Genomic DNA, 144179 nt, shown 5'->3' with positions numbered 1-144179 from the left:
GTTGAAGGTTAGATCTCTTCGATTGTTCAAACAGCCTTCCGAGCCAACTCCTTAACTGACTGAAATATTTCAGTGGGATGTTGAAATGTTCAGTGTATGTGTGAGGGATCTACAATTTACAATGCTGGGGACCAGGAAGCAGTGCTGTTGACAGTGTATGTGTAAAGAAGCAATGAAAGTAAGTGCTTTCTTGCAATTGGTAAGGCATTGATTTTTAAAAAATAACATTTGAGAACATACTTCACTGTAAGGTTCAACCCACATGTTTGGGATATTTGACTTGTACCTCAACTTCAGATGCCTGTTCAATCACTGTTCCCAAAGTAAGGGCTTAAATTCTTGAAGTGAAAGGGTAGAGATCTTCAGAGACACTCAGCTTTTCCTTTCTATATATATCTTGATGAACCTTAAAGTGAATATTTAAATGCTAAAATTTAGCACCTATAGTAGGCAGACTGTGTTGCAAACAGATTCACTGCAACCTTGCTGATTTTTTTCCCCTCAGTGCAATTCCTTAAACTATGATTGTTGTAATCTGAAAAAAATAATATAGTATGCTGTGTATTGTATCTTTTATGTAGTTGTTCCTACTTGCAGCCTGTATTTGTTTAATGGATAAGCTCAAAATGTAACACGCTGCTCCTGCTGATCAAAGTTGCCGAAGAACTGTTTTCTCTCTTGGCTTACTCAACGCATGCAAATATCTCTTGCTCTTCCCTTACCTCTCTGTCTCACCATTGTTTCCTTGTTTCAGATGTGTTTACTGTCACTATACATTTTTAATAAGCCGGCCACAGCTGCTTCCCTAAAAAACTATTGATTCTGTCTCTCTGCCTGTCAGTGGGTCTGTTTCAATCTGCTCTAGACTCACTTCCCTTGTGAAGCCGCAGCCCAGGTTCAGATGAATTTGTCAGAAGGCTTGAAAGTTCAAACACTAAGTTTTCACAAGTTTTAAGGAAGTAAAAGTTTTGCCAGATAGGCAACCACATCAGCAGGTTGGTGAGGCTCCAGCATGACTTTGATCTGTTCAGCTTGCCCATTAGCCAGCTAGCACATGTGTGCTGGGCTGCTGGTCAGGATACAGAGAGCTTGGAACAAGCCCAAGCACATGACATGAATCATATTCCCCCCCAGTCACCCTTTTGCTAGACTAAGCGATCCAAAGCCTTTTAGTTTCCTCTTGTAAAACAAGCCCTCCATTCCCTGGATTATCTGAATATCATTTGCAACTGTTGGAATTTCGGCTCCTCTTTCTTAACCATGGGTGGGCAGAACTGCACACAGCAGTCCCGCTGAGGTCACATTAGGACTAGGTGGTATTATTTTTTCGCTTGACTACAACAGGACTATTTTGGCTGTTTTAAGACTCCTTCTCGAAAGCATCAAGAGTACTTATATTTGTGCAGCAAGTTTTTTTGATGAACTGCTGAGGGCAAGAGGCCCTTTTGTACCCATAACTAACTCTTTTTTCACTATTGAGTTGCACTAGAGCAAACTTTCCTGCTTCTGTACATGTCCTTAAAATGCCTTGAGCAGTATGATGGTTTGAATCTCTGGCTAGAGAGACGTGAGTATCTCTGGATACTCAACAGCTTCAGTTGAGTATCTCTAGAGCAATGAAGACATGTCTTAGAATCATAGAATCAAACAGCACTTTGGGTTGGAAGGGACCTCAAAGATCATCTAGTTCCAACCCCCTGCTATGGGCAGGGACACCCTCCACTATACTGGGTTGCCCAAAGCCCCATCCAACCTGGCCTTTAACACTTCCAGGGAAGGGGCTTGCACAACCTCTCTGAGCAGCCTGTGCCAGGGCTCACCACCCTCACAGTACAGAATTTCTTCCTAACATCTAATCTCGACCTGCCCTCTTTCAGCTTGAAGCCATTGCCCCTTGTTCTATCACTACACTCCTTGGTAAGCAGTCCCTCTCCCACTTTCCTGTAGGACCCCTTTAAGTATTGGTAGGTCTTGGTCCAGGACAGTCAGGAGTTGCTATCTTAAGCTTTTCCTTTCTTTTCTTTTATTTGCTTGATGTTTTAAGCAGTAAGATCCATTTTAGGAAAAAGAAATTCCGTTAAATACTAGAAAGCGTTTTAAGGTTGTTTTCAGAATTTATCTTTTAAGGAAGATTAATAATTTCTAGATTTCTTCCTCATTTACTTTGTAGGAATAAGTCTCACAGTAGCAAAGTTTCCTCCTTTGCCATCCACTCCTTTGTATCCTGCAGGAAGAATGCTATTTTTTGAACAAGCTGTCACAGATACTAATCTTACGATACCTCTGTGTCTGATAAGAAAGGGAGAGATGAGTACAAGCAAGCAGCTGAACTAACTGCAAGACAGAAGAGAAAGTAAGGCTGTTTTGCATGGTCGTTGTGGAGATGGTCAGATATTTAGTGTTGAGCATTTTAATTTAGGGCTTAAATGTACGCATGAACGGTCATTTCTGGTTACAAAAAGAGGTTTTTCTGGCCAAGCAAGTGGGTCTTCTGGTAAGTGTCTTTCAGATTTGTGTCAAGAGAGTGTTGCAGTTTTGTGAAGCTCTGCTGCTGAGACAGTTTCTTTAAGCAGCAATTAGAGTTTTCTGCCAGCCTAAACTATAAACAACGAGCAATTCCAGGCCAAAGTCACGGCCTGAGAGGTAGTCAAGCGCCTCTGAGAATCACATATAGGAGAAAACAACCCGGAAGCAGCAGCATTTTGCCACCGGAGAAGGGAGCGAGAAGATGTAATGAGCTGTGCAGACACCAAGGCCAGAACAGGGTGGGGGAGGAGGCGGCCCAGGTGCCGGAGAGAAAGATGCCCCTGCAGCCCGTGGAGAAACCCATGGAAAAGGCCGAGACCCCACCTGCAGCCCATGGAGGGGCTCCACGCTGGATGGAGCAGGTGGAGGCATAGAGGAGATGCTGTGACCGTACATTGGAACAAACCCCTGCCAGCACTTGCAGCCATGGGGAGAAACAGAGACACAGAGACGAGTGAGAGAGAGATTTGCACCAGAACAGGTTTGCTGGGGGAGGCTGGTGACCCCACAGAGGACTGGGACTGAGAGACATTGTGATTTATGACTGCCCACCATAGCAGTGACACACGCCAGGGCAGCTGGTGAATAGATAAAGCCCTGGGGATAGGATTCAAGTTGGAGAACTTTTTGGAGGACTGTCTCCTGTGGGTGAGACCCTACGGTGCAGCAGAGGGAGAGTGTGGAATGAATGCCCCCCACACACCTCCCAGCTGAGAGGGAAACCAACTTGAAAGGGACTGACCGAAGCCCCCATCTCCCAGTCCCTGCCCCCCTGTACTGCAAGCAGGGGGAAGAAGGGAGTGAAATCATGGCTAAAGGGAAGTCTGCTTAGAATGGAGGGGTGGGGGGAAGTTGCTATCAAGAACCCCATCTTCCCCAGTCCCTGACCCCCCTGTACTGCGACCGGGGCGGGGAAGAAGGGAGCATAATCCTGACTAAAGTCTGCTAAGAAGGGAATGGTGGGGGGAAAGTGTTTTAAGATCTGGTTACGTTTGTTTTAAGACCTGGTCGTGCTCTAAACTCCGGTTTCTTCACTGTTCTTTGTAGTTGTAGTGTAGTGTAATAAGGTACAGTAGTTTTTCTCTTCTTCACTTTGTGTTGAATCTGTTTTGCCCACGTTGATGACAGAATGATCTCTCTCTGTCCTTATTTTGACTCCTGAGCCTCTTAATAGATATTTTCTCCCCTGTCCAACTAAGAAGGGGAGTAATAGACTGACTTCGGTGGGCCTCTGGCCTATGCCAGAGAGTGAAACTGTCTTCCATCCTGTTTGAAGTTTGACTTTTTCGAATACACTGGTGGATTTCTAGCTGAAATACTGAACATGTGTTTGAAGTTTGCCCATCTTTACTTCGACTGATAAAGAGAGAAGAGTGAAATGAAAACAGATTTTAAAAAAAATTTTAACAAGGAAGGATTCATTTTCCTACCTAGCAGAAAAGTATTGAGTTATGCTATTTTATATGAAAGCCAGTTCTTAGTAATGAAAGTGTTTTTCCTTTTATTTGATAAGATGGATGGACTATAAAGTATCCATAAAAAAGAGGAATAGGAAATATATTGCTATAAAGAGCTACCCCGTGTGCTTTTTGTTAGGATTGTTTTGTAAAACCGATTTGCTGGAAGTAATCCACAAATAGGCTTAAAAATAAGCCTCAGAATTTTATTCTGCATATCTCATCAGCAACAATAAGGCAAACATTATGTATATTTACAGAGATGGCTCTTTGTGGCAAGTATTCACCATAGCTCCAGAGCTGTTGCATTTTTAAGTGTGTTCGCAAAACATCTTTGGACCTCTTGGTCCCACTGCAGTTGTGATTATTTTAATCTCTTACCTGAAGGCTTCCCATGATTTCTATTCATCAATGTGAAAAAGGCAGTCAACCACGTACATTTAGATAACCCCAGCTATGAGAGGCATCTGTTTTCCAGACATCTCTGTGTTGTACGTGACCTATGGTCCCGATTTGGCTGAAATCTGATAGCGTTGTATAATTTTGCATGCCATTATTAGAACATTCCTCCGAGGGGCACCGGAACAGGCCCCGAGCCTGGGAGCGGCATCCTTGGTGATCTTCCTGCTCTTAAGGAAGCTCCGTGCGGAATCACGTCCAGCACATGCAGAGCAGCACCCTGAGGACGGGCAAGCGGCCTTTGGCAGGCGGGCAGGCAGGAGCTGGCCTGCACGCCGAGCCGCGCAGAAGACACGTCGCAATGTCAGTGCCATGGTCGGCGCGGCTCATCGCGAGGTTTTGTGGCTGCAGTACAGTCAAACACAGCGATGGCCGTCTCAGCACGTGGCTTTGCATGTTGGTTCGCAAAATTCAGGCAGGCACATCCCTTCTCCTAGCTGCACCAGGCCAACACATGCAGGGAAAGCTCAGGCTATGTGTGTAGGTCAGCCAGTGACGTGAGGCATTAGGAGGGGATCGATAGATCCGCTGTTAGATGTTCAGCCTTTCACATCCTCAATAAATGCAGTCTGAGGCTTTGACTTAGACTAGGTCTGCTCTGGTGTTCTGGACCAAATGTTTCTGGCATACATGCAGTTAGAAACCGTCTGAAGTTTGTTTTGGGCATTGTGGTTTGGACCCCCTCATGGGGATGGAGCACATTTGGGGAACACCTGGTGTGGGGCTTGAGATTTAGTTTCTCTGAAAGAAATCTAGTTTGTATGTACAAACCCCATTCCTTTTATGCAACAGTGTGCAGTAAGTGTGAACCGCTGGGGATTTTGATTCAAAACTGCGCTAAGGGTTCAAGCCAAAATGTCACCATAGATGGAGCCTAATTACTTCTTTAGTATATTTGGTCACTTGTTCAGCATTTCCTCTAGATCAACAAGAAGTATACAATTCATGTAACTCAAAACCAGTGTTGTTCCACATGCTTTCTCTGGAAAGAGCACATAAAAGTAGCTTGAAATTGAAAAATGGGCTATAATGAGGTGGAAAAATCCAAGTGTTTTATTTCAATGGCTTTCTCTGGACAGAAGCATGAATTTTATCAATATTAATTTTACTTACTTCGTGATGCTGCATAAACAATGGATTTCAACACCAGAGAAACAACTTAATCTATCAGAAGTTCTGAGATGGTGGCTACCACTGAAACATGATTGTTTAGGCAAATTTATGTTATATTTTTGTGAAATTTTTCATGCAGGATATACAGGAGGTTGGACAAAGTAAGTGATTTGAATGAAAAGCCTACCAAAATCCCTTGAATTCTTAAGTGCCTCTACCTTTACAAACTTGGAGAAAATGCAGCAGAAGAAAATTAAAAATATATATTTTAGTTGAAATTATAATTTCTAATCAAAACTGGGAGTTGTGCCCAGGATGAAAGGAACACAGATTACATCCACTAGCATTCAAACAAGAAAAAAATAAACTATAAATCAAGTTTAAAGCTAATCCTTTGATCTGTCATTCAAATCAAATCCAGGTCAGTAACGACTGAAAGCTGTTATCATCAGGATGACCATTCCCTCGAACAGCTGAGGTGATGTCTGACTGATTTCCCTGAAGACGTGGGTGTATCACAAAAGGCACCACCACACTTCCAACAGTCCTGACAAATCACTCAGCTATCTGGTCCATAAGCAGGTGGAGGAGCGTTGGGACAGAAGTGCCTCCCTAAGCCCGCTGCCACTTGCGTTTAAGCTGTGGGCAGAATGGTGAGACACCGTACACAGACCTGCAGTAGTGCACTGCTTGGCATCGCACCTTCTCTGTGAGTTGAGGTCTCAGGGCTCTCCCAGCCCATCACCTTTTGTAGCTATATAATTCTTTTTAAAAAAAGTATTCATTTGCATGCAGGTCCCACTCAAATTCAGTATTAAAAGTAGTATTTTAAAGCAGTTTACCAATGATTAGTACATAGAAGTTCAGAGGTAGTAGTTGTAAGCACATCTTGTAAGTCTCAACAGAAAAAAAGCGTGTGTGAAGGTAACTTATGTCTTACCTCCAATGTAAATGGAAATAGAGAAAAAATGAAGAATGCTATGTAATTTTATATTAGATAAATACAATTTTTTTACCTCATATTGTATTAATCAGGAATAACTTTATGATCTGATATGGGACAAATCTAGGTTTACATCATTACACACGAGGATAAAAGTCTGAGCATCTTTAACCCATGCTGTCTACACATCTGGTGCCAGAATTATTATATTGAAGTCACCGCTCCAGATGACAGCAATCTAATGTGTTACCAGCCAAATGAATATAAAGGGGAAGGATTTCCAAAAAAAAGAAAGCATCATAAATAATCTTCTGCAGCAATATTGAAAGTGCTTCTCTACTCAGAGAAGCTGGAGGCTGCAAAGGTCTTCTAGATTACCATAGTAACTAAAAGAATAATTTAAATCTGCCTTTTAAAGAGTTGTAAATAATGCAGGTGTAATATCAGTCACTGCTCATTGTCATTTCACATGCTGCAGAAGACAATTTGAAGAAGACTGTGGTATCATGGTTCCTCTTCTAAGGAATTCCAGTGTAATAAAATGATGTCTCCAAAACTGTCCCTTTCTCTGTTGTTTCTTTCTGGATTTGTCTGATGAGAAATAAGAACTTATACATCAAGCTTCATTTCTGTGTCTCCTTGGGAAGCTGAAATGGTAGTAGACATCTCCTTCTCTCTCCAGAAAGCATCTTTGTAAAGGATTGAGATTATTAATTAGAGACTCTGTGTGCGTGTGTGTGTGTGTGTGTGTGTGTGTGTGTGTGTACACCAAGCATTGAAGGGTCTGCTGGAAGTATTACAGTGCTGGGACACAGCTGTAAAATGCACGGAGGAGTCTTCAGTGTTACCTGCAGTAGTGGAAATGCACAGGTGTATGGGTGCTGCTTTCTATGTTGTTAAGAAGACTGCAAGATAAAACCTTTTGGGTAGGTTTTTAAATACAAAGATTAAATGGTACTGATGATCTGCAGATTGTAAGTATGTATGTCTATAAGTAAAGGGGACATAAAATTCTAATCTGGTGTGTTGGAATAAAAAGATACAGCAGGCGAAGAAACTCCTGAAGAGCCGCAGAGATAGCCTCTTTTGTCATCTAGGAAGCAGACATTATAAATAATTCAAAAGATATCCAAGGTATGACTAGGAAAGATATAGCTGAGGATTATATGGAAACTTGGAATTTTGAACCAATTCCCAGATGCTATTTTAATTCCACAGTGATTTTATAAAATACTGTAAAGCATCAGTGTGCAATTTGGAAGAGCAAATGAATGCATGCTTTTGAGCATTAGGCCTTACTCCCTTTCATGGGTAGGTGTGGAATTTTGTAGCATTCCTCACTTTAGACTGGAACCAGATGGTTCTGTATCTCCTGGGTCAACCTTCCATTGTCATGGCGGTCATGATAGGGATGAAAAAAGATCCTTCTGAAAGCAAGTTGAAAATTATTAGCAAATTGAATAAAGTGCTGCTTAGAATTTTTCTTTAACAAGCAACCTACACACATTTTTGTCTCATATAATCTTAGTAGTGTGGCCCACTCTGGATACAGAATAGATGCAGCTTACATCCTCAAGGCAGCCCAGCCTGTTTTGGAATCTAGATAAATCTGTTTTCCTTCCGGAGCCTCAGTCAGCCACATTCATCTTCCGCCTGGAGAAGCCATGTTTGTTCAAAACCATCGTTTTCTCCATGCTGCCTGGCTCTGGATTAGTATACTGCTTGTACTCTTTGTGGCAGGGCCTAGAAATAGTCTTCCTTTTGCTTAGACTGCTCTTGAGCCCAGGCAGCTTGATGCATTGAGAATATGTACCCGTGGTGTGCGCGCCAAGGCTGTTTGGCCATGGTCCAGGCAGCCTTTATGTCTTGTCCTAAGGGGAAGCGTGCCGTTCCTGCCTCTTCTCCCTGACATATGAGGCAACGTCTCAAGAAATGCTTAAGATTTATTTTCAAAACAGTCGTATTTACGACTAATTTTACTGTACTAATTGCAGGATCAAACAGCAAATAGGAAAATCCTCTAGTAGAGAGATACAACCAGAGTTAAAAGACAGAAAAAAGAAGAAGAAGAAAAAAAGATTTTGTGATGGACAATCTGTTAATATGTATTCACTACAAAGAATTAAGCTCAGTGCAGATTATTAAGGCAGGAGCCTCTGCTCTTTAATGGTACAGGGACTTTGTATTGTGATACCAGTATGAGATGTACAAACCCTGTGATGGCTCAGGCAGCGAAAGAGTAAAAGAAAGAAGGTGGTTTAGAACTGGTGCTGGTCTTGTGCTAAAATAGACAGGACCCGTATAGGTGGGCAAAGCACCGAGTCTTAGGATAAAACGTAGCTAGTTCTGATCAGGAACACAAAGAAAAGGACTCACTTTAATGCGATTTCAGACTTGATAGCGTTTTCTTAAGTGAACGTAATCCTTAGTGTATTAAACTTCAGTCAAACATTATGTTGAATTTGTAGCACTTGTGTTGCGCTTTGAAGAGGCAAAGTGCTGTGAAGTATTGATCATCCAGCATAAAGATGTTATTGAGTATTGAAAAAGACTGTGGTAGCTCTGCTTGGGGGTAGAAAAGACTCTATCAGACTCTCAGCTCTTGTTTTTGGCAGGGAGAAATTGAAGCCCCAAACTGAGATTTCCGCTGAGTTAATTATTCTGTGTAATCCTCTGGTTTTCCAAATGTATTAGAAAGATCGGTAACAGAAATAGTACTGAAACACCCCCTCAATTTATACACAGTGCACTTTTTTATTATCCAGTGATTTCATATCCATTTTGGCTGACTCATTTCTGTAGTGCCCCTCTTACTTTGCATTATAACTCCTCTGAACTGAATTTGCTTTGCAGAGAACTCAAGTGCCCCAGCAATGGTACATTTAAAACTAGAGAATGGAAGATAAAATAATAGAATAAGAAGGGATAAATCCTGGAATACCTAGGAATTCCTGTGATTGTGATTTTTAGCTGCAGCTGGCCTTTGCAGTCTAGTTTAAAATCCATCCAAAAGGAACAGAAATATTAGTATATAATTTCAACCCTATACAGTTCCCTCAAGATGTGTTGCTATATAATAACCATTCATTTAAAGATGGGTGTTTTATTCATAAGACTAGGTAAAAATTTATATACTATCTAACAACTTCTTCTAGTGTCACAAACTACAACTAAACTTCCACTGGTCTGGTACCATGTTTCTATAATGCTTCCAGGTGAAACAGGTTTCACAGCTTAACAGCAAGCTGGGACTGTTAAGAAAAGAAGACTGAAGGGGGACCTTATTAATGTTTATAAATATCTTAAGTATGGGATGCAGGGGGAAATGGCCAGCCCCTTTTCAGTGGTCTGTGGAGACAGGACAAGGGGCAATGGCTGCACGTTGGAGCACAGGAAGTTCCGCACCAACATGCGGAAGAACTTTTTCCCAGTGAGGGTGACAGAGCCCTGGCAGAGGCTGCCCAGGGGGGTTGTGGAGTCTCCATCTCTGGAGATACTCAAGACCTGTCTGTACACATATCTGTGCAATATGAGCTAGGGAGCTGCTTTGGCAGGGGGGTTGGACCCGATGATCTCTGGAGGTCCCTTCCAACCCCTATGATTCTGTGATTCTATGAATTTTTTAAGGGTTTTTTTTTGCCCCCAAATGAAGTTCCATTTACATTTTTAAAATAAAGAAGATTCTTACCTGGGTAGACAGAGGTATTCCACTGTTAAATTCTTTTGAATTGTGTTTGTTTGTTTGTTTGTTTGTTTTTTTTAAAAGGACACTCAATAAATTGTAGGAGAGAAAAGCCAAACATAAAATAATGGTGATTATACCCAACATATGTGACTCTTCAGATTTGTAAAACACAGTGTAGACAGCCATGTAAGTATAAAAGCATGCATTCAACATGCTTATGACACCATTTATACCCTACATGCTGTAAATGTGGTCCAGACTAGCCAAATCACAATTAGAAATAGGATGCTGCCAAATCAGAGTTTTATTCTGTATGTAACATCAGTACAAGATGTAAAACCAAGTACAAGATTTCTTCACTCAGTGCCAGATACCCTATTAGCTGATCTACAGGTGCATTGCTTCTTCACAGTGCAGCGCTGGGTTTATCCACATCAAAGCCTTTATATGAATCAGACATTAATGGTGAATTATGTAGCTGTGAAAGCATGTATCACTTTCCCATCCGCAGCTTCACTTTCTATTGCTCTCCCTATCGATTTGGGAATAAAACCCCTTTCTGGTTTGGCTCTGAGTGGTTACTCAGTCCCATGTTCTGCCAGGGTTGCACAACTTGATCGTCTCGTGTGCAGCTCCTGGCTGGCCCCTCCGAGCCTTTGCTCTCTGATGGTGCCGACTGTGTGGCAACACACAACTCAGGTGGCACGGTCGGATCTTGGGCTCTCAGCATTGCCTGGTTGTGAACCTGCTTCATTACAGATGGGACAATTATAATGTACTTTTAAATTAAATAAATAAATACTTATTTTAAAAATATTTCAAGGAATTTTTTTAAAAAATGGAAGTGAACTAGCTGCCTCTTGCTTTCAGTGCTCATTTCCCATGTCAGAATTGACACGACCATGCTCCTCATTCAGCTGGTTTTGCACCTTTGTGCTTCCAGAAACCTCGAGCTGTTTTTTTTCACACCATAACCGAGGCTCAGGTAGCTAGGAGGGCACCTGTGCTTGTCAATGCATTGCATGTAGAAGAAAATGAATTATTTAAACATTACCCATTTACAGCAGTGCTGCATAGGTATAAAACTCTGACATAACTTCTGTGAAGTTGTGCCAGTAGCTTTAGGGATCTGTTATGTATTCATTGAGTATATCCCTATAACAGTCATTTGCACATTTAAAAAAATTACTGTAGTTTATAAGCCACTGGATGTTTCAACGCTTTGTTCTGTATTTCAAAGGATAAATTAGAAAAAGTATTTGCATACATTTCTTAGGTAATTTAAAAATCAAAGTTCTTAAACAGCTATCATTCTCAGTGTGTATTAATTGCAAAGTAGCCTCTGCTTCAGAAAGAAAACCCACAAACACATACGCTTAAATGCAGCTCTATCCAGCAAGCCATTTAAACATAGCAAGGCTCCACTGGAACTTCAAGACATACTTAAGTGGCCTGACAAAGAGCGATGAACTTAAACAAATGCTTAAAGTTAAGTGCTTTGTTGAAACTGAATTCAGTGACGCAATTCCCACCCTGTAAATTATTAAATAGATGTAGGTGAAAGTGTGAAGTATGAACTTCAGCAATGTAACTCATGAGTCTGAGAACTGACAATAGTTAAAAGTGTGTTTGCTGTCCTTTAACAGAGCCCTGTGGTTTGGTTACATGGTACAAAAATGATGTTTGGAAAATTGTGTGTAGAAACAGATGCAAGATGGAGCTTTGTATAAAATAGAACTTCCCTAGCAGAGGAACATCTGAAGCATCAAATTCTGCCCCGATTTACTCAACGTTATGGCAGTAGAAATAACTGGTGTAACATCTGACCTCTTGATGCTATGAGTTTAGGGGGATATGGCCTGGATGTCGGTCCTATTTTAATGCAGGTCTAATTGGATTATTGCTGTGGTCTCTACTAGCCTGAAAAAGCTATGGGGTAAACCACGTGAAATATGGGCTCCTGTTTATGAGTTGTCACAACATTTGGATCTTACCTCTTGACAAATCGTTTTATGCTAAAGCTTATGTACAGCATGTAAAACATCAAGGTGGAAAATACATACCGTTGGTTAATTCGACCTAGGGAATGCTTGCTGGATAGTTTGTACGGAAGAAATAAGCATCAAACTTCAAGGAGAAGGGTTATTTTCCTTTTAAAGCTTCTCACTGCAGTCTGCCCTGCTCCCAAAGGGAATGACTCATTATCAGACCTTCCCTTCACAAAGAATAGCTAATTGTCACTCTAAAAATTACTCTGTTGTTTATGTATTTCTGATTAGAATCTGATTGCACTCCATTTGCGTAAACATGTAATGCTAGCACCAATATTCATCCATGAAACTCTGAAAGAGCTAATTACCCAAAGCTTAGACTAATTGTCAGCATAATGGACAGAGAACACGGCTTTGAAGTAGGAAGTGTTAAGAGAAACTGCCAGTTGTTCAAAGATAGCCAGTTGGATATGTAGATAGCCATGATTTCATTAGCATGGAAAGCTTTCACTGGGCAGAGAGCCACCCTGGTTAAAAAAGCCAAATGAGGAAATGAGAAAATAGAAAATCAATTTGTAAAGACTCAGGTGGGAAACACATAAATTAATGGCAGGAATTAAAAGTAACAAGGTGGTATTTTTTAAAAAAAAGAAGTTACTTACTGGAGTATTGGCAGGCGACTGGATTAAATGCAGTAAAGGGGCACTTTTAATAAGCATTAGGAGGCGAAGAAAGGAAGGATCCTGCATCAAGCATACGTGAAGTACGGTAGGTAAACAGTACAAGAGATTCCTGTTTGGTACTCGGAGCAAAGGGATTATGTATCCACGTGAGACAGAGCCACAAAGAACAGCTATCACCTGCAGAAAAGCAAGCAGGCCAGGCTCTGTTCGAGTTAAACTTCAGTCCTGACAGAGTTAGGTGAGTACCTGTCTTCAGCTGCTAATAAGGCATTCCCCTAGGTCATGGGTAACTCTGGAAGAGTATTGTCAAAATGGCATCAGTTTTGAAAAGCTTGAAAGGACCTGCTGAATAATTAATGATGTCATTTATAACCATAGCAAAGGAATTGCTAATTTGGGATCTTATTAACAAAATTTGGAGGTTAAAATGCAATTAAGATCAGTCAGCACAGCATCCCAGAAGGTAGATCTTACTACTGTTCTCTTTTGCTGGGGAAGGTGTCTCTGCTTCTTCACTTGCTTTGAAAAACATGTAATTCTGAGCGCTGAAGACGACTGTGTTCACATAACAGCCATTGATTTCTTCAAAGCTTTTTAGTCAATACCACAGCAACACTTTGATTTTAAAAGAACTTCCATTATATGAAATTAACATTACATGGATTAAAAGATGACTCACTGGTTGATCTCCAGATGTCAGTGTTAATGAAAAGACAGAAACAAAGAAAATCATTGTGATGAGGGGTTTTTCCCAGGGATCGACTTATCAGTAATCTAGACAGCATAAAAAGTGATGGTAAACTTTGAAGATGATAGTCAATAATAGTGTGTACTATGTTTGCCAGTGTGGCTGAACCATCTCATTGAGAGTCACAATCCAGCAAAAACACAAATTAAAAGGGCCAGATACAATGCATTACATGTGGGATATGACACCACTTGTTGTATCTACCAAGGAGACTGGGGCAAGGAAGGAGTTTTGCAAGGTGAGGCCTGAGAAATGCATTGTGTGGGGATTATCAAAGACTGAAGAGAATTAAACAGACTGCTGAGTATAGCAATGAGCAAAGGAGAGAGCTCATGGCTGGCTTTTCAACCTGGGCATCAAAGGCTCAACACGTGCTATCAGTGCACATCACTCAGAACAGGTTACCGGGGAAGGTGGAGGTCTCACACTTAACTAAGTGGGTGAAAACATCATTGGAATTATTCTCCACACATTAAGTTTAGCCTTATTTCGGGACGGATGGTGACAGTGCCCCATGTTTCTTTTGGTCAAGGACTCCATGGCATTAGCCGTATGCAAGTGAAGCACACAGCAGCTATCTGTTTGGCTCAGCATTGGCAATTTGCATTGGCCCTTGCGGTTTAATGACTGCCTAACACATGGTATAGTTACACGACAGTGAACACGCTTTCAGACAATACTGAACATGCAAGCAGACACCACCTTCCCCTAAGCTCAGGGAATAACTCCCTGCAGTCCTGCCAGAGGATATGAGCGCTGCATTGCCCCGAGCATGTTAATGACATTTGCAGCTCTTCATCAAGACAAAGAATGTATTAAAATCTTGTATGTCTGGACTTCAGCTGGTTGGCTGTCACAGTAAGGAAAGGCTCCTTTCTGATGCACAATAGACCAATTGTATTTTGTGGGCAGAGGGTTATCTCCCTCTGACACGCTGGAACTAGTCTCTCCTAGAGCTGGAGCATCGGAGGGAAAGCACTTGTTTTTTGAGATTTTATGGAGAACCTTCTTTCTCAGATGCTTGTCTGCTATAGCTTTTTCACACAGCAAACAAAGCATCAAAGCATTCAACAGATTAATCAATAGGAAAGAATTTGCTTCCAAGTCAGGGGGATTCTGCCTTACTCGGAGGCATGGGTTTTCTCTTAGGGTCATCTAGAGATATGCCACCACTGCAGATTAAAGAAGATACCAGCCCCTACCAAGCCCTGTGTCAACCTTAGTTTCTCCTTTGAGTATAGCACACAAAGCTCAGTCCACTGTGGGACAAGATGTTTTCAGTAGTGGCTGCTGAAGATGAGTAACACGGCTCTCCATGGCAGTGTGTTGGGAAAATGTAATAGCACGTGACACATGGTGTCTGTAATTTATCAATCTACTATGGCCTTAAGTGGTGAAATCATGATGGACTATGAAACTTCCCCATAAATATATCGTGAAGGTATTTAAAGTTTTATTTCCAAAAAAGCAACCTGAACTGATGGTGCAGATGTCCCAATCATTGTATGACAAATTTAATGTTGTGTACGCGAAAAAGGACGTTGCAAAACTTGTACAGAAGCAGCAGCTTGCAGACTTAGGCTCTTGGATGATTGCATTGCACAAACTTTGGGTGAATTGTTTTCAGAAACCTGATGCTCCAGCATTAAGTAATAAGCAATTTGTTCTATTAACTTGCATGAGTTCATAGGTTAAGTTTCATGTGTTTCCTCTTTAGCATTGGAAAAAAATATATAAAAAGGAATGAAAAGAATGAGTTATAGCACTGGCTGCAAATCTTAATGGCCTCTGTATGTGCCCACATATAGGAAATATAATAGCTGAATTATTCTGGTCTTTAAAAAAAAAAAAAAGAGTTTAAAAAAATGAGTTGGACTGACGTGACTGCCTTCGAAACAACAATTTAATCTCAACTTGTGTAGACAAGTATAACTGCAGTGAAAGTACGCCAACTTTCCCTAGCTGCAGCATGTGAATATATAGATACTAAAAAGGGTCTTTTGTAAAGGTAGCCTTGCAAATTAAGGGGCAAAAAAATCATGTCTGAAGTTAGGAGTTTGCCATGATCCAAAACAGGTTGTAGGTTGTTGGATTTCCTTGGTATGTACTATAATTTAATTAAATTACAGTATAAATTAGACAGTATATGCTCAAGTTATTTCGCTCCACACATTCTCCCTTGTATGAAATCCCCAAACCGATCTGAGGCTGCAGAGAAGGGGGCTGGCACAGCATATGGATTGCATACTACCAGATTTCTAGCATCAGGTAAACAATCAAACAAATTCCTGGGATGCCAATGTTTGAAATTCACGTGTGGAGACACATGAGGGCACCACTGGGTGGGGGATGGCTGCTGGTGGAAAATTCATGTTCACTGTCACCTTCTGCAGGGTGGCTTGTGTGTGAGACTCCCGGACACCAGGCTTGGGACGTGGCTGGTGGTCTCAGGACAACCCCCCAAGGTGCAGGTGGTGACAGCAGAGGAGAGCAGAGCGGACACCAGAAGAATGGGTGTCATGCTCTGTTAAAAGATTTGACAGATGGGTTTCAAGGTCTCTCAACATTTCCCAATATCATTTTATCATTTTTGTAAAATATGCATGGCCCTATCCATGTGCCTTTTTCCAGTGGTGAGATACCTTCAGCCTTTGGGGTGTGTTCTTAGGAAAAAATAACAGTACTAATAAAACAACACAGCCCCCCCCGCAAATATGAAAGAGTTAATGGTATTTAACTTTGTCTTGCTTTGTCATCAATTTTCTAGGCTGCACCTTTCAAAGTAGGATAGTATTGACTAAGCCTCATTAAACTGACTTAGAAAATATTTTTTAAAGAAAAATGCAAACTTAATGATCCATGGTCTAATATCAATAAGCCACTTCAGGACGTACACTGATAAACTATTGCTACTGAAAAATACTCTCCATTGACGAAGGGTACACAAAATGAACAAGGTGAGGGTGAGTGCTGGGTAGTGCTTAGGAAGGCACAAAATTCATAGCAGGAGTAGCTGGTGAGGAAAGAAAGGGTGCTGTTGGCACTGACACCCCCTTCAGTGAGTCAACATGAAGTGGCCATTGCAACAAGGATAAATCTCATGAAGAGATTTATTGGCAAATACACTATATGGAAGACACTGTTAATTATTCTACCTTTTATTCCTCCTGATGAGGCTTGGTTGTTCCAACAGTGCCCTGTTGTGGACATTATCTTTGAGTGTCTGGAGGAAAGCAGCAAGAATGACAAAAGTTTGGGAAAACGTGACGGTTTAAGACAAAAAGACAAGTCTGAATGGAAAATACACCTCCTGAAAACTTTGGAAGTATATGTAAAAGATTGTTGTAAATAGGATAATATCAGTTGTCCTCCACAATCATGAGAGGTAAACAAAATTTAATGGGGTTAATTTGCAGAAAGAGGGGCTTGCAGAGAGAGTGGTGAGGTGCTGGAACAGGCTGCCCAGAGAGTTGGTGGATGCCCCATTCCTGGAGGTGTTCAAAGCCAGGTTGGATGAGGCCCTGGGCAACCTTGTGTAGATCCAGGCCTGGAGGTTGGTGTCCCTGCCTGTGGCAGGGGGGTTGGAACTCTATGGTTCTTGGGGTCCCTTCCAACCCAGACCATTCTATGATTCTAAAGCAGTTAACGGGCACAGTAAATTGCCTGAAGAGAACAGGGATTTCACTCAAGGTTTTTGAAAGCAGAGTAAAGGAACATGTTGGATTTGGCTGGAAATATATTTAACCCTGCTTCACCGTGAGTAGATGCCTAATAGAAGTCCTCAGGACATCTTGCATTTTATGGTATCAGCTGTGTACTGAAGTCTTCTTGAGGCTTTTTGCATATTTAACGCCTTTTTCAGTTCTACCTTCTCTCATTTAACAAAGATTAAAAAACAACATGTGGGGGTTTTACATTTTTACAGCCTCACTTATTTTCCATCACAGAACTGCCATTCACCACGACCAAAATCATCCACATGGACAGAAGGAATGGGTAGAGATGTTCCTGTTGCTGCGCCTTGTCGCCTGGAGCCCATGGTCTTCTGCAGTGGGATAAGCTGGCGCAACAGATGATGATTTTTTTTTTCTTATATTTTTCTCCTCCTAACAACTGAAGGGAGGTGCTTCTTGTACCTGGTGGCATGTATTTATTCCATTTGCTATATTTCCCTTTCAAAGCAGAGCAATATTAGCATACTTTTTTTGTTAGTTATATTCAAACACCTTTAACCATGAGGTCACCTTAAACAGACTGGTTAGGACTGGTTTCCAATTAGCCTTAAAATATTAATTCACTACTGTGCTCATTGCTTAAAAAAAGAAAGGTTTTTTTCTTTTCTTTTTTTTTTTCCCTCTCCTTCAGACTTAGAAGGCCAAAGGAGGTGGCTGAGTTGAAAGGCTCACTGTCTTCCTCAAGCTGTAATGCCTTTTGCAGTGGCAGAAGCCTGAAAGTTCACTCACTGGTTCTTGCAGAAGGGATGCGACAGAAATTTTTAGATCCACTTAGGCTGGGGCAGCTGTGGCCTTGCTCCTGGCCCTGCCTGACCATGTCCTCCTTGCCTGACTTTCTAGGGACCTAAACCAGCCTGGAAACAAATAGGGGTGTCTGTCAGACAAGGTTTCATCCCTGCACCCCAGCCCACAGAGCAGGGGTCAGCCAGGGGCATGGAGTGTGAGGGGGTCACTGGCGATGCCCAGCCAGAGCCAGCAGTGCCCCAACAGCCCCGCTGAATCCCACCTTTCGCTTTGCCTGGCAGCGTGCAAGGGCAGTTTGGCAGACTGGAGACAAACCAGGATCTGGTGCAGTCTGGCCCTCTCTCTGCCCGGGGGTATTTCCTGGCTTTTAGGGGAAGGTGACAAGCCTTGCTCCAAGGGGGAGCGGAGTGGCGTGCGGGAGGACGGGCCGAGGGGCACTGCAGGCCTGCCCTGGCTGCTGCACCCTTTTCCTGGGAACGCCACTTGCGGGGAAAAGGAACTGTTCGTAAATTCGGGTCAAGATCTGGGAAGACTGAGCTCTGGGAGCCCAACAGCACCTTTCTTTCCTCCAGAAAACCGCCTGCAGTCACGGTGACACTCCATGGCTCCGGCAACAAAAAGGAAGCACAACAACACGCCTTTTGCCCCCATCGCCCTCCCCCCCACCAGCACCTCCTCGTCCCCCTCCTTGTTTTGCAAACCGCTTGGGTTTGTCCCCGGGACGCGCCGGACTCTCGGCAGAACCCCGCCGGACCAGCCCACACCGTCCGCAGCGTCCGGGCCCCAACCGCGGCGGGACACAGCGGAGGGGGGGGCAGTGCCGGCTGCGGGGGGCGGTGCGGGTTGCGGCGGGCGGGCTCAGCCCGGCCCCGGGGCGGTGCGGCACGGCGCTCGGCCCCGGCAGGGAGGGGCCGGACCGCCCCTACGCGAACAGCCGCCGCCGTCGCGGCGGGAGAGGTGACAAGCCGCTGCGCGGAGCCGCCTCCGCCCGGGTGGGAGAAGCGGGTGTTCCCCCTCCAGCCCCATTCCCGTCCCCCGCCTCCGCTCCGAGGTAAGACAGCCGCCCGAGCCGCCGCCGCCGGCCTCCCCGCGCCGGCGTCCGCCCCCGCCCCGCGGCTGCGGGGACACAGCGGGGGGACAGAGGGTCCCGCGGCGTCTCCGTGTCGCACACCGCCCCCCCTTTCCCCCCTTCCGCCGTGGGGTCAGCCGGCGCGGAGACGTTGCGGGTGCGCGGCGGCGGGAGTTTCGTTTCAACGCCGCCCCGGGGAGGAGTCACGGTGCCGGCGGCCCCGGGGGAGCCTGGCGGCGGCCCGCGGCGCCACCCTGCGCGGGGAGCGGGCGCCGGGCCGCCCCCGGCCGAGCCGCTGCCCGTCCCGCCACACCTGGGCGGGCGGCGGCCGCCCACGAACGCTCCTGGGCCTCTCCTTCTCTTCCTCCTGCTGCCGCCCCGCCGAGGGCGCGGGAAGGCGCCCCGAGCCCCGGCACCTCTTCGGGTGCCCTCCCCGGCTCCCCGCAGCTCGCGTCCCCCTTGGCTTTTTTGGGGGAGCCGCCGCGGCGTGGGACGGGACGGGACGGGGCGGGAGGCGGCGGGAGCCGCTGCCCGCCCGCCCGTTGCGTCTGGTTCGGCGGTGATTTATGGTTTTGTTAACTCAGCATTTGGCACGGCGTGCTTGCGGGGAGCAGTGGCGAGCGGGAGTCATAAGTTTTTGTTACTTCTGGAAGGGAGAGGAAAAGGGCTCTCTGTGGGGCCGTGACCGCCCCAGGGGCTTCCTTCAAAATCACCTTGCCCCCCGCTCCGCCCGGACCCCTTCCACCCATACCCCTTCCACCCGTACCCCCGGCTTCAGCGCTGCGGCCGGGGGCTGGCTCTGGCCAGCAGTGAATAGCGCCGGGCAGCGTTTGGGGCGGGGGGGAGGGGATGGGGGGGGAAGGGCATGGAACTGCCACCAGTGAAGGTGACGGCGGGGGAATAAAAAGCTATTAGGAATTAAATTTTAATTCCTTAAATTTCCCTTACCATTAGCTTTGTGTGCAATATATATATATACACACATATATATGTATATATGTACTTATCCCTCGTGTGTACCTATGCATACATGGCATAGGCACACGTATTTCTTTGAGCTATGAGAACATCGCCCATAGGGCTTTTATTTCCAGATGTTTTGTTTTGTGTTTCTTGTAGGCGTATTTGCATTTCTGCTGGGAGGGGAACAGGCAGGCAGGCAGGCAGCAGTAGCGCTGCTGAATATGTATTCCAGCAGTAGCAACGGAACAACGTGTGTGCCTTTAATTCAGCTGCGGAGGATATCCATGTGGGATTAATACACTTAAGCGCTCCTGTCGCGCTGACGTACCTTGTTCAGACTTGTAGGTTTTTAAAGCGGTGTGGGCTTGCAGGTAGTAACGGAAGTGCAATTAATTTTAAACATGTGACTTGGCCTGGTGCTCGTGATTTTTAACGTGGTCTTCGTACCTTGGTAAATATGCACAGATTTAGCCATCTGTCCCTCCGTTCTGCCTTTGGTGTGTGCACATAGCACGCTGTGCAAACGAGAAGGGTACCTGCAGGAAGCTTTAGGGCCAAATACGTATTTAGAGTCTTCTGGGAAATGCTCTGAAGTTCCTGTCAAGGACTAGTGGAAAGCTTCTCTCCTGCAGTTTCTGAGTAAGTTACTGGAAAAAAAAAAAAAAAAAAAAGGAAAAAAAAGGTTGCTTCAGCGCCAGTGATGCCAATTTGTAACTTGTGTTTGGCATTAATGCTGTTTACATACATCCAGTACAGCTGATAGTGCTGCTGGGAGGCATGTAATTCTTCCTGCTTGTGGACAAGGCCCTTTTGTGTAGCGTCAACTTGGTGTGCTTTCAGAAGGTGTAGGAACCCTGGGTAGTGCCCTGTGGTTTCTCTCTGTCTCTCTCTCTGCTGTGATGAGGTGGTTTGGGGGAGGTACCAGCGCATGTTGCTTCGTGGAGATCTTGGCAACAAACATTGCGATGCGGGCTGGAGCTCCAGGCTGGGGCACACCGGTCTCTGGTGCGTGGTGGTGTTGCTGGCGTATGCTGTGGCTCGTCTACATGCGAGTGGAATGTGGGACAGTGGTGGGCTAGGGCAGTGATTTGCACTTAGTAGTAAGGGTCTGTCCATCTGTCTGAGGTAACTGGCAGGATGATGGCTACATGGTGCTGTTTTCCTATAGTGGAAGCAATGGGCCATTTTCCCTGCTGTCAGCACAGGAGTGGTGCTTCTGTGTTGTGCAGATGGGTGGATGACGTGTCACCTCAGCACATTTACCTCCTGAAACTTACCTCCTTTGTCTTCTGTGCCTTCTCTCTAAAGAAATGGCCTCTTTTAGACATAGGCGGACCTGCCAAAATCTCAAGTCTTTGGCATTGGTATGTTTGGGATTGTGATGCTGAAATCTTCATTTGAGCATCATTTTCTTAAATTTGGCTTTTATAGAATAACAGTTGTCATAAGAGGATTAAAAATAAAGTCTACTTGCTGCTAACACTTGGTGGGTGAATTTTTCATCTCTTCTACTACAGCTGCTCTGTAGTTTTGCTGCCGGTTGTGAAGTCTCTAGGATTATAGTGTGCAATACTGAATAGACTACTTTTATCTACTGACCTGGGGACTCTTAAACTGTGGCATACCTACTGTAGCAAAAGTGGTAGGTGAATCCTGCTGCCCGTGGCACTTGAGTGCCACTTTGGGAACCTTAGTCTTTTTCTTGGGTTAAAAGCTGGTCTGTGAGACACTGGAAAAAGTTCTCTTACAAATCTGCTGCAAGAAGAAGACAAAGCATATTAAATTGGTATTGCCATTGCTGCCTGATGGTATTAGATGTTTTTGAATCCTCTAGGTAGCTCTTGAGATCTTGGCAACACCATAGGATTATTTTACTCCTTAACGCTGTTAAGTGGTATTATACAGCCTAATTCATTTAGGTTTGGCATTTTCTCACTGAAACTCGTGCTATGTTAGGTGAATTAACAGCTTGCTTGTTTATATTGCCTTTTCAACCCCCCCTCTTTTAATAGGTCCTCATAGGTCTTATTGTGGTTCTACTGGAAGGTTTCAAAATTTGGTCCAAACTGCCAATAAAAATAGAAATAAAGAATATTAAACTTGTTATCAAAGAGGGTATTTTCATACAGTCAGTTATCAGGGTAGAAATCTCACTTCAGATGGCTCCAGCCAGTCCTACAATCACATTTATGGCTCTTCTATAAATTTTTTTCCGGTAGTTTATTGTTGGCTGTCTGGGGCTGAAGTACGCAGGACGTGCTACCTTCATCTTTCCTTTCCGACGAAGAAACCTAATTGGCTTCCAGATCTCACCGTATCTTTCTTCATGACCCTCTATCCTAATTCAGACTATTACTCCTTTCCAGTTGTCTTTTACCAATCAAATCTTTGCTGGATCACTTTTCCCCAGATGAATTATTATTCATATTCTCAGAGGCATTCAAGAAATAAAATGCCTGATGGAATTTTCCTAACCCCCCCCCCTTACCTTTCTTCCATATTCTCCCACGTTCATTTGCAACTTTACGTAAGTAGAGCTAGTTAGAAAGTGTTCATTAAAATGTCATTGAAGTGAAAGTCAGGAAGAGGGTTGATCAAAAATGCTTTTCGGTTTCGACTTACTCATTTCTGGTGAATAACCCTTTAAAAACAAAAACAATATCTCTTTTTTTTTTTTCTCTTTCTATTGCTCTTATTTCCCCTGTGCTTTTTGCTGTCTTGATCGTCGTGGTTGGATTATTTGTGATAACTGGCTTTGACATAATTTGCTTATGACGTTGGACAAGTGCAATGCCACAACACTCAACTAAATTTGGAATAAAAATGTAGTCAGTATGGCTCAGACAGTTACAGGTACGGAGGAAGAGTAGTAGACCTCTTCGTAGAGCTTAGAAGTGTTGAATAACTCAATAGTTTTTCCTGACTTGCAGCTGCACAGTGACATTTTTGGCTCATGTTGGGTGACAGATGATGATGCTTGTCAGGGACTGTTCCTCTGTGGAGCTCAAAGTAGCTCTTCTATTGCCCAGGGCTGGGGCCACTGAGCGTTGAATGATCAGGGGTAGATGTTTGAGCACTGTGAGGATGGAGCTTGGAAGCTCCACCAACCTAACACATTCTGTGATTCTAAGATGAGCGGGTGATGGTATGCAGCTGTATGACTGAGGAAAGGCATAGCACGTTCTGGAGTAATCAGATTTCGTAGACTGGAAGGTTTGGTGAGCTGTCTGCAGCCTTCTGGAGACTTGGGTTGCTCTTTGCCTGGATAGAGCTGAGACAGCAATGCTGTCATTGAGTAACATTTCGGTATGAAAGTATAATGTCAGTGTAAAGTCCAGAAATACCTCTGACCTATGACCAGTTGGGATCAAGTATCTTAAAGCAACAAAACCAGGGTTTGTCCATGGCTGCAAACTCTTGACAACGTTTTCCTCTGTTCACCACCAAATTCCAGATTTAATTTCAGCTATTCCTCCTCCTTTTGATGGTGCTGAAGGATAAATAGGTATGTTGTATCTCCACGTTGAATTTGAAACAGTTTCTGGCTGTTTCACCTGGTGGTTTGATACTTAGATTAGAAAGCACTATAGAGGGGCTTCAGCATGTTCAACCTTCTCAATGTCTCAGTTGAAATTCCCAAGATTTATCATTCTGGGACATTTTGCTACCTTCCATTACAGGATATTAGTGCTAACCTTCCTAAAGCTGATTATTTATTGTAGCCTTTAAGTGACTAAATGTTAGCTTTAGCTTTTCAGCATAATGCAGTCTAATAAAGATGCCTGACTAGAGGCACCTTAGATTTTATGTTTGCAGAACAGGTGAACGATGAGCTTCCTGCCATCTGCTTGTGCCCGAGTCTTTGATTCAGTATTGTGAGGGGGTTAGAGGGGTAAAAAAAAAAAAGACCTAGGATTTAGATCTCATCTAGGCAGCTTTGGGTGATGCAATGCATATCAGGTATTTCACTCTTGGGATTGTGTATTGCCTGTTGGCAGTTAGAGGTAGGTCTTATGTTACTCAATTCATTCATTTAATTTCATAATGCTTTATGCTCCATGCTTCCTGTTTGTGGTGGAGTGTATTTCTACTGCTACTTAAAGCTTTTAGAAGGTATCTGATTTCTCTGGTTCTTTCCCTAATTCCTTCAAGAGCCTGTTCCAGTTTGTGCTGCGACAGAAGTGGGCTGTGCCATTCAAATTGCTGGGTGCCCCAGGGGAGGTATGGACAACCCGTGTTTCTTTCTGGAGGTGCAAGGTGTTGGATCCTGGGAACGGTTAGACCTGGGTGTGCATCCTGTGGGAGCAGTGGTGAGTGTGGACAGGAAGAGCGAGGGTGTTAATAGCTGTAATAGTACGATTGCAGCAGAACGAGGTGTGGTGTGAAGGTGGCTTCAGTCAGTCATTTTCATGAAATAACCTGTCCTCACTGTTGTGAGTTAGAGGAAGGGGGAAGAAAAATCAATATGCTTTCGAAGCTATAAAGAGGCCTCTTGACTAAGAGTGTGGCAATAACTGGAGGCCGGAGCTGGGTGGAGCTCAGTACTCCTCCCTCATGAAGCAGCAGAGTGATTTGGTCATCTGAATTGTGGCGATGGCCCTCGGGCTGACAGGAGGATTATTACAGCATTGTTCTTGCTTTCTAGAAAGCTTCCCTCATTCTTTACCAATTTCAAAGATGACTTGAAGCAGGATTTGTTACATGGTACCAATGGTGCAAAACTTGCTATAGCCTGGTTCCTGCTGCTGCTGAGACCCTGGTGGAGTCTGCTGCTGGAAACATACTGGAAAAGGGGGAAAACATTGGCTTTGTGTAGAACTTCATGCACAAAGCTTTTAGCATTGAGACAGTGAGTTTTCTGAACAGGAGGAAAGATGGAAACTGCTGCAGTTCCACTTTGCTTACTTCAGCAGGATTTCGTCAGCAGGTTCAGAGTTATTTGTTGCTTTCGGCATAATAGACTGGAAAAAGGAATGGAATGAATGTGATATCCTTAAAGGGTGATCCTTGAAGATCTCCATGATTGGAAGCATCTGCACCAAATTTTGTTTTTTGAAGGACCTAAAGAACTATCCAAAAAGTAAGCACTGGTAACCTCATTTTTTTTGTTGTTGTTAGGTGGCTTCGTTGTAGTTATCCTTGTAAAATGGAAGTGCATTCAATACATAAAATGTCCAAGAGGACCAAAACAGTTAGGTCTAAAATTCTGTGAACCTTTCTATGCGGGATCCAGAGCTTTCAACCTACCCCCTTCTGTCAGCAGTTCAAAAAGGAATCAAAAGAAGCAAATGCAAAACATCAGAGTAATGTTCTCTTGTCTGTGCTGCCAACAGTTAGGGGAAGAGATCAAGATAGAAATCTCTGTAGTTCATCCATTGGAAACTGAACACGTGGTCATTGCTTTTGTCACAGGCAAGCACTTCAAACTCAGATGAAGCCCTGTTGCCGTGTCTAGATCCAATGAAGAGCTACTGCTATGAGGTCTAGGTTGAGGAAGCTGGGCTGCTTTAGTTAGATGAAGAGGAGACTAAAGGTCAATCCAGAACTGTTTACAGCTACTGGAGAATGGTTATGAAGATAATAGAACCAAACTCTACTCAGTAGTGCCAGATGGCAGCAAGGGACAATGACAATAAACCATTGCTTTGGAGAGTCAGGTTGGATGGTGTGAAAATCTTGTTACAAGGAGGGTAGCACAGCACTGCAGCAGGTCATCCAGAGAAGCTAGTATCTGTCCTCGGAGCTTTTCAGGGGTTATCAAGGCAAAGCCACATCTGACCTGCTCTGCTGTTGGTGATATTCTTGTTTTGAGTCAGAGACTGGACTACATAACCTTCAGAGGTCTCCTCCAACCAATGTTTCTAGGAGCCTTGCTTAGATTTCCTCAAAAATGAAGAATCTTTTAGGCAATTTTGATCTGAGCTGACCAGCTACTGTGGGATGCTTGGTGGTAAACTTAATTTCTCAATACAGCTTTTGAAGTTCCTACAGCGATACAGTAAGTGACCAATACTGAGATCAGTAACGTGGCCTAAGAATTTATGACTTGAGGATCTGCGGGTTATTTTTGCCCACAGGTTTCTTCTGATTTCACCTGGTCCAGAGGGAAGGGGCAGAACCTTTTGATGGTGAATGCTGCCTAAACAGGCAAACCCGTCCTCGCGGGCCTGCCGAGGATGACTTCAGGGGGATGAAGTGGCATTGCAGTTGCCAAGAGGCCACTGCAGTCAAATTGTCCTTATGATCTTGAGATCATAAGACCCTGCAGGGAAAGATCCACGTAATCTTCATCTTGCACTTTTCCTCTGCAGTCCCCTTTGCCTAGTGCTACCTTTAAGTAAGCCAAAGGTAGCAGACAGGACACCTTCTAATCTTATTTTGTCTCTACTAATATGTCGTAGTGCTCATTTTTTATCATCATTAGAGTTATCCTGAGGGACAATAGCCAAATTAATGGCTTTGTCAATTTTATAAGAGAGAGCAAGGGAGGGAGAGCCCAAAAAAAATACAGAGGGGGTGAAGTACTGAGGGATACAACACAGGATGCTATCTACTTACACAGTGTTCCCTAGAAATAAACTCTCCATTCTCTCTTTGGACCTCTGGTGAATGGAATCCTGTATACACTTTGATTATTTTTTTGTTGATACATTTTTTTCTGTAATTTACTTCACTTTTGGAGTGGCCAAATTAAATAATCAGAAATCAGACTTTGAGGTGCCTTTTTCTCCTGCACCTAGTTCTTCTGCTAGAGGACCTTGTTTATTGCCCTTCATTGCACTTACTTGTTTACTTCTTTTTTCCTTAGTGAAAAAAATTCCCATTTCTTTCTGTGTATACAGCTACTAACCTTTTGGTTTCTGTTTACATGACATTGGGAAAAAACAAGGTTCCTGATCATGTCTCTGGTGTTATGAGCAGAGCAATTAGGCAAAGATCCACACGCAGTGTTTAAAAACATTACACAAACAAAAGTATTTGACCTTTTTTTTTTTTCTTTTTGAGGTGAAAATGTAAATTGTGTATAAAGCTCGTGACTGTTTGAATGCATGTAACACTGCTTTTTAAAGAAAAGCTTGCCTGTGTGAACACGAGCTCGTAGACTTCACAGAACAGAGCTGCCTGCTAACCAAAAGACTAGTTGCTTGCCAGCAGTTCGCTTGGCATAGCTTTCTCCTACCTGTCATCCATACTTCACAGAAAGAAATAAAACCCTGTACTTACATACTCCAGGCCTTCCCTCCTTGCCAAAGTAATGCTTTGTTAATTATATGGGGCCCTCTGCTCTTACATGTGCAGGTTATTAATTGCTGTTAAAGGGTGAGGGATTTGATCCTACTCTTACAGATTTTAAAAAACAAGAATTATCCAATTGGCTTTCATTTTCTCTGAAGTCTCCTGGAGGCGATTTTTCTCTGCTTACAGTGGGGATTGCTTGCTGATTTTTCTGCTGCGTGCCCCTGGGCATCTACCCTGCAGGCTCTCAAGTCTCGGCTTGTAGGGAAGGGACCACCAGCATCACCTGTTAAATAGCAGCGGGATGTTTTCCACTTGTAGTGCAGTAGCTTGTAGAAACAATAGGATAATGTCACTGAATCAGTAAGAGTTGAGTTGGATTATTTTTGTGCTAAGTGGAGATGAGAAAATTCAAAATGTCGCTTGGTTTCGGTGGCATCTTATTCCCTTTGGGTTTATAATGGAATGATAAAATAGAGGCTTGGGGTTTAAAGGGCAATTAGAGAGCCATCGTTACATCACTGGTCAGAAGAGCTATTATTTGCAGCCGTTGCTTGGATTATATGCAGGATCTGGGATACATTAGAGGCTGGTAACTCAAGCTTCATAGAGGATTAAAAAAGTATTTGGTTTACCTGCAGAAAATGTAATTGGAATACCCCTCTGATGTAGCTACATTAAGTATTATTTTTGGTAACTTAGGAACTTTTTGGAGGACATATCTTGTTCCTGCATCTTCCTAGTAGGTTGGCTGTTACGGGAAGCCAGCAAATTCTCAGGACGAGGGGTAGAAGTTTATGATGTGCATCCTCCGCCTATGCTACCTTAAGCACAAGTGGGTTTTCCTATGCCCACGTGGCTTTGTGGTTGAGGTTAGTAGGCTCTCTGACAAGGTGATTTATCAAATGGTTTCCTCCTGTTGTACATTTGAATAGGAGCTACTCCAAATCTGAAGCCAGAACAATAGCTGTGGAGGAAATTAGTCATGGCGGGATCTGAGGAGGAAGGAGCATGTTTTTATCAGCAATGGAAGAACTTCCTAACACACAGGGGTCTTGCTAAAGATAATTTAGGCATTAGTGGTGGTGGTTTACACCTTCACATTGTTGCCAACTGGGTATTAAAGACTACAGGGTACAACACTTGCTTTCTTCTTAATTTGACACATTTGGAAAGTATTCTTCATAACCACATGGATTCAAAACGCCTTTCTGTGAAAGCTTAAGCATTTGGTGTTTATTCCAGCTGGAGTTGAGAGGCTTGGGGGACTTCCATCAGCTAATTCCCTGGCTGTGGTGGGTGCTGTACAAAATAGGGGGTCATGAAGTCAGTTAACAAAGAGAAGGATTTATCTTGAATTCATAATATTTCTTGCTGGCTTAAATAGTGCTTCTGCTTTTACCCTGTGATTTCTTGTGATTCATAAAGCATCTATTCTGAGTAGGTCTCAGATAAAAGATTTCTGTTTTGTATGTAACCCCTTTGCGTTCTGGTAAAAGGGTGAGGAAGATCTATTCTGCTATGTATTGAGGAAATGCTTTGCATTTTTGGATAGGTACAGGTACCTAAATATATGGCATCTAAAACGACACTAGACCATTTTATACCTGGAACATCTGCACAGGGCTGGCAGATAAAAGCCAGGACATACCAGTAAGCCAGTCTTTCTACCAATGGCCACTGGAAGCCAACAGGAATTCCCTAGGACATCTGAGAATCACGGAATCACGGAATTGTAGGGGTTGGAAGGGACCTCGAGAGCTCATCGGGTCCAAGCCCCCTGCCAGAGCAGGCTCCCTAGCACATATTTGATGTCTGGGTTTCGATGACTAAAATTTAAATATCAGTGTTTTAATAGTTCTGTAGTTTGAAAATTCAGATCAGCAAACTGTTGTTTGGGTTGTTGTTTTCAGCTGCCATGAAGAAAAATTGAATCGCTTTCCTGAAAAAAAATTTTGCTTAAGTCTGCATTCTAAGAGTAAGGCAATATTGGTGGTTTGCTTTACCTAACTTATTATTTTGCCAGTTCATATTACCCAGCTTATATAGACAGAGTCAGGAAGATATTGCTTGTTTTACCAACTTTCCCTCCCACAAAAAATGCCCTCTTCCAAAACCAAAAAGAAAATTAGGAGGAGGATCCCAGCCTGACTCCTCTTAGGTTAATTTGGTGTCAATCAATTGTTCAGAGGAGGAAAGCGTGAGTGAGTGCAAGGATTGATGTTCAGTCAGGGAAAAAAAAAAAAAACAAAACAACCCACTCTGGAACATGTTCAGCATAGCTTAGAGAACAAGCTTATGTAGCTTATATAGCAACATAGCTGGAACATGCTTATGGCAAGCTGAGGATTTACACCAAAGCTGTAACTGTACATTGTCAAAATACAGGTGTTCTTTAGCTATATGTTAATGTCTTTAGTCATTTTAAATTAATTTGAAAATGAAAAGTGCTGCCCAGTGCATTGAAATTATGTGTCTAAATATTTATGTGCCTTAAAGCTTCTTCTGTAGTAAGATTTCACCTCTTACGTGTTTAATGAAGGATGTGATAGAAGGAGCCTAAGGGTGACCGTCTCAGGTAACCGATAGAGATGCTTTTAGGATATGACAGAATCTCTTAGAATAGCTACTTTGGGGTGGGATGAATCACAGCCCACAAATGCCTATTTCTCTTCAGTGACTATAAAGAGAGAGGGGGAGTGGAGTGACTCAGTGAGATGTGGTTGTTTATATTTGGTCAAATATATTTCAAGCTAAGTGCATAAGGCTACAATCCAGAGGCAGCTCAGCTCTCCGTGGCACCTGGGATATGTCTCTCAAATATTCAGCTACGGAGCCTGGTTGGAGCGCACTGCAGCTCTCTTCTGCCTGGTGCCTTCACCGGCCTTCCCAACTGGAATCACCCCGTGAAGGGAGACGGTGCACACATACTCAGTTTTCATCCTGATGGGGAATTGGTGTCATCCCAAAATAAAGTCAGGATGCAGACAGGGTGCATGCCTCAATCCGTATGTTTGGATCTTGCTATGTAGACATGGCTTAAATTCCTCGTGCAACCAACAGAAGGAGAGAGGGGATTTGGAAGGCTTCCAGAAGTTACCTGAAGTTTGGTAAGACTGAATCCTAACATCTACTCAAATATATGCTTGCTTCTGGTGGTGTGTTTTCATTGTGTATTTCTCTGCATAGATGATGAAAATAGTTTGCTTTCATGTCTGTGTACAATCGATCTCCAGTTTTCCTCGGTTAAGGAGATGTTGAGATGCCTGGGTGCTAGGAAGTTAAAAGAAATCCTGGACTCCAAGTTCTTCTGAGAAGGGTATTTTTAAAAACAGAATTAGACCTAACAGTGTCCTGTCAGAACAGCAGCCTCGCTTCCAGTTAGTAACTTTAATTTTGGCATTACTCTTTATTTTTGTAACTTGTAATGATTTCTACCAACACTTCATCCATCCCCACTAGAGAGAAGGAGGGTGAGGTATTTTGCAAAGGCTGGCATTGATTCAGTGGTTTCTATCCATGAATAGGTCTAGGTGCCTAGTGTTAAAATCCTGGCAGCTACCTTGACTTTTCTTTATGCAGTCATTCAGACCACAGCTACCGGGGTTGAACTTCGCTGGTAGCAGCAGTTGTGGGAAGAGTCTAGTACTGACATAAATAGTTTTGAAGTTCTTCTTCAGTACTTAACCAAAATGTCCCTGTTGCCATACGTCATCTAGGCATAGCTCAAAATTATCTTTCTGCTGTACTGAATGTCACATAAGTTGCTTGGTGTCTTCAGTGTTAGCATCATATATATTCCATGCTTCTTGCATAACTCCCTTTAAATTGACAAGTTTTTTTGTTTCAGGGATTAGACTTGATTATTATGATTCAAGAGTAAAGAAAGAAAACCAACTGAGCTGGGCTCTGCACATTCCAGTTCTCCTCTTTTACTTCCAAAACAGTTCACTTTTCTCCAGATGTTATATCTACACCCTTCAGAAAACTGAAGTGTGTAATAGGCATCTTTTGCAGCCTTTTATTTCTTATTAATTGTAGGAGCATGTCAAGCAGAGTGGGTGGCATTTTTTGAGTTGGGAATTTACCTTTATTTGTTATTCCTTATTGTGTTTGACATCTGAATTTCTCAGCTTCCCTAAGATGATGTCATTTTGCAATTAAATATATAATGCGATTGTATAAATTGGCCTTGAAAATTGAAACGCTGGCCTTTTTCTTTGTAACTGATGTGGAAAACGAATGGGTGTGTGGATGCCTTTCAATTTGAGTTCAGCCACTTTAGAACTCCTCACTCCTCCATTTACAGTGCAGGTATTTTTAAAAACCTCTTTTTCTTCCGTCTGTGAGCTCATGCCTTATTTGTTGCACACTACCCAAGCACCGTTTTTGACGAAGATCATACATTTTAACTTGAGCTTTTTGATGGACCCTATCCAAAGGGTTCTCAAACATGACATGATTTATTTTCAGCACGCCCTGTTGAGTCGAGGGACTTCCGATGCCTCAACAAGGGAAGGATGAAAACGTAATAACCCATATGAGGAGTTGGGTGGGCGCATGCCTCCTAGTTTTGCGTTCATGATTTGAGAGCCCTAGGAATTTGGGAGCACTCCAACTTCGCTTTCACTGAAGTTGAATATCTGTCATGGTTGAAGACTGGCATACGTGCTCTGAAGTGGCGGTGATGAAATAGGTATGTGTAGGCTGTGCTAAACAATTGGGGGTGTGTTAATGACTCATCTTGGGTTTGTGGGGTGGGGTTTTTTTTTTTTTTGAGATAACTTTCAAGTTTCCTCCCTTTTTACAGGCAACAAATGGACCACAGAAGCTCTTGGCTTGCTTGCCCTATGAATGTGCATGTGGTCTGTGGGGAGTGTGGCTGGCTCCTGTTGAGCGATGGCGTGTGTGCTTCTTACTCTCCCTGTCTCTTCTGTTTGCTTGGACACCATCATCTTCCCTGCTGTAACCTTCTGGTCGACTGTACCCAGGATTTCCAGAATCTGTCTCTTGTGTCTCTTCCTCCCTCTCATTGCTGTCTCCCTCTTACACCCAGCTTCGTGTCGCATTTTGGTCCACCCGACCTTTCTCGCACCCCTCTGCAGCGTGCTCTCAAGGGCCTGTCTCCCGCACGTCCGTGGGGCTCAAGCAACAGGCGAGGTTGTCTTCCTGCTGTCAGCTCCAATGTCTGGTCTCTGGCAGATGGGAGCAGCAGTTACAGGGGAAATCCTGCTAATCTCCTGTAACTTGAGCCCATTACATGCTCAGTCGCACTGTGGGCCTGGTGCCTTTCCAGCCACGCATGGACGGACGGCTGGAGGAGGCCGTGGACGCTGAACTGCAGGATGTTTTCTGAGGTTTCCACTGTGTAGGGATCAGGAGAAAAAAAACTTAAAAATTGAAAAGATGGTATCTTCAGCTGTATTCCAGCAGGTTTTTAACCTTTGGCAAATAGGAAAATACTTTCTTAAGTATAGCAAGAAGTGTAGCCTTGATTGAAAAAAAAAAATAATAAATTTAAAAAACCCCAAAAAATCAAGGGATCAGCACTCTGCCAGATTTCAAGACTGCCCTGACATGGGCAGAGTTCCCCATTGAGTGAGTTACAAAGTGGGCAGAGCAAGGTCGTTTTGCCTGGGCTATCTCAGAAACGGGCAAACTGTGTTTTGGCAGAAAATTAAATAAATCCTGCAGCAGATGTCCAGCATGGAAAATTTTTAACACGGGCAGCTTGAGTTTGGCAAAGTCAAAAGAATGTGGAAAATACCCACAAGACGCACCAGGCAACCTTAACAACAGATGGAGTTACTGCTCTCATCCCTATGGCCTCCCGGTACCCACCAGAATCATCTGTTTGGGATTTTGTGGGGTTTGTTTTGTTTTGTTGTTGGGTTTTGGGCTTTTTTTTTTTAAATTATTATTAAATAGGGCAGAGTGGAGGGGGTGATAGAGCAGAGAGTGAGGGCTGGCTGGCAGGAACCTCCTCGGCAATAAGGCATTTCAGCCTTGCCCTGGAGGGGAGGGTTTTCACAAATCGGGTGGGAGATGGTGGAGCCCAAAGGAGAGGGGTTTGGTTGGGTGGGTTTTTTTGTTGTTGTTGTGGAATAGAGGAATAATGGATTTTTGGGAAGCCGCATTTATAATATGCAAAACAGTCCATAGGAAACAATGGGGCCTTGGGACAGAGCTGCCAGTGAATGAGCGCTTTGTTTTCCTCTTGTCTATTCATATTTCTAAACTTTTAGTGGCATTTTAAATACATTTTACACATTTTTATTTAATGTCATGAATTGCATAAACTGCTGCCTGAAGAGGTGTTGCACTGCAGTCTTCAGCCCTTTCTGGATAAAGATTGACTTTCAACCTAAGCTCCTTTTTTATGTATTTTTCTTAATTGCAAGTCTTGTTTAATAATCCTTGGCTGCTTTGTTCTCGCGTTTGAAAACTTCAGCAAAAATTGGTGGGAAAACTGATTGACAGCAGCCTTGTGTACCCAGGGTGTTGAGCTGCCCACAATTTGACTTGAAAATGGCAACGGGTGTCATAGTTTTTGTGCCAGCACCTTTGGTACAAACGAATGTCAGTTGTAAGCTAATCGCTGGAGCTGCAGTTTGGACGGCGCTGATGTGACTTGTCTGCAAAAGGATATTAAACACCATGGCATGGATTATGTTTTCATCGGGAAGCATCCCATACCTGCGGCCCCTAACAGCTGGTCTCAGATCTTGGGGAAGACGTGATGCGCGTGTTGCTGTTAAATGCAAATGCTGCACGGTAAGATTATGCAGCGCTACAGCAATAGCGTGCCTGCCTGAACCCCTCTGCATTTGGGCTGCCTGTTAAAATAAAGGACAGGGTGCTTGGGTTGTGGTGCACAGCTCACCTTTGCAACTGAACCTTACAGGGCTGCGGTTTCGGAAAATGTTGTTTGTGATGAGCAAAAGCTCCGAAAATTCTCCTGTGAGAAGCGGTGTGGCTGCTGTTGCGGTGGAGGGGCAGGGAGTTGTTTGCTTCTGCTGCGTGTGTTATTTCATGGAGGTATCGCTTCACCTCGCCAGTCAAACTCCTTCCCTTGCGCGAGGGAAATTCCTGGCTCATCAGTATGGATGCATTGTTTTTACACATTAGAAGTGCTGTGTTGCTGTGTCAATCACGCCGTTAGGATCAGTTTAAGAGCGGTACGGCTGACGAAGCTGGGTGTGATTGGCTGCCATATGCTGGGAGGGCTCTGGGAGAAGGAAGGGCTGCAGTCTTTCAGCAACAGAGTTTAGGTTGTGTCTTTGCTTCATCATCTGAGGAAAAATCCCCAGATAAGGCACAGGGCTTTTCGAGCAGGAGGGAGGGGGGGAAAGAAAAAGGAACAAATAAAGGGAAAAAAACAGTAAAAGAAAATCCGAGCTGCTCATCGTTTCATGTGAAAATTACTTACTGTGATGCGATGGGAAAGACACGGCTGCTTGTTTGTATCGGATGTTCCTTTTCACGTTGGGAATGTGCCGAATAGACAGGGCTGAAACAAGGTAGGAGGATCGTTGTGCTTTATTGAATGTTTAAAGAGTTTGCTGCAGTATGCTGCATACCGTGTGTGTGTGTGTGTTGCTCGGGGGAGTCGGGGAAACGACATTTCTCCAGCGACTACATTCTGTTTGGGTGCGATAGGTGGATTTTATGGTGACTTGTTTTCAAAGGGCATTAATTTCAGATGTAAATAGCTCCCTTCAGAAATAGAATGCGAGTATATGCATATTAAAACAACACAAGGAAAAAAAAAAGGAGGAAGAAATAGGTCAGTGTGTTTCGGAAGTGCTGTTACCCTAATTGGATTTTTAGCTGGGTTGTTGTCTGGTAGTGCTTCCTAGCTTCTAAGAAAGAGAAGAGTCAACATGGAAATCTGTGAAGTTTATAGCAGATAAATGTGAAGATTTAGGTGAATTAGCCTGGCTGATCTAAATAATTCCCTGTTGGAGGCTTTAACTGAAGCCAAGGCTGCCTGTCTTAGACTCATAGGAGCCATACAGTGAGATTACAGTATTTTACCCCATTTATAAAAGTATCGGTGTTTTTTTGCACTGGGATTCCTTGTGCTCTTGAAGGCAAGTCAGGAGAGTGTCAGTCTTGTAGTTTAGCTGAGCGTTTCCCCTGCCCTTTCCAGGTCTTTTGTCTCGGCAGCAAAACAGAACCTGTACGCGAAAGCAAGGAAAACAAGGATAATAATACATGCTGCAATTATCTGATCTTTATACATTTTTAATGAGAGAACACACAGCTAGCAGAATAATTTAATGAGCAGACTGGCTTTTAGAGCAATGATTTCACTGTGCTGAGGCACATGAACTTTCTTTCTGAGGAGGAGCCTCTGGAAGGAATGGAGATGATTTACGGTAAATGCTCTGGAGAGAAGGAGAAGGGTTATTTAGGCAGAAGCCTGTAAAATTCTGGAAGAATAGAGGAGGAGCTAATAACAATTACTTACTAGATTGCAAGGAAACTTTGCTGTCATATTGCAGGAGGGGGTCTGAGGACTTTTCCTCACCCTGTGACGTGCTGAAGCCTCTTCAACTTTCTTAGGCTGCCATATGTATTGATGGTGCTCAATACCTTTCAGGGTCACACACAATTAGCACCCCCAATTAGCGTGCTGTCTTCAGTTACGTTACAGCAAAGCCATGTATATGTACAGTATGTAATATAGGGGGGTTCATTTTTTCTTCCCCCCCGCCCCCCCCAACAGCTGGCAAAAAAGCAAGGAAATGTCATTATCTTGTTTCTTCAATAATAGCTATGAGCATTTTATATAAATATTTGTGTTCAGGAAGAACGTGGGTAGAAAAATGAACCTTTTGCTACCTAGAAAAGCTTTTGACGGTGTAATTTTTGGGAAAGTTTTAAGGGTGCTTGCTTGTTTGTTTGTTTTCCCCCTTAGGAACATGTTACATTAGTTTTAAAAGTACTGCTTTAAATAGGCCCTTCTAGGCCAGCTGTCCCTCCGCTTTTCCAAGGAGAAGTACAGGGCACGGGCTCAAAACTCCTGATGTCACCTCCGGCTCCTTGCGGCTGACTCTGCTCAGAGGAGGTAGATTCAAATTCCCCATTCCCTGGCTAAAGACTTGCTCAAGACCTGCAGCTAGGCTGTTGGCACCCCTTCAGCTTATGAACTGGTTATTTTCAAGTGCTACTCTTCTCTAAGTAACATCAACCTCGTGTCGTCTGAGAATTTCAGACTCTGCTAACAAGTGAAGCACGTGTCAGGGTGTAGAGCTTTATTATTAAAAAAAACACAGGGTGTGGATATTTATGTTTAACTATCTGCCACTGTCGGATGTTTAAATGTGGTGTTAAAAGTCAAAATAATCTTTTCCAAGTTGTAAAATGTGAGCCAAAGTTTTAATCTCTGCAAGTAAAATCCTTTTCATGGACAGTTTACAAGGAAAACTCTTCAGTCTCATGTTTTGAAACTGTTTTTCAGATAATTTGCTGCTTTTTGTACCTTGAAGATTGGCAGTTAGGCGTAAGGAGTACAATGCCATACATTACAAAGTAAAAATTTGCGTTCATCACTCAATCAAATAGTTTTTAGCAAGCTATTGACAGGCAATCAAGCGTCAGAGGGATAAAAAAAAATTCTATCCTGCCAAGGAATACTTTATTTAGATACATAGGTGTGTTTTTTCTCCTGGGGGGTAGAGGTGGTAGTAAATACTTTGCATTTGCAATTGTTATATAAATAGTTGGTAATGAAAATATATTTTGATCAGCTTCTGGTACCTCTTTTTGTTTAGTAGTATCTTGTCCTCATAATTGCTCCGTGGATTTCATCAGAGCCATTAGTGCGGAAATGTCTTGCTGTGTGCAGTCTGTCTGTTTTCAATGAATAATTACTCTGCTTAGAATTAGTTTCTTCATTTTCCTAAGGTAGGGTTTTCTAATGATTTGCTTGTCCTGAAGTAGAATGTTATGACTACAAAGTTTGGGGTTTTTTAAAATTATTTCTCTAAAATACGTGCTTACAAATAAAGAAGATTGTCTGCTACTAATTTTTGCAGGGTGAGGGGAAAAGAAAAATAGCTCTGAATGTTATGTGGGTTTGCAGGCACTCTGGTAACTCATTTCTACTGTGAATGAATGTTGTTCTCTGTTGCTCGCAAGTATGTCAGAAATAATCTGTACTGTGTTTATTTGTTAAAAGTTCTGTAAAATGCTCAGTTTTTATAGTATTGAGAGATGAGAAAAACACATAGTGTTCAAATGAAATTCCTCATTAATTATTTCACAGATGGTTTTAATTTTGTAAGTCATTAATTAGACACATTGCTAAGATTTAAATTTCATATAACGGCTATTAGTGATGCCTTGTTTTCTAATGCTACTAGGGATTTCTGACTTGGAGGATTTTTTTTCTTTCATGGAAAACTTTTTTTTTTTTTACAGATCAGTGCCCCTCTCCCCCTTTTTTAAATAAAAACATACACCCGTTACAAAATTGTAGCACAAGAGAATAACATTGTGTATTTGCAGCCCAGAAAGCCAACTGTATCCTGTGCTGCCTCCAAAGCACCATAACTACCAGGTCGAGGGAGGTGACTATCCCCCTCTACTCTGGTGAGACCCCACCTGGAGTACTGTGTCCAGTTCTGGGGTCCCCAACATAAGAAGGACATGTACCTGTTGAAATGAGGGCCATGAAGACAATCAGAGGGCTGGAGCACCTGTCCTATGAAGGCAGGCTGAGAGAGTTGGGCTTGTTTACACTGGAGAGGAGAAGCCTCTGGGGAGACCTTATTGCAGCCTTCTAGTACCTGAAGGGGGCTACAGGAAAGCCTGAGAGGAACTGTTTGTGAGGGCGTGGGATGATAGGACAAGGGGTAATGGCCTTAAATGGAAGGAAAGTGGGCTTAGAACAGATATTATGAAGAAACCGTGCACCATGAGGGTGGTGAGGCCCAGCTCAGGTTGCCTAGAGAAGCTGTGGCTGCCCCCTCCCTGGCAGTGTCCAAGGCCAGGTTGGGTGGGGCTCTGGGCAACTAGGCCTAGTGGAGGGTGTCCTTGCTCATAGCAGAGGGGTTGGAACTAGGTGGTCTTTGGGGTTCCTTCCAATGCAAACCATTCTGTGTCTATGAAAATGACTTGCTTTATAATCTGTTAGTATATATTTTCTTTTAAAAAACATTTTTCCAGCTTTACATTATAAAGCTAATTGGTTGTGCTATGTGTAATACAGTTACACTAGTGTGAACCAGTGCTATGTAACTGGTCTGTAAACAGGCTGAAACTATAGCCTACAGAAAATAAAAATCATTTCAAGAGGGTATCAGTGCAGAAAACTAGTTCAAAGAATAGTAGTATTAACTGCTTGACTAATTAAACTAATCTTCTTATACATTATTAGCAAATGCGGGACAAGTTGTTGGTTATTGATATATAGAGTCCAAAGTCTTTTTTAAAAACAGACTTTTTGACTGCATTTGGAGTCAAGGGTGTGTGAAGAGGAAGAAATCATGTAGTCCTGTTCTGGAATCTCCCAACTTCTTAACCTTCCTGTTTATTTTTTTATACTTTTTAAAAATAAGGCTGTTAAACACCGAGCTCAGTATTTTGGGCATGCTAAAAAAGGAAAACTCTGGGGCTGTGACAATTGAACAACATACCCAACAGGAGATTAAATGCAAAATCCTTATAGCTAACACAATATCTGGGGGACTTTTTTTTTTTTTTTTTTGGTGCTAGTGATGATTATTAAAGCTGTTGGGAAGAGGCAGCATGCAGCTTGCTGCTTCTGCAGAAGACCTGTAGGATTCCTTGAGCCTTAAGTCTGGCAGAGGACTTGGGGGGGCTTGTGATACCTTAAACTGTGCAAGTTAGAAGAGCTCAGCTGTAGTTCTGCTAAAAAAAAAAAGGGATAAACACCCCTTTTATAGCTAGATATATGGTCACAAATATATCCATACCTTTGTAATACACTCATAAAAATATGTTTTTTTAATCTTTGTGACTTTTGCAGTACAAAGTCAATAGCTAATGAAGATAAGTAGGAAGCATTTAGTGGTACAGGGTTTTTTGCATAAAGAAATGGATCAAGAAATAGGAACAGATGGTTCATATTGGAGTCTATTTTTTAATATATTTTTTGATCAATATTTTTTTTTATCATTTTCTGAGAGGATGACAAACAGCATTTCAAGAAGGTCTGGATGTGGCAGGTTGCTGAACTCATAAATAGAGATGAGGTCGATCTTGGAGATTCTTGTGCTGTAAAATCTTTTCCCCTGCAGAGAGTACAGCACCTCTGACAATAGGCAGAATTAGAGAATACAAGTAAGGAAAAATACAGAAATATTTTCCCTCTGTAGTTTTGTGGAAGGAAGCCAGGACTGGGTTAGAAATGCTTGCTTTTTTTGTCCATGTCTGTGTGTGAATTCTGAAGGCAACTTTCAGTATTTTTGTTTGGTGAGTGATCACTGTTAAGAGATAGGCCTAGCAAATAATTTATTTGTTTTTTAATTCTCTAGCATTCTCTGCAGTCCAAGCTGAATGTCATGTGTCGTCGTCTGTGTGTCTGTCCCCCACTGTCGTTGTCGTCGTCTGTCCGTCCCGTCCCCCCCCCCATTCTGATGATTTTTATGGTTGTCTCTCAATCACTGTGTTATGTATGCTTCAGGTATGCTAAATGGCTCCGCAGCCCTGTCACCCTACAGCTTCCTGAATGCCATGATTTTTGCCCTTTATAGGTATTTTGGACAGTTTTCCGAACTTGGTATAAAACTAACCTTAAATTGTGAAATGGCAACATTTCAGGTCATCCTACTGAGGGCTTGAAAATAATTTTGAGTGCTGGGTTTCAGTGTGTCAGGTTTATGCCTTAACTCTCTCCTCTGGCAGCTGTCTGTGGGAGACTCCTGACATTGAGGTGGGGGAAACAACTGCCTTGTAGGGTATAAAAGCCTAGTTTTAGTCCATTTTTTTATCTTCTTTGGGTACACCTTCCCACTCTGGCAGTGCCTCTGGTGAGACGGGCAGGCCCATTGCTGGCAGGAGCATACTTCTGCACCCGGTTAATGATTCAGGACTTGAGCATTTTGCTTATTTAAAAGGCTGCAATAGAAGGTACAGAATTTCCCCGATAGCCACGTTCATCCGTGGCACGGCATCCCCAGCTACAGCTTCTGACTGCTGTAAGGAGACCGTAGCTGGCTTTCCCACCTTGATCTCCTCACCCTGCAGCCCAAAAGCAGTGGGACACAGGGCACCTTCTCCGGCTGGTGAGAGGCTTTTGCGGAGGAGGACGCTGGTGTGTGGGCTGCTCGTGCTGGGGATTGCAGTGCTGCAGTCCTTATTGGCATGCTGAACATGTGCCGGCAGCACGGCGCGCCGCTGTCCTGGAGCTCTAGCACTTGTGTTTAAAAACTTTTCTCTTTATGTGTATATATATTTTTCTTTTATTTCTTTTTTTTTCCTTTTTTTCTTTTTTTTTTTTTTAATTGACTGTTTCCTTGTGTGTTTTAGTCTCCCTCTGCTAATCCTAGGACGCACTTGGGGAATGGATTGCTTTATTGCCGTAATTATAAGGGGGTGCAGGGAAGAAAACACACACACCCCCCCCCCTCAGATTTTCTTCGCCACAGTGGGGAAGGCATGAAAGGCTTGGAAGTGCCTGCACTGACGTGTTTATCAAGGCAGTGTGCTTTTTTTGCCCCCCCTTTTTTTTTTTTTAAAGACCTCATGTAATGCTTACCACTTTGCGTGGGGAGACCACTTTCAAAGGCTTTGGTACCCACAGTAGCAGTTCTTTGAAGTGGAAACACCAGCAGGGGACAAGCCAGAGGCTTAATCCTTGGTGTAAAAGGTCCTAAGTGGTGAGAAGCCACAACATCCATGTCAGGTTGAGAAGCTGGAGAGCAGTGCCTGGAACTAAATCCACCTCCTGGACCCAGACCTCATCCTTGCAGCTAGAAGTGGTTGGACATTTCCATAGGACGCAAGGGATCTAGTCGCACTCCTCTCTCTCTGGTTTCCCACTCTCTTTCTGTTCCCCTTTCTCTCTCCAGTCTCTTGAAGAGCAGGACACGACCACTGAAGGTCAAAGGAGAGAGTTCTGAGAACAAACACGTGTTTCTGCAAGGTTTGGTTGGGGTTTTTTTTCCTTCCCAAGTTAGTGAATCATCTGTCTGGAGTGTAGAGCAGGTGGCCCAGTCACTTGTGTGATCTGCAGGTCCTCATGGGCATCTGCCTGTCTGGTTAGGTTGGCGGCTCTGTGGTGGCCCCAGGAGATAAAACTCTGCCCTTACATCCCGAGTCATCCTTTGGAGGTGCCTGTCTCCTGTTTGAAATGAGAACAGTGAAGGAGATTGTGCTTTTTGGTCACCAGTGATGCATTAGAGTGCCTGAAGATAGGTGTAAAGAGTCCGCCATCTCCAAAATCTGTTTGTCTGAAATAGGAGCTGCAAGTGTTATGTTTCTCATGGGAGGACTTGAGGATCAGTGTGTACCTATGGTTCTTTAGTCAGCCCTGGCTGCAGGACTAGGCTGCTTGTCCTGAGCTGGGGAAAGCAAAAGGGTAAGCTGAGGACAGGAGTATGAGCCTTGACTAGCACATGACTGTAGCTGTTAGGGTTACCTGTCACCAGGGGTCAGAGGCTTTCTGAGGAGGACTTTCCTTCTCAACCATTGCATTTAGGAGCCACTGGTGATTCTGACAACTATTCAAATAATCTCATCTTTAAGTAGAAAAAAATACCTTAAATTTATTCATATTTTTAACTGTCAGTAAATCACCTACCTTCACCCTTCAGCTCCTGCAAAGACTGTGTGGATTTCCAACTGGTAATTCACAGTATCCCCTGCCTTCTGCTCCAAATTTAGTGGTCCTCGTCATCAGTTTGTATAAATATCATACTCTTTCAGTTGCTTTGAGCCCCATCATTGCCTCTTCATATACATAGGCCTTTCTGTAGCACTGATGGTGGTGTTGCTGTGCTCCCCCTCTTTTCTAGCTCAGCAGTAATTTCTTTGGGATGGAGTGGGGGGAAACAGGGATCTGAACTTGATTTATGGCTCAACATTCTCCATCACTAAATGTAGTAACATAATGCTTTTCGGTTTTCCTTGGATATTGCCAGATGTTCTGTTTGCTTTATACTCCATCAACTGCTGAGTATTTTGCTGAAGTTTTCATTGAATTGCCCATAATGTCTGCAAGATCTTTCCTCTCTAGTAGTGTCTTGTTTGAAGCTTGTGATGTGTGTGTCCTATTTATTACTTTGGGGTTTTTTTTTTCTCCCTCATCTGCATTACTTTGTCTATTTTTCTGTTAAACTCTTAGGTCATTTTATCACCCAGTACAGTCGTTATCATGACATCGTTTTTTAAGTCTTCACAGTTGGCTTCAGCTAGACTTTGCAAAAATTTCATGCCAACTGCAACCTACCTTTTATTGTTTACGGTTATGTTGCAAAGCAGAGGAGGACAACGGTGTCTGTAAACTTTCTTATGAAAATTACAGCAGACTATTAGAAGTAAGAGCATCCTATCTAACCATGTGAGCTTGCTGGGTTTGGGGGCTTTTGTAGATTTTGTTGACCGTGAACTTTTGCTTCAGTCTTCATGCCATCTGGAAATGCTTAGCACTTCTTAGCTACCATTTTTAATTACACTTCTTTTAACACCCATAAGGCTCATGTCATCACGAGAACTAGATCCCATAAAAATCATCAGCTTACGAAGGTTGAGATGTTTCATTTGCTTTTATTTTACTTAATTTTGAGCTTTGAGGATTTGTACTTTACAGCTCTTCTCTACAGTTGTCAGAATTGCACTCTAATAAAACCTGACAGTTCCTTGTAAACATACTTGTAGGTGATGAGGCTTTATGAAATGCACTTGATGTTTTTGGGCTTCCAGTGAAATGGGTGAGAGGTAGCTGTGCTGCTGCAGGGTTGTGTAGTGGGTCATTTAACTTGAGGGTTCATGTTGCAGGAATCAATATAGGTGATATAGGTGGTTGATTTTGGTTGGTGGTTTTTGATATTTTTTTTTTTCTTAGAAATAAAATTAAAATAGACTTAAGATAATGGTCTGCTTTGGTAAAGAAAACTGGTATCTCAAACCTCATAGTCTCCAGACACCAAAATACTAGGAAACTTCACTTAAGGGAAAGGTGAATGTGATGGTTTTCATTTTTGGAGCTCTTCACTGCAACAGTCCCTGACACAGGACTTTAAAAACAGTGGGCAAGTTTCTACTCTTCTGATTTAAAGATACATGTTTTGTTTTTTTTTTTAATCTGTGGGCCTGTGATGACTCCAGTGGAGCAGTTAAGAAATTTAGATTGTGTTGTGCCTTATGCATCAGCAGGTTTATTCTTTAAAATTTTGCTGGTGGTGGACCTTGCTTGTTGGGTGAAGATTTGGCTATAACAAAGCCAGGAAAAAAAAAAGCCAGGACCTTAAATTGTGGCTTTCAATACATCTTTCTAAAATACTAAATAAATTTTAAAACACAACCAAACAAACCCTCCTATTATGTACATTGAGTGAGAAGGACCTGTGGTTCTGGTGGATGAGAAACTTACTGTGAGCCGGCAGTGTGGTCTTGCAGCTTGGAAGGCTGAGGGTATCCTGGGCTCCATTAGAAGAGGGGTGGCCAGCAGGTGATTGTCCCACTCTACTCTGCCCTCATGAAGTCCCATCTGGAGTACTGTGTCCAGATCTGGGACCCCGAGTACAAGAAAAATGTGGAACTGTTGGAGAGGGTTCAGAGGAGGCCACAAGGATGATTAGAGGGCTGGAGCAGCTCCCCTATGAAGAGAGGCTGAGGGAGCTGGGCTTGTTCAGCCTGGAGAAGAGAAGGCTGCAGGGTGACCTCATTGCAGCCTTCCAGTACCTGAAGGGAGCATACAAACAGGAGGGGAATCAGCTTTTTAAAAGGGTAAACAATGGCAGGACAAGGGGGAATGGACTAAAGCTCAAGGAGGGAAGGTTTAGATTCGATATTAGGGGGAAGTTTTTTACAGAGAGAGTGGTGAGGTGCTGGAACAGGCTGCCCAGAGAACTGGTGGATGCCCCATCCCTGGCAGTGTTCAAGTTCAAGTTGGATGAGGCCCTGGGCAACCTTATGTAGATCCAGGCCTGGAGGTTGTTGGCCCTGCATGTGGCAGGGTGGTTGGAACTCTATGGTTGGATCCTTGGGGTCCCTTCCAACCCAGGCCATTCTATGATCTTTGTTGATAAGAGATCCTAAAAGCGTAAAACTAGAATACTGCTGCATATTTTTAGTCTCTGCTTTTTTGGTCTCTTTGGAGTATAATAGTTCTTTTTTTGTTTGCAGATGGGCAGTTCTGTTCAGTTGCTATAAATTGGTACCATGGTGACTACTATTTCAGATGATGGGCAGAGAACATGGAGAAGGGCCTTTCAAGTAGGTTTTCAAGATTTCTGGAGTCTCTGCATTGTAATCAACTGGGTATCTCTGTGAAAGCCACATATTGGCAATGTACTCTCTGCACCTCACAAAGTTGAAGAGGATTACTAGAGGGCATAATTTTAAACAGAGAATGAGTTGGTTAAATTTTTAGGGGATTTTCTGGTCTGGTTTGATTTTTGTCTCAACAACTTTGTTGGGGAAATGTTGTATGAAATGGAAAGAACCCCTACCAAGTGTCAGGGGCCAGTGTGTGTACGTAGGCTGGAGGTTAGAGGATATAAAATATCTTCTTTATAAGTTAAGCAAATATTGCATTAAAATGAGGTGTGTTCAACACAGAAGTTGGTTAAGTCAGTTTTTCAAAGCTGTTTCTTGGCATATGAACGTGTATAAGCATAACAGCTGCAGTCCCCTTGCTATGTTTATAAATGGGCAGGGGTTTTTATCTCTGAATATTGTTGATGTTATTCATTTGACCAAATCCAAACAATTTTTTGTGCTATCTGTTGAGGCTGGAACACAGAACACTTGACGTACAGTCGCGTCTGTCAAGGTGAGATTTATGCAGGGTTACAGGGAAGCTTTTGAACTACAATTTAGCACACAAGTTGCGCAAGGCAATGCAAATCGTACTGTGCAAAGAAGAAACGTGGCTTAAAACACCCACTTAGGACTAAGCTTGAAGTACAGCAAATGAATTAAACCTTTTGAAAGGACAAAACTGTCAAGACTTACTTGAACTGGTTTGGATTTTCTTCTGCAGTGTAGGCAGGAAGCTCTTTTGCCCAAAGCCAGTTGCCTCCTCTGAGGCTTCTCCTGGGGTGGGCGAGCACGGGGCTGTGTGGGGCCCCTTGGGAAGGGGAATCCCAGACCTTAAAGATGAGCAGAGATAGTAGGGAAAAAAGTTGGGATGGGTGCTCTGTCAAAAGACTTCTGGGAAATGTATTTTGTTTTCGCTGCAAAAAAATGTTGCAGTTCTTTGTGTCAAGGGATGAAAGAAATACTGTTTTTCAACTTTCCCCTTGAAAGACAGTTTACACTGTAGTCCGGAGTGACCTTGTGCTTTCCTGTGACAAGTTACAATAAAATGATTCTGCTATCTGAAAACAAAGTATCAAGATAGAATTGTCTCAATATTGCTAAAAACTAAATGCTGCTACTTCCCCGCCTCCCCAATATTTTCACTGAGGTAGGGGGGGAATCGAGATCCTGACATTTTCTTCTTGAGAGTTTTCAACGAGAGCTAGTGAGAGTAGGGAAGGCTTTTTTTCCCTATTGCTCTCTTTCCATGTTAAATAGCTGAGTTAAAATAGAGAGGGATTGTCACTTAAAAAATGAGGGAAAGCTTTGATTTAAGGCAGGGACATGCCCGGGTTTGGGACCTGGGAATACTGGACTAATGCTGCCTAACCAGTCAGTATTGCTGCCTGAATCCATTTCCTTTTTAACTTATAAGCTAACAGAAATGAAAAGGAAGGCTCTGTACGTTAAAGTTGCTTTTATAAGATAGGTTTGGGGTTTTTCTCCTTCCAGAAGTTGGAATATGTTCCCTTTTACTGTTGCAGACCACTGAACTATGCAGAGAAAAATGAGTATGAACTATCTGATGTCCTTACAATTGGCTAACAAACTTCCCAAGTGTGTTCCTGTGTATTCTCTCTGTGCATTAAGTACTTTGTCTCCTGTTATATATTAAAAAAGGAAGAGAAAAAAAAAGGTTTATTTTCTACAGTGAAACTGGGTTAAAAAGTAACTTTCTTCAAGTGGCAATGGGTGGTGAGCTTTTTGGACTGAGGGAGACGTGTTGCACAAATTAAAACAACAGATCGATGTGACCCATTTTTATTGGGTCAGTGCTTCTTAATCAGTGCTCAAGCAGAGAGGAAGGTCAGTGGCAGTACTGCACACCAAACCCAAAATTCATCATCCCAGACATCAGGACCAAAAAAAAAAAAGGGGAAAGAAAAAAAGTGTTTGCCATGGCAGTCAGTGTTACTGTGCGCTCCTTCCAGTTTGTACTCTGTTATTTGCCTCAGGATTAAAGAGAAGTTGTCAAGATTTCCAGGAAAGTAGAAATTTCACCAGAACTTGCAAATACTCTGAGAAGAGCTCTTTGTTTCTCTGCCACAAGTTGCAAAAACAGTTTTAGAGGAAAAGCATTCTCTTTCTGAACTCGTGATACCTATTTGATAGTAGAAAAGAAGTTTGCTAGCTGCATATTTATTTTATTCCAGGGAGGATAAAGCACAACTCAAGTAGCCTCTGAAGTTTTAAATGTTTTGGGGGATTTTGGTTGTGTTGTGGGTTTCTTTTGGCGGACAAGTAAATGACGTGAATTTGGAAGAGAATATCTTGTACTGTCCTCTTCACATTGAGCTTGATCACGTATTTTCTTTGATAGCTTTGGAGGACCAAAGATAACTGGGCAGGAAGCAATCTCTCTGTTCCAAACAGAAGACAAGAAGGCAACCAGCCTTCAGACAAGGCCAAGAACTTGTTGAATGCTACTTTTTTTTTTTCCCCTCCAGGACCATGCAAAAAAAACCCCATTACTGGTTTCTCTTCAACTGGGAAGGGTCTTTGAAAAACGGCTTTTAGTGGAAGATTTCAGCTTCTGTTACATAAAACACTTACCAGTATAAAAACATTATTTGAAAAATGAAAATTAAATTACATTTGGAGGTGCTTGATAGAATCTGCTTGCTGTTCCATAGGTGACTTAAAGTTAGGTTGCTGTTCCACCCCTTTAGCTGCCATGAGATACAAGGTATTCTGACATAGATGCTTAATCTGGCTTTGCAGCATGTCCCCTGAGATAGGTAAGAAGTAGAACACTCGCATATGTTCTGCTTCATGAGGATTTCTGTAGTTTCAGAAGTAAATAAAACTGTTGTTGCATGCTACCTGCATGCTACTAATAGAAAGGGGAATTGAAATGGACACTGAGGCAGCCTTGCTTGGGCAACCCTCTGAGAAGTAACGACACTCTTGAGGGTTTTTCTTTTCCTTGTTGGAAGCGTGTTCCTGTTGTCATGAGTTGCTGCTTCCAAAATGTGTTTGAGAGGGTTGTGAAATGGTTGGGGTCTGGCAGAATGCCATCTGAATGCCTCACTCAGGCTCCTTTGGGGACGCTCTCTGGTTTTCCTTCGCCGCCGCTGGATTGCTAAGAAAGCATTGCTTCTGAGAATGCTCCTGAGTGATGTAGGTAGAGGTGCAGAAGAAGGTATCTTGGTCCTTCTTCCTCTTCTGGTAGGTTTTAAAAGCGCTTTTCTCCAAGCTGTACTTTCACTGGAAGGAAAAGGCACGTTCTCTCTTCTAGTTCAACCCATTCAGGAGTAATAAAAAGACAGGAACAGCACAGATTTACGTCAGGGGGTTTGTGTTTTGTCATCTGACTCCCCAGCCCCATTTGCTGTTTTCAGATTTTTGTAAATCTCCAAAGTCCTGAAGTATTCCCTTCCATATCCATGTGCCTTTCCAGAGAATCCAGGTTTTGTCAGAAATTGTGAAAGCTGGTCAGTCTCCCTCTCAGTATCCTACTTCACACACACATGATGATGAAAGGCACTTTCTGACAGAGCAGCATTCAAAAAGGGAATGGGCAAAATCCACGGAAGGGAAGTCCAGCGAGACGTATTAAAGACAAAGACACCAGTTGCAGGTTGCTGGGAGAAGATTAATGGAAATTACCATGCTCTGCCTGACCTGGTTTTGTGCTTTTCTGTGGACAAGTAGTGTTGGGCTGTGGTTGGAGGCTGGATGCTGGGTGAGATGAAGTCATCCTTGTGTACTTGGATATCCTGTTCTCAGGTAAAATGCAAATGGAGAAAGCAATGTGGAAATAGAAGTATTTTATCTCAGAACAGCAATGCTGCTTGGATTTTGTGCAGGGAGTCTGTTCAGCAGAATGGGTTTAGCGCTTAAGAGGCAGTCGGAGTTAATAGCATTAGGTAGTGCTCTTCCTGCCCTCGCCTCGGGAGCTTTGTTTGGATGTGCCATGCAACTTCCCAGAGCTGGGTAATTTGTAGGAGTGGAGTATTAATAACACTATTGGCTGTCTTAAACATATTTTAATTTACATGAAGCCCTTGGTTTATTCAGACCGATGCTTGTCTCTCAGCGCAGAGCAATGCTGTTTGTCACATAAAGAAGTTACCTCGGTGAGAGTTTCTGCCTTCTGGGCTCAGTGCGAAACTGGAGTAGAGAAAATAGAAAACTGACAGCAGCCTGAGCTCTTTTAAATTGTGCTCCTGTGTAACAGCATGTTATCGGTCCTTTGGCAGGTGAGAACAGTCATTTGATCACGCGTTCCCTCCATGCCGGTCTATAAAAATTTCACAGTACGTAAGCACAGTTTTCTATAAATATTTTTGCAGTTCTAAAAAAAAAAAACCAAACCCCACCAAAATAAAAATATAAATACAATAGATGTCTGCAGCCGGCTGCGAGTAGAAGCTCCTAATGCAGTGGGGTACCCTTCCCTGGGGAATTGGGTTTGATTAATAGCTATTACGTGGTGCTCTCTGCCAAAAGCAAAACATTTGTGTCCACAAGAGGCCAAGCGATAACGTCATTGCTGCCGGGGATGATTAACTCTGCTCACAGAGGCACAGAAACAGAAATTGCTTTCGCCCTCTTGTCAAGGTGGGAGCAGATTTTGCTGCATGAAATTCATACACCTAAAGGATAAAATCAGGTTCCTTTTGGACTTAGAAATAACAAGTGTTTAAGTTACAGACTGTGAGAGAAGGTGCAGACTGAGAGAGGAGGGGAAGGTGTGGTGGGGTGTGATGAAAATGATTTGGGATTAAAAAAAAAAAACCAAAACCTAACAAATGCCCCCATCCCCCAAGATGTTTGCTAGAAGAAGAATAAACTGTTTCCTGCGATTGGGTTTTAGCTGAAGCATAATGAGCATTAGTTTTATCAGCATGACTTCGAAGCACTTTGATGTTAGAAAATACTCTCGTGGGCTCCAGTCGTCTGCGGACTTAAAGTTCAGCAGAAATATTTCATGGTCCATTAGCAAAGCAGTACGGTGGATTGCTGGAAAGATCCCGGGCTGTGCCTGGTGTTTCCCAGTAGGTGGTACGCCTTCCTCCACACCTGCTTCCCTGGGGACAAAGGACACTGGCTTTGTTATATTGTAAAGCCAGCTTCAAAGTCGGCCGGCGGGTTTTAATAAGCAGCTCGTTGCCGTACTGTAAATAGCGTGGGGCATATTAAAAAGCCTTGAACCCGGCACTTCAGTGATCTTGAGAAAGAGAATATGGCTCATTTAGGAGAAGTGATACTTGGAGGTCATGCTCAGTTTAAATAAAACAGACCGGTGCTTTCTAACCTGTCCCTGCACTTCTCTCTGCTTAAGTAAAATACAGTGAGGATCGGCTCTGGGTGAAGCGTTCATCTGAGTTACAGTTGGCAAGTGTTCATCTCTGGTTGTATAACAGGCAAAGAGAGATGTTGCAATAGTTATCTCCAAATCAAGCAAATAAAAGAAATAACGGATCTTTTGTAAGTCAGGACGCTTTTTGACTTCAGCAGAGTCCAGGTAGAATTAATGACAGGAATGGTGATTGGAATTTTAGTGGTCTTGGCTCCTGGCCACTTGGTCAAACTAGTGGGCTGCTTCTCTGCTGGGGCAGTTCTGGCTTCCTCCTCATTTGAGCAGCACAGGTTTGCTTGATGTAAAACGGAAGCTGCTTAACATCTCAACAAAGTGAGGGGGGGGAAAAGCTTGAAATGATTAAAGAAATGCTCACAAGTTTCATTTGAACTTTGTGGCAGAAAACGCGTTCATCGCTTTGTACTGTAATGAATGGCTTTTCTTAAAAAATGTGCAGGGAACAAAAAGGTTGTCCATTCTTCTTTGCTGTCAAAGAGTGAATGATGTTTTGTGGAAGTCTGTCCTGTTTTCTCTTGTTATTGAACTATTTTTTGACTTTGCAACAGTTTGGAAAAAAAGCCAGAGCCTGATTCTGGTTTTAATGCTGTAATTTTACTGACCTATGTAATGACATTACTAAACTCTACCATACATGTCCAGTCTTACTTGGTATTTAGCAATAGGTTGCATATTAAAAATATGAATGATCAAAATTAGTAGGAGAGAATAATAGGAAGCTGGCATAGTGTTCACTGGTGAATGATGCCTCTGTGCTGTCACATAACTTTCTGGTCCTGCTTCCTAATCTGGTGGGCTGATGGAGTGAGAAAAGCCTATCCACCACACAAAAATATCTTGCATGTTTTCTCTTTAAGAATGTAATATATTCAAATGTGATTAGCAAGCATGCCAAATGTCACATTATTTGCCTGTAAAATTACTTCCCCCCCCCTTTTATCTTTTTGTTTTGTCTTCATACACGTTAGGAACTTTTGATGTAAGGTCCTCCCTGTATGGGTTAGTGGGGATTTTGTGCAGTGAGGCTTGAATTGGCACGCGATGACCGAGAGTCAGCCTTGCTTTCCAGGGACAGGGAGTACGTCCCGTGGGATACATCATCGTAATTACAGGAGCTTGCACTGAGGAGCCAGACCTGCTGCAAGTGGGGTAGAGGGGAGGGAGCGGGGCTGCAGTCTGGGCCGTCATGCCCTGTCACGCCTGCTCTGCTCTGTTGGGTATGGGGGGTTGGACACGGGCAGTTGGGCACATCCTGGTGGAGTTAGCCAACACGCATGGTGCAGGGTGCTTTATGCTGCTGCACTGGCTTCGTTCTGCACAGGGGGAGGCAGATCATAACTGATCCAAGCTTAGTTTAGGGTTAAGCTGCTGCCTTGCTTTCCTCATTGAGGAACCTGAGGGAAGGCAAGAGAAAATGGTGCGGGGGAGGCAAGGAAAGGGCAGGTAGCTGGAATTGAAAGCAATGCTGGAGTGTGCTTGTAGGGTCATGGCTGTCCTTTGGTGTGCAGCTTCTCTTCTGTTTGGAGGCCTTGAATTGCTATTTAAAGCACAAACAATGGGGGAAAATGCCATTTTAAAAGAACGTAACAGTGAGTTATAGTTGAAAAACTAAAGCAGAGTCCCACCAATCTGTTGTACTAAAGCACCTGCAAGTGTGGCTGTGTCCTGAGTGCTTTGAAAGTGGAGCCCACTGTGCAGCTGCAAGCAAGAGGTACAACTCCATGGGACCTGGATGCCTTTTCCTGGACGTAAGGATGAGGGCTCGGTAGCTGTTGGTCTTTGAATATCTGTACTTCTATAGTGAATGTTCAAGATGCTTAACTTGGTCTGGTGACAGAAAGGTCCCTACGTATTAGACATGTACAAGGAATCTTTCCCCGAGGTTTTGGCTATAAACATCTGGGAATGGTTGTATTTTGTCCTACATTGCCTGTTCTGGGCAAAATCACTGACAGTTCAGGCTGAGGGAAGTGTCTAAATCACAGGTATTATTTCTTATAGGTTAGTGTGTCTCCTGGTCATGTAGCTGCGACTCAATTGAATTTCATGGGAGTGTGAATCAAGGTGGTTCATGGTTAAGTCATTGCTGGTTTGTGTACTTGTGGAGCATAAAGCCAGCAATGCTTATGGTCAACTGTATCTAAGGATAGAGAGCCTGTTTTACTGCTTTCAACTTCCAGCCAGAGCTTAAAATTTAAACCTGAAATTCTTTGTGCACAGTGCCCACTGCAGGCTCCTTGTTTTGTTTTCATGTTAAAGGATTCCTGAAGCAAATTTAAGACCACAGACATATTTTTCTGAAAATAAGGAATTGGGGTTGGCGTGTAAGCATATAAAAGTTGTAGCAGCAACCTGCTTTGGGTCAAGGGCTTAAAATTGGGCAGTACCATTTCCCTGGGATGAGAAATGTGACTTTGGTCTTTTTGAAAGTGTTCCCATGTTTGGCCAAGCTAACAATCTCTACAAGTTGCAGTACAGGCATGCTGGTTTGGAAAACTAAGTTCTTGAGCATGCAGCAGGTCAGCTTTTGGGGACTCGTTATGTTCTGAAGGTGAATGTATATCACCTGGGTCAACTGTTTAACTGAGTTTAGACATCTGGTAATTTGTCTCTCCTGACAGTCAACAGGTTTCCTGTGACCTAAAGGTGGAGCATCCTCCCTTCACAGTACATTGAGTCTTTGGATTATTTTTTTTTTTAATTCCTTAGCTTTACAAGGTTGACAATTTACAATGGTCTGTTTTAAAAATAAGTATATTTAGCAAATCTCTTCTGTATTGCTGGGCAAGAAGAGTTTGTTTACTTTAAACCATGCATTTTCTCGTAGGTACAACTAACAGTTTTCTGACTTTTCAGTGCTTGAGTTTCTGGTGTATATTTAGAAGAAATATATACTTTATGGTGATAAATGTTGACAGAAAGAGCAAGAAACTAACCCCCAGTCTTGACATCTCTTACTGAAAATTCTAATTTGATGAATAATATGCAGTGCTTAATTCTGTCAGAGTAAAGCAGAAAACTGTCTTAACACCTTTTGAATTAACTTAGTGGTTCCACTAGAGACCTGTGTGGGGATTCTGCTGCTTTACTGGGAGTTGTCACCTGCAAAGTGAATTTTTGAAGATGAGCTCTTAGCTCATTACAACACCCTGTCTACTGAAGCATGAACACAACATGTCCAGGAAGCCTCAGCTACAGATACTACATAATCCATCACTGCTTAATCTGTCTGATAAGTAAAACTATATACCATATATAGTCTATAGCAAGAGCTCTTCCAGCTGAGGGATCTCCACTGGTTTATGATGTGTCAGGGCTTTACTCACTTGCAACTCCTAAAGATGTTGGCTGCCCAGTGTTCCTCACAATGAGAGCTTTTTCTGGGGTCTCCTAACACCCATGTACTTTGCCTTGCTTAATAATTTCAGATTTTTTTTTTAATGGGTTGGTTTTGGTTGGGCTTTTTTGTTTGGTTTTTTGGGGTTCTTTTTTTTGCCTACTTTGAAAAGAAGAAATGATTTTGTGGTTTAAACTGGGAAGAAGACCTGGATCTTAACACAGGCTCTTTCCCACTCTCTCAGGAGAACATGAGATTGGCAAAAACCTCCTCCGTGCTTTGCTAGCTTTCTACAAAAAGGTAGCAATACTTCTATGAAAGATCTAAAATGAAATAGTTTTTACAAATACATGTCTATGAATTAATTTCAGTTAGCATACAGAAAACGTGTAAATTTGTATTCCAGATCAATTCCATTGATCCAAGTGTGTGAGAGACGGAAAAGAAACAGTAATAATTGTAACAAGCAAACTAAATGAGTTCTTTTATACTTCTTATGTTGAGTGCTTTCTTCAGCTTCAGTAAGAATGTTTTACAAATCTCATTTGTCGATGTGTAAATTCTGGTAGTTTGTTTAGCTACAGTGGGTGTGGGAAGCTGGAGCTGGAATCATCAATGACAATAATAACAAAAACAACTAAACAAAATCCGCACGTAAACTGAAAAGGAAACCTGCCTGTGTGAGGGACCTGCCTGGTTCTGAGGGCTCTAGGCTAGTGAGACCCTGTTGGTTTTGGTAGGACAGCTAAATTTGTCTGTTAAGTTGGGACACAAATGATAGTTAGAAGTGGTGGAAAGAAGAGCAGAGTTCGTGTTGGCTGGAGGCCCCGGTGTTGTCCATATGGGTGGGTTTTGCAAGACAGAAGACAAGGCCAGGGTGGACTGTGATGTCAGAAATGGCCTGTCGCCTGGGAGGCACTTTATATTATTGCCTTGTTTGTTTGTTTGTTTCTTTGTTTGTTTTTCTTCTGTAAATCCCATGTCTCTTTTTTTCCATCCTTTATTTCCCTCCAGTTACCCAAACAGCTGGTTCTTCCCCTGTAACCATAGTATCTTCTGCTTTCCTTCTATAATTTCTCTACCTCAGTGTTTGTTCCCTACCTCGTTCTTCCACACTCATCTCATTTTTCCCTCATTTTCCTTGAAGCCTCTCTTTTTAACTCTTCTGCAGCCAGCCATTTCACCTTCGTACCTTCTACTCCCATTTTTTTTTTCCTTCTCTTGAGCTCTTTTCTTGTATCTTGAACTCCATGGCTACTCTGATATTTTTTTCCCCCCAGTTTGACTTTCCTCTCCCTTCTTGTATCGCTTCCCTCTCACCAGGCTTTCCTGGTGGCATCTCTTCACCCTCCTGGTGGAAATGATGGGCAGAGGAGGTATGGCAGCTGCCTGAGATGTGACTGTGAAGCACACAGGCCATGTAAGCAGTAGGGATGAAGTGTTCCAAATTCTTCTGTCCCCCCATTTGTGCCTTACTTCTGCTGAAGGTGTGACCTCCTTCAGAAGAGTCTTGGCTCTGTCTGTCCTAAGCCTGCATCAGTAGAAAGGGCTGAAGTGCTCAGTGTCTCTTGAGAAATTGGATAGTGTCGTGATTTTTGACAGGACATTTGATAGGGATTTTTGGGGATTCCCTTTCTGTAGGAAATGTTCATGTAGTAAGACGATAGGAAATAGGATGACATTGTATTTCACTCCTCTTCTACCCTCTGCCCCCTGCTCCCTGCTCCCCAAATGCTTTTTGGTATTAATTCTTGCTGCAGTCTCATGAATCTCATCTGTGAGCCTGCTGCACACGGAGTGTGTGTGGTTTTTTAAAACCATGACGACTGTTGCTGTGTGCATACTGCACGCCGCTTGCTTTGCCGCCATGTGCAAGGTCTGCTTTTCCTCAGCCTTAACACCTACTACTTGAGGAACGACTTTGTCATTTTTAGTGGTGTGCAGCCCGGCAGAGTATTACTACTTGTGACTTGGAGCAGCGTGCCGCGTAACATTTACCCTTTTCCCCAAATTTCAGTCTGTCTCCGATGTCTGTTACTGAAAACCGTTACTGACATCTCTGAATTGGAATGGATTGCTCCAGGGAGAGTATTTCCTCTTTTACATTTAGCCAGCTAAATCATCGGCTCAACAAGCTCTTGTGGAAAGGCTGTCCGTGTCTTTCCCTCTCTGTTTATTACTTTTCATCATTTACGAGTATTTTCTCACCTCTCTGCATGTTTTCAGCTTAACCTCACTCTTCTATTGAAGCTGTGGGACAACACTGATAGAGTCTTCAATTTGAGGAATATTTGATTAGTGTGCTGAACTATACTACAGTTGTGTAGAATTATTTAAAAATTCCCTTGCAAGCCATTATTCTTGATGGTGAGGTGCTGGAACAGGCTGCCCAGAGTGGTGGTGGATGCCCCATCCTTGGAGGTGTTCAAGGACAGGCTGGATGAGGCCCTGGCCAACCTTGTGTAGATCCAGGCCTGGAGGTTGGTGGGCCTGCCTGTGGCAGGGGGGTTGGAGCTCTATGGTCCTTGGGGTCCCTTCCAACCCAGGCTGTTCTATGATTCTATGATTCTGTGACCAGGTAAAGCTAGCTAAATATGATCCAGACCCATCTTATTTGTGCTGGACTTGGAACTGCATTTTTGAGTAATTGGCGTTGCAGTCGCAAATTTTGTTGTTGGTATCAGTCATGTAGTAAAACCCTTCTGCTTGTATTGCTAAGTAATGGCAGAGCCTTTTAATGTGAAGCTCTGGAAGACAGAACTGGGATCCGTTCCTGAAGCTGTGTGAGTAATTCTTACTCGTGTTGCTAACAGTGCTGACTTCAATTAAATCGGATGAATCCAAGCACAGAGCGGTGGTTATTCTGGCCTGGGAAAGCTGACAGTGTTTTTAGAGCTATTTTTATTGATACATTTTAAAACCTCACTTATTCCAGTCCTCCTCCTTTTCTTTATTCTTCTTGCACAAAAATAATCTCTCAACTGTTTCTGGCTGTTATCAGCAAAGCCGGAGTTGTGTCCCTTTGAAGCTGAATAGAAGGAAATGTTGTGACTGTGGTTTCACTGTCTGTGTATAAAATACAGTTATTTATTAAAAATATTTATAATACCTAACCCTTTGATTTTTCAAATCTGCTTATCTATAAAATATCTGAGGTATTTTGTAGTCCCCAAATATCTTAAGTTCCATATTTAAGTCTTAGATTTCGATGCTGAACCGTGTATTTGTAAAGGTTCATGAAAGGCAATTTAATAAAGGGAAAATTTAGATCAAGATTGCTTCATATTAGGAAGAACTCATTAGAGGATGATGACTTAGTGGTGAGTCCTTTCATGAAGCGTTTATGAAAAAGCCTTTAGCTTAACAGGGAAACTTTCATATTGAGCGTTACAGGTTTGGGGTTTTTTCCCTGCAATTTTGGGATGACAATTTCTGTTGGGTTATTTTTTTCTGCCTTGAGAAACAGAGAGGGAGAGAGACAAAAAATCTGAACAGAATACTACCATCTTCGTTTCTAAGGAAGAACAAATAACAAGTAACAGCTTATAATGTAGCAACACAGTCTAAAGGGCCAAATGATAAATTAATGGAAACGGGTCCTTGTATGTTGTTTTGGAGACTAAGCACATTAGATTGAATTGTTTCACAACCAGCATGCCTAATTATTGTGTCTGCCACATTCATCTATTTAAATCATTCCCAACTTTTTGGATTGTTGCCTAGAATATTACTGCAGTACGTATTGCAACTGGTTATTCCCTTCTCACACGTAACTTCACAAAGGGGGCTGATTTTGTTTTGGAGAAAAAAAAAAAAGAAATACAAGTGAACATAAGCAGTATGTTTATAATATCTGATAAAAAGGGATGATCGGTTTCATAATGTTGATTTGAATGAGTTGCAAGTGAACTGATACTATATTTGTTTTGTCAGGTCAGTGACTTAAAAAGTGCCTTTGTCGAGTCACTTTTATGAGCGAGGACTGCTACACCCCTGTTCTCAAAACCCCGTCTTTGCCAGCCAGACATTGCCTTCACCTTACGCCTGGCAGAAGATACCTCAAGCTGTCTCCATTTGCCAATCAGTTGATGGGAAACTGAAAGCAGAAAAAAAAGAGAGGAAGAAGAACTGTTGTTATTCCTGGGACATGATCAAATGACTGCGTTGCTTTTCTTGTCTGATCAGTACCAGCAAGCGACCGTCAGAGAGTTCGCGGTCTCTCCAGGAGTGCCATTGCACTGAAGGACCTTGGCTTAAAGCTGGTGCACCCGGGATACAGTCGGCGAGCCCACGTGTTTTACAGACAGAAATGCGACTGAGCATGGTTTTTCCCAGCCAAAAGTCTACAAGTGGGACTTAATGATTGACTGCTTGCTGATAAACTTTCTCTGTTTATTCTGCTCTGTGTGCATTGGACATCATTAGTCATCCCCCACATTTTTTTAAAACTTTCTTTTCAATTGGAATTGAATTTATTTTTTTTTGTTGGATCCCTTTCCCCCATCCCCTGTTTTTTTTTCTCTCCCTTCCCTTCATTGTTAGTTTTGGAGATTTCTTTGGCATAATTCACTTGACAGCAATTTTCAAATTTGAAATCAGCTTTTCATCATGGCTTTGAATGTTGCTCCCGTCAGAGATACAAAATGGCTAACATTAGAAGTGTGTAGGCAATTTCAGAGGGGAACTTGTTCACGCTCTGATGAAGAATGCAAATTTGCACACCCCCCTAAAAGTTGCCAGGTTGAAAATGGAAGAGTAATCGCCTGCTTTGATTCCTTAAAGGTAAGAACAAAAAAAACCCCACAAACAAACAAAAAATTGCATGTGTAGTGAAAATGCTAGTACATTGTGCTGGAAGTAAAATGTGAAATGATGAGTTACAACTAAACCAGGTTAATCAGAAAGTGATTTGTCTTTGGTAAGATGCAGGTTAATTCAAATGTTATGACAAATAACTTTTCTTTATTGAAGCTTTGAAGAGATTTCTAAGTATTTTCTTTTCCAGTGTCAATCTGTTGTTTATAAAACTTGTGTGTGACTGTGGGACACAGGATTGCTTACAGCTGGTGGGGCAATTGTATTCTCCCTAGTACATTTTATGAATTGATCTCTGTTTTGTGGCAAAGAAAAATGTACAGTGGCATAGTACTAGGCCATTACCAGAGTCCTAATGAAGCACATGGAAGGAGTGCATATTGTCTCATGAAAATCAACAGAAGTAAGAATTTGACACAACGATTTGTTTACCCTTGGTATTGGGGACTCCCAGATACATCGATAGCATTGGTAATTGCATGTATGGATAGTAGAGATAGCATCTTAAGTTTAGAACAGAGTGAAGGGATTCTCTCATTTGGAGGATATTTGGTGATTATGTTGTTAGGCCATCATCTTCTTCTGACTTCCTAATGACATCAGGCATGCTTTAGAAAACTATTTTAAAAGTTCTGTGAAAATACTTTGTGTACTGCTTAGAAGAAGATTTAATGACCCTGTGGGATTTGGGGAGTACACAGTGTTTTCTGTGATGATACATTTGTGTTCTCATGTCAACAGAAGGAAAAAGCAATTTTCATATAAATAATTAAAGGGCAAAATCGAGGATTTCAGATTTTATTTTGAAACTTCTGTTTGTGGTGTAGAGCACTTGCAGAGGTGCCAGCTGTTTGAGCTGGAGGCTTCTGTGGTTATCACCTGCAGACTGAAACTGGAGTCCCAGTCTAGGCTAATAATTCCATGGAAAGAAATCCTCAGGGATCGGTGTGGGTAACTTAGTGACAACCGACATCATTGCTCAGTGGAGAGAAGTCCAACACCGTGCAAAAAATGTAATCAAAGCCAGCAGGCGTGTTTTGTCCTGGCACAGGAGAACACCTGCTCCGAGGGGCCACCTTGCTGCAGCCTGTGCTTTGGCAGCTGAAGTGATGCTGCTTCATCCCACTATCCATCATCACCCTCTTCCCAGCCGGCGGAAAGGAGCCTCCCATCTTGTGCTTTCTAATCAAGTCTGTTGGGTTCTATTGACTGTAAAGATGAGACTATACCAAGTAGCCAAACTATGGCATGAAGCAGCAGAAGTGGAGGTAGGGGTGTCTTCCCACCAACCCTGCTGCGGGCTGAGGGAGAGATCTGATAATGAGAGGACAACTTCTTCCATTGGCACAGCTCCTCGCCACTGAGAGTGAGTCAGAGCCCTGCATTTCGGTGCGCTCCTGGACCCCTCAGAGCATAAAAAGCTTCCAGGGTTCATTGGGAGTGCATGGCCCTTTGCTGTGTCAGCTGGTATCCTGGCATCCATTGCCTTCGGTATTCCAAAGGGTGTTTGTAAGCCACCATATGTATGTGGAGAACATGCAGTTTGCATATACTGCTGGCTGAAGGACTTAGGCCATCAGTCACATATGTCTGTCTGATGTGGAGCTTTCGGAAATACCGGTGCTACCCAGACAGCTTCAGAATAACGCTTTGGCACGCAGCAAGCAGGATAGCATTCCATGTAAATAAACAAACAGGATGGGCTGGAATTATAGATAAAATCAGAACTTAATTAAAGAAAAAAAACAAGAGCTGTTTTCCTTGCTGAACACTGAATCACACTTTAATGCAGGCAATTATTTAAAGTTTATTTACATAATAATATCTAGGGCTTTGGAGGCTTAGCATTTTAACTGTCTTGGTTTGGTGTACCTGCTGTAAAAATAAATTATGGCGAGCCCATTGAGTCTCTTCAAGTAAACACCTTCCTATCCAGAGGAGGCACAGAGTTCCTTTGGCCTCAGACTGAGGTATGTGTTACATATAAGTGCTACCTGCTAGTTAAAGCTGCTGCCAAAGAAGTCAGTGATCGTGTGGCCAAAGCATCTTCGTGCTGACTTACCCTTAGCCTCAGGGTTGTTGTAAGCTAGCAAAAACTGGTGTTAGGACTAAAGGAAAAAAATCCCGGGCAGGGATACACACCTCCATGACATGCCACATCCTCTGTTGTGCTCCCACAGCCCTTTTTGTGATTTTTGTGGTGCACCAGGTTGGGAAATGGATTGTGGTTAAACCTGAGTAGCTGTTGTAGCTGCGGCTGACAGAAGGGAGAGGGGTCGTGTGGGACCAGCAGAGTGCTGGGTTACTTCTGCAGGTGATAATGCCTTGGGCCAGGCTTCTGGGGTAATGATTACATCAGAGTCCAAGTTTTCTGAGGTAAAGAAGGACGTTTGTAGGTCTGTTGGTTGCCAGTAAAAGGTCAACAGAATTAAGCGGACACTGTTTGCTCTTACCTCGGAGGGGATTTTTGGCTCTGAGTACCTGTCATTGCAACAATTGACTTTAAACCCAGGAAAAGTTGCAACAACAACCCTTTGGACTGATTACAGTTTTGAGGATCCAAAATGGTTACTGTTGAAGACTGTCTGGGCTCTGAATATCCCTTATCTGTGAGATGCTCCAGGCTAGACAGAAATAGCTAAAGACTAATGAGCCTGGTTCAGATTCAGGACAGAAACTTGCTGATTTCAAGCCAGGTTCTGCTGTGCAGGTTTCTGAGATGTGGCTCAGCATTTGTTCCTCACTCTTTGGTGGAGGACAGAGCCTGGTTTATCCTAAACAGGAGGCTTTGTGGTGGGCTAAGGGAGTGTAGGTGGGTCATTCCTGTGCACTGGATGGATGATGGGTGCAGCAGTCAGCCAGAAGCATGCCTGTTAGCTGGTCACAGCATCACCTCCCCAGCCATGGGGATCCCTGCAGCAGAAGCCCCCCCATAACTCAACTAGCTTGTGTGGTCACATGCGCACACCCAAAACTGTACTCATGTGAGTGGCCTTGGAGAGCTTGATGTGAGGATGAAAGTGTCTCTGAGCTAATCTGAGGTGGATGAAGGGGTACTTCCGAGGCCAGGGCCCCCCCGTCAGTGGGGGGACGATAGAGGATGCTGAGGAAGTGCTGCCAGAGCCTCATCTGCTGCCTTAAGCCCTCTCAAAGCCTTTTTTGAGCCCTTATAGGCTCTTTTTTGGAGGCTGTGGCGTTTGTGCAGTGGGAAGGGTTTGCAAGGAGGCCTGTCTGACTGGGAAGCTTGGATTTCAGGAGCTGCTCTGTTTATATTTTGACACTTCTTGCTGGGTTCAAGTAGCTTAATTTAACAGTGAAGGACTCAGATGTGTAACACTTAATAGATCACATTTAGATCCCACCAGGTTGAACGCTATAAGCAAACCTGTTTTCAAGGTTTTCTTGTCCTGCTAGTGGCAAAGAAGAAAATGCCTTCAAAGGAATACTAACGTGTAATGTAATGCCCAGAGACAAGAATGTGCAACACATTGCCGTATTTGAGCTTCAGTGAAAAAAAACACCCAACATTAAAACAAATGATGGTGTCTGAGAGGGGGAGAGAGGAAAACCTTGGCAGATGAGAAAATAGGATCATATGCATTTTGCTGGGAGTTGACTCTCACGTTTGCAGGCAAGTCTGGGTTTTCAAATCTGGTGTTAACTTCTTGACTCGCATTATACCCATTTTTGCAGGTCAGCTACTAGAAAGGTATGTTGCCTAAGCTAATACATATAACAGGGGAGGTATCTTGAAGATACTGTCATTGCAAGTTTTATGGTGGTAACAAGAAAATGAAAGCTTCTGTAGGGCTACAGATGGCTTTTTCTGTATTTTTAATCTATTTACTAGCGTATAAACACTTCGAACTGTTCTATTTATTGAGCCAGCAGACTAGTGTGAACTGTTCATTTGCATTTTCATGAAAGCCTTTTAAGAATATGCCTATCTGGTCTCATTTGGCACCACAGAATAAAAGGTAATTGAAAGCTGTACACAGAGACCTGTTTACCGAGTTAAAAGGGTTCCAGGAAAAAAAAAAAAGTAAAAGAAATTTTAGGAACATCCAATTAGTTGAAATAAATCTGGAACTGAAAAGAACCTGTTTAAGATGGCTTCAGTTTTATTTAGAAAAAGGGGAAAAAATAGTCTTTGTAAAGTGAGCAGGCTTTTTATAAGAGAGTGAGCTTGGAGTTGGAATGCAGTAGGTAGTTACTTGCATTCCTGTGATTCTCTTGCTTGTCTCTAAATGTTTTACAAACACCAAAGATTTGGGATCCTCACGTAGTTTGAAGTAGGTGATACCTGCTCTTCCTTGGCAGGTGAGGCAGCCTGGACAGGATGTAGATGAGCACCATTTACAGAGGGGATTGGCAGTGTTGTCTATACTGGAAAGCATTTAAATGGGTGTTTGTAGTGTCCTAGCTGGCCGAATTTCTGTTGATCGCCCGGTTATGTCGTGTGACAGTTGAAAGACAAGGTGAGTTCAAGGGCTGTGCCTACAGCTGATGAGGAATAATGACTGAAATGGGCAAACTCAATTCTCCTGGGTGACAGAGTGGCTTATTCCTTCTGGGCCCATGAATTTTGCCTGCTTTGCTGCACGGTGACCCAATTTCAGGGGGAGTGCAAGCTGCCCTTTTCAGTAGTTACGGGCTCTGGGGAAGTTACAGGCTGAAACTTTCCAGGTGGAGGCTGCAGAATCCAGGTCTCCCTGCAGAGCAAAGAGTATGGTCACACACTTTTTCTTTCACCCACCTCTGTTTTACCTTGTAAAAAGCCCAATAAAGTGCAGGTAGTCTGAAAATACCACCTAGCAGAAGCTTTCAGATGTCTGAGTTGCTGCAAAGTGTGGGCATGAAGAGAAAATGTCAATCAAGGGCAATCTGAGGTGAGTAGGTCCAAAGCCCGAGAGAACTGGTGGATGAAGTGGCCAAGCCACTCTCCATCATGTCTGAGAAAATGTGGCAGTCTGGTGAAATTCCCACTGACTGGGAAAGGGGAAAAATAACCCCCATTTTTAGAAAGAGAAAAAGGAAGATCTGGGGGAACTACAAACCAGTCGGTGTCACCTCTGTGCCCATCAAGATAACGGAGCAGATCCTCCAGGAAACTATGCTAAGGCACATGAAAAATAAGAAGGTGATAGTGGCAGTCAACAGGGCAAATCGTGCCTGACAAATGTAGTGGCCTTCTACAGCTTGGTTACAGCACTGGTGGATAAGGGAAGAGCAACTGAGGTCATCTGCTTGGGCTTGTGCAAAGCATTTGACACTGGCCTGCACCACATCCGTGTCTCTACATTGGAGACATGGATTTGACAGTTGGACCACTCAGGGAGTAAGGAATTTGCTGGCTGGTCACACTCAAAGAGCAGTAATCAATGGCTTGATGTCCCAAGTGGAGACCAGTGCTGAGTGGTGTTCCTCGGAGGCTGGTACTGGGACTGGTGCTGTTTAACATCTTTGTTGGTGACATGGACAATGGGATCAAGTGCACCCTCAGCAAATTTCCTGATGACACCAAGTTGTGTGGTGAGGTCGACATGCTGGAGGGAAGGGATGCCATTCAGAGGGACCATGACATGCTTGAGAGGTGGGCCGGTGCAAACCTCATGAAATTCAACAAGGTGAAGTGCAAGGTCCAGCACATGGGCAGTGCAATCCCATACACAACTGTAGGCCGAGCAGAGGATTGAGAGAGCAGCTCCAAGGAGAAAAACATGGGAGTGTTGGTGGACAAAAAGCTCAACATGAACTAGCAATGTGTGGTTGTATCCTAGAAAGGCAACTGTATCCTGGGCTGCATCAAAAGGAGTGTGACAAGCAGCTCCAGGGAGGTGATTCTGCATACTGCTCTGGCAACACCCCACCTGGAGTACTGTGTCCAGCTCTGGGGTCCTCAATCCAATAAAGATATGTTGGAGTGAGTCCAGAAGAGGGCCACAAAGATGAGCAGAGGGCTGGAGCACCTGTCCTATTAAGACGAGCTGAGAGAACTGGGCTTGTTCAACCTGGAGAAGAGGAGGCTACAGGGAGATCTTCTGGCAGCCCTACAGTACCTGAAGGGGCCTAAGGGAAAGCTGAAGGACTGTTTACAATGGCATGGAGTGATAGGACAAGGGGGGATGGCCTTAAGCTGAAGGAGAGCGGGTTTAGATTAGATACCAGGAAGAAATTCTTCCCTGTGAGGGTGGTGAGGCCCTGGCATAGAGAAGCTGTGGCTGCCCCATCCCTGAAGTCATTTAAGGCCAGGTTAGATGGGGCTCGGAGAAACCTGGTCTAGTGGAGGGTGTCCCTACTCATGGCAGAGGGATTGGAACTAGATGATCTCTGAGGTCACTTCCAACCCAAATCATTCTGTGACTCGCAATTAATTCTGCAGGCTCCCTCTGTATTCACAATAGCAGTGACCACCCTGGGTCAGATCAAAGCCCCATCTAGCATAAATCTAGGTGATTTTTGCCTGGACTTCTGTTTGCAAGGGACATGTTTCTCCCCAGTGAGTTCAAAGGAAGTCTTATGAAAGAAGACTTTTTTTTTTTTTAAAATCCATGAAAATACTGAAGGCCCTGCTTGTCTAGGCTGTGGGAATTCTGTGGCTCAGAATAAAATGCAAGGGGTCAGATGTAGCATGAAACTATACCATTCTATTTCCTGAGACTGTATTTCACTTTACACCCAACCTACCCAACTGTGAGCTGCTGCTAAAAAGAGGTGGTTACATCCAGTCCTGTGTCCTACCACACCTAGCTCCTTTTTTTAAAAAATCTCTGTTCGAGCTCTTATGCAGCCATGCAACTCAGTTGAGCTGATCCGAAGGAAAAGCAAGAACTGCATTAAATGCAAAATGAAACTATTAAATTAGGTAGCAAAGTCAAGCCTAAATTGAGACACAATGGTGCTCAAGAAATGAGAATCTCAGAAGATCCTCCTTACATCTGAGTTTAGAGACTCTCAGTATCACTGGTTCCTGTTTTTCTGCAATCCCCTCTATTTTTATTTTTGAGTTGCCTCATGTAGTTCTTCCAGCATGCACAAGTTCCTTTAACACTTTTGGTTTTGCCTTCCTCCCATCTATTCACAGAGCTGTTTCCATGTTGGCTCTTCTGGCTAAACTAAACATAGGGTTAAAAAACAACTAGCTCAACTGCTGGGTGGACACCAAACTGGGTAGGGAAGTAGACACTTGTGAAGAGAAACCCGCCCTGTGGGAAGGCTGGATGAGTGGGCTACCAAGAACCTTATGAAGCTCAACAAGTATAAAGCCTTGCACCTGGGAAGGCGTAATCCAGGAGTGCAGCACAGTTTTTGGTGAATGACAAAGTCAGTTTGAGTGAACAGTGTGTGCTGCAGTGCCAAAGCAAGCCAACAGGATGCTGAGCATCACCAGCAGCGATGATGAAATCATTATCCTACTCAGCGCTTGTCAGGCCAGGCCAGGGATACTGTGTTCAGTTTTGGTCCCCACTGTACAAAAAAGATGGGGACAGGCTGGAGCAGGTTCAGAGAAGGGTCATGAAGATGATCAGAGGAGTGGGAAGGCTCCCACATCAGGAAAGGCTGAGAGAACTGGGCTTGTTCAGCATTGAGAAAAGAAAGCTTAGGGGTTACCTCATCACCATGTTGCAGTACTGAAGGGGTGGCTGCAAAGATGATGGAGACTTGCCTTCAGACAAGGAGTCACGTGGAAAAGATGAGGGTGATGGGCACAAGTTCCTCCTGGGGAGATTCTGATTGAACACAAGGTAACAATTTTTCACGATGAGAACGATCAGCCATTGGGATAATCTCCCTGGGGAAGTGGTGGATTCCCCAATATTGGACACACTGAAGATTCAGCTGGATGGGGTGCTGGGCTGTCTTGTCTAGACTGTGCTTTTGCTGGGAAAGGTTGGACCATAGATGATCCTTGAGGCCCTTTCCAACCTGGTATTCTTTGATTCTGTGATCCTGTGGCACCCTTACAAATCTGTGAGCTTGGCTTAAATTGGTTTGGAAAGTGTCAAACAAAACTGAAATTAACCTTTAACTATCCTGTTACAGAGTCTTTAGCTTTTTAAAAAATATATTTAAAAAAAAAAAAGGGACATTTGCTCACTGCAGAGGCAGCTGTGCCCCTCACTAGGATTTGTCCCTCTTTCAAGAAGGACATTTCTTCTCTGTTTGGCAGCAAAGTCTGGAGGGGCAGCTCAGCTCTGCTGCCCATGGTACTTAACCTGGTATTTAGTATGCAGAAGCAGGAGCCCAGGGCTGGCCCCTGCAGCAGAGGGGCACTGACCATCAAGTCAGCTTGGAGGACTCAGTCCTAACCTGCTGCCACTGGCTCTGCCCTCAAAGAGAAACTGTGAAAACCAGAGAAGTTAAACCAGTTCAGGTTCATTACATAGGCTGTTTTGTTTTCTTATTTGTCTCTCTCTGCACAGCGCTGAGAGCACCAGGTGGCCCTGACTGTCACTGGTATCCCATGTCACCACCTGACCTGTCAGATTTTAAACCCGTGCATCTTGTCTTAACTTGATGTAAGTTATGTTCTCAAAGGAAAGTCTGGTTGGACAGCTGGTCACTGAGCAAACCCAGATCCTCCTTCCCTCTGAAGCAGTGGCAAACCCCTCTTCCCAATCACAGGGTTCAGTTGGCAGAGCCTCTCTGTGATAGAGCAGATGCCTTTCACAAGCAGGATGGAGACCTGTTGCAACATCTTGTGTCTCCTTTGGCCCGTTACAACCGCCTGATGTGGACAGGTGGGTGTTTACCTGCTATTTTAACTGTCATTTTTGGTGTGGTAGAACTTGCTGAGCAGGTCACCTGGCCCTTGGCCTGGGGAGGAGGAAGAGCACCAGTCGCAGAAATGGTGGAAAGAAAAAGCAGTTAAAGAATAGTAACTGAAGGCTGTAATAAAATATATCTTTATGTTCACTGAATCGTGCCATCCTGAGAGACCCCCACTACTCTGTTAGCAGTTCCTGGGCAGTGGTCTCGTTGGGTTCAGTTAACTCCTGGAGCTGGCTGCTTCCAGAAGCCCCATCAGAGACTCGCTAAGAGCACTCCGAGGTGGTCTGCTATCCCCCCCTTCATCTCAGTTTCATCTGCCCCTTGGTTATCGGTCTGGTTATGCAGAGGAGCAGGCACACTGGTTAGTGCTGCAGAAAGGGCATGGTGTTTAGCATATACTCTCCAGATTTTCAGGCAGTTGGGGGTCCTTCATACACCTATCAATTCATAGTGTAGTTTATGTTGCTGCACCAACCTGTGCTCCCCTAAGCTTTTTAATAACCAGTCTGTGGGTGTAGTGAAGGCAAAATTCAATCAGAGTCTGTGACTCATCCCATCACTAGGATTTTGAACAGAAGAGCAATTGCTCGCTGCCCACTCCTCCCCCGGCTCCCTATTAGCTCAGGTCACTGTTCCCACAGGCTTGCTCTCTCCAGGTCTCCCCACCTACTCTTTATTTTTCTGGCAGGTGGTTCCTCTTTCATTTCAGTCTTTTTTTTTTTTTTTTCCTTTCTCCTTGGCCTTGTGTATGTAGCTTTCTCTCAGCTCAGGCATCAGCTGCTCTTCCCAAGCTGTTATACTTCAACTGCATCATCAATACAAAAGGAAGGGTGGTGTTCAGATGCAGAATATTCCTGATGTAAAAGCCTAGCAGGGACAAGACCCGTGTTCTTATTAGTCCAGGTCATTCCCAGCACTGGAAATATTATTTCAGCCTAAAAAAACAAAAACAGCCAGAATTGGGGGGGTTGTTTGCAAATCTGTTTGACAAGCATAGCCCTCTCAACTTTGATCTCCTCATGCAAAGACTGGCACCTTGTTTTTCAGGAGGTGGATTGTATTGGAAACCCATTTAAAAAAAAAAAAAAAAAAACAAAGCTGTTGTGGATTTAGAGTTGTTAGAACATACCATTGAAAGCCTGCTGTGAGGTACCCATCCCACAGCTGAAATTCGAGAGGAAATCGTGTCTGTTTTCTGATGTGTTTCTGAAGGCTGTGGGCATGCTGTGCCACACAGGATTAGATTCCTGCAAGGTCTTATGCACAACAAAGAAGAAATTATTAATGGGGAAAAGAAACCATCTTCTTATCCTCTTTGTCTATGAGCTGTATGGTAAGGGGTTGTGAACAACACCCCGAAAGTCAAGTAGTCCCAAAGCTTGGCAAGACTAATCATTGAGGGGTAAAAAGCAAGCAGATGACCCATAGAAAACAGCATGGAAGCTTGGGGGGTGATGCTGCTGTGGTGCAGCACCCAAGTGTGTGTTTGACGGCTCAAGGGGCCAACAGGGCTGTCCTGCTCCCCACGGGCAGCTGGTCACTCACTGCTGCACGACACAGTGCTGCTCAGTGCCGTGCTCCTGACTGAAAGATGGCTTGATGCAGACACCACAGTGTAGACGTCCCCTCTTCCATGAGGCCTTACAAGTTTTTCTCTCTTGCTTGCTCTCAGCTTGATTTGGCTTAAATGAGAGTGGATCCATGGTGTGCAGTTCTGTGGAAGGCTTGGGCTAGCAACCCATCAGGCGCGCTGCTGCCGCCTCACCTGCATGTTCTGTAGGCCAAGAACCTTTTAAGTCTCGTAAAACCTAGTTTATTTACTTCTGTTTGGGCTTTGAGCACTCTGTAGTGAAGCTATGCTTCTGACTGAAGGGGTTCAGGTACTATCTTACATGTTGTCAGGAGAGGAACTTACTGAGTGTCAGTCTGGTGACACCTGTGAAGGTAACACAGTGGTGATAAGAAGAGCTTAGTTGTAATTGAGAAGCTAACTGACATGCTGGGACCTACTCTGTTGGTTCAAAGTGAGTGAAAAATGACACCCAGTGTGTCAGATGCTACAATCATAGATTCACAGAGTGGTTTGGGTTGTAAGGGACCTCAAAGACTATCTAGTTCAAATCCCCTGTCATGGGCGGGGACACCCTCCACTAGACCAGGCTGCCCAAAGCCCCATCCAACCTGGCCTTCAACACTGCCAGGGCAGGGGGCAGCCACAGCTTCTCTGGGCAACCCATACCAGGGCCTCACCACCCTCACAGGGAAGAATTTCTTCCTGGTATCTAATCTAAACCCACCCTCCTTCAGCCCAAGGCCATTCCCCCTTGTCCTGTTACCCTATGTACTTGTAAACAGTCCTTCTCCAACTTTCCCCTCAGCCCCTCGGGTACTGGAATGCTGCTCTAAGTTCTCCCCGGAGCCTTCTCTTCTCTAGGCTGAATAGACCAGACTAGGGCCCAGTGGCTGTTGTGAAACAGTCCCCCCAGCCACGTAAAAAACTCTACAGAAGCCAACTTTTTCAGCTGGATGTAACATGTAAAAGTCAAGAGGCATATAATGGTGGTTTTTTTCCTAAGATCACTTTCTAGATTAGGCCATTACTTTGAAATTAATATGTGCTTGTTTGCTGTGGGTAGGACCTGAGTCTTTGGGCTTGATTCAGTTGCCCAATCAGAGGCATCTGATAGTATTTGAGGTGCCCTAGAGTGCTCTTGATGGCTTTCCAGTGACGTATCGGAGGAGTGTGTCATATCAGCTGGCACAATGCAGTGGTCCAGGATGTCCCAGGGTGCTCCAAATGGTCCTGCTGACTTCTCTATGGCAACAGAGTGAAGCCCTTCTCGGGTGGCAGCATTAGCTCTTGTACTAACTGGAGACTCTGACGTCAACTGCTTTGAGTAAAAAGGTGGTTAATGCATTTGCCACAGTGATGACCTGGCTGAGGGGAAAGCTGGGGTCTTGGCCAAACCCAGAAGAAATCGTCTTCTGTAGCAGAAAAATGCCCTCATGGAGACCAAAAAAGGGGACAGACATATTCAGTGTGCACTTTATAGTTCACCATTGGTAATGTCAACAGCTGGTGTAAACACACTAATTTGAAATAGATGTGACCTGTGTAAGTGGGCTCATCTTTTGTTATCTGTGACAAGATAGCGTGATAGACATTGATGTGTCATTTTAGGCACAGCTATGTGATGACAGTGAATTCAGTCGATTTAGAAATGAAAAGATAGGCAACCTTTTGCAAATCTAAGCTGAATAGTAAGCGTAAGTACCTCTTCATTAAGGTTTTAGAGCTAGAAATTATCCAGAATATGGTCTATGCATTTGAAAAATCATGAAAGTTAAAACAATAAACCGCATTCCCCTGAAAGGTAATTATTACTTCATTTGCAGAAGTAAATGAATGTCAAGTGTCATCAAATATTCATGTAGCTAGTTTCTGATACAGAATGGGAAGAAGTATTTGTTTTTCAAGGAGTATCTTAATGGTGCTTTTCCTAAGGTAGTCAATAGTTATGAGTGTCATGAAGATGCTGGCTACTGCCCAAGTGTGTCTTGCCTTACCTGTGTGCTTCACAGCACTGGTCCTACAATATGTCAGTGTTATTAAAAACAGAGGCATGGGCTTTGCATGTGCAGAGATGGAGGTATGTGGATATCACTATGGAGATACTGCACCTCGGAGCATCTGTAAATGATGGTGTTGATATGAAGGGGATTTTGTGCTTCATGTTGAACACGCTCTCATGCCATTGAGGTTCCAGCCTGTGACAGTCCTTGGTATAAATCAATACAAATATTAATTTGCTGCAAAGCTCTCACTGCTTCAGTGAGAGCAGCATTACCTGCTTAGTATGCACGAACCGGTTTGTGTTCGAAGTGCTGGAAAAGTCTACTGTTCTCTTTCTCTAATTGAACCTTCTGGCTATAATTGGTTTTAGTCTGGATTCTCGAAGAAATGAGGCTTGTGCAATCAGGCTGCCTCTCTTTCCCTCCTCCCTGTCCAGGTTTTGGCTAGGATAGAGTTAATTTCCATAAGGAACCAGGACAGGTGTGCCGAGCTGGCCAAGGGTGTTTTCCATACCTTGTGAGGTCACGCTCCCCATAAAAGGGGGCTTCTCCAGGAGGGGTGCCTCTGGGATGTCCTGGGTGTCTGGCTGGTTATTGGGTCAGTAAGTTGCCCTGTGTTGTCACCATTGTGTATGTCCGGTTGTAAGACCTGTTGTTGTTATCTTCCCCTCCTGTGCTGTCCCAGTTGCCTTTGTCTCACCATTCTCCTCCCTATCCCACTGGGGTGGGAGGGAGCAGGCAGCTGCCTGGTCCTGCCAGCTGAGGCTGAATCACGACACTCCCCCCCTAACTTGCAAACCCACCGTCCAGTTTCATCCAAATTTGACCAAGAGCTCACAGTCTCAGAGATACTACAAGTTCCTATGGGTTTTGTGAGAACAGGCAGCTAAACAGTAGGGTGGAGAAAAAAACGAAAGACCTGTAAGCCCTCTCAAAGGAAAGAAGAGGTCCTCAGCGCAGTCAAGAGGAGATCTGTACAACTCAGTTAACCATAAGGAGGTCGGCTTTTGGAATTTGCAGTCGAGCGCGTAAAGCTCCCAGCTCCCTCTGTGCCGGTGCCTGCAGCACTACCTGTGCGGCGGCAGCAGCGCCCTGGTGCTGAGCAGCAGCTGCGGCAGAGCCGCTTGCAGTCGTTCCCTCCTACCTCCAGCCTGAGCTTGCTCGCCAAGTGTAGCCTTCATGATGTTCTTCCTCTTTCCCCCTTTTCAAATTGCAGATTTATTTTACCGAGTTGTAGGTACGTACCTTTACTACTACTACTTCTTCAGGGAGAAGGAAATTTCCATTGGGAATCCAGGTTTAGGTCTTATTTTACATGGACGTGCAAGGCAATCAAAGGATCACAGATGACAGGTGGGGGAGGTCAACAATGACACCTCTCACTGAAGCTGGCTTAGCCTGGAAAGCACCACAGAAATTGCAAAAGGCAGCAAGAGAGAGAGCAGGAGAAGGTGTAACTCTCCATAGACTATGGAGTTAGAGCTCATCCAGACGGAGGGAGTTTGCAGTTACTATGTCTGCTGCTAGGCTTCTCGAGACATTTTTCTTTAGAAAACCACTTAACAAAGTGTACCAACCCTGCAAACTATCCAGGGAGCAGAGGTGACTGCATTTTATGCAAGAACCATATGCCATTTTGTCCTGAGCTCTTAGCATCTCATTTTGCTGTCAGGGCTTTTCCCATATCCCTGTGCAGGAGTGACCTGGTCTTTGGTATTACTCAGGGCTGGCCCAAGAGATAGTTGCTCTGTCTTTCTTCCCCCAAACTCAACATTTTTGCAATGTAATTGAGTCCTTCACTGTTCCACACATAGGTGACCTTTTGAACAAATATTACTATTAAAAAAAAAAATCCCCAAACAGATTTAGCCAGCTTTCCCTAAAGCACCAACAGTAATATAAGCAAGTTTTCCTTTATCAGATATTCCAACGTGCCAGATGTTACAATACATATAATGTGTTTAATGAGCAAGGGAGTTTCTTATTAGGTAATTGAATAAGGCTGTTATTCCTAATTAGTTATTTGCCTTTCAGTCCTGGCTGTTGCAGAAAGATCCGCTGTGATCTCTGTCAATTGTCTCTCGGTGCGCTTTGATTTGCTATAAAGCAGCTGTGCATCAGCAATGAGCGTGAGAGTCAGAGGTGTGAAAGCAGCCAACCAGTTTCTTATGTGAAATGAGAAACGTTATCACCGGCTAATTAAGTAGCACGTGGAGGTCAAATGATCCCTAGCATATCTGTATACACAGCCAGATTCTACCTAGTGGGTTTGTTTGTTGATATGGATGTGGAAATATCAAATGGAAACGTAGCACAGTAAGTTAACAAATGTGCAGCTTCTTTAGATGCCACAGAGAAGTGATGGCAAATTGATTTCTTGTTTCTGTTCAAGAGAAGTTAATTAACTGGTGCACCACATAGGTCTCGTTGATCCCAGCGTGCTTGTGATCTTAGGGTGCTTCATTGCTTGAAACAAGGTGTGAGTAGAACGGCCTGGAGGAAGAGGGTGGCACTGCTGAAGCATCACAGCTCAGCCGCAGACACTGCTGCCCTGCATTGCTGCAGATGCCAGGAGGGACCAGAGAGGAGAGGACAATGCTGTTTGGAATATGCTGTGCTGATTTCCTGGTGAAGTTACTAAGAATAAAGCATGGGCATAGAAAGGGGAAAGCTGCAGCTAGAACTGTGTGTTGCATGTAACGTGAAGGAACCTTCTCTCAGAACTCATTTTCTTCTGATACGATGATGAAAAACTGGAAGGTAGTGAGTTGGAGGGACAATGTTGTTAGGAGAGTATTCAAACAGCATTGCCTGTTTCTTGGCTTGGCTGTTTAATTCAGACTCATAGGGAATAAACATTTGCAGTGCAACTGTAGGCAAAAAATGAAAAAAGTCATCTGAAAGGAAGGCCAAAACTTTCTGATGCAGCATCTGCAGGATCACTATTAAAATTCATTAAGGTTTCTTGCCTTCACATTTCCTATGTGCATTCTCCAGTTTAAACACCTAACCATAATTTATCAATATAAAAACAGTAACTTTATTATGCTTTCTCTTCCCCAAAGCACATGGAGGGGACATGATTAAATTTTACTTAATTACAATTTCCAAAATGTGGTATTTTTTTTCCATTTTCTTTCTAAGGCTGCGCAGCACAGACCTCTCTTAAAACCCTGTGTTAAGTTTACAGTATTTGTAAGTCTTTTCTTAGTTACAGATCTGCTGTGGGTATGGCTTACACCAGTCTTAAAATTAGTGAGCATTAACTCAGAAGATACCAGCCCTTGTATGTGTATTTAAGCACATCTCTGCTTGCAAAATGCATGTTGCGTCTGTCTGTTTTGAGCTGAAATAGTAACTCTTCTGTGTTCAAGTCACAGTGACCCCTCACTTCACAGCAGACCTCTACAGGGTAACAAATGGATAACCTTGGATGCTGGAAGATGTTTATTGAAATGGCGGCTTTTGACGTGATGTACTCCATTATTTGAAGCAAATTGTTAAACATCTTTGTGCCTTTCTTTTCCCCTTTGTGAACGGGATGTGAGTCTGTTGGATGTGACTCTCGTAGGTTTTGGGGTTTTTTTATTATTCTCTCTTTTCTTTTAGAAGTAGGAGAAATTAATAAGCCGTTCAAGGTTAGTAGGGAGAGACAATGCTTCTATTAGCATTATTTCCCTGCTAACATGGCTGGAAAAACCAAGAAACCTCTATGCTCACAAGCCTTTCTTTGGGTCATATTTATAGATAATTATAGAGTGCCTTGGAAATACAGAGCATGTTTGTCAATACTTGTCCAAAAAAATAGTGTTTTTAAGATAATCTGAAAGAGGTTGCATCCATAACATTATTCACCTGGGAGTCCGTGAATGAATAGATCACGTACAGAAGTATAGGCACAAAATATTTAGCCCCTGCTGTGCACTAGAGTTGGTGGATCCAGAATGCCCTGGACAGAGAGGTACTCTCACAACGCAATGGTAATTTGCCTGTGGGTTCCTGACACCCCAAAACCTTGTAGATTAGGGTGAAACAGTGGAACTAAGAGCAGCAGAGGTAATTTGAAGAGATGTATACCCAGAATTATTGAGGGTAGCTGTTTTGTCTACCTCTACCAGCTTGGGGATTGAAGCGTAAATTGCAATCTGATGCTTAGGGGAAGAGCAAGTCATTAATATAGGTCCCTTGGACATAGTCCCTAAAGTCAGGTCTCTCCCTTTTAGGCTGTTGGCCCAGGTGTTTAAATTTGGGCTCCCCAAAAGTGGAGGGAGGTTGTGTGGGAAGCCCTTTGAGCAGAGTATGTGTCCTAGCCACCTCGCAGCCGTAGTCACATCCCGGTGCTACACTGAGGAGCATTTAACCCTCAAAATGCCCCCTGCCCACTAACAAACGCCCTCCCTAAACTATTACAGTAAAAGGAAAAACCTGCATTGAGACATACAGGCTGAGTTTTGGGTGGAGAACTGAGGGCTTTGCAGGGAGTGGGTTACAAGCGCTGGATTGCACTGAAAGAGCCTAAGGTCTGCTCCCATGGGGAGTGCAGCTTCACTTCCAGGTTTTTCAGAAATAAGGTATGCCAGAGATCCTCAAAACCTATCAAACACACAGTATTTTTGTTTTCAGGCTAGGCTATCTGCTGAAACTAGATACAGTCTTGTCTGTTAACTTCTCAGTGGGAAAATGTTCTCGTTTATTCAGGTTTTCTCTAGTCATCAAAACTGGATACCCTTGAAAGGTATATGGTAATATCTGAACACACTCTTAATTTTCACCTGTATCCCAGCTGTTTGGTGTTAAATTGGAGACTCAAAACTCCAGTGAGGTTGATTGTTTATTTATTTTTAATAGATGTTATATATATATTTGATATCATGTATATATATATGTGTTCTGTTTTATAATACATAAGTATATATACCTGTTTTGCCTCCCCTGCTGCTCAGCAAAGGTTTTCTCTTAAGCACCCCACTGCAGTTTTTATGCTCAGTGCTTTGCTGAGGCCGGAGGGATCTGAGCCCCCTCTCGTGCTTTGCTAATTGATATTCTATCAAGCAAGGACTTCTTAAAATCCTGATACCATTCTGGTACATTAGCAGATTCCTATTTTATTCATAACAGCTTAGAAAGATAGCTTTGAGGGAGTTGTGGAAGTCAGAGGCTTCGGTGCTGCTTTTCATCGTGGGCAGCCATGTTGCTTCTGTGTGAAACTTATTTACCAATCTCCATACTAAAAGTGGGTCAGGTTTTTCTAAGGGTTGGTTTTGGGTTTTTTTCTGCTTCTATCAGAAGACTTTCCTATGGCTTTGCCTCTTTTGTGCATTACAATTCCCAGCATGGATTTATTCACTGCCAGTTTACCTCTGTTCACTGGAATGCCACAGTTATTCTGCAGTTCAGGCACAGACATTTCCCCTTCCCACCATCTCTCCCCTGCTGCCCCAGCTTCTCCTGGGACTTTCACTAAAAACGGGAACCCTTCCTCAGCTTGTGTTGTACTTGGCCAAAAGAACCCCACCATGCTTTATTTCCCTGCTTGTAAGAGAGGCTTTCCTTTCCTTGAGCCACCTTGGCAGCACTCGCCCATGCCTGCTCCAGGCCAAATGTATCTTACTTGGTCATTGGTGACCAGAAGCACATGCAGCATTTAAAGCAGAAGCCTTGCCACAGGAGCTTTCTGCTTTTCCTAGACAATCCTTGTACTTGGGGCTATGATTACCTTGTCTATGGGTTGTCACACTGGTGTCTCCACCATCAGTCAGCAGTTGATTCATGGACATGGAACATCAGTGATTCTCTTCTCTGGTGCAGCCAGCTAACCAGCTCCATCCCCAGGTTACAGTCAACTTATCTTCCTATATCTGTCTGAACTGATGCACAGGGTTCAAGCTGCTGGCTAGAAATACTTTGTTCTTTCATACGGTTCTCTTTTCTGGATTTCAAGGTCATCCTCTGTCATACCCTGATTCTTCTCTCTTCCCATTGCCAAGTGAGCTTGAGTAATTGTCACATTTAACTAGCTTAACTGAAGCTTCTGAAAAACACAGATCTGTTGTCCTGGAGATATGAAGCTTAACAGTGCAATCAAAATGGTTGGTTTCTGCATCTGTGACTTTATAGCCCCTCCAGCCTATGCCCCCATGGATGACTTCTCCTGGAACTGATCCCATGTCCAACTAAGCCAGTTGTAAACCTCCAGTTGATTTCATGGGGCACTTCTCTGTCCCCACGTTTTCTGTTCCACAGCCTGTTTTGCTTGTTTCCAGTATGGTGCCTTAATGGTTGTTCCCCTACCTGGGGAATTAAGTGGCTTTCCTTCTGTCTCAGGTTTGTACTTTTTGTTTATAAATCCATTAATTTAAATACTTTGGGAGCTCTCAGCTGTGATATCCCGACATGAAATCCTACCTGTAGGTTTCTGTGAGGACCCTTTTAGCAAGAAAAAAAGCCACTGACACTCATGGTCAAGGGTTCTTTAAAAATTATCTGGTCAGTGATGTGCATCAATATGTGCTTACACTGTTTCTGTGAGAGGCAAGTGAGATTTGGGTTTTTTTTTCTTGCTCCTGCAGGCCTTAAAAAAAAAAAAAGGAGGAAATCTGTAAGATTTATCTTCCCTTCAGTTTCCTTTTTATTTTGAAAGGAATGTTTCATGCTTTTGCTAAGGGTGTGTGTGTTGGACTCCTTGTTTTCTTTTGCTTTTTTTTCCTCCTTCTGTCAAAATTCCATCTCTGTTTTCCATCAAGGATATGTGAAAAATATTTTCGATATATATCATTAAATGGTTTCCTTGTTCTTATACTACTCCCTAGGCATCTGCTGCCGACTGCTTTTAGAAACAGGATACTGGGCTGGATGGCCCTTAGTCTAACAGTACAGCTGGTTTTGTTTTCTTAAATGCTGAATCATTTGTCAGAAAAAGTGATTTTTATTTATATACTTGTATGCAGCTGCAGTGGCTCTTGAGAAGTGAAGTCTGCGGTTTGCTCTTGAGAGTATGAGGACAAATTCAGAGGTGTACAACAGCTCATCTGAGTAATTACAGAAGTGTTCCTAATTGTAACCTTCTGCTGAGTGCTGAGGCACAACGTGTGTGTTGCAATAAAATGTGCAACTTGTGCAAAGTCAGGATGCTCGAAGAGGAGAGTGGCGACCCCAACGTCAGGCAAAAGAGGGGAGCTGCCCCGGCCTGCACTCCAGAGGGGAGAAAAGGGATGTCAGAAGGGAACAAAATCTACCCGAGACTTGGTAGCCGTTGTTGACACTGCTCGGGAAGGGCAATAGAAGAGAACTGGGAAGTTTTCCAAATTCCATAATAATTTATCAGAACTGTAAAGGGTCAGTGTTTCATTAGATAGTTTAGCAGAACTTTAAGGGCCCATGACTACAACATTTCACACATTCTTTCTGAAATTTGTACATTTTAACATTGCTTTTAATCCTTAAATGTTTTTTTCATTTTAATACGTAGAATAATAAAAAGTTAACATGGGTTTTGGTGGGTTTTTTTTAAGAAGCACACATAAAAATGTGAGCTCTGTTGCCTTACAATGTTATTTTTTGGTTTGTTTTTTTTTAATTCCTAATTCATATACCACTGAAGCCAGTGACAGGTTTGTGGTAACCAGCAAGGCATCCAGATGTAGCTGAGAATCATAGAAACACTGGTTTTAATGACAGGGGACTAGGAAGATAGTCTTGCAGTGGTAGCCTCGGAGCGAGGTCTTTCAAGATTCTGGGGCATTAATCTTTCCTGTTTACGTGTCCATATGTGAAGGTGAAAGCTTTCCTGTTCTCTGGGGGTTAGGATTTGTATTCACAGAATTTTCAACCGGGTTCTATATTTGGTCATCAAAGTTAGACTTTTACTTTACTTTTACTCTACTTTTACCCATTTAGTCATCAGAACCGGTTTTAAAGTTATGTGCACTATCATCTGACTGAATTATTTTCCCCAAGGTTAATGTTTTCTGTGTACTGAGGGTTTTTTTTAATCTTACCACCTTGTACCTGTATGTCCTTTTTTATATTTGTAAAAGGAGAAGCTAGAAATTTTGAAAACCTTGACTCTTATTTTCCTGTTCTAAATTGTCAGAGCGTTTACAGATCCTGGGCTTTGTTGACTTGTTGCTCAGGAGTTAGTTAAAGTTGGCCGAATATCTGTCCTAAATAGTTCCTGGCTGTGGTACTTGGAACAGCAGTTTTCACTTCTCCGGTGATGGTGAGCTAGCCAACAGGCAATATATTTTTATCTGACTCTGCTGTCCTTGAAGCGCTTTCATTTTAAGGAATGCCAACGTGGATTTTTGTTTTACCTTTAGAGGAAGAAAAATTTAAACTTCTGGAATATTAATTTGGTTTTTCTAACTATAAGGCTGCTAAAAAGATACAGGAATATTAGTGTTAGTCCCAATCTATTCATGAAGAAAAGTTCAGCCTGGAGAAGAGAAGGCTCCTGGGTGACCTAATTGCAGCATACCAATACTTAAAGGGATCCGACGGGAAAGTGAGAAAGGGACTGTTCACCAGGGAGTGTAGTGATAGTACAGGGGACAGTGGCTTTAAGCTGAAAGAGGGCGGGTTTAGGTTAGATGTTAGGAAGAAATTCTTTACTATGAGGGTGGTGAGGCCATGGCACAGGTTGCCCAGAGAGGTTGTGGAAACCCCATCCCTGAAGTCATTTAAGGCCAGGTTGGATGGGGCTTTGGGCAACCCAGTCTAGTGGGGCATATCCCTGTCCATGGCAGGGGGGTTGGAACTAGATGACCTTTGCGGTCCCTTCCCACCCAAAAGACCACATGCAGTGTGTTTGGTACACGTTACCTTTCCAAATAGAAGATTATGTTTATCTCAAGGCCATTAAATAGGTGCTTATGTATAGCTAATTGTTTGAATGCACAGCCTCAGGCTGGCCCTGAGAAGAGGCAATGGGACCTGGGGGCAATGGGTATTGTGTGGTGTCCAACAGCTGAGGGACTCCACTAGCCTCCGTAGGCAACTCACCGCTTGGATCCATGTGCCGTGGTATGGGCTTGGGCCATGTGTGGGTGCAGAGAAATGTCACAGAACGACTCCCTGATTCCCAGACTACGGAATGCTCAATAGCTCACAGTCCCCTACAGCATTAGGGAGGTTGTGGGGGAGCAGTAGTTGGAGTGTTGAAGAGCAGTAGTAGCCATTGTGTTTCCACCATAGCAGGTTTGTTATCGTCCTCTTTGCCACAGGGATCTGAAAAATGCTTCACGCAAGGTCTTGTGTGTGTGTGTTGTAATGACAAGCATAAAAGGTAGATTTAAAGCTTTAGAATCATGTTTTAGAGGTCATCATAGGTGATCAGGTTTTTGTGTGTCTGCAAGAACTACATGATAAATTGGCAGACAGCTGTTTGATACGTAATTTGTTGCCTGGTACTCGGATAGCTTTAACATCTTCCAACTGTGAACGGCTGTATCTGAAATTGCTCAGAGACTTGTAGCTCCTTCTGAATTCTAGCACTCCAGGAGTAGTTAACAACTCTGTGTAAGGCTTTGTATTTCCAAAGAGCCACATTTAATTACCTCGTGATTGGCCTTTATGTTGGGGTTTTTGTTAAATGATGAGAAAAGTTTGTATCAGACTTGCTGGTGTTTTTTGCATTGTTTCCCTGTAGTCTCCAAACTGGTAATTCCACTTGTTAAACTGGGTTGGCTTTTGCAATCTCCTTTGTTGTGGGATTCTCCTTTGCTTCCCCCAGTACATTCCAGAAATTATTCGCTTGTGGGCAACTCTGTTTATAAGCTTGTTTAATTTCTGTTTGATGTTTGAAAAAGGCTTTTCATAGCTCTTACCTTTGCTTTGGTTTTGCTATGATATGCTAATCAAATGTTCCTTAACTAGTTAAAACTGCACACTTTATTTGTTGAATACAGCCAGCCAAGGGACTCCTTCAGGCGTGCATCCCCATTCTTTGCTGTCTCTGCATTTCATTGTTCTCAGGATTCTAGCATGGGAAAACTAATAAAGCGTGGTCTACAGTGTGGTGGGTGGCTGTACATATGATGAACCTTCTATTGAGGCCTTGATACCTTTAAAATGCACTGTGTTTCTTCTTCTTGAAGCAGGCTTGACATTTAAAGCTAATTTGGCATTCTCTATTCACTGAAATTCTGAGATGAGGACTATCATTGCCACGAAGAACTCAGATAAATACTTGCTGATGAAACACGGGGCTTTCAGTGTGGGATGGTAAAGTAAAATAAATAAAAAGCCCAGTGACATCTACTGTGGGAGACAATTTTCTTTAAAAATGTTAACAGCACTGCTGCAGTCTTAATGTCAATTTAAGATTCATTAAAAGACGTTTTCCCCATTGGCAGTTTCTTCCTTTCTGCTGAAGTCACTTGCCAGGGAAGGTTGAGATTATTTACTATATTCCACACGATCTGCTGTAGGAAGGCAAGATGCTTCTAATAGTATGCTTTTACAGTATCTAAAAATCTACAAAAACAAACAGCATTAAATAATTGTAAAGCTAATAACAATGTGCTCTGATGCATTCACATTTAACTCCTCTTCAAAGCAATCTCTCCATCAGAGGCCACATCTTCAGAGGTACAGAGGTAACCTCTCTTTATGTGGTTGCTCTGCCTATATGTAATCCACATATCCTGTAGTGTGTGGCTTGCCTAGCGATGGCAGATGAGAGCATCTCTTGGCATCTTTTATCCATGTGCTTGTGATCTATCTGACAGTGCCTGGGGTCGGAGCTTTGCCCTTGTATGAAGATGATCCAAATGGCTCATAGGTCTTCCAGAGGGACCCTAATGAGTTTTATGATTCCATACTGTGTTTGTGGATACTTGCCCCTACAGAGCAGCTTATGTGTCACCAAGACTGTCCTGAAGATGTGAAAACATCTTTGAAAATAGACCTTTTCTTTTTGCTTTTGTTGTTTTGTTTATTTACTGAGTAGTATAGCGTAGGGATTCAACAGCCTGAAGAGTGATACTTTTGTGAATGAGTGAGTGCTGGGAAGTAAATGATGACTTGTATCAGGTGCTGTATCTTTTGGACATGGTTTTACATTACAGTTGACAACAAAAGTCCAACTCTAGTCTTTGTCTTGCTAACATGGCAAAATCGCTCCTAGTGCTACATATGCCAAACTTCATGCAGTCGCTGCTGTTAGAGTCCTCTTTGCCGTGCTGGAAACCTGTGATGAATATTGCTGGGTACTGCAGACTGGTTGAAGTGGTGTAAGTGTTTTTAATATGGTAGTGTTAAGTCTGTAGAATCATCTAAACTCCCTTCTGCCCTCTCTCCATCCAGACACTGAATCCCCAGTGATTAAACAAGGGAGTTGGCTAAACCCTGTCTAGATGCTGGTTAGTGATCTCATATTTTGACTATTTCTCCCGATGAATGGTGCTCATCCATCACACTTTTTCTTTGCTGAAAAGCAGCAGGATGGGAAAAACCACTGATTTGCCCATGTAAATAATTCTTTTTCCAGACTGTCTGCAATTATAATGGCTTTTTGAAAAAATCTGAATCAAAATTGTTTCAACTAAGATTAGCATTTCATACCATACTACATTTTAACTTGAATGTCCTTCAGATTGAATTTCATGTGTCGCGGCAATTTTAATCACTTCATGATGTGCATATCAGACAAATAAAAATAGCAAATAGAAACAAGTGCTTCATGGTTCCTGGCTGTGAAAGAATCACTTTTTGGAAAAAAAATGCAAGATTATTATGCAGGTTTTTTTCTTCCATGAAACTTCAGTTTCACAGAATTACAAGGTTGGAAAAGAGCTTTAAGATCATCAAGTCCAACTGTTCCTGTCCTAAGCTAAACCATATCCCTAAGTACCTCATCTACCCATCTTTTAAACACATCCAGGGATGGTGACTCAACCCCCTCCCTGGGCAGCCTGTTCCAGGCCCTGACAACTCTTTCAGTGAAAAATTTTTTCCTAACATCTAATCTGACCCTGGTTTGGTTTGTGGAGTTTTAGTTTAATACATTCTTCAGCCTCCTGACATTTACAACAAATATTAAACCAGAAGTCCTGCAGTGTGGCTGGGATAAATGATTCTCCCTGGAATGATGAAGACATGGCTCAGCCACGCCACCAGGCCAGGCGGTGAGCCATATACCTTCTCCAATTCTGTATGCAGTTTTGAGGACTTGACAGTTGTGGTCTTCTCCTCCTTTCTGCTCCAGAGAGGAGAGTTCTCAGCGCTACTGTTCACTCCTGCTTGAGAGTGGCAAGAGGTCAAGGCACAAGAGAGGAACAAGTCTGTCAACTGCAGGTGTAATCTTCATCTAGCGTTTCCCACTGGGTTGTTGTTGCCACTTTGGTGTAAAGGGCAGTGACGGAAGTCTTGGCTGTGTCCTTGGGCTTCTGACTGCATCCTGCCTCTTCCTCCTTGGCACTCAAACAAAGGAAAGCATTTGACAAAAAGATGTTTGATGGGAATCTCCGTCTTGTGACTGCTGCTCAGATAAGATGCAGGCAGCGAAAACACTTCACCCACAAAGGAAAGACATAAATTATGTGGTCCTTTGGTTCCTGTTTGGAGAACAGCATTTCAGACCACGGGTTAGTTTCTCCTGAGAAACAGATGAGAGTGGTGCCAAACCTGTGAAGGTTTCCAGGAGATAGATGTTGAAAGCAGACAGTTTGTCACTGTAGCAAGGGAGTCTCCTTGTCTTCTGCAGAAACTTTAAGGGGAAGGAGGAAGGAGTCACAAAGGTGATTCCTTTATCCAAGCAGGTTTTCAGATTTCATAGCAGATCTCGTAATACTTGATGAACTACTTTTACCTGCTAAGAGGTAGGGTGGGAAAGTATCTTCTTCAAAACACAAAGGAAAACAACTCCTAGAAGAAGTCCTTGTTCAAGTCAAATGGTCACAACTTTTTTTCTTTCTGCATGGATCATTTGGGCTTTGCTGTGACACTGAAAAGGCACTTGATATGCTAGTACATGATCCCTTTAGATGCAATTTGAAATACAATGAAGAGTTTGCCTTGCAATTGCGTTTATATGCTTGTAGGCATTACACTCTCCAAAATGCTGTTTGGTAACTCCTTATGCTGTCTACGGAGTGCGTCAGCTGGGACATGTAATGACTACTTGCATTACAGTATTTCTGGACGTATGGGCCAGAAGACTTAATTTTTAACATGTTGCTGAATGTTTTGTTTACTGTCATTGTATTTAAATACTTTGATTTCTCCAGAAGTGCTTGGAGTGCCTGTGGTCATCAGCCTTTGGCTGGGTGTGTAAATGAGGCACACATGAGTGTTTTGTTACCAACAGTGTGCCATCATCGCCACCTGGATTTAATCTTGCCCACCGCTTTCCAAATAATATCCTCCTTTTCTGTGGTTTGAGAGTCTCTCTCTCTCTCAAAATGCAATTACATGGGCTGAAACATCTGAGTGACTGACTCAGAGTGTTTATTCAAAGTTTCGGTGAAACACTTCAACCGTTTTTGAGAAACAGCTGAGTCTCAAATACCTTGTTTTTCCTTAAGTGTTTCTTAAACAGGTTCAATGCTAAACCTGATTTCTCGTTGTTTGCAGCTGAACCTCGAGATCTAGCAGCAGAAGGGTTACTCTATTATCAGTATTTTGCCTCATGCTATTCTTGGGAAATTCCACCCAAATTTGGTCATCTTGTAAGTGTAAAAACTCACTGAGCTTGCTCAGACCAAGGACCGAGCACTGATGTCTCTTGTGTTGGTCCATCTGGGAGTAATGCTTGTCTGGTCTCACAAGAAGGCTGAGAAACCCATAAATAACTACCAGAGCCATTCCTAATGCAATCCTATAGGGCCAGCCCTATGGGTAGGTCCAAAAGGAAGTGAGGATCTTGCATTCAGACCAAGAGACAGATGAACGTGTGTCACAGTACTGACTGCCAGGCTTGAAAGAAATCGTAAAATAAAAAAGCTGCATAAAATAGCAGATGTGGTCATGTAATTGAGATTGGTTCCACCACATCCACTCGTGACACTGATGAAGACAGGTCCCTTGGACATCAGAGTACACCGGCAATGTCATTGCGGCATGATAAATGGTAGGGAGCCTAGTGTGTGGGTTCCCCTGGAAGTCACAAATCCATGCCTTGGAAAACCTAGAGGCAGTATTTTAATTTGAGATTAACCTAGAATTTTTTTTAGTTGTCACTGAAGCTGTCTTAAGGAAAAGAATAATTATCTGCTCCTTCAACAGAGTGTTGAGAAGGTATAAGCACTCTCAAGACCACAATCACACATTCTAGTACTTAGATGAATATAGCATTCAAGAAAGGTAATAAGGCATCCTAATGTGTCTTATCTTTTCTCATAACCATGATTTTGCTGCCTAATTCTGTAAGCTACCATTTGAGATAAATGTAACTGCTTTATACTTCTTGCTTTTTTTTTTTTTCTGGATCTTCTAGAAGCTTCCTAATACTGAGTTGAGGAGGACAGAGATCCCTTCAGCAAAAAGAAAGGGGTCTTTTCAGGTTACCAGGATGTCAGGACTTCATTCTTTCTTCTTGCTTGAATTTCTGGACCTCTTGTCACCTTCTTCCTCATCCCTCACCCCTTTTTTTTTTATTTATTTTTTAAACTAATCCTGTTTGTTGATTCTCTGGTTATTTCGCAATGATAACACTTATGTCCTGCTGCTTTGGGGCAGGTGTCTTACTGCCCATCCTGCTAGGGGAGCTAGTTTCCCCATTCCCTGAAGAGGGAAATCCAAGGCGTATCGGACTGTCAGGAGAGACACAAGCTGAAATGTATCTCTGATGTTAAGAAACTAATTTCCAGAAGAGCAGGAACGTGGACTGGGTATGAAAGAGGCTAGGAAAGGTGCCTGCTTACCTTTTGCTTTTCAGGTCAGGCACATTTGGTTGGTCTCTAGGTGTCCCATAGTGATATGGTGTCTTTCTGTCTTGTCTTGATAATTTGTTTTTCACTTCTCATGGGGTTATGAATAGTATGGGGAATTTAAGTGCAATTTTTTTTTTCCTTGGACCTGCATATGTCTTTTCAGTTTTAGAGTTTTTCCTTTAAAATAGCAGTTCCAGGTCTTCAAAACACTTTTTAGAAGTTTAGAGAGGAAAAGTCTTCTTTGTGTGTTTTCAGCAAGCTCCCAGTGAACTGGTAGCTGGTACCAGACTCCAGCCATCGTTGGCTCATCCAGGGAGCGAAGCCGATGATTTATTAATAACGCAGCTGCGGTTCCAGTGCTGCCACTGAGGGTGGGAAAACACTCCTCCTCCTCCTCCTTTGCAGAGGGACACAGCAGTGTACTTTTCACCTCTGCAGTTACGTAAGGTGTCCTCGGCCATTATCTATATTTAACTTGGCCCTTGCTTTTTCCTTTTCTTTGTCAAGCAATCGGCCAAGAAAGTGTGAAATCCCCAAGGGGGAAGGATCTCAGCATGCCAGGAGACAGGGCATGTTGCTCAGTACACATATAGGTGTGGGGTGGTCCAGCTGGAGCAAAAGGGTCCCCACGAGAAGGAGCAGAGGACTCACCGGTGGCAGATCAGGTCACTCCCATAGCGGTTCATGGCTACTGGACATCCAGTTTGAGAGCCAGGGGGCTGTGACAGGCCAATGGCCGAGGCGGGTGGTCGTTCCCATTACGTTGGGTCCACCCTTTTCTGTAGCACATCAGCAGGGTCCCTTCGTACATAAGGAACTTGTCAAATCGTGCTGATGGGCCTTGTCCATATGGTGGGTCTCCTCCAAATGACGGGCCTTTTCTAAATCACTTTTGATTCACTGCAGCTCTCAAATAAGCATCTTCTCAAGGCTGCCTTGGGCTGGTGGCTTGCTGTAGGGGACTTACATGGCTGATTTTACAGAAGACTCCCATTTCGTTCTGATCCAGGCAGACAGTCTCGTCACTGCCAAGGCATGTCTCCTGTTCCTTTTTGGTGCCATAGAAGTGATTTTATGGCTTTTTCTGAGGCACGTTAAAATTCCTTCTGTGTTGTGGAGGGAACTGTTGTTGGCATGCCCGTGATCACTGGCTGCTCATGGGCATCCTAGTGGCAAAACCTTGTCCTCTCCTCTTGCTCTTTCTTTTATAACATGGTTACCATGGAGGACACGGTATGCACATTGGAGGGTGCATGGTGGCTTGCTTCTACAGGCCAGCAGATTAGAAATAGGGTGTCTCAGGGCTTGGCTGTAAATTCTCTGGTTATCTTTGCCTACCTTTTCAGTGCAAAGCGGTGTTTCCAAACCAATGGAGTTTAATCTCGGTCTTGTTCGTACGAGCAAGCTTGCCTTAAAGTCAGCGTAGCTCTGCTTGAAAGCTTGTACGGGTGTTCTGCAGGAGTTGAGGAAAGAGGTACTTCAGGGGGTGGCACCATGCCATGCTCATCTTCTTGCTTGGTCTTCTGTGGTTCCTCTGCTACGCTGCTGTTGCCTTTTCTCTTGCCAGCTGACCTGCAGTCAAACAACTTGCCTCCTTTTACTGGCATGACTTCTGGAATGACTAATTGTGTCCACTCTTGAAATATTGAGAGAAATTGAAGAAAATTGCCCCTTTCTAAGCTTGTATCTTCCATTTCAGTTCAGTTGAGTTAAACCTAATGGTGAAGTATGTTGTTTACTAGCAAAAAAGTCCATGTCACCAAGTTCCCCTGCGGTCCCGCCTGCAATTTGCACAGCTCTCTGCGTCTTCTACAAAAACACTCCATCCTTGTGATGACTTGTGATGGCCCAGCCATCGACTAACTGTAATGCTGTCTTGTGAGACTCCCTGAAGGTTTTAGACTCTTTTTTTGTTTGTTTGTTTGCTATGTAGGAATCTGCAGATACTTTGACTTCTCTGAAGGGACAGAGTTGGAGGGCTTGAATCACTGCTCTGCTACAGCAACACATTTTGAGTCGCGTGTCAGGCTACATCTAGGCCTTCCATGGGAGGAGCTGTATGTTAGTTAGAGCCCTGCCCAGGGTGACTTCACATCCTGGGAGAAGAGTCTCACCACCCACGTAGTAAAAATCAGACATTTGAGGAATTTTATATAATGAAGCCACACTTCCCTCAGCTTTCTTTATGTTCATTCCATAGGGGACTTCCTCTGTACTATGCGTTGACTGCCTATCACCTGTGTAAGTTGCCTGTATCCATTAGAGTGAAGATTTGTCTCAAGGGTTGTCCACAGTTTGTTGTGATATATTCGTCGGCACTGATAACCAAACATGAAGATAAGATGAAAATAGCTGGTTTAGATTTTAGGTGCCAGCGAGGGGGACAAATGGAAAAAGAAAAGGGAGCTACATAAGTAAGGAAGAAGTAAACTTTATTTCCCTGTTACTCTCAAATTATTTTTGTGGCAGTAAACACAGATAGAGTACACATTTATATTAAACTGTTCTTTGTCTTATTTGTTGAAGTAATCTCAAGGATGCTTGTCAAATGACTTAGAATTTCAGAAGCATCTTTTTTTGTGTGTCTGTAATATCTGCTTGAGTTCTTTCTCTTCTGAGCAATTTAATCTGGAGTATACTCCCCTTGATATTGCAAGGCAAATTATGAAACCATTCTCTATAGCCATCCTTCTCAACGTGTTTGAAAGAGCATCTTGAGAGACTCAGACCTCTTTATGCACTGCAAATGTGCTCTTCAATAGAACATTTTGTCTTTTTCCATTTAAATAAACATCTCCTATTAAGTCTTTAGTGTTAAGACTGTTACATCATTTGGACATTCCATCTTTTCGTAAGACTTCCATTTTTCTTCTACGTTTCTCTATTTTTGTGTTGGTTACAGGCAGTTCTTAACTTCATGAAAAAAATGATTGTTGTTATTTTACCAGCTTTTAGTTTCTTACAAATACTTGAAATCATTAGAAGATCAGCTAATGGGTTTTCTTAACATGTTGGAAACTGATTTGGGCTGAACTCACCTGAGAATTTTTTGCCTTCTCTTCCTTTTCTCCTTTAAAGTAAGAAAGTGCATTTGCCTTCTACTTTATCTTGAAACGGAAGCGTGTAGGTGCATATAAATATGTATGCACAGTCACTAACTTCAGTGGGTGGACTTGCAAGGTGGCTTTAGAAACACAGAATTAATTTCTCAGTGAAATTTCCAAGTTGTTTTTGTTGGTGGGTTTTGTTTGGTTTTTTGGGTTGTGGGGTTTTTTTTACCAGGAAAACAGATCTGAGAGCTGAAATATTTCAAGTGTAATGTAAGAGATGTTTGTGGGTTTTTGAAATCCATTTTTTCCCTTTAGGTCGTTGTGTTGGTAAGGTGTATGGCAACAAGTGAAGTTTGAGACATTTGAAGTCTCTGTCAAAAAGCTTAATATTTCTGTTTCCATTTGAAAGTCCCTTTCCTTAAGTAGTTCAAATATGTCTCATTTTTAAGATAAGGGATCTTCTTCTTTCTATAAAATTAGATATGATTCTACTTAGGCTAAAGGAATCGTGTTTTCATAAGCATGCATATTTGCAAGTCAACACGCTCTAGATGTGAAACTATGCAAAATTTAAGGAACATTTGAAGCTGTTTCGTGTACCTTAAGGAAGAAAAAACAAATTCCTAAGTTATATTTTTTTTTAAATCTATGATGAGACATTCTTAAGGCTTAGCTAAATCCCCTAAGTCCTTGCTCATATGCTTAACTCTACAGCCATGTGTAGTCCTACAGATTGTGTGAGATGGTGCATATTTGCAGCGAGTGCAAAGGGAATACTTTAATCGAGGTGTGCTATCTGTTTTTTGACCTTCTGAGGGAAGTTAGGAAGCAGACATGCATTGGAAAATTGAACTCCAGCATTGTGATGCTAGATGGAAAAGGCTTTTTAACTCGGTCCAAACTGAAGTCTAGTGGTTTTCCTTGAGTGTTGGAAGTGCTGTTGGTGCTTGAGCTCTCATGTACTAAAATATATCGGTGAATGCATAAATGCTGTAGAACTAAGAGGAATCATCCCTTTCTGCATATGAATGTCAGTCAGTGTTCTCTTTAGATTTTTTTTGCCCCCTTTTTTGATATTCTTGCATTTGAAAAATAACATCGATGTTTTGGGGCAGTGGAGTTAGTGTGGCTGTCTGTGGACAGGAGCAGAAGCTTAAGTATCTCAAAATACCCTGGCCTCCTATTGAGTGGGTCTATTTTTAGCCCCAAGGAGCCTGGGATTATTGGAATTGACAAGTTCCCGATTTATGCACGAGCAAAATTGTTAAATTGGTTGGGTGAGGCCACACATGTTCCCAACCAGAATTTGCTGGGGAGGAATCCCAAGGGAGGAGAAACGGCTTCTGCTCTCCTCAGAATCTCTGGAGAAGAGTATTTACAGCTTAGGTACCTCCGCAGCTGCTGACGCTGCTGTCCCTGCGGCTATTCTTGCTGTGCGCCGCCGCCACCCCAGACAGTGGCCTGTGCTGGCTCCCACTCTGCCAAGGTTTGAACAGTATGTGATATCTTCAGGTATCTGGTATCAGTACCCAGCAGGTGATGTCTAGCCAGCTAGCACGCCCTCACTTGCAAGTGCTTTAGCTTACTAAAAGGTGATCTGATCTTGCACAAGCGTGTGCAGGTTTGCCGAAGCTGCGGGATACAGAAAGTTGTGGTCATTATTTATTTTTCCCCCAAGTAGGTGAGGTGGTTGTGACATCAGGTGTTTATTACTTTTTTTAAAAATATAGTATATTATTGTTGAGTTTTTCCCAGCAGATATTGGATGTTTGGATCTCACAGTGTCTAGCTGGAAAGCAGGGAATCTTCTTACCTATGTAGAACCAGTTGCTCCGATGCCTTCTGCAACTATTCATGTCTTGGAAGTCATATACTTTTTTTTTTCTTTTTTCCCCCACAAGACTGCATATTTAATCCTGAGAGATCATACAGTTTCATCTGCATTTGTTAATTTTAGCTTGTTTTCTTAAGGAAACAGAATTTGCATAATTACACTATCGTACTTTTGCCAGCATCATCCTCACACCCTAATAACTTTTGAACACCATGGCCAATTTGACACAAAGTTGCTAGAAGCAGACATCTCAGAGAGGTATCACAAAGTCTTTGCTGGTTATGCAAAAAAAAAAAAGTGTCTGGGTAGAAGATCTAAATTATTACCCCATTAAGGAAAACGCTGGAGCGGGCACTGAGCCGTTCCCAAGCATGGTGTGCCAATCACTTGCACATCTTGGCTGGCCCTTCGGGAGATGCACGGCTCAAACAAGTTATATTTATCGTGTGAGTTGTTTCCTGATGTCTATAGTTAGGAGAGATGGGAGTGTGTTGGTTGGGGGGTGGGGGTGGGAAGAAGGAGGGAGGTGGGGTACAGGCAGAGGCTGGGAGCTTAGGGAGAACAAAAGTGGGTGGAGGGAGCCAGAAGCATCCTGGGGAGAGAGGTTAGGAACAAGGGATAGACATCTGCAAAGAAGCAGGTTTCTGCTTCTCGTTGGCTAACCTCGCTTTTAAAGGAGATGCTGTATTCTGTATCAGATAGTAGGCTGCACCATGAGGTGTGGGAAACATGCTCTGTTATTTCCCTCTAACAGTGTCAGTAAATTGCCCCAGTACAGACTTCCCCCTTGTCTACTATTTAAGTAAAATAGAAACAAGTAGATTGGCTTGATGATGGGTAACAGTGCTGCTTTGATAGGATGGCAGGTGACTATGGCTGCTGCCTTCCCAAAGCGTGAGGTAAACTGTAGAGGGAGTTTCCATTTAGCTGGTATGGTTTAAAAAACCTGGCGTGTACCCCTCCGGGGTTCAAACGTGAGACAGGCACACTGACAGAACACAACATGATGACATTGCATGGCGATTCTCTTCCTAAAAGAGCAGCTTTCAAGGACAAGGAGGTTGTCCAAGGTTCTTGCAGCTGTGTGTAGTGGAAGGACACGAGGCAGCCAGTGTAAGCTGAAACTAGACAGGGTCAGACTGAATATAAGGAAAATCATCTTCATCATGAGGACAGCCAAGCAGTAGATCAGATTGCTCAGAGGCTGTGCAAGCTCCATCCATGGTGGTTTCCTAGACTCAGCTGGAACAAGCTGGTCTGACCCCAGGGCTGACCCTGCTCTAAACAGGTTGGGCTGGGGACCTATCAAGGTCTCTTCCAACCTGCATTAGCCTCTCCTTTTGCAAAACAAAGCAAGAAGAAACCCAAACAAACAAACCTAAAACAACCCACACCACGTGATGCTGCAGAAAAGTGTCTTAAAGCAGTTTTGGATTGACAGCATAGATTGGGGCTGTTAACATTTAGTACTGGGGCTTTTATGATAAGCATTCCTAGGATATTTATTGACTCCCAGCTTAAAAGCAGAGTTAAGTACCTGAGTGAAATGGTTGGAGATTCATTAGGTGGTTCTCAGCTTCAGAGAGTAAGAAACACTGGTTTGCTTTTCTTCTTCTTTAAATTTCAAACATCTTATTTTTATGAAAGATAAAGGCAATTTTAGTAAGTAAAACCAAACTTATTCTTATGCATAAGCATTTCCCAGCCTGTGCCTGGATTAATTATGATTATTATTGTTACTATTGGAACAATAATGAAACAGTGAAGAAAGCTGCGAATATATAAAATATTCAAGACAGAGATGTGGCCATACAACTCGTAGACAGGAAATGTGCTCTTAGTATTTTAATACACACAGTTACAGGGTGTTACTTCTGCACTTGCCTTGTTATGCTTATTTTAAAATTAGAAGTCTTAGCACCAGCCTTTGGGCTGTCTCGTGGCATTGATTTTACAAGCTACTGATTGTTCTTCATAGGGAAAACCTATTGTTTTGGGGTTGTTTTTTTTCAAGTCCATGGTGTGACATGGCTCGTTAAGGGATGTGGGTTTGATATTGAGCCAGTCGGCTCACCACTGCCCCTGCAGAAGTGGAGCTTCTGGACACTGTGCCTGGGTGGTGGGCACTGGTGTACACTTGGTACACCCTTCCCTCTCCCATTCCTCTCTTCACTGGAGTGAAGCCTCTGACACACCCCTGATGCTAGCCACAGCATGCCCTGGATAATTAGCAGTAGAAAAGTAGTTTTTCTGCTAAAACTTTCCATTGCCAGTCTGAAATGTGGCCCTATGCATTAAAGGAGGCTAGTTGCAAAGGACAAAGGCAGTGAAATGAAAGGTCAGAAGTAGGTACCATCCTTGCTGGATGCGGGGGAGTAGCAGAGTGCTGGGAACTTAATCTGGTCATCGTTGCTATCCGCTGCAGATAAGGAGACAGCTCATTGAAAGCGGGGGTTTTTTGGGGTGAACTCACATGGGAAGTGCACAACTGCCTTCAATATGCTTGTTGATAACCTTTGCTTCACAGGTGGCAGGAGTTTCTAGGGACAGAGTTTCAGACCAATCTGTCTGCACCCTCAGTTTCAGGACTCTGACTCATACGTGAGAGCAGATTAAAAGGTGTATGAAGCAATTATTTTCCCTGCTGCCTGCCTCATTCTGCTGACGGAGTTTGTGCTGCCTTGCACCAGGAGGACTGAATGTTAATGGAGCAGCTCCTGAACTGCTGTGGATTTAAGAGCTATGATGAAACAAGCCTTGCTCCAGAGGCGTGATGCAGATGCATTCTAAAGTTCCTACTAAATCACTCAATTTTGTCTCTGTTATCAGGTGGCCTGCTAGCATCCAAAGTTGGCTTTTACTGTAGATGCTGACCCAAGATGTTGCATAATTCTGCATGTTGAGTACAATTCATCTGTTCTCTTGTGTGTGCTGTTGCCTCAGTTGGACTTCATAGTTGGCTTTTTAGTAAACAAAAAATATCCATTATCCCATTTGTCTGAGATGATACCACAAGCTTGAATTTTTGTTCCTGCATTGGTCAGTAGCTGGAAATCCATCTTGTTCCTCTCTGAAACTGTTCTCATCAGGAGTTCACTAGGACATGGAGCATTTGTTAAAAAATGAAGGAAAAGTTTCTCATAGGTGTTTTCCCCCAACCACTGCAGGTCCAAAAAGTGAAAGCTGGCCTCAGAATTTATTTAATTTTGGTACCTAGGGCTGCATTAATCTGCTCACTATTTTCAGTGCTCATTCCACTGCGGTTTATTTTGGGTCATTTCATTTCAACAAGGCTTGATCTGTTTACAGCACTTTCTATAGTAGTGGGACAGGGCCACACAACTCTTTTATAGTAGGTTCATTGCTAACCAGGAGCTCAAAAAAACACTAGTAAATGAGGCACAGACACGAACAAGTTTAGAAAGGACAGTACATTTTTGTGTGGTTGGATTATTTTGGAAAGTTTTCTGAAATAACCAGTCTTTTGTGCACTGTGGGTTGCTTTGCAGAGCTTGAAGTGATGGCATGTAGCAGCCGTGTGCTTTCAGATGTAAGAGTGGAAGGCCGGCTGAAGGCACTCTCCATGCTTAAGGCACTTCAGAAGCCACTGTGGTCAGGGAGTTACTCTCAACCCTTACTTGAGGAGCACTTTTGTTTCCGTAGGCAGATATTTCCGTCAGGTAGAGTCGTTTGATTTGATTTTGCTGGGTTGATTTTCAGATTTGCTGTGTGAACCCTTCATATACAAAGCAGACTAAGGTTAAATAGCTCACAATTAAAAATGTCTCATCAGCCATCACAACAGCATTATGTATGCTCATTGCCTGCGCTGACCATGCTCCGAATTAATGCTACAAAGGCTCTGTTGCCCAAGAATGGAAGAACCAGCCTTCTGTGTCTATCAAATCATGACTGTTGCTATTATTGCTCATGCCTGCTGACAAAGTAACACTGCTTTTGTGTACTTCGTGGAACCGGTCAGAATTAGTGACTTGTCAAACAGAAATCAGAAGCCACAACGCCCTGAAAATGGCCGCATCTGTACTAGCAGGTTAAAACAGCCCTGTTCCTGAGCAGTGGGACTGGTTTTCCTTAAATTTTTAGCTTTCTTGAGCTCTCCTGACCTCTGCCATTAGCATATTACCAAGCAGCAGCCAGGCGTAGTTCAGGAAAGGGCTGTTCTCAGTCGTTTAATAGTGTGCTTGCGTTACTGGTGTCCTCGGTACAGGAGAACCTTCCTGGACATGTTTAACCGACTCCTGTGTAGGTAGTTATTACATCCCTAGAGCAAATTAGAGGCAGAATCAGCAGTGTTTCAGTGTCTTGAGTGAAAGGTGTAACATTAATAGTGATGTTCAGGGACCATTCAGAGGATATGGAAGGTTTTGCAGGAGCACGTGCACGTGTGCATGTGCTGAGTCAGCACACGTGTGTACTGTGCAATGTTCTTGCATAGGGTTCTTAATATTTTCTTGGCTTTAGGAGGATATTACTGCTTGGCTAAAAGTTGTATGAGCTCTTATTCTTGTGAATGAAGGGTTTAAGAAGCACTTCTAAAAAAATCTCAATTTGGAAACTTATCTTCTAGAAGTTCAGTGCGTCAGATGCAGTTTGACTAATGCTCTAGGTCCACTGGTCACAGCTCCTACAATTTTGTGATGGTTCATGAGCCGTGTCATCAAGGAGCTTCTGATCCCAGCAGGTCCTGCCCCTGCAGCTGCACATCCTGCTGGTACACCCTGTGATATCCCTTTTCTGGGAGAAAAATGTGTCGGCATTGTCTTATGCTACCCCACGTACTCTTTGGTCAACAGGCAGAGGTTGTAGAGGCAACCACTATGTCTGTCTTCTCCGACACAAACCACCTCAGAGGTGACTGCCCACCTGTATTTTATTGTCTCATAAGCGTTCAAAAATTCCTTGTTTTCAGGTTGATCAGGAGCTCTCCTTTTGCCATGTACCTTCAGATTTGGCTCCATGCACTGCTTCTGAATTCAGGCTGAGAAAGTACCAGCTTGACTTTTGTTCTTTTATACTGGAATGGAAATGGTTCAAAGTTGTGCTGATGTAATGAAAACAGGGGCCCAGAAGGCAGTGAACTGGAATAAGGGTGAATGTATCAGGGAACGCAAGCAGAGAGCGGCCACTTCAGATCCTTACTGCCGTGAACGCACAATTAATTTTTAATATAATGTGCTTAAAAACTGCATTCCTCTTAAAGGAGGTTTAAATTTGTTATGCATAATGTAATTTATAAAAACATATGGTAATACCAGGTACTCCAGCCAAGAAACCATGAGAGGCAGTTCAAGCAGTCTGGATAATACTCAGAGTATTAATTGCATAGCAGTGATCTGTACTTGACAATGAAAATGGCATCACCTATTTTCCAAGGCTTTCTCTTTCTTCGTGGCTAATAACCTTAATGATCAATCAGAGGTAGCGGGCTGAGGCAGAGCTCAAGGCTATCAGCTTGTCACAGCATGCTACATAGTTCCCAGGAAACACCCTGTATTTCGTTAGTTCTTGCTTAGTTCATGGTGTAATATTTTGCTTGAAGGCATTAAGCCATCATCAAAGGCAGTAGACCAATTAGCGTGACTTCTTTTTCCAGGGTCGTTGTACAAGGGAGAACTGCAAGTACCTTCATCCACCAACACATTTAAAAACCCAACTGGAAATCAATGGCAGAAACAACTTAATCCAACAAAAAACTGCAGCAGCAATGCTTGCCCAGCAAATGCAGTTCATGTTTCCAGGGACACCACTACAGCCAGTGGTAAGTATATTTCTCTGATGGTGTTATTGGTAAGTAAAGTTGAAGACTCTGTTGACCCAAAAAAGTTCTCTAAGCTAGTGTCAATAAAAACAGTCCCTGTCTGTTGACTTAAGCAATTGCTAAGATAGTAGAATGTGTTAATTTATATTTGCATTTGAAGATACAATGTAGGGTTCTTGTAGATTTGATGGAGATTTTTATCCCAGGCTCATTTGCCTTTTAAAAAAAAAGTGTGGATTGTTTTTTTAACCATTCAGTTCATGTCAGGTTTAGTCCAAATTTGCAATATTTTTACCTATAATCCTTCTAGAGGTGAACATTTTTGTAATAATAATTGCTAATAAGATGTCTGAGTAGGAATGCAAAGTTTCCCTCTCAGGAGTCTATGGGTTTGAGTGGCTTTAAGTAGGATTTAATCCCAGTACCAAAGGAACAAAGGTTAATGTCATTCTGGGTAGCATTTTCTTCCTCTCTTGAAATCAGAAGTGTCCCAGAATAGGACAGAGAACCACTGGAGCATGCACTTTAGAAACTCAGCGTTTTATCTTAAGGTAATGTGTATGGTGCCCAGGACACTTCAGATGCAGAAGGTAATGTAAAACTAGAGTCTTGCAGGCATGAGCAGCGACTTTGGATATACGAGGAAATTATTCATTGCTCTGGGTTGCCTTTGCAGTTTTGCTCCTCGTTGTACCAGACTTCCAGAGCATGGTTAGGCAAGTAATCTGACTTAAAACCTTTCACACATGGCTGCTAATGATGTTTTCTCAATTTGAATACCTGGTGTAAGGCGCTGGAGTGGGATATTTCCCTAATGTGAGGCATCTGGAGTGTTGCCACCAGCTTCTGCGTTGGGCTTCCGAGGTCCATTTATAGTTTAGCAAAAGACATGGAGACTTCTAATTATTATTCACTTGGCTTATTTCAGACGTCTGCATTCAGATTAGGTGATTTGGTTTTTTAAGTGCCTTTGTCTTTCCATGAGCTATCACAGGAGCCAAGTTTAAGCATCTCAGAGGAATACTTCTGCATTTGGTCACAGGAAGCTCACTCCAGATGACCTTTTACAAATGTATTTTGACACTTGAAACATCTGCTTTAAGGTGGGAGGCATGAATAAAAGTTGGGTGTCAGGAGTCCCTGAATTTCTGGTGAATGTTCATCACAATGTAACTGGGTATATTGGCGTAATGTGTTTTGATGCCTCCTGCTTTTTAGTGCTTGAGTTTTCACTGGAAAAAGTTTTGATGAAGGAATAGATTCCACCTCTTAGCATTATGAGAAAAATTGAAGTGGCAAAATTATACTTTCTTCAACTCACCCATTTCATCATTTGAACTTTACAATTTCATTGACGTAATGCCTTCTGTACTGATTGCTGCGATAAAAGTGCCGGCCTTTATTTCCCTGTCTCGTATAAATTGCCAGATTAGGGTGACTCAGCCCTGACCAAATGGATAAAAAGTGAAAGAAAATTCCATAGAAGTCACTTGACATGTGGCTTTATTCTAAAAATTATATCTGATACAAAGCTGTTATTTATATTTCATATAACACATTTTGTCCTCAACATAGTCGAACTGTTGTTTTATATAAATATTCATTATTATGCTCTGAAGAATTTAGCTTGACATATCAACTGGGCTGTTTGGTATCAAGCAGTTTTGATCAAAACAGAGCATTTTTCACTATTTAATTCTCTAGGGCAGGTAGATGCCTTTTCCACACAGTTGGGCATCCTGGCTAATCTGCTGCTCAAAGCATCTTCTTGGTACTAACTCACATTCATTTATGAATTAGTAATTGGTTCCAAAGACCAAAAAAATAAAACCCCAAAACTGAACTAAACCTTCTAAACCTTCTAGCTGCTCTGCTTTCTCTTGCATACTTTCTACATACTGTATGTGGCTGGCTTGCCTTCTCCAACAGAGGCTGTGCAGACCACCTTGATGGGAAAGGCATCCTCCCTTCATTAAATGTTTTTAAGTCTTTCCTTAACATTTAGCTGTTGGGTGGTTCATTTCTAGCTGCTGTCTTCATTTCTAGCTGCTGGGAACTTAATTTCTGACAAAGCCAATCTGAGATGTGTCCTGTTTTTCTACATAGTTCTTCCTCATTTATAATTATAGCTTCACTCTCAGGGGTAAACGTCAGCTCTGCAGAACTAAAACACTTTCCGGGTCTGACTGTGGTCTGACCATGGTGATATTCTGCCTCCACCCCCTGTGGAACTAGTGGTAACAAACCTCCCATTCTGCCTTGGTAGCATCACACAAGTGCTCTTTCTTCTGGTCATGACTTCACTGACTCTCTGTAGGAAGGCACGAACCAGATTTTTAGACCCGTATCATTCCTTCCAATCAGTTTTTTTTCATAAGATGAACTCTAGCTAAGCCTGAATAATCCCTTTCTAAATATTGTGTCCAGCTGAGATTATAATATTTATTCTGCTTGCCACTGGTGACAGCTGAGCACACAAACATTCGCAAAGGTGAGCTTTGCTGGTGTGTGAGCCATAGCAACATAGAATTGCAGGTGGCAAAATACGGTATGCAAACAGATGGAAGTGACATGCCAAAGCGCTCATGACATATACTCTTACTGAAAATATGGCTTTAATATTGTTAATAACGCTTCACCTATGAAATCCGGTACTTTGAAAAATGGCCTGTTTTCCCAAGGAAAACAAGCGTTGAGAAAAAGCAATGAAGCCTGCGCTATTTCTACTTTTAGACGTGTAAATAAGCCTGCAGTGTAAGCTGGACATCCACAGAGATTCAGGTTCAAAGTAGGACTTCCTTTGCATCGGCAACCTCTTTTCCAATAAGCGAGCTGCAAAGGCGATTCTTAGTGTGCCGCCGGAATGCGTTACCTGATTAAAAGGAGAGAGCATGCCGTGTGTTTTACCAGCTGTTTGGAATCTTTTCATTCAGAAAATGAGGCAGCACCAGAAAGAACACGTCAAAGACAACTAGCGAGCTCTTGATTAAAGGGTTGGTTGGGTTGGGGTTTGTTTTTTTTTTCACCTCGGTCTGTTGTTTTCCTTTTGCAGCCCACATTTCCAGTGGGTCCCACAATAGGAACGAACACGGCTATTAGCTTTGCTCCTTACCTAACGCCAGTAACACCGGGAGTTGGCTTAGTCCCGACTGAGATCCTACCCACACCGCCTGTCATTGTTCCTGGAAGTCCGCCGGTTTCAGTCCCCGGTTCAACTGCTACCCAGAAACTCCTCAGGACTGATAAACTGGAGGTACTGTAGACACCGCTGGGACTAGAAGTGCAATCCCCCGTTAGACTGTGTGAAAGACCCTGGGGGGAAAAACTTTATTGTTTTAGGTATGATGCTTAAATTTAGTTGCTTCAAATAAAGACCTTGTAACTGGGCAGGATTTATGCACTCGCAGCCAGTGGCAATTAAACACTGTTATTTTTAAGGTGGTGCTTTTGCTCAAATTTAATACACAGGCATCGTTGTGAGCCTTCATTTTTCATAAATTTCATCTCCTCCAAAATATCTCAAGCACACCTGCCTGTAAAGGTGTGCTGTGTTGGCACATCTAACAGGCACGGTTTTATTGCAGTATTAATTCTGTCCCCGTTTCAAAGCATTGATCCTAGGGGAATTTTATAGCCTTACGGATTGATATTTGGGGAGTGGGTATTCCCCTTCAGCCTTGAGCCACGAATGATGATTTCAGATGTTACCAACCCTGCAGCGGGCTGAAGGGGTGAGCCCCCAGCTACATGCAAAGCCTCCCTGGTGTTGGTGGATCTCCGCATGGCTGAGCTCAGCAGAAGCTGTGATCCTAGTACACGAGAAGGCCAAATGTCTCTTGGAGAAATTAATGTCCTTTCTCAAAAGCACTAAGCACCAGTTTCTCCTTGGGAAAATCAGCATGTTCATTTAGACCACTTTTGAAAATTCTTTTTTAGAGGAAGCTCTCTATTTTGTTTGTAGACTTCATAAAAAATGCATCTGATGCACATCTGCCCCTGGTCGCAGCAAGAGGAACCTCATTCCCTACCAGTGGAGCTGCAAGAGTGTGAAGTGTAGTCAGGAAGGGACTGAAAGTTCTGTGATTCCCAGCTAGTTTTGCAGGGACAGTTCCTTCAGTAAGTATCTTTCCCAGGTGTTTTCTAGACAGGAAAAAGGAAAGGCATTGGGGAATGCTTCTGTTGCATGTCAGGTTGATTTATCCGCTGTACCACAGGGCTACCTGAGGGTAAAACAGATGCACTTCCCTCTCTCAGCAGAAGGGTGAAGTGTTTATTAAATTGAACCCGCTTCTAAACCTAGTTCACTGAGTGGGGAAGGGGGGCAGCCCAGTCTTTTAGGGGTGCGGGGCTCTCCCTGCCCTTCGGCGCTGCGCCGAGCTTTCCCACCTGCAACGCCTGTTGTTTTGCACGCAGGTGTGCAGGGAGTTCCAGCGGGGGAACTGTGCGCGTGGAGAGACTGATTGCCGCTTCGCGCATCCGGCGGACAGCACAATGATTGACACAAACGACAACACCGTAACCGTGTGTATGGATTACATAAAAGGTCGTTGCATGAGGGAGAAATGCAAGTATTTTCACCCTCCTGCACATTTGCAGGCCAAAATCAAAGCGGCGCAACACCAAGCCAACCAGGCTGCGGTGGCAGCCCAGGCAGCTGCGGCAGCTGCGACTGTGATGGTAAGTGCTGGCATATATGGCTGCCTTTTTTTATTTGGACAGAAGCTCTTTGATGCCTATTTTGCTTCGATTTAATGCTGTTTGCTTATACTTTCTTTTCTCTTTTGCCTCTTTTTTGTTTGTTTTTTTGGTAAAAGATAAGAATTTCTAAAATTATTACTGTTGCTTGGTGGGAAGAAGCACTTTTTTTCTTTATGCCCTTATTTCAAATGCTATGTTCCTCTCCAAGACGGTGAAGCAAATGACGCTCTATACCACTTCTGTTCTTTGCCTTGGTTATATGTTAAATTTGCCCCTAGTATTTCCAAGCGGAAACAAAACTGATACGCTCCAGTGTCCCCTGAAAAACAGGGGCATGTGCACTGGTTTTGCTCTTTGATGACAGATATGCATGTGGAAATTTGGAAGAAAAGGAAGAAAAGCAAAGAGAGCTTTTGCCTCAGAGATCGGTAGTAGGGAAGAAACCTGTATTAGGATTCAACTCGCCCCACTTTAGATGTCAGGCAGACGGGTACCTGAGCCTTGCCTAGCCACCTTGGTCTCACTTCATAGGTAGTGGAGAAGAAAAAAAACACGTTCTTCTGATCTACCACTGAGAAAGAACTGCCCTCTGCAGATACATGTCTCTCTCTGTTAACTATAAAGTGTTGCCTGTACCTTTTTGAATTTGCCTTGGGTGAACCTCACATCCAGAGACTTCTCTTTCCTCTCCCACTGTCAGGAGCAAGTTACTGGAATCTCTCTCCGATAAAAGTTTTCTACTAGAAAAACAGGGTTTCAAAGCAGTAAATTACAACGGGAATCATTAAGGAAAAGCATGGTAACTGTAGTCAGAATGAAAGAGATTGAGGGAGGGCTTTCTGTTTTCAGATATTTTAAGCTCCTACTGAAAACTGTTCCAACAATTCAGGCTGTCCTCTTGCCAGTATTGGGTATCTCTTATGGTTGCTACCAGGAAAGCCGATAAATTCAAATAGAGTGGTATTGATAAAGTTAAATAAATCAAGCATTGCAGCATCTGACTTGGGAGGCAAAATTGCTGGCAGCAAATCAAAGAATCGTTGTCCTCATTGCTGGCAGTGGACGAATAATTAAGCAGATGTGGTTTGTGGACTTGTGGGCAGTGCATACAATAGTTATAGACAATACAGTTATTCTCTGGGTAAGAAGCCTACCAGAAACACAATACACTACAGTATATAACTACCCCAAGCTATTGTGTTTAGCAAATAAGCAAAGACCAGACTTTTTGAGGGACAAAGGGAAAGTTATGCAAGAAAGTAAACCTCCAAACAGAAAATTTCTGAAGTTTTAATAATCTTTCTCCTATAGTGTCCCCAGTCTCTTGTTTCAAACTGGGTGATTTTTAGTTAGACTTTTTTGTGCTTGCAGAAGTTGAATACCATCTGGAAATTAAAGCAAAGGAGATTGGGGTTTTTCTATCCTAATTAGCTTCTGTTGTGCAGTATTTATTGTTCATTTAGAAAATGTAGTATTTCTAAGTGATATGCTAAAGAAGAAAGAAGGGAAATGAGTGGATTAATTTTTTTTGCACTTCTGTAATGGATGGATATATCCTGTGATTTTAACTGGAATTGTAGATTTAGTTGGAATTGTGATTTAGTTGGAATTGTATTAGCCTCAAAGCAAGAGAAAGCATCTTTGGAAACAGAGAATGGAAATGTTAGCATTATAAGGACACAGGAGAAGGTGTCAGGGATTTGTAATTCAGGGTAACTTTTGGCAGAAAAATAAGTGCAGAATAGTTTAATGGCGTATCTAGACTAACAAACAGAAGATATCCTTTATGGTACAACTCTTTTTTTTTTGTTTAATATAGGTGTGAAACAGTCAGAGTGAATAAAAAAATCACCAGAATGGCAATAACAACAAAAAAGTGGCAGAAAAGACACATGTCTGCAAGGCCACCCAGGGGCAACCAAGAATACTCAGTCAGATCTGGAGACCAAATTTAAGGCAGAAATACAAATGTTTACCTGTAGCATTCACTTGCAGGTTGCTCCCAGGTTGAAATTGTGTCCGAGAGGTTTTCCTCCCTGGCTGGCAAGCTGGCTGCATCGCTTTGGTCCAGAGGGTGTTCGTATAGGTGAGCGTTATGGGTAGGGTTAGTAGGCAAAGCTTGTAAAAACATTGGAGGTCAAGGAATTCTGCAGCCTGAGACCTTGTAGAAATGACGTGTCTATATTTCTGTACGTTTGAAGTTTAAGAATTTTTACTCAGGTATCTTAAGTGACCCCATCATTTGAAGTAAAAGGGAAGGAGAAAGACCACGGAGGAGGCTGTAGATCATGTTCAGTTTAAATGTGCAGTGCATTAGAAGGCAGTGTCATCTATCATTGTACTCAAGGAGCTCCAATCATTCATGTGGTGCATCAGAGAGTATAAAAAGTCACTGGAGAATGTACAGTGTAACTTAAAATGTGAATTCATGGTTGGTGTTGGAAAGGACTTCTGGAGATCATCTAGTCCAACCTCCCAACTCAAGCAGGGGGAGTTAAAGCCCATTATCCAGAACACGCCTAATTGGCTTTTGAAAGTTTCCAAGAATGGAGATTCGACAACTTTTCTTGTCAGCCTGCTCCATGGTTAAATAATGCTTACAGTGAAAACAAAACCTTGCAATTTAATGAAACTTACTGTGTTTACTTCTGTTCCCATTGCCTCTTATCCTGTCACAGGGCACTGCTGAGAAGAGTGAGGTTCCATCTTTACTCCTCCATTAGGTGTTAAGGTACACTGATGAGATCCACCTGCAATCTTCCCTGGGCTGAACAGTCACAGCTCTCTCAGCCTTTCTTCATATGAGAAGTGCTCCAGTCCCTTCATCATCTTCGGGCCCTTTATGGGACTTTTTTCTATTATGTCCATGTCGGTCTTGTACTGGGACCTCCAGACCCAGACATAGTGCTCCATGTGCAGCCTCACCAGTACTGAGTAGAGGAGAAGGATCCCCTGAAGGACTGACCTGCTGGTGATGCTCTTCCCAATGTACCCCAGGACACTGTTGTCTGCCTTTGCTGTGAGAATGCATTGCTGGCTCATGTTCAACTTGGTGTCCACAAGGACATCAAGGGCCTTTATTTCCAAGCTGTTTTCCAGCTGGGTGGCCAGCAGCATGTCCTGGTGCCCGGGGTTCCTCTCCAGGTGCAGGTCTCAGTATTTACTTTTGTTGAACTTAGTAGTGTTCCTCTGTGCCCATTTCTCCAGGCTTTCCAGGTCCCCCTGAGTGGCAGCACATCTACCTTGTGTATCAGCCACTCCAAGTTTTACACCACCAGTGACTGGGCTCCAGCTGGACTTTGTGTTGCTGATCACAACCCTTTGAGCCTGGCAGTTGAGCCAATTTTCAATCCACCTAGCTTTTTCCCTGTTTAGCCTGCACTGAATAAGTTTGTTTATGAGGATGAAATGGGAGGCAGTCTTGAAAACTTTTCTGAAGTCGAGAGAAACAACATCTATTGCTCTCCCCTCACCCACCAGACTGATCTCATCATAGAAGACTGTCAGGTTGGTTAAGCACAATTTCCTCTGCAGAAATCTCTGCTGACTACTCTCCATCATCTGGGCTTCCATGTGTTTTTCAAGATGGTTGGTGTGATCACTGTTCCAAGGTCTGAGTTGAGGTTGACCAACATGTCATTCCTCGGGCATTCCTTCTTGCCCTTTGTGAAGATAGAACTGTCATTTACTTTCATATATTCTTTGGGAAGACCACCCAATCACAGTGACCTTTCAGAGATAATTGAGACATTGTAGTGACATTAGCCAGCTCCTCAGCACCCATTGGTGCATTCTGTCAGCTCCTAGGGGTTTGTACTGTACATCCAGTTTGTTTAAACTTTGCCTACCCTGATCCTCCTTCTCTGAGGGTAAGTCTTCCTCGCTTTAGTCTTTCCCACTGGCCTGGGAAAGGCTTCTCTTACTAGTAAAGAATGAGGTGAAGAAGATGTTCATTACCTCAGCCTTTTCCATGTCCTGTGTCAGCGGGTCACCTGCCCCATTCAGCAGCAGGGTGTCAACATTTTCCTTAGTCTTTCTTTTGCTGCTGAAATACTTGGAGAAGCCCTTCTTGTTGTCCTTCACATCCCTTGCCAGATTCAACTCCAGGTGGTCTTTGGCTCTCTAAAGCCATCCCTGCCGTGTCCCTATTCCTCCTGGGACCACCCGTCCCTGCTTCCACATCTGTGTGGCTGCCCTATAATCCAGATTTTATAGCCTACCAATGTGACGTGTGGCAAAGTACTATGCCTCAGTATGTTTGATCATTTGTATTATTATCCTTATTTCCTTTCCATAGCCTTTTCCTCCTCAGTCTGTAGCTATTGATTTTTTTGATTGTTAGTTACAAGGGAGATCGAAGGTTGAGTGGGAGATTACCTGGTGGAACAGAAAGAGGCAAAAGAGGTATTACTATCAGGACAAAATGAAAGAAAAGATGATGGTGGGAGAGAAAAATGAACAGTCAGTCTCAAAGCCTGGAAAGAGGGGGAGACTACATGGAAACAAGGTTGATGAATAGGTCTAGAAACAGATAAAGGTGAAGCCTTCAGGTTGGGAAAACGGTGAGGCTGAATTTGCTGTGGAAGACGAGTGGAAAGCCAGCAAGAAGCTGCAAAGTAGGGAGGGGAGGTTAAGAAAAGCATGGAGAAGTGGAGAAAGGCAATCATAAACAGAAATAATAAGTTAATGAGTGAGTTCAGATAAGATCTGCATTTGGATAATAAAGGTAATTAACTGAATCATTTTACTCTTAATGGTGTTGATTTGCATCTGTGGACTTCATCATCATATACAGCTGAATTCAGTTGTAATGCTTCACCTCCACATTGGCTTCCACTCATGGTGGATGCAGAGTGGGTCTGAGGCCGTGCCCCAAGCAGGCAGAGCGATGTCCCCCGTGGGGGTGCCCGTGGGGGATACCACCCATCCTCTGCACAGCGCCCTGCTTAGATGCACAAAGGCTTTCCAGACCCTTGCTTTGCACCAGGTGTGTCTTTTTAGGTTGACATCTCGGACTCGGACAGATGAGCAGATCCTGTAGACCAGGGTATGCAATCCAGAAATGTGCTGAAGGAGAGATGGGGTGGGCATTGGGCATGCAACACAGGTGCAGCAAAGCCAGGACCAAGGAATGGGAAAGCGAGGCCTATCTTACAGAATATCCTGTTGGCACAAGCTCACTTTCTGACCACAAATTGTTTATTGGCATTTTGTGCCTTACTCCCTTCTTTTATTTTTTTTTCCTGCACTTTTGTTCCCTATTTCCACATACTGTTGTCAAGATGGGCGTAATCTGCATATCCTAAAAAGAGCAAAGTATCAGCCTTGGTTTAAAAAAAAAAAAGAAAAAGAAAAAAATCTGATTTCTAAGTAAATCTGCCTTTCCTTTATAAAGGTCTTTAAGAATTATTTATGCTATAAAACTCGGAAGTAATATCTTATATGGGAAGATTTTTTACAGAATGCCATCAAATCAGCACTAAGTGGGATCTTATTATGGAAGTACACATACATGTATCTGCCTGTGTAGTATGCCTAAATATTTTCTTTGAAAAATTTAATAATACTGGACTAGTATCATAACTCGTACGTTAATGTTCGCTTATGAACTGAGAGCAGTATTTTTACTCCCTGCTCCTGAAGCTAGTACTGAAGGTTGTAGCAAAATTTAGAAAATGCCTTTTAAATTCTGAAAGACTTTTTTCCCCTCTCAATGTAATGTGGTAAGTTACAAGGAAAAAAAAAATCGACAAAATTCACCCAGCTGTAGGGGAAAAAAAAAAGAAGAATTAATGATAAGTTAGTGTAACGAGACTTAGTCCTTATTTTGCTTTGTGAAACAAATTTTTCTCCTTTTTGAAAGGAGAACCTCTCATTTTGAAGTCTGAATCTATTGAATGACATACTTCTCTTAATCAAAAGACCCTCACATTGCAAGCACCGATGTCAGTAGCATTTATAATGTGTTGCATCTTTCACTCATGCTTCGTATTTGAAATTATAGCCCCTCCCAAAACTGATTTTTTTTCCTCTTTAAAATGTGACTTCACTAACTTATCAGGAATTCTTATAGACGTATCCTTAAAAACTTTCTGCATCTCTGTGAAGTGTTTATACGATGCTTAATAGTGTCTGCAAGCTGCTGTTGTACTCAACTTTCCTGAATTTCAAACATCTATATTTTACTCTCTTATATGCTTTTAACTAAGGTATAGTAGATGCATTTTTGCTTCGGTACTAATTCGAAATGTAATATTCATTTCTTTAGAAGACATTTTTGTTGTTGTGCATGCCTAGTGTTTTGTATGTTGTATATTGCATTCAGAATATTTTTTTCCTTCTCACCTATCCACAAATGCAATGCCGTTCCCATGATGCACCTCTGCTTGCTGTTTACCTGTATGTTAATTCGCTTGAATCCCATTGGCCCACTGCCATCATGTGCTCGCTGCCTGTTATTAAAAGACTCAGTCGACTGCCAAAGCAATGAAGCGACCTCTCGAAGCAACTGTAGACCTGGTACTTTGACCTTTCACCTTTTGCTTTGCATGTAGCTTTTCTTTTTTTTGGTTTTTTTTGGGTTTTTGTTTTTTTTAAAATTTCTTTTTGTTTGGGTTTTTGTTGTTTTTTTTTTTTTCTCTCAGAGAAGCAACTAATGAAATTTGTATCGCTTTACTTTTGAACATCAACCGGAAATGATTTCACATACTCGTTAATTTTACCGGAAACTCTAGTTATCCATCTCATTCTCATACGTAATAAACGCAGATGATTTAGTTTGGTTCCTAACATGGTTTCATTTTTTTAAATATCCTCTCATGAAAAGTCAAATTGAGATAAAACTGCTTCTGTAATTGAAAACGCTTAACGTAATCCATTAATCTGTGTAATAATAGGAAACGATAATTTAAATTAAAGAAAAAGAAAATACTTGGCAATGAAACACAAGTGGTTTTTTCTCCCTGTAATATTTGAAAACCTATTTAAAGGCAATGCCATTTTCGTTGCTTTAAAGGCCTTTCTTTTCAGTAGTTGTGCTGCTACAGTTTTAGGTTAATAGTACCATGCTTTTGCTATCAGTAACAAAATTTCACTCATTTTACATTGCTGTGCTTTGAGTTAATATGCATGGCGAGGCATCTTTAGCCGCTTTAAAAAAAACAAAACAATAAGTTTCTGTATTTCTGTATATGTTACAGACAGCCTCTTAAAAATGATGCCATTTTAACTAACTTTCTTATTCACAGGCCTTTCCTCCCGGTGTTCTTCACCCTTTACCAAAGAGACAAGCACTTGAAAAAAGCAATGGTGCCAGTGCCGTTTTCAATCCCAGTGTCTTGCACTATCAACAGGCTCTTGCCAATGCTCAGTTGCAGCAACACGCGGCGTTTATCCCAACAGGTATGTTGTGCCCGCATTGAACCAAATCTGTGGTCCTCAGGCGGCCTCTGTGCCCAGGCAGCTGCGCTTAACCCAAGGTTTTGTTATGCTCCCTGCTGGACATGAGGTGAGGCCTGCGCAGACACCGACAGGTATTCATTCCTCCTGCCAAGTAGGAGAGTTCAAGCAGAAATCTCAACGTGCTGTTAGGCTGCCTTTCACAAGCAGAGCCTCGTTCACCGTTACACAGTTTCCCCTCCTCCCCCCCACCTTTTTTATTTCCTACCTTAAATTTGACTTTGATCAGCCAGTGCTCTCCTAGGAAATGAGAGGGCTGAGTTACGCTACCAAAAAAATGCTGGGAGAAACATCACGCTTTAGAGATGCCACGGGAAGCAGGCTGCAGCCAAGGCACATCCTCCTGCTGCTGTTATTACTCTGGCCACACGTGAGGGGAGCGAGAAGGGTGAGCGACGGCCATCACCTTCCAGTCGATACCTGAGTGGATGCAGTGGCAAAAAGGCCGTGCCCCCCTGCAGCTACGCTAAAGGGCTTTGAGGCATCGGATGCGGTTTCGTGGTTTTCATTTTGGAATGCCAACTGGAACCTTTCCTAGCATTTGCAGCATAATAAGCAGGGGTTATAATTCTTCGTAGGGGGGATCTGAAGACGAGTGAACTTGATTTGTGTTTCAGCGCTCGGAAGCCTGTAAAAATCAGAGCATTCAGGGGTGGCTGGAACTGCACCGTGGCTGGTGGCAGGTCTTGTCGTTAACACTGAGAGGAAAGAGAGAGAGAGAGGGAGAGAGAATGCGCTAGATGCTCACGTAACCAATAACGACACAACCCTCTAAATTATGTCAGTCACCCCCACTCCAAACTTCCCAAAGGTAAACATCCTGCCTACTGAATTCTGCGATTCCCTTTGTAATTAACGAATCCCGTATTTCAGTATCAGAGTGTTATCGAGCGTGGACTTCCAGGAGTCGTTTAAAAACTGCGTGTTTGCAAATGCGCTTGACATTTCGGCGACGTTATTTTAGTTTGTAGAAATAATGTCGGTTAAACAAGGAGCGAAACGCAACACGGGACGATTTCCCAATCTATCAGCATTCCCATATGCTTTTAAAGATAAAAAACAAACACAGATGGCATTGACTTCATGGAATTTTGCTACAAGGCCTGAGTAACAACCTTGGAGCCTGCCCCTGTATTTATAATAGTAAGTTCTAGCGTGCTGTATTTTTAGCACATTGGTGCACCAGAATATCTGTGGCAGAAAACATACTGAACATTTATGGGAGTGTTTGGAAAAAAATAAATAAATTGTGAGACTGCCTATTTGGATGTGAATGGAAGACTGCCCTGTGCTTACAAACGTTCAAAAATTTCCACAGATTTATTTTATGTCATAACCCTGAGAATTTGCAGTATGATATGCATTATTCCTTCTCTTAAGCACTCCCTTTCAGGGCTTATCGCTATTATATTCAACTGCCAAGGATTTGAAATTAACTGTGGAAAATACAGTAGTTTAAACCTTTCTCAGGGAAATAGCATTTGGGTATTTTCCAGACTTTTGGAGTGCTCACGCTTCCTCAAGTAGCTCAGTCTTTGTGCTTTTTATTGTCCATCCCTTTTTCCAAGTAAGGGTTGCAATTCTAGTTTTACCTTACACATTTATGATGGTAGGAAGGGCGGATCTGGGAACCAAACCTTAAGGGCTGAGTTGTCAGCAAGACCCAAAACAAGTGCATGGAACAAAAAGAAGAAACAGAGGGGTAATGTAGCAGAATGAGATGAGGCCCAGAGTGGAAAAACCCTTTCTCGTGGTGCTGAACCTCCTGCCCTTTGAAAATGCCATCAGCACCTAGAAAGGATGATAGAGAGGAGTGGGGTATGGGAGGAGGTTAGGAAAGTGGAACCCCCTCGATACAAGTGGGTGTCATGAGCTTTCTGTTAAAGACGCTACATCTGATATTCCCACATACTCCTGGGAAGGCTGGATTTGGTGGGCGTAAGGACCGTCATGCCACCCAGGTCTAAGGAGCAACGCATGACAGTATCTGTTGGTTTTTAAATGATTATGTGATATTTTTTTTAAATAGTATGATTTTCAAATGTGTTCCTCGTGTGTGTGTGTGTGTGTGTGTTAAGTTAAAATTTAAGACAAGTTTTGTTGCTGGAATATATATAAAACTTAATCGTTTTATATAACTTCTCTGCTTTCTTAACCACTTGCTCCCCTGATGAAAAATGTGTGGGGCTTGACTCAGCATGGCTTTACCTCCAAAGTTCTGCACTTCGTTTGTTTCACATCAGTTTGATTGCTTTGTCGCCTTCTCCTTATCGTTTGGTGAATGATCTTGAAAACGACAGATCTTTTCTCTCTTCCCATTGCTGTTTGTTAGTGTTTCTGTAGCCTCTAGAGGAGGAACTCTGTGTGTTCTCTGGGGACTGTTCTTGGGTAAGGTCATTCATAGTGACGCTGCTGCTGTGACGGCCGGACAGAAGGCTGCGGCAGTAATTAAGCAGGAGTACAGGAAGGGTATGTGACTTGGTATCAGATATGGGTGTATGTGGTACTACTAGTCTCCTCACATGCTCACCTTCACCACCTTGCCATATGTGCCATACTGGAAACATGTTTTGTACTTGGTCTTCCCAGAAAGGCTAAAGGTGGGCTAAGAAGCACCGAAACTAAACTGTACGGCAGGTGAGCATTCCTTCCAGAGCATCCCTGAGGTGTGCTGGGAGCCTTTTGCTGGAACATTGCATACTTTGAGGTGTTCAGCTTGGGGACCTGTCCCAGTAGTGTTTCCTTTGGTCACAAGCATGTCCCCACCTCAACCATTTGAGGGCGTTAGCATCAAACGCAAATTGGGCAGAGCTGTGGCAGAACAGTGTCGGCTCATTCTGTTTTAGCTTCTTTCTCTGTTGCACATCAAAAAGTTGGTGAACGTTCATCTGTGCAGCCTGGAGCCAAGTAACACAATGAGCTTTGAAATCCCCAAATAAGCTGATCACTTGGCCAAAGGTATTTCTGTAAACAAACCCCCATTGCCTCAAAAGTACCAAGTGAAAGGATGGAAGTACTAAGCAGAAGGATTTATGAAGTACCCTGTACGTACACATGCCGAAAGCCACAGAGGATACTCTAAGTGTGAGTTTAGTAAGGACATAATCACCTCTTTTGTCGCTGTCCTTGTGTTAAAGCAAAACTATGAATGACCTTACAGTTCCATTTAACTAACTTACTTCTCTGTGGTTATGCTTGAATCTCACTTTGAATGTTAACTCTAAACGGCTAACCTGTTTCTTCCCTTTATCCACTTTTTTCACCTATCATTGCATGACACGCAGGGTCAGTTTTGTGCATGACACCCGCTACCAGTATTGGTAGGTTCCAAATTTCTTTATTGATCTCTTTTTATACTGTGTATGATGTATATTCACTTGTTTCAGAAATCCTAGGCCAGGTGTAGACGCTGACTAGAATTAAAGGTTCGCTTGACCTTCTGGTTGATTTTGCAGAGTGTTTAGATTTGTAGATGAAAGCTGCAGTTTAGATGTGATACCACCTGCTATAACAACTACACTGCAAAAGCATAATGCCATGAATTCCAGTCTGCTTTTCAGTTTTCAAAGTTTTATTTCTCTTTATATTTTATATTGTCTGGTACTTATAAAATCATAAAATACTGGGAAAAAAAAAAGCCAGCAAATTTCATCAGTGTTTTAAAGTTTCATAGTGGTGTGCCTATTTCTCCTTTTTGCTGTGTGTTAGAAAGTTTTATCAGCGTTTCCCAGAAATGCCTGCTTTGATCCACAGAGGTTCTGTTGAAACCCATGACGTGAATCTCACTCCTCCTTTTTAAATATATTTGCAGCTTGGAATTAACATTTTGGGCATGCAAAACGGAAGTCCAGCACGACAGCCTCTATGACAGAAAACTAATCTTTTTTTTCTATAGCATTTTCCCAGTGGTTATTTATGTATATATTTATTTAGCTATTTATTTATTTATTGGTGGGGACTACTCAGATAAGCAGCTAAAATAATGAGGCTTTAAAACATCAAGTTACTAATTCTCCCGTGAAGATGCTGATTAAAATTCTTTCCTAAAATGAGCAAAAGCAGGGACTTCCACAGAATTGACCTTGCTTTTCTAGATCAAACAAAGTGGTATTTAAATCAGGAAAATTATTATCATCCTTCTCCTGATTTTTGTCGCAAAGCAGATGGTAATTTAACTCTGATAAAGTCTAACGGTTATGCAGTGCTCGTAGGAAAATTAACTAAACCAAACATCAATTGGATTATGAAGACAGCAAGTATCTGGCTTCACTAAAAATGAAGATACATGCAAATAATTAAATTTTTTAATTGTGTTTCTAAATTAAGATAAACAATATAAATGCTGAATTAATTTTTCTTCAATAGATTATTTTTTTTCCTGAGTGCTTTATATCGATACAAATCACCCCCCGTAACAATTCTCTAGTTTGGTAGAGACCTCGTTCGCACAAGTAGTCCTGTTCTTAGAGATAATGCCCACATTATCAACAATCCTTGCTCTGTTTTGTTTTTTTTCTGGGAATCGCCGATTGTGTTGACAACCTTCCTTTAATTGTACTTGTAATAAGCTATTTTCCCTTTTTTTTTTTCTTTTTTTCTTTTTTTTTTTTCCCCTTTTATTTTATTTCTCCGCCACGCTTTCTCGCTTTGCACTGTGATTGCATGCCATCTGCCGGTTTAACCCATATGACGATGGCTTGCCGCTCTTGATATTCACCATGCCAAAAAATACCACTTCTCTTACCATAATGCTGCACCCTCCTGTTCATTGCTTCCATGGTTCCCCTCCTGAAAGTACCCATGATGCACAACGCTACGGCCGCCACTGTCTCTGCAGCAACAACTCCTGCAACAAGTGTTCCCTTCGCCGCAACAGCCACAGCAAATCAGGTTTGCTCCTTTTAAAGCTTTCTTTCACAAGATCCCGAACTCTAAATGAGTGCTGAGATTTTTATTTTTATTTTATTTTGGTTTTAACAAAAAAAATTCTCCCGGAGAATTTTTTTTTTATTTTCTTCTGTGTTTACCCCATCAAATTTTACTTTTATTTGAAAGTCGTTTATAGCAAGTGTTTGTGGGACAGGTTGCACTTATTTAGAGTTAACATTTGTTGCAAATAATGATGTAGCTGTGTTTTGTGTTGCGATGTTTGTACCTAATTACTGTGTAATTAACCCAGCTGGAGTTAGGATCACCGTAGTACTGGACTACTTACAAAAGTCTATTATTAACTTCACCAAGTTGATAAAAGGAAGATGACCGCAGGTTTCAAACATTCGGGTGCGTTTGGTAATGCGACCTCCTCCGTGAGGGGCGTGGAAGGGACCGATTTGTAAGCATGGAAGATGGCTCACATCACAAGCGGGACAAGGCAGCTAAAACAAACAAGCAAAGGAAAAAAAACAAAACACCCAAAAAATAAAAAAGAGAAAACAAAATTGAATGGTTTTCCATAAACCTTAGTCATCACAACAGCACTCGAGGTGTTTATGACCGTGCCTGCTCTGTGTTTGATAAGCGTGTCTTTAACCCAGAAGTTGCATTTCCCTAAGGAAGGACGTTGGTACAAAGAATCCCTTAGGGCTGCGGGCAGAGGCAGGCTGGGAAAGAAGATGCTTTCTCCCCTTCTTCTACTGTTTGTTAGGTTAGTAATAGGTAGGGCTTCCCTCTCCTCCTGTAGGACCCCGATTCCTAGGGAAGATGTACCTAGTGCAGCTCACAGTGTGTAACTTTGACTCCTCTGTTGGGGCTGTAGAAATTTCCACCCCCATGTGCCCAGCATCTGCCCAGAGAAGGGTTTGCACAGGATTTAGATCGCTCTGGCTTTTCTGTTGCTTTGGGACCGTACTTGGGCACTTCCACCTAGGAGCTGCTTTCCCTCAGATTTTGAGGGGTCAAGCTGAGGAAGAAGCAAGCGGATTTGCTCACTGAGAAAAAGCCAGGGCTGTGTTCCCATCACCTGTCCTTGTTGTTGCTCCTGGCCAGGGCAGACCTAGTAGAGATGCTCACCTGTCCATTCATTCTCCTCCACCTGTCTAAGAATTACAAAACAAGCAGTGGAATTGCTTTGTTTAATAATATTGTACCTCCAGATTATTTTTAATGATTTTTTTTTTACCATCTGTCCCAAAACTATTTAAGTGCCCCGTGGAAATATAGAAGTTGCTGCAAGGGTTTATTTGAAGGAATTTAGGAAAAAAATATACTACCTCTGAAATACACCCTGCTTTCTTAAAGAAACACAAACTAATCCATTTTCTCTGTGGGTTTTTTGGGTTGGGTGGGGTTTTTTTGTTTGAGAGGCTCGTTTGCCAGCACTGTTGGTGTTTGTGCTTTTTCTAGCATTTTCATCAAAAGAGGGTTGTTGCTTTGTGTGTTCTTCCCTGAGAGCTAGCTTGTTTTAATGAAAAAACACTTGGGATGAGGAGGAGGGCGCAGCAGGCAAATGGTGTGTTTCATTGTCCTTCCCAGAACGGCATCTGCAGCAGGAAATTGTTTGGTGGTGGTATCCAGCGTAGTTTTGTGATCCCAGAGTCTCCAGAGGGACCTGAAGGTGCCAAGAGAATGTGGGAAAACCAGGGGGTGGGGGGAATGGGATTGAGAAGGGGGCCGGGTGGGGACCCTCTCCAGTGGGGGAATGCTGCTGGAGCAGCTCTGCTACCTGAGTGCCAGAGGAGGCTGCTGTGGCTGAAGTAGAGTAACTGAAGTAGAATAAATACGTGTGCACCTACAAAAGGACTAGTAAGCAATCTTTTTCTTTATTTAGTTAATGGGAATGCTTTCACAGAAGTAACTAGTGCCCCTGGGGAGACATGGGTGCGCCTTAATGCACTTCCTCATCTAGCAGGACGGCAGGCAGAGAGCCCTTCTTTTCCCAGTGGGGATTTTGTTTGCGTTGGAGGAGTACAGCGTTTTACATTTCACAGGAGTGGTGGAAGTGGAGTTGTGAGCGCAGGCATACAACCCCGTGCTGAAATGAAAGGCCAGGTTAACACAGGGATGGGTTTCCACTTGTTTCCCTCCAGCCATTTGAAAGTTCGGCATCCAGTTCATCTTCTTTCCCAGAAGTCTGTGTTAGGCCAAGGTGAATTGCCCTGGAGGGTCCTGCTTCTTTCTTTTGCCTGTGGAAGGAGCGTACGTGCCGCACCGGAGCTCCGCACCGCTGCGTGCGGAGGAGATGAGTGCCACCCCAGCAGTTTTTCGTCTTGGCTTCTGCAGAGTGTGCCATGGCTGGCTTGCTTTCTTCTCGCTTCCGTCTTTGTTTTAGTCACTGCAGATCTTTAGAAGCTGCTGTGAAAAGCTGTGTGTTTAAATGTAAGGGAAGTAGTGGTAGTAGTAGTAGTTACGTCCTCTTTGTAACAGGCAAATCTCCAAGTTTGCTGTTTATTTACAAGCTCCTAAGAGTTGGAGACTAAGCCACAGCACTGGGAAAGGCCTCGACGTAACTCTGTGTTCCTGTGTCTCAGTATTTCTCTAGCTGAAGAAACACAGGAGCAGGTAATTACCTTGGGTCAAGGCTTTTTACGTGGTCATGATGTGCTTTGTTTGTGTCCTCTTGTACGGATTTAAACTCTGCTCCATGTTTCCGGAAAGGACTTCTTTATTCCCATCTCGATAAAATTTCCTTTCCTGGGCTGTGCCACGCTGCTTTACGTATCTGTGGGATACGGTTTCCCCTTGGCAGTGTCACTACCACGCTTATTTAATCAACCCGCAGCCTTCGGCCTGTCCCATTTCAGCTCCCGTGGCTTCTCCTCACAATGCCAGCCACAAAAAGAGAGTTGTAGTGAGGCTTAAGCATTTATCTCGGTATCATTTGCCTCAGTATTCTGGCCTGGGGCAGGATTGCTGGACTTCTTGGGTTGAGTGTGATGATCTCTGTGTCCTTGAAGCACCAGCAGAAGGAAAAATCAACATCCCAAAAATCACGGAGTCTCAGCTGCGGGCTAAAAAAAACCCCCTAACAGCTCTGTTGGGTCCAGTAAATTATTCAGTATGTGCTGTCAGCTTGTATTTTGAAAAAAGATGAAGTGTATCTCGTGTTTTCTGTATGCCCTTTCTTTCTGAAAATAAGATGAGTAACAGCTCAGAAATGTGCTTGCCTTGACACACACACAGCCCGTCGTGCTTGGCCAGCAGCTCCGTGTGGTCCATGTACGGCATGAGCCACGCGAGCGGATTGTGTAGGGTTAAGTGCTGTATGGTACTACATCCATGCAGGGTGACCCCAGCTAAGGAGGATACATGGAAAATTGGAAGTCTTTTGCTTGTCTTGACTTCTGGAAGTTAGGTTTTAAAACAGCAGTAGTTTTCTTCCAGTGTACTTCAGAGGGGAGGAGGATCGCTTTGGCTCAGTGCAGGGAAGACAGGATGGAGCAGAAGTGCTTTAGCAAACCCTGGTTTACAAATTCTGATTAAAAACTGACTCAGCTGATACAAGAGCTGGTGGTGGTGTTGCTCGCCACATATGGGCATCTTGTGAGGGGGTGTCCCTGCTTACTCTAGCTGTCAGGGTGTGATGAGAGGGAAGGAGGGGGGGAGGATTTCAGCTTGGGATTTCCAGTGTAAAGGCAGGTGGACTTACAGAGCTGCATGAGGAGTCCAGGAGCGTTACCTGAGGGAGGCAAGAGGTCCTTTCCCTCTCACACCTTAGAACTACTCCAGCCATTCCCATCAGAGTGGAGCTTGAAGCCACAACTGCTTGACCTTGCTTTAGTCCTTCATGAGCTTAGGTTCAGTTGTTGTTTGGGGAGGCTGACGGGGTTTTCCTGGAGGATAGAACCAGCAGAATTCCAAAAAAGTATGGCATGACCGTGAGAAGCAGCATTAGGGCACGTGTATGGAGGGTTTGGTCCGAGCTCCCTCTAGTGCATATGTGTGGGCAGAGGTATGTGAAACATCTCATTTAAGATGTTAATACAGTGACTGTATGTACATATATCCTTCAGAGATCTTTAACAAAGCTTTTCATTATTACTTCTGTAACTAGCGTACTAGGGATACTCAAGCAAGCAAGGAAACTGTAACCTGCACAGCTTTGCTCACAGGTAACCATGATTTCACAGAGGATGATCTATCCTAACATCATTTGAGAGGTATTATTCTGAATTTTGGGACCAGATTTCAATTCTGAATAATGCCCACACCTGCTTTGGGGAGCATTAAATTTCTGAGTAAAATGCCTCACAATTACTTCATTTACATTTTTGCATTTGGTGAGTCCTACAAGGATTAAAAAGGTTAGGACTCAGCCTGAAATTAAAACACCTAAGAGTTGATGTTTGAGTACGGCTGTCTGCATGCAAGCTAGAAGTTTAAGTGCCCATTGTAGGCTCTGAGGGTTACCAGTACAGTTGGATAAAGTCTGGAGATTAGTCTGGCTTGCCCTTCAAAAGTCAGACTGGGCTTGTTTCAGTTGCCTAAACATGCGTCTACTGACGTTTAAGATTGTCCTAAGATAACCTTGGATGTCTTAGGTTATCCAAAACATTGTGACAAGCTTGGCAAATGCAATAATAAATACATAATAAGTGCTGCTTTGCTTTATTTGTCTTTAAGTATGTCACATAGTACAATTCTGACAACGTATTGTCTTAAAATTGTGGTTATATCCAGTTTTTGTTTCTTAGTTGTCTTTAGCCTTTTTTTTTTCTTCTTTTCTTAATATGGGAGGCAAAGGGAGGCAAAATTGAGGTAAGATCACAGAATCACAGAATTAGAAGGTTGGAAAAGACCTTTAAGATCACCACGTCCAACCGTTCCCTTCCTATGCTAAACCATATCCCTAAGTACCTCATCTACCCATCTTTTAAACACATCCAGGGAAAGTGACTCAACCACATCCCTGGGCAGCCTGTTCCAGGCCCTGATAAACTCCTTTAGTGACGAACTTTTTCCTAACATCCTATCTGACCCTGCCCTGGCACAGCTTTGTGCCATTTCCCCTTGTCCTGTCTCCTGGCTGAAGAGACCATCGCCCACCTCTCTGCAACCTCCCTTCAGGTAGTTGTAGGTGGTGATACAGTTTCTCATCAGCCTCCTCTTCTCCAGGCTAAACATCCCCAGCTCCTTCAGCCGCTCCTCACAGGATTTGCCCTCCAGCCCCTTCACCAGCCTGGTTGCCCTTCTCTGGACTCGCTTGAGAACCTCAATGTCCTTCTTAGGGTGAGGAGCCCAGAACTGGACACAGCACTTGAGGTGCAGCCTCACCAGTGCCGAGTACAGGGGCACAATCACCTCCATGGACCTACTGGCTACACTGTTTGTGACACAAGCCAGGATGCCATTGTCCTTCCTGGCTACCTGGGCACACTACTGGCTCATGTTCAGTCGGCAAGATACCTGATTAATTTCAGTGGAAGGAATACAAATCATTATAAAAACAACACAATCAGTCATTTTTAGTTCAGATGTTTTCAGAGAAGAATTTTTAATGTGTTTTTTTCTGTACACATCTTAGGATCCTAATCTTAATCAAAACCAAAAGGTCTTTCCCAGACTACTTTAGTATGTTAGCAAATACCGAAGGAGAAGAATAACTCAAACTGACAGCAAATTTTGTTTGAGAAGCTTTCCATTTTGGCATTGTTAGGTTTATGGTTGGACTCGATGGTCTTAAAGGTCTTTTCCAACCTAAGTGGTTCCATGAAGTGATGCACAGCCTGTGTTGGCTTACTGGCCAGGTCGTATCACTCCACTGACTGCGACAGGCATTTTGTTTCTGTCTCTTGATCTGTGTCCTCAAGCTCAGTGGGTTCTTCCTTATTACAGGGCGATTACCAAGTTCCAGATAACTTGAAAGAAAATAGGTTTGCTCACATCACTTCAGTACAGGACAGTATGTGGCTTTGCTTTACTGTAGCAATGAAAATGGGCCAAAGACTGGTGGTGTAAAAACAGCGTTACAGAGAGTACCACTTGAAGGTGGTACTTAGTGACAACATTGTTCTGCCAGTTACATGACCTTTAACTGAGGTGGAAAGAGTAAAAGGCAGCAGATGCAGTAAAAAAATGAACTACTCAGCGTTGGTGTCTAAGAAGAAATGGGAGATCAACAGGCTGTCTCATGCCAAGGCTCGTGATTATCTAGCGCAGCTGTTTTAAATTATGCATCAGCGTTCCTGCTAAATTAGGTGGCAATTATGCAGATATTAATTATGAAATCATTCGGTAGCCTTCAGTTTTGTCAAAATCTGCAAAAATACAATGAAGGGGGAATCAAAGCAGTTACGTTACATATGAGTGCCACGAACAAAAGGACCATTAAAATATTTGCCCCGGAATTCAAAAAGTCGTTAACAGAGCGTCGGATGCGAACGTGCCGAATGTTTAACAGGGATTTGAGGCACCCTGCTTGGCAGCTCCCTCAGGAAGGAGGGGAGCTGGGACTTGCAGCAGTGGAGCATCTCTCCTGGCAAAGAAGGGCAAAAGGCAAGGGGGTGGAACTAGATGATTTTGAGGTCCCCTCCAACCCAAACCATCCTGTGGTTCTGCAAAAAGCAGCCGCCGCTCCCAGAAGAGGTAGATTCTTAGACCAAAACCGTCATGTGGCACCTACTCAGGCTAATTTCTTCTTCTGTATAAAACAGAAATCCCAGTTGCTCCCTCTTGCAAATAGTCCCTGGTGTCCCCAAAAAGGACTGCTTCTCCAGCCAACCCATTTAACCCCAGGAAGCCACCTGGCAGGGCAGAGAGGTGTCGCCAGTGCTCTTTTTCTGTCTCATCTTCGCTTCACCTCGTGGAAACCTGCTGCACTTGAAAGCAGGGAGAAGAGAGGCAATATGCTGAGAAAATGAATTGGAAAAAATCTGGGTGGTGGTAGGGAGAGGCCTTTTTTGTTATGTGAAAGCAAGTTTTGGAGAAGGAGGGCGAGAAGGGGGAAAAAAAATGTTACTTCTGTCTTTGGTGCCAGCAAACAACAACAATATGAGTAACAGCCTATGCAAAATTCTTGTCAGTGATTCAAAAAGCTTTAATTGCTGTTTCTAAGGGAATGGGGGAACAGGTAGGAAAGTCTTTCTGCCTTGAATAGTAAATATCTAAGCAGTTCTTTGGGGGGGGGGGGGGGGGGGGGAGGGTTTTGTTGTTTGTTTGGGGTTTTTTTATAACCTGAAAGTTTTGGTCTAGAAATTCCATAAAGTCCCACATTAAATACTCCTACAGAAAATTCTGCTATACCACAGAAAAAGCGATTTGGATAACCAATTCCAGCAAAGGACATAGAAGAATAGTTTCCTTCCTCAGACACATTATCAGAAGGGATATTTGCAAGGAGCGAGCCCTGGGCAAAACAGCATTGGGCATCTAGTGAGCCCATGTATGGTGCTGTGCTGCTCCACGTAGAGGTACTGGCAAGCCTTGGCATTTGGGATGCAGGAGTGGATGTCTCACCTTTTATCTGCACCAGGCTGGAAAAACAAACCTAAACAATCCTTGATGAAGTGTCATTTCTCCAGAGAAAGTATTTGAATAGCAATAGCTTGTCACAGTAGGAAAGGCAAACATTTCAGGTTCAGATGTTAGGAAAAAAATTTTCACTGAAAGAGTTGTCAGGGCCTGGAACAGGCTGCCCAGGGAGGGGGTTGAGACACCATCCCTGGATGTGTTTGAAAGACGGGTAGATGAGGTACTTAGGGATATGGTTTAGCATAGGATGGGAATGGTTGGACTTGATGACCTTAAAGGTCTTCTCCAACCTTGTGATTCTGTGATTCTCTTGCTGCCTCTTTCACGCTAGACATCCAAGGATCTCAAGCCCGATTCAGTCAAGTTATCATCTTGTCCATAGGCACCAAGTTACACATAAATAGCTGTAACTTTCAGAGTTAACAGTATGCAGGCTGAAGAAGTGCAAGTTTCCAGTCTTCAGTCTCAGAGTCAAGAAAAGACCCTTTTAATTACCTTGGAACAACTGATGTTACAAAACATGTGGCAAAACTTTGTTTTCTTAAACTGTACAGCAGCAAAGAAGCAAAACCAAAGGACTGCACTGGGAAAATCCAAAGGAACTCTATTTCTCATGCAAACTTTAACCAATTCTTTGCTTTCCTTCTAATAACATTTGCCGGTCTCTTAGGCTGGAGTGTAGATGATGAAGACTTCTGGCAGGCAGAGTTCTAGATAACGTGCCGATGCACAAGAAGGCAGTGGGAAGAAATGGAAAAATCTCTGTTTTGTTTTGTTTCATCGGGTTGGTTTGAGATTTTTTTTAGAAATTCCCCTCCTCACCCACCCTTGTCCCTGTAGGGGACTGAAAGCTGACTTCTTCTGATAGCCTGCTAGATGGCAGTATCGCCTAACATGAGCAGTAAGCCAAGGCGAACACTATAACAAAGATCAAGACATATTTCCTTTCCCTGTTTTAGCTCTCGTATCATTGCAGTTTTAAAAGTGTAGTTAAGCCTGATGTGATTACTTCCTTTTGTGCTCCTGCTTTCAATTATTCAACAAATGATATTTTGACGAGTTGAGTGAAAGTCTCTTGGGGGATATATTTATTATTTAAACATAGGAAAAATTTTCTGAGGTCAACTCATTTTGTAGGCATTTGGGGGGAAAAAAAGAAAGAGTTTGTTTCATTTGGCTTAGCATGTATGCAGAGATTATGTGAGTCTGGGTTTTTCCATCATGAAATTCTAACACCGGTGCAGAGCTCCAGATGTAGTAGTTTGGGATTCTTTTCTTTGAAATAATTGTGTCTGGACATCTCTAGCTGCTCCAACTATTTTCACTTGAATTAAAAAAATACCATCTTAGAATTTATTGCCCAGTTGAAGTGCCAGTCTTTGGCTTTGAGTGTGCAGGAGGCTGCCCACGAAGCCGCGCTGGAAACATCCGTTAGGTTGGTTGGTTGGTTGGTTGGTTGGTTGGTTGGTTGGTTGGTTGGTGTACCTGCCGTGGCTTTCAGCCTGAGATGTCAGGTAGAGATTTGTGCACTTTGACTGATTTAATTTTTGGCACCGTATTATTGCATCCAGTTCTGGTCTCCCTGGTACAAAAAAGACAGGGTTCTCCTGGAGAGAGTCCAGAGAAGGGCTGCAAAGGTGATAAAGGGCCTGGAGCATCTCCCCTACGAGGAAAGGCTGAGTGACCTGGGGCTGTTCAGCCTGGACAAAAGAAGACTAAGGGGGGACCTTATTAATGTTTATAAATATTTTAAGCAGGGGATGCAGGGGGAAATGGCCAGCCCCTTTTCAGTGGTCTGTGGGGACAGGACAAGGGGCAATGGCTGCAAGTTGGAGCACAGGAAGTTCCGCACCAATATGTGGAAGAGCTTTTTCCCAGTGAGGGTGACAGAGCCCTGGCACAAGCTGCCCTGGGGGTTGTGGAGTCTCCTTCTCTGGAGATATTCAAAACCCACCTGGATGCCTCCCTGTGCAGTATGAGCTAGGGAACCTGCTTTGGCAGGGGGGTTGGACCTAATGATCTCTGGAGGTCCCTTCCAACCCCTATGATTCTGTGATTCTGTGATTGTCCATGGTGACACACGATAGTATGTGTGTCTGTCTTTATGTGAGAGCGTTCAGGCAATTCAAAGAAGGAAACGAAGGAAGAGGTAAGGGGTCAGATTTCCTCAGAGAAGTTAGAAGTGCAGTGAGTTCTGTAAAACTGACCCACGCGTTAGAAGTGGGGTGACCGATGAGCAGCCTTGATGAACATAAATTTGGTTCTTCTCTGCATTTGTGGTAAGTTCTGGATGCTGCAGTGGGATGCCTGTTGCTCGGAAAGGTGTCTGAAGTGGAGCACCAGGATTTGGGAGAGGAGGGGTTTCGGAGTGGTGGTTTCTGCTGGGGCACCTGCAGGAGTGCTGGTGGCACTCTGCGTCCAGTCACGCCATTCACCTGAAGGGGATGCTGTACGTGTAATGGCAGCTTCGTCTTGTGTGGTTTGGGCATGAAGGATGTGTAAGAGGAAAAAGCAAAGCAGGTTTCATTCAAAGAAGAAAGAGTGCTAGGTGAGGGGGCCTAAGAAAATGCAGGTTCAGAGAAGTGACAACCCGACAAGAGGAATATGGGCACTTTCACAGGTAATGCACAGCTTGGGCTTGGATTTTCACTCCTTTCTGCTCTCAGTTCCTCTGTATAAGCCTATTCTGGCAGCTTCTAAAATTTAAGAAGAGAAGAAAAAAATTACCTGAAAGCAGAAAGGGGAAAACTCCAAGGTTTTCCAGTAGCTCAGACATGCTGAGACGTAAAACTGAGTGGCTATTCAAAACAGTCACTTTAGGGTGCTCCTAAAATATTACAGCAGTGGGTTTTTTTCATTTCTGTATAGCCTGTCTGCTGCCTGTGTGACTAGTTAAAAATAGAGTTTGGTAGAATATATTAGAGTATGTGATGATCAATTTTTGGTACTGCATTATTTATTACTTTAAAGAAGAATAAATAAAGCCAGATTGCTTTCATTTTTAAAACAACTAATCCTGTTTCTTGGGAGTGAGTAAATACCTATTAAGCTGAGCTTCAATATTATACATTATTACTTGAGTAAATACCTATTGGAGCTCATAAGCATGCTAAGGAGCTGGCAGCACAAGTGGCTTCAGAGTCTCTTTCAGGACCGCTTGAATATTAAAGTTGCAGAATGATCCTGTTGAACCCTTGAGCCCTCAGAGAGCCCATAGTTGTCTTGATCCTTTCTTTAGATCATCACGAAGAGCTGGATTCAGACAAGGTCTTTGTCAGCTTTATGCCACCCTGATGGCCAACAGCTTGTGCCTGATGGAATGAGAATCTGCTGGCCAATGTGTCCGCTTCAGTATAGACAGCTGACTGCAGGCCGTTTCCAGAGGCTTTGTATCAACACATGGGACAGGCAGACCTGGGGACACTCAAGATTCAGGGATGGAGCAGGACACCAGAATTAACATGTCAGGGGGTGAAGCTGTGAGATGAGCCGAGCGAAGAGGAACCTCACCCCTCTGGAGGTGCCCCCTTTATTAGTTACTGCATGGGCAGGCAATCAAGGAGATCACCTCTGGCCTAGGCATCTCACTTTTAATGTCCAAACCAGAGGTCACCTTATAGATGAGCAAAGTAGACAAGTGTGTTGGGGATCCATTGGATTAGTGGAGAAGCAGTAAGAGAAAAGTTCTCCTTCACTCCTGAATTGAGAGGTGCGTGGTTAGGGAGAGAAACGAAGCATGTGGACCTTTAATCATAAAGTTGGTTCTATGGAGGTGCTGCTGCTGAAGCTGTGGAGAAATAGGAGGTGAAAGAGTCTGCTTGTAAGGCCATGTAAAAATGAAGACCAAGCATGACCAGTACGATAGTGATTACTCTCAGTAAATGTCTGAATATTTACTCATCCTTTTCAACTTCAGATTTAAAGATAAAAAAAGAGGAAAAAGACTGGTTTATTTGGGAGAAAAATAGCAAGATACATGCCACAAAAGAGCATTCTAAGAGAAAATGAAAAATAGATGGAGGCATTTCCCAAAGGCATGGAGAAATATAAATAGTCTTGGGTTTCGTGTCAAAGGGAAGAAATACATGGTGTTAGTCTTATTTTTAGAAAGTGGGAGAAGTTATGAGACAGCCCGATATGAGTCGGCTGTCTGAAAATATCTGTCGTTTTTAGTGTATCCCCTAGATATATCTGACCAGTCTGTTACTCGTGTGAAAAACATGAAAATAGAAACTGTAGCTGTGAAGGGATTCATCAGCACTGACTCAGGTGTCTAGAAGTTAAATACCTCAGTGTGAACTCTTTGCCACAGACTTGTATTTGGTGAACGGGGAAAAAAGCATCGTGAGTTGATAATCTGCCTCGTGCTTGAAGTAAGTTGCCTGGGGTAGGTTGGGAAGATGTAAAATAGGGTGATCAGCTGAGGCATATGTGTCTGAAGTCATCTGGGATGAATCTTGTCTACAAGAAACTATCATTATGTTGCCCCTAAAACCAAAAGCTGGGCAGTCTAAAATGCTTAGGATGTGTGAGTTCATTTTTTGAAGGATAAGGGTTTCAAAATGTTGGGGGTCAAATGATGAACTTAATCGCCCCTTAAAATGTATTAACACTTTCAGAGCAAAGCGTAATTTGGAGAAATAATGTCAAAACTTCTGAAAGAGAAGTATCTCAGAGGTAGAGACCAAGTCATGCTTTCCAGCTGATCTGCTGTGACAGGCCTTTAGTTGAACAAGAGTTCATGTACACTGAAGTCATGCGGAACGCTAAATTTTCTGTACTCATCGTTGTATAATAGATCCACAGCTGGAAACAGAGTTTAAGGCACGGGGAATAGATAAATAAATAAGCTTCATGAGTTGTAGCTTCAAAACAGAACATCTCAAGACAAATGGCATTCTCGAATTTTGTAGTAGCCAGACGTGATTCTGGGTAATGTGATTAATTCTGTGAACTACATCCCGTGAGACGGTGGACATCATAATCTGCATGTCAGAGAAGCCTTCACAAAGGTGAAATTTACACCTCAGTTAAAAAAAGATTTTCAATTTTACTTTTTAAGTCTTGAGACAGTACCCAGACGCAGCCACCTTGGACAGGCCTGAAGAAATCCCAAGCTGATGTTGACTTATCTGCACACTATGGGTTGGTAGTTCAGAGAGAAGCTGAAGCTACTGGCAGTGCCCTTTCTCTTGGTCATCGTTCCTGTGGACATCGTTCCTGTGACTTATCTGCACACTATGGGTTGGTAGTTCAGAGAGAAGCTGAAGCTACTGGCAGTGCCCTTTCTCTTGGTCATCGTTCCTGTGGACCAAGCCGCAGAACTGTATCACCCTTAGGAGAATCCAGTGTTGCCCTGGATTAATGTAGGGATGTTATGTGTTGCACAGGGGCCTTAATGACCACGGTGGTCATTCAGAGGTCTTGAAGGTACCTGATGGTAAGAGGGTGCAAATGCTCTGATAGAGAAGAGAATAAAGTCTTGGCATTTGGGAGCTGAAAATTCCACCTTTTAGAGCTGGAGAATTTGGAAGAGCAAACACTTCTTGGCAGTTAGAAAGCAGTTTGCAGAAATTTAAGTTCAGCCTACGTATCACCAGTTTCAGCGAGGTCTGGTTAGTAATACCAGCACAAATTCAGTGATTTTAGCCTACAGGCTGGCCAGCTTTCTGCCCTTCAAATGGGTGCCAAGCGAGAAGGCAGTGGAGAAGGTACCTTACGTCTGTGATTGCCTCCGAAAAGTGGCCTTTGCTGTTACTAGATCCTCTGTGTGTTACCACAGTGCCAGGCCATTCTGCTTCTGCCTGAAATTGTGTTCTTGCTAGATTGGTTACTGCAGCAGCAGTGATTATGGTTGTCTGGGCCTCTATACCCACAGTTTTCTCATGCTTGACCCATAAGGCCTTTGTAACGTGGGAGCGCGTGTGTGTGTTCCTACGCACCCCCTCTCGGTGTGTAGTCTTCCTTTTGGGGGCTTTGTGCTTATTTATATTATGGTAAAAGTTTCGATGCATCATCTCAAGCTGCTGTGAAGTGTAATAGTATCACTGCAAAGACGATGAGTCATATGTACGTGCATTTGAGATGTAGTTCTCCAAACAGTAGTGAGCAGGGAGGTTGTTGGACCTATTTACAAGTAAGGAGGGAGTGCAGACTCTGTAATGAGAGTTTGCAGGGACGTTCCCTGGCCGTGATGTTCCGTACAGCTTCTCCTTTTTCAGCATGCAAGCGATGGAGCAATTAGCAGCGATGCAGACTTAGATAGCCTCCGTCTTCCATCACAGTTTATTACTTTGTTTGTAGATTAAACAGGAGAGGTTCACAGTGTGTTTTCCATGTAAAGTAGTTCAGCATTTTATGTTTCTCAGTCAGACACCGTGGAAAAGAAAAGAAAAAAAACCACTTGCAGAAGCTGCTACATGTGTATGTAGCTATGGCAGAGTTGTGATATCTTTTGAGAAATAGGGTGTGAACATATAATTAAAGACTACGGGATGCATTTTACACTTTGTGGCTAAAAAAGATGCAGCTCCTCACTTCTGCGTCTCTGCACCGGAGAAGCTTCTTCTGAAGGAGAAACTTGAGGTTTTTTTATCAAGGAGGACTCCTACGTGTACTAGAAATAGCCGGGGTGCAACATGCCCTAGTTAAACCCCCGGCACGAGCAGCACTGGGGTGAGGACGATGTGGTGTGAGCAATCCGGCTCCGCAGTGGGAGAAGGCCACAGCGGGGAGAGCTCCAGCTGCTCCTCCTGCAGCCCCGTAAACAGGACGTGCTGGTGCACAAAAGGAAAGTGTTTACATTGTCTTTACTGTTTCCTGAGTTTGGAGAGGAGGGGAGAAATGGTAGGAATAGGAATGGGGCAGTGGAAGCCCTTACCTGGGGACTGCAGCTCTCCGGAGCCGGGCAGAGATGGGGTCCTGCTCTTTCATGTTGCCCCGAGCCCCTCCATCCTGCCTGGCATGGAGCAGGGTGAGTTGCACTTGGGTTAACCAAAACTCCAGGGATAATCCTACCCTTTTCCTGAGATCCGGCCTGAGATTAGGCCCTCTGCCTTCCCCATCACACATTTTGGAGGAAATAGGAGCATCAGTCTTGTGAGGCTGTTTGACCCTTTAGGACATGTAGGCATAAGGGGCTGTGATCCATCTCCCTGCACAGGGAGAAAAAAGCTATCGGAAAATGCAAGTTTATCCCCTCAAAAAGTTGGCAGACGATGTAGGCAGCTGCAGCATCTGAAATTCTGGTTTGGGGTTGTTTTGGTTTTTTTTTACACTGAGTAGATTTCAGGTTGTGTCCCACTAAATCAGACCTTAGGATCCTTTTAAATACACTTGCGTGATTAGGGCTAACCCAGTAAAGCTGCTTCATTAATTACATTGACATGGTGGGTTGTAACACGCTAAAAATACCGGCGCTGACAATCTCGGTCGCCTCTTGTTTTCAGCGCGGCTGCGTTCTTCGTGCGCCCTGCCAGATCGCAGCGCTGTGGCTGGGCCCGGGCCGCGGCCGGCAGGGCGTTATTCTTTCAGCAAAGGTATTTCTTTGTTATTGCAATAGGAAACAGAAGATGGGCGATAAGCTAACGAACTCACAATGGGTGGAAGTTCATTAAAAATATATGTCCTTGTTGTATGTATAATGTCTTTAGCTGTTAAGCCCTTTGGAGCAGCAGGTGTTTGTACAGTGCCGTTACAATGGGGCCTCGCGTGTCACCAGATTTGCAGCACTGATGGTAATCAAAGATGACTTTTTGGCGTGCCGTCAAGTCCGGTGGGGTCAGGGAGCTGGTAGCTGCTGCCTACAGAGAGCAAAGAGCCATGGAGAAAAGTCGCTCACCTCCCAGAGCAACAGGAGTTGTGGCTCCTGCGGTGCTGGTCGGATGGCAGGCTCGAGCAGAGGGGACACGTCGCACGTGCCGTAGGAATTGGGGTCGGAGGTTTTGCATATCCCAGCTCTCCCCAGAAGTGGGTTCTTCCCTCTCCTCTGGGAGAAAGGAGGGCGACTCTCAGGTGTGACATCATTTACATCGCTCCTGCCAATGCTACATCTTGTTGGTGGTGTTTTGGTTGAACTGAGGTCTCTAGGCAGTTGCTGTGGTAGTTAGGAGTCTCCATCGCAATGCCATGCTCTACCTGGAACAGAGCAATCCCCCGTGGTGACAGAACAGGCTTCATGCAGTGGCTGCAGGTGTGATGGGGCAGGGGATCAGGACAAGCGCCTTCCACGCAGAGGCAAGTGTGTTTCTTTTCAGCAGTTTGTATGTCAGAGGTAGTATGTTGCTGAAGTTATTTCCCAAAAAACCTTCTTTCGTTTTTTGCCCCCCCCCCCCCCTTTAAAATAAATATTGCATTAAGCAGCAGCCTAGCTTCATAATACACAAGTGGGTCAAAGTGCTGTCATGACTGTCTTGCATACCACCTACAAAATCAGCTTAAAAATACATTGAGTGCCAAATTAAACAGGAAGAGCAGGTGATGCACTCTTAATTCCTTGACTTGTGCTCAGTGCTGGAGCAGAGATGAGCAATGGCGTGATAAAAGAGCCCACCCCTGGCTTTTGACATCACATTCACTGATGTCCGTTTCAGGCAGGGAAGGGAAATCTGGGCTGTTATCCAATCCTGTGAGCTGGTTGAGTTGGTTGCTGGGCACATTGTGCATTTAACCTTTGCAGTAGTAGGACCGCACAAGTTTGGATCAGTACAATGGTTGCTTCGCCCTCAGTTTGAGACATTGTGGAGGTAAAACAGCAAGGTCAGTGGCTAGCTAGATGCGCAGGGGTACCGTTAACCATCATTTCCCCCAGATCCCCTGACAGAAGGAACAATGAAAAACCTCTCAAGTTTGCTGACCTCCAGAACTTTTTTCTTTTTTTTTAAAGAAATAAGCAGCTGCTAAAAGTCCATTGGACAATAAAACCAAACACATCAGCTTCATGTAAACACCCGGCCCAGTAGAGGTTTTTTTCACTTGATAGCAGCATGGAGGTCTGCCTCCATGGTTCCCCTCTCGTTCCTGACTCTGTCAGAGCAGGGTGGGAGCTGGAGAGTCGAACCAGGCACCCATGCTCTTGTGGACCTCTTTGGGAGGCCAGGGCTGCATCCCCCTCCACCGACAGTCAGGGCGCCGAGGGTGCGCAACCCCACCTATGGCCAGGCCCTTCCTTTGTGGCTTCGGCGCGGCCTCCAGTATTTTGTGACGTAAAATACCCCCTCCGGGTGTTCTCACGCTCATGAGGGACGGTGCCCAGGTCTGTGAGAGGCCAACACCTCCCAGTCAGCACCAGGACACGGGCTGCTGTTCCGTAGGAGCCGCGCCCGAGCTTAGTCAATCCGGCGGCGGGCGAGCTGCTCCCTCCCCAAGGCGCGATCACGCTCTCCTTTCTCTTAACAGATAATCCTGAAATAGCCGGCAGGAGCGGAACGGAGTGTCACGAAGCCTCCCTGCGGACGGCCAAGCACGGCTACTGTACATACTACCCCGTCTCCTCCTCTCTAGAGTTGCCACAAACTGCATGCTAAGTCAAGAATTTGTTCTTACGGACAAATCACAAACTCGAAAAAGCTAGTGCTGCTATGTCATATATGAATATTAAATATGGTATGCTTACTATACTCCAACCTAAAATAGTTAACTACCTGATACCAGCTGTGATGTTTCAAGACATAAAGGGTAACATTTAGTTTCAGAGGTTTTTCTAAGCATAGTTTAATTCTTGCAAATACTGTCTTTTCTCCATAACGATACCTAACGGAAACGGTCCAGTTAAGTTAAGTCTCGGGAGATTCGGGGTAACGGATCCTTCCGAGCTCAGCAATAATTAAGTTGTATTGGCTAAAAAAAACCCCAACAAACAACTTAATCCCAGTTGCAGGTTTAAATTTTCACCCGAACTACGATAGGGGATGTTTCTTCTCGATTAAAAAAATAACAAACGAATAACTCAAATCTGGGCTTCGCTCCCCTCGCGGGTTGATCCCGAGACAGGGGAAGTAAAACGCAGCCCCGCGCCCTGCACATCACCCTGCCAATCTGAGTACGTTTAGCCACAATTCCAAAGTAAAGCACAAATCCTTTAGATGCACATGGTTGGTGTTTGGCTTGTATGGAGAAGCTGCATTTGAATCATAGCAGAATAGCAGATGAGAATTAGAAAACAAAGGAAAAATTTTGCACAGTATGAACTTCATACCCCTTTCGACCCCCAAAAGAACAAAGTCTTTGAGAATATTATTTTACGAGTATATTTATAATGTTTTTAAAAGAGACTTTGCAGAAGTGCCTAAATTTTGTCACATCAGACTTGATGAAAGTGAGCCTGATGCCAACGGTCAAATCTCACCGGAAGCAAATAATCTTTCAAACTCATAGTCAGGTTACCAAAAAAAAAGATCCAAGCTGTTAAGAAGTAACTTCTAGAAGTGTAAAAAATCAAAGAAACAAACAAACAAACAAAAAAGAAGACCAAATTAACAAAAGAAAAGGCGAAAAAGAAGGCTGTAGATGAAGAGATTTGTATGATACTCTAATTTAATTAAAATTCAGTTGAGTCACTGAAACTTCGTAGGTGACTTTAATCTAGGCTATTAACTGAACACTAAGAATGTAGAATGAGATTCAGTTTAATAAATCATTACTGTATTTGCATTTTTTTATTGGATTATAAGATTGTAACCAGATTAGAGTGGAGAAAAAAATAGTTCTTTTAATTGTTTTTCTTTAAAAACATATTTTATGTCACAAAAGTATGAAGATATCTTTAATACGATTATATACATATTATATATACATACATACATATATATGGATGAAGCAGATTTTAATGTTGTTTACTTTTTTAAATACTTTGTTGATTTACAAGGTAATTATATATGTATAATTAAAATTTCATTTGTTTGATTTGAGATTTGTTTCAAGCACTATTGTACCAAATATTTCATATTTCACATTTTATATGTTGCACATGTATCACATAAATGACATAGTTTTTAAATTATTGTTTAAAAGAAAAAAAAAAACAAGACAGCTGTTATAAGTGGATATTATGTATAATTGTTTGCAGCATAAGTTTTCTATGTGGACATTATTAGTGATTGCAGTATTTTAACTTAACCTCTTCAGATTGATTGTAAACTATTTTAAACTTTGGCAGCACTGCCTGTTCTGAAAGACTGAAGGCACTAACCATATAATTATTTGTCTAGGAAATCCTTTTTCCAGGCTAAATCTTGTTTGTCCGATGTCTAATTACTATCTATTTATATATATAAAAGCTGGAGAGCTGATCATCCGAAAGGAAAAGAAAAGAAATAAATAAAGAAAAGAATAAAAATCCACGATTCGATTGTAAAATTAACATAGTGCTTGTAACGTTGCGTTAGTTTTAATTTGTGGAAGAATAACGTATCTTAACTTGTTACTCTAGCAGTTAAGGTATCACCATTATATACTATTAAAACACTAATATTTGTAGACTTTCTCAGTCATTATAACTAGGTAGTTGACACTGCAACTTGCCTATATCTGTCAAAGTTGTTTTTATTTTTTTATAATAGTTAATTTAGGCATTTGGGTAGCTTATTGTATAATACTAAATGGTAAATTATCCATGTTGTTTAAATATTTTATGTAGATAACTCTTCAAGACATTGTTTTTGTGTGAACTTTTTATGTTTCGAAATAACTGTTATTCTATGTTTTTTACAATTAATCCAATACTACTATTTTTTGCCCATGGATGACGAAGCTTCAGATACATCAGGTCTTTCATCCAGAGAAACTGACAGACAAAAAAAAAAAAAAGAGAAAAATGTATTTTTAATAAGAGATCCACTTTCCGACTTTATGACTTTGTAATATTCCTGAAAACTGTACAAGTACAAACCTATGCTAACAGTAAGGAGGCAATTACAGAGATGTGCAAATACGTGTACAACAGATTCTGCATTTTATTTATTTATAAAGTAATTTTATAGACTATTTCAAAATTTGGGAAGATCTAAAACTATTTTTCTGTATAAATATTATTTGCCAAAACTTTGTTTATATTTAAAGAAGAAAAAAAAAAAGTCTAATGAAAAGGATTAAATTTTAAATGCTTTGTTTAATTAAAAAAAAAAAAAATCCAACAAAAAACCCGCAACAAAGAAAAACCCCCCCTAAAAGAACCATGAGATGGGCCAACACAGGGACAGTCAATACTGTAGCTGGGACATGGTTTCAAGTTGCTTGAGATGTCTCAGTGTTTCTGTTCTTCAAAGGATACAGCACCTCACCAAAATTCCTTTTTGTTTGCCTCTCTCATCCAGCATAATTGACGACGCGTACAATGAGTATTTCGGTAACAGTTAAAAGAAACCCCTCCATTCACTCTTTTCCAGCATATAACTACTAGTGGTCTGTTAAATAGCCATTCTATTTCTGTTGTGACGTTAAATTCATTCACCCAATGTACAACCACTGAAATAAAAAGAAGCATTTTAAAATGAGAGCGGAGTCGGGGCGATCCTTTCTTGTGGCGCGGCTCTGGGAAGAGGGGCCTGGGTTAACAAAAGCAGCCCAAAGCAAGTGGAAGAGTCTTTTTTAAAAGTTCTGGGGTCTATGATGCCCTTAATTGCACGTTCAATTAACAAATCATGAAGTGCAGTCGCTTCGAAGGATGCACACAGATGCGATCTGAGGGAGCAGGTACTCTTCTGACGGAGATGGCGTGCTGAGGAGGCCGCGCTGCACAGTGTTAACCCCAGGCAGCCATTTCGTGCCCCTTCCTCATGGAAAGAGTGGTCAGGCATTGGAGCAGGCCACCCCAGGGGGGTGGTGGAGTCACCGTCCCTGGAGGTGTTCGAAAAACATGTAGATGTGGCACTTCAGGACATGGTTTAGTTGACATGGTGGTGTTGGACAGGCGGTTGGACTTGATGATCATAGAGGCCTTTGCCAATCTTAAAGATCCGATCATTCTGCCTGCCCATGCTTCAGTGGGCGGGGGGGGGGGGGGCTGGGGGGCGGGGGGGGGCAGCAGGCCATGGTTATCTCAGTGCTGTGGCTCACATGTGCCTCACCCTTGGTGGGGGGTATTTTTTTGCAGTCCCATCTTCTGCATCCTCTGAACTTGCCTCCATCTTGCAGAGGATCACACCAACAAATAATCTATCCCCACTATCTACCAGTTCCTCTGGGGAGAGCAGCGTCACAGAGAAGTTGCACGTACAAGGGCGGGGATCACACAGCAGCCTAGTGACAGAGGAGGGATCTAAAACCCCTGGCTTGCAGCAATGTGATTTCTTCACACAATCTTCTTTATTTGTTTAAATACTTTAAAGAAAAGAAATGCCATTGCTGCAGAATTGAAGAAGGGTTTGTGTCCTAAAGTTGTACACATTGCATCACACAGAATCAGCACGGGGCTGGTCTGAAAGGAGCCCAAGGTCACAAATGATGCAGAAAACCACCAGTTCAACCAGTCTGTTTGTATGTATCCCAAAAATAGTGAGCCAGAAGCCTGCTGAGAGCAAGGGGTAGAATGGAGAGGAGATATGGGGGTGGCTTGCCAGGCCAGAGAAGGACCACAGCATTAGAGCCCTGCAAGGCTGCTGTAGGGCAGAAGCAGCCAACAATTCGAATTCAACTCCTGATTCAGGAGCAGAAACCCTGTCTGTTGACACTTTCCTACGTTAAACTCCACCCTTAGGTGACTTTTTGGACAGGGGAGATGCACTTGTGGGAGCTGTGAGCTTCCGGGATGCCCACCAGAGCGGCGCTCTTTGTACACGGCTGTGTGCAGGGTGTACCCCCTTCAGACAATGCCAGTGCTTCCAAAACTGCATGGTAACTCCTGGAGAAGAAGCTTGAGTTCCCTCACTGACAGACAGTGGCTGCAGCAGTCCCCTGCCCCAGGCATGGCGTTGCTCAACATCAGCTCTGTCTTGAGCAGAGCGGCCAGGTCCACACTCGTGGCATTTGGCCAGCCACACATGGCGTAGCCGTGGCCATAAGGCAGAGTTGTAATTTCCTGTACCTTGTGCTTGGTTTTCAGTTCAAAAGCCTGAGGTAATCTGAAGGCTGGGGTTGGGTTTGGGGTTTTTTTTTTGCAGCCCACTGAAATTAATAGCATGAAACAAAAAGGGGATGTGGCATTTGAAGGCTCAGAGCCTGCTGATATCGCTTTGCGTGATTCAATACAGCGAAGGAAGCCAGAACTGGTTCAGCCTTGTCCACCCTGCTTTTTGTGAGTGTCTGTTGAGCAAGTTCCCAAAACAGCAGCTGGGTTTTGGTTCAGGAAGAGTTGCTTCACTCCAGAAGGGAGCCGAGGAACACAGCGACGTTGCTTCATTGTGGGTGACGATGGAAAAAAGACTCATGGGCAAAGCTGGTCCACTGGTGGGCACTGAGTCTGCCACCAGGGGCATTTATTGCATGCAAAAAAAAATAAAAATAAAAGGCCTCGCCAGGAGGTGCTGGAAACCTTCCTTGGCATCTGATCATACACATACCGTGCTCTCTATGCCTGCGACTATTTCTCCAGCCAAGCCCTTTGTCAAGTAGCATCCCTTTTATTCATGTCATACAATTGACAGGTCTGGAGGCTTCTTGCATAGGTCAAGGTGATTTTTATTGCTGGGGGTGTGGACAATAGCATCTCAGGTGTTGCATTAAAGCAGCTACTGTTGCTGGTATGTAATGTATTTGAGAGACTAGCGATAGGTATAGATAGATAGAAATAGCTTCAAAATTCTTATTCTTCTAATTCTGTAATTACAGAAACCATAGAAATCATAGAAAATAAGTTGTTAGTGTTGTTCTATGAAAATACCTTCTGCCACAGCAGGGAAAAAACCACTTAGAAAAGTGAAAGGAAGATACTGGTGCGAGCTGCTTAGGCAACATCACGTAGCAGTTGCATGATTTCCACCAAAGCTTCTTGCAGAGTGGGAAAAATGCACTTGGCTTTATGATTTAGGAAAATCACTACAGGAAAGACGCCCTGTTCCTCTCATCTTCAAAGAACTGGATTTGGATACTACTTTTAAGGAAAACAAATTCTGGTGAGTGTCATCCTTAGTCTAATTGTCAGAAAACAGTCAGGGTGTAGCCTGCGTGGTAGGTGGCTCCTCAGAGGGTCACAGGACCAAGCAGACGCTGGCATACCGTGGTGACCAGGGTGACCACAGTGGTGTGAGGTTCACCTTGTAGGAGCAAGCCTCAAGGATGGTCATGCAGGCACGTGCCTACACTAAGCCTGACCTATGTTTCCATTTGCCACGAATGCCCTTCCTTTCCACGGCACAGCAGAGGGAGGAAATGCCTTTATTTCCTTGGTTTATGGTTATGGTCACAACACTGAAAGCCAGTGGAGCATGTTCAGCTCAGGACTGTGGCAAGCAAGTTTTTCAGTCTTGGAAAGCTGTTGGAGTGGGATCCAGCTTTCTCTCTGTAGCTGTCAAGTATCCTTTCAAGCACTGCAGGGTACCCACTTGGCCTAAAGCTCTGGCTTTGGAGGAGCACAGGTCTGGATAGCTATCTTAAGTCTGCCAGCCCCATGCAGGTGTCTCAGTTACTCAGCAACATCTCAGGTGAGTTCAGACAACAAATCCCACCTGTTTTCATGAGGGACTGTCAATCATTAGCAACAGTTTTGATGGATTTTGGAACACCATCATGCATGTTACAGATCTGGCGAATTCAAGATACTCTGATCTCTTAACCATGTTACAGGGAGAAATGAAGAAATACGGTAACCCTTTGACATGGGTTTTCAGGCTTTATCTTCACATGGGCTTTACTCAATTATTATTATGCAAATGGAAGCCTGGTGTTATCAGTATAACTTTGTCTGAATGCAGTTGCAATGGGACAGACTGTCCCTCTATGCAAACAAACCATTCTGTTTAAGTGTTTCATATGGAACAACTGTACCCTACTCTATCCAAAAGAGCTATGTTGCTTTAATCTCTCTCTCTCTAAGGCCTGATAGCAAGCTGCCTTTGGACAGGCATTTGGTAGAGCCCCTACATTCATTTCCAGGTTTAAGGTAAATGGTGAATGGCCCGAGTCCTGTTTGGGGCCCTTCCTCAAGCCGAAGGTGTTCGAAAGAAAAGGTACTTAAGCAAGTATGGATAAACAGAGAGAGCCGTGGGAAAGAAGTGGTCAGCCTTCATGAGATGTCAGCAGGCTTTCAAAGGATGGGGTATGACAGATAGAAAGCATTATCCTTTTCTATTTACCTTAAAAGTGACTACTTTATACCTGCTTTAGAGAAGTAAGGGAGATGGTTGAAACCTTGTAAGAGACAATCAGTGCCCTCCTCCATGAGCATGAACATGAACTTTCTGATACAGAGCAAGAAGTCCCTGGGCTGATAGCACTGCCCATTCCTCAGCTGTCACCCCAGAGCCCATGGTAAGTGGTCATGGGTGGCAGTAGAAGCACAGTGACAACTTCTCAAGTTGTGGCTTCCCCCTCCCTGGCAGTGTTGCAGGCCAGGTTGGATGGGGCTTTGGGCATTCTGGTCTAGTGAAGGGTGTCCCTGCCCATGGCAGAGGGTTAGAACTAGATGGTCTCTGAGGTGCCTTCCAACCCAAAGAATTCTGTGATTCTATAATTCTAGGATGTGGACTTTCCATTTTATTTCCTTTTAATGAGATGATGGGAGAGGCTGAACTTCTTCTAGTCCAAGTTTATTTGGAGTTGCAGGTATTTATAGGGATTTATGGTTGGTATTTTTCTCCCTATCTTTGTTAGATGGGCCACTTATCCTTTGTAGCTTTAAGGACCAGGCTACTTACTTACATTTCAGATTTGCTTAAGTCATCTTTGAATGCCCGTTTCAGAAGTGCTCATACGTCTTCCAGATAAGTTCCTCTCACCCTCCACAGAACTTAACTCTGCAGAAAGGTATTTCAAATATTCTGCTTTACGAGCTGCAATCAAAAAATTAATTTATAACATACAGAAAACTTGTAAGGCAAATGAGACCAAATTGCATTGACTTAGCCAACACTGTGCTTTGTTGCTTGCAACTGCTCTATTTGGTTTACCCAAATAGTGGGAATAGTTTTCTTCTGAGCAGCCTTTCCTGTGTGCAGACAAAACAGAAGTACGTTTTTGCCACACAGAATTGAGGCCTTTTGCAGTCAACCCCAGGCTTCCTCTACAAGCAAGCAGAGAATGCGACCAAAGCCTTGCCAGAGGGAAACAACATTCAACTTGTAGGCAGGATCATCTCTTCTGGAGCCTCCCACTTGCCTACAGAGATGCTGAGGGTGACCCCCTCCTATAGTGAGCTGGGACACAGTGCAGTGCAGTGCACCCCCATGCCTGCCCCAGGATGACAGATCCTTCTTGCTTTGGCATTCACCTGAGCTTCTCTTTTGAGCATATGTTCACCACAGGAACCCTGTGCTCCTTGCCAGCTTCTGAGCCTTTATGCTTGTCCAAGGGTGGGGTTTTTTTTAAAGCATCCCCTTCCTCTTTTCTTCCTTTCATTCTAGAAATGACACAGGATTTTTTGCTGTCATGTGGTTGAGGAGCACGTTGCAGTTCTTGCACCATCACAGCACTTTAACTGGTTGTTTAGGCCCATTAGTTGCAATTAATTGATTTCTCTTGCCTGGACAGGGCATGCTGCCTGAAACATTAGGGGATGACTTGTAAGGAGGGACCTGTCCTGCAGAACTCAGACACCTTCCCCCACCGCTACACATGTGCATCAATACAAATTCTTTACTGTTAAAGGAGAAACTTCAGGGGGAAATTGTCCTCCTGCTGCCTACCAGCCAACCCTGTTTAAACGGGTGTGCAGAGGCTTTTGTCTTCACCCCCTTGATTCTGCTGACCTTCCTTAGGGGACTCTTGGGTCCCAGTTAAGAGTCAGGCTGCTCTTGACCAGGCAGAGAAGTTCTTTGTGAGCTTACGAAAGCCTGTGTAAGAGTCCCTTCCAGCCAGACTGACCAGACAGCCTTCATTTTCACAACTAAAGTGGCAAACCACAACAGGCTGAGCATTTGAAGTGTCATTTAATTATGGATTTGCTTTGCATGGAAGGTGGAGTGGTCACAACCTTCCTGGAGAGGATCTGACTTTCATGCGGTCAGTGCCTCACCTGCTCCAACCGAGGTTTTAAGGTCAGGGAGAAGATGGAGAGGGCAAGCTGCAATCCAGGCTGACTCAAACAAACCCTGCTTGTGTTTCAGTCTTTCATGGTGAATGCTGCCCATGGGAAAGGTTTTGATGAGAGACCATGGGTATGATAGAAACCCAATCTAAAGCAGAAGGTGCAGAGGAGTGAGGGGACCTTGTATGGTGAGAAGCCAGTAGGATTTACCCTTGAGAAAGAATCCAAGCACAGAACCTCATGAAGTTCAACACTGCCGCATGCAAGGTCCAGCACATGGGTTGGTGCAATCCCAAGCACAGCTACGGGCTGGGTGGAGAATGGATTGAGAGCAGCCCCAAGAAGGACTTGGGGTGTTGGTGGACAAGAGGCTTCACAGGACCCAGAAGTGTGTGTGTGCTTGCAGCCCACAGAGCCAACCATAGCCTAGGCTGCAACAAAAGCAGCTCAAGGGAGGTGATTCTGCCCTTTGCTCTTGTGAAACCCCACCTGGAGTACTGTGTCCAGATCTGGGGACCCCAGTACAAGAAGGACACAGAGCTGTTGGAGTGAGTCCAGAGAAGGGCCACAAAGATGATCAGAGAGCTGAAGTACCTCTCCTATGAAGACAGGCTGAGAGAGTTGGGCTTGTTCAGCCTGGATAAGTGAAGGCTCCAGGGAGACCTTATTGCAGGCTTGCAGGGCTACAAGGACAAGGGGTATGCGCTTTACATTAAAAGAGGGTAGATTTAGAAGGAAGAAATTCTGTAGTGTGAGGGTGGTGAGGTGCTGGAACAGCTTGCCCAGGGAAGTTTTAGTTGTCTGTCACAAATAGTGATTTTAGGATCCTGTCAACTATACCAATTTGTCACAAATTGATTTCTACAAAACAGTGAGGTAGCAGCAACTCAAGATTTCTTAGCACTGTTACAGGAAATCACAAGATTAGATTGTACGATACGTAACGAAACTCAATTACCAGCCAATTAAAAGATTCAACAAAACTTGTAATCAAAATTTTGCAATTTACTTAAGAATTCAAAGGCAGCAAGGTTCACATGAGATTTACAACAGTTTTGTAGCTCAAACCGCATACGTAACATACACACGCGGAGACACACGCGGGGGTTCACCCACAAGCAAGAGTCTTCTCTCTTCAGGAACTGCAGTGAATGACTCACTTTGCTCCTTTGTCAAGGAGACAATCTTTGAAGCCCTCCACTAGACCAGGCTGCCCAAAGCCCCATCCAACGTGGCCTTGGACACCGCCAGGGAGGGGGCAGCCACAGCTTCTCTGGGCAACCTGGGACAGGGCCTCACTGCCCTTGTAGTGAAGAAGTTCTTCCTGATACCTAAACTAAACCCACCCTCTTTTAGTTTAAACCCATCACCCCTTGTCCTGTCACTCCATGCCCTTGCAAAAAGCCCCTCTCCAACTTTCCTGTCAGCCCCTTTAGACACTGGAAGGCTGTTACCAGCTCTCCCTGGAGCCTGCTGCGATCCCACAGAGCTCGAAGGGCTTCACATAGGAGGACTGTTTATAGGATCATGAGGTGACTGATTTTGGTCAGTGTTTTTTTTTCCATTTGGGCCATCATCCTCATCAGGTAATTCTGGCACCTTCCAGGTTGGGCTATGATCCAGGCAGGAGGAGTTTCAGTAAGGTTACAGAGCCCCTGATCGTCCCTGCTCACTGCACTTGTAACCAAGACATAAACACGGTGTTGGGATCGCAGAGTGGCCTGGAGGAGCTGTACCACCATGACACCCTCTCCCTAGCAGTGTCCAAGGCCAGACTGGATGGGGCTTTGGGCAGCCCGGTCTAGTGGAGGGTGTCCCTGCCCATGGCAGGGGGTTGGAACTAGGTGATCTTTGAGGTCCTTTCCCACCAAACCATTCCCTGGTTCTATGACAGTTACTCTCTTTTTTGCCTCTCACGTCCATCTACAGATGTTCACTGCAAGAGATATTCACCACTTCTTGGTGGAAAGGACTTTCTTTTTCCTGCCTGACCTGTCATTTGGGAGTTGATGTCCTTCCTTGTTTGCTTTAATTTTAGCCAGAATGCAGATGATCCTCTGTGATACAAGACCAGCCTTCAGGCTTTGGTGAATACAGCAGATATATTCCTCATCAGGGGTAATTATCAGAGCAACTGCTTTCAAATCCAAGCATCCTGTGCAACAGATTATTCCTCTTTAAATAATGGACTCCGGCAGCGCTGCTCAGCAGCACCTCCCCGCACAACACAAGGGTTGTTTCCTCTCCACACAGCTTTCTGCTCAGAAAATAACTCTATTAGAATCAAATGCTAGTCCATCAAAGTGCCTAAAATCAATGATCATTTTATATTCAATTGAATCCCACTTTTTCTTTTTTTTTTTTTATATAATATCACAATGGAGCCGCTCTACTTTCCTTCCCTTTATTGTTACTATTATTACCTCATGAATACTGCAGAGACAAACAGCTGCCTCTCCTCTATTTTTTAGCTTCTAAGACATAGCTGGATGTGGCCCCATGCGCCAGGAGTCCACATGCTCAGGCCAACCTGCAATAAAACTGATAAAGAAAACAGCCCTGCTGAGACGTGCTGTTTGCAGAATTTGGCTTTAGCCTGCTCAGCTGTGGGAATGTGTCCCAGCGTGAATTCTGTCCAGAAACGTGTGTTGTGATGTCGTAGTATCCAGAGGTCCCATTATTGAGGCTGATGGCCATTGAGCCAGCCAGAGTTTGTGGTGGGGCTCCCCAGCAGTGAGACCTGCAGCAGCTGGGTCTACAAACATACTACTGGGGCTGGATGTGCGGCTGGAAGGAGTAAACTTGGGCTGGGTTATCGAGCAGGGCGCTAGGACACGCTGGTGTGTGGATTTATGGAGACTGCCCACGTGCTCGTGCTCTGCAGGAGCTGTGGGTAGCTGCTCTGCAGTGAAAAGCACCCTGGATGTTGGAGATGGAAACGAGCATCTCATCCTTTTAAGCATGATGATTATTTTTTTTCCAAGATCCCAGTGTCTGTGGCAATCAGTACACGGATAACAAGGCCGGCAATGAACAAGCCACTAAAGGTCTCCTCAGGAGCTGGAGTAAAACAGCTTTTTCCACCAGCCTGGTTACTAGATTTACTTGGGGAAAGTCCTACAGCCCAGGCTGGCCCAGAGGAGAGGACTTGCAGGCACAGCCCAAGACATGAGTCTTCATCCTGAGCAGCCTGGCACATTCCCTGGTGGCTAAGAGAGCCAAAGGGATCCCGGGGTGCATCAAGAGAAGTGTGGCCAGCAGGTCAAAGGAGGTGATCCTCCCCCTCTACTCTGCCCTGGTCAGGCCCCACCTGGAGTATTGTGTCTGGTTCTGGGCTCCCTGGTATAAAAAAGAAAGGGATCTCCTGGACAGAGTCCAGAGAAGGGCTACAAAGATGATTAAGGGCCTGGAGCATCTCCCCTGTGAGGAAAGGCTGAGTGAGCTGGGACTGTTCAGCCTTGAGAAAAGAAGACTAAGGGGGGACCTTATTAATGTTTATAAATATCTTAAGTGTGGGATGCAGAGGAAAATGGCCAGCCCTTTTTCAGTGGTCTGTGGGGACAGGACAAGGGGCAATGGCTGCAAGTTGGAGCACAGGAAGTTCCATATCAACATGCAGAACTTTTTCCCAGTGAGGGTGACAGAGCCCTGGCACAGGCTGCCCAGGGGGGCTGTGGAGTCTCCTTCTCTGGAGATATTCAAGACCCATCTGGACGCCTCCCTGTGTGACCTGTCCTAGGGAACCTGCTTTGGCAGGGGGGTTGGACCCGATGATCTCTGGAGGTCCCTTCCAACCCCTATGATTCTGTGATTCTGTGATTCCCCTGGTCAGCAGCCTCACCAGCTATCCTGTTCCCACACATACAAAATAAAAGTAGGTTCCCTAACCTTTGGTGTCACAGTAGTAGCAGAGCCCCTCCAAGAAGCCAGGAAGTATGAAGAAGGAAAATCTGTGGCCTCTGCAGCAAGTCCTGTAGCTTCTCCTTTTTTGGGATTCCTCCAGCCAAACCCCTGCAAACCACTAGGGAATGAGAGCACGTGCAGAGGCAGAAATGTAGAAATGCAGCGTTCTGCCACACTTGGGAAGTGAGGGTGTAGGTGGGCCTGGGGGAAGGGGTGGGGTTTACAGGACCTATTGAGTGAGCCAGGTTGTGAGGGGTTCTCCTCAGCTGTAGGGCCCTAAGGCACCAGGAGGCAATTTGCTATTTTTAAATCGGTAACATTAAGAAGGCCGGGGTCCTGGGAGTTGGATCAGCTCCCACAGAGCACCTACAAAGGTATTCCCTCATATTTCCCAAATTCCCTGCTTTAGGCCCTCAACCTTGCAACTGAATGGCAGTGACACAGGCTCACCTCTTGGCTCCAACCAAGCTCAAAGCTCTTCAGCCCTCCCCAGCATCCTTCTGCCCGCCTTCCCCTGGCAGGCACAGGACACAGGGCTTGGCTCGCTGTGTCCTGCCAGTGTTAGGAAAAGCTTGAGACCCTTTTAGAGCATTTTGTACCCATCTGGGGGTGAACTTTGCATTTGCTTTGATGAAATGAAAATTGCTGAAGGTTTATGATGATAGCAGCCTGCAGCTATGCCTGCTGGCACAGCAAACCTGCTGCAGGCAGGAACTGCTCTGTGCTCTGCTGTCGGGGGCACCCCTGGCACCTCACAGACCTCTGGGCAAAGCTTGGGGTATCACCTTTTCCCAACCCTGAGCTCGCAAGGTTTGGGTTCATCACTGCCTCTCTCTCAAGGGAAAAGGAACATAATTTATAAAACCCTCAGGCATTTACATTCCTAACAATTTAGCTTGCCCACTCTTGTCCCCGTGTGTCTACCTGCCCACCCACAACTGCACGGGTAGAGCTGGTGGTGACCTACAATTTGTTTCGCCCTCACATGAATGAAGCACCCACAAAGGTGCAACAGGAGTGCTGCAAGAGCAGCATCTCACCCCATCGGCTGAAACCACTTCCCTCTTCATCTGTTTCCTTATCTGCAAGACAAAAATGGCAACACCCTGGTGGGGGAGCAGTGCAGAGCTGCTGAAGGCCCCTTTGCTCCCCTCTGCTCCTTCGTGCTATGCTGCTTAAATCAAGGAGGCACACTTAAGCGTGGAGCCAAGACTAGACCAAAAGCATTATTTATTTTGTCTCTGGCAGGTTGAAAGCTCTGGTATTTATACACTGGCCACACAAATCCCAGAGGTCATCTCCTCGGGTCACATAAACCAATGCAGCTTTAAGATATTGGAGTTTACACCAATTTATAGCAGCTGAGACTCTGGCCAAAGGTTTTCAAGGCCATTACAAAT

At 43.5% G+C, this 144179-nt stretch overlaps 1 protein-coding gene across 5 annotated transcripts; it reads left to right on the top strand.

The window, feature by feature from the left end:
- The first annotated feature begins 58003 nt into the window (after positions 1–58003).
- MBNL2 (muscleblind like splicing regulator 2) lies at positions 58004–133242 on the top strand. Of its 5 annotated transcripts, XM_084262572.1 has the most exons (8): positions 58004–58289; positions 96036–96200; positions 99253–99453; positions 100614–100877; positions 107364–107417; positions 108146–108299; positions 111641–111676; positions 130158–133242. In XM_084262572.1, exons 1-8 carry the CDS (start codon positions 58116–58118, stop codon positions 130283–130285), a joined length of 1176 nt encoding a protein of 391 aa, XP_084118698.1. In that variant the 5' UTR covers positions 58004–58115; the 3' UTR covers positions 130286–133242. The 5 variants fall into 5 exon arrangements, with proteins under 5 accessions (XP_084118698.1, XP_084118700.1, XP_084118697.1 ...); XM_084262574.1 differs by lacking the exon at positions 107364–107417; XM_084262571.1 differs by lacking the exon at positions 111641–111676.
- The last annotated feature ends 10937 nt before the right edge of the window (positions 133243–144179 follow it).

Source organism: Gallinula chloropus (genome assembly GCF_964237585.1).
Source record: "Gallinula chloropus genome assembly, chromosome: 1".
Classification (NCBI taxonomy): Eukaryota; Metazoa; Chordata; class Aves; order Gruiformes; family Rallidae; genus Gallinula; species Gallinula chloropus.
Note: the sequence above shows the minus strand (reverse complement) of the source record. Positions and strands in the feature narration are given on the sequence as shown.

Coding starts and splice junctions, on each gene's coding strand:
- MBNL2 (XM_084262572.1), top strand. CDS start 58,116: ATGGCTTTGAATGTTGCTCCCGTCAGAGATACAAAATGGCTAACATTA. Junction 107,418..108,145: donor TCGAAGCAACTGTAGACCTG/GTACTTTGACCT, acceptor TCTTATTCACAG/GCCTTTCCTCCCGGTGTTCT. Junction 111,677..130,157: donor GACACCCGCTACCAGTATTG/GTAGGTTCCAAA, acceptor TTCTCTTAACAG/ATAATCCTGAAATAGCCGGC.